General features: G+C 30.5%; 13 protein-coding genes and 1 pseudogene across 31 annotated transcripts in view; 7 read left to right on the top strand and 7 right to left on the bottom strand.

Moving 5' to 3' along the window:
- The first annotated feature begins 16,206 nt into the window (after nucleotides 1-16,206).
- Nucleotides 16,207-18,337, top strand: LOC8283246. Its single transcript, XM_015720940.2, has 2 exons — nucleotides 16,207-17,511; nucleotides 17,797-18,337. Exons 1-2 carry the CDS (start codon nucleotides 16,294-16,296, stop codon nucleotides 18,091-18,093), a joined length of 1,515 nt encoding a protein of 504 aa, XP_015576426.2. The 5' UTR covers nucleotides 16,207-16,293; the 3' UTR covers nucleotides 18,094-18,337.
- Nucleotides 18,338-18,585: 248 nt separating this feature from the next.
- On the bottom strand, nucleotides 18,586-26,825 carry LOC8283249 (pentatricopeptide repeat-containing protein At3g13880). 4 transcript variants are annotated; one of them, XR_007214694.1, is made up of 4 exons: nucleotides 24,187-26,825; nucleotides 22,502-23,713; nucleotides 20,163-21,096; nucleotides 18,586-19,351 (listed from the first exon to the last, which is right to left on the bottom strand). XR_007214694.1 is itself a non-coding variant. In XM_015720946.3 (3 exons), the coding sequence occupies exons 1-3, from the start codon at nucleotides 25,809-25,811 to the stop codon at nucleotides 22,957-22,959; spliced, it is 2,289 nt and encodes a 762-aa protein (XP_015576432.2). In that variant the 5' UTR covers nucleotides 25,812-26,825; the 3' UTR covers nucleotides 22,332-22,956. The 4 variants fall into 4 exon arrangements, 2 of the variants coding, with proteins under 2 accessions (XP_048226622.1, XP_015576432.2); XR_007214695.1 differs by lacking the exon at nucleotides 18,586-19,351 and adding an exon at nucleotides 19,491-19,607 and having other exon boundaries at nucleotides 20,163-20,325; XM_015720946.3 differs by lacking the exons at nucleotides 18,586-19,351; nucleotides 20,163-21,096 and having other exon boundaries at nucleotides 22,332-23,713; nucleotides 24,187-24,327; nucleotides 24,421-26,825.
- A 10,426-nt stretch (nucleotides 26,826-37,251) lies between these two features.
- Nucleotides 37,252-38,995, top strand: LOC8283251 (UDP-glycosyltransferase 88F3). Of its 3 annotated transcripts, none has more exons than XM_048371488.1 (2): nucleotides 37,287-37,686; nucleotides 38,050-38,995. In XM_048371488.1, exons 1-2 carry the CDS (start codon nucleotides 37,365-37,367, stop codon nucleotides 38,790-38,792), a joined length of 1,065 nt encoding a protein of 354 aa, XP_048227445.1. In that variant the 5' UTR covers nucleotides 37,287-37,364; the 3' UTR covers nucleotides 38,793-38,995. The 3 variants fall into 3 exon arrangements, with proteins under 3 accessions (XP_015576377.1, XP_048227445.1, XP_002521824.1); XM_002521778.4 differs by having other exon boundaries at nucleotides 38,002-38,995; XM_015720891.3 differs by having other exon boundaries at nucleotides 37,252-38,995.
- Nucleotides 38,996-40,232: 1,237 nt separating this feature from the next.
- LOC8283252 (4-O-methyl-glucuronoyl methylesterase 1) lies at nucleotides 40,233-40,838 on the bottom strand. Its single transcript, XM_015720919.1, has one exon. The coding sequence runs from the start codon at nucleotides 40,836-40,838 to the stop codon at nucleotides 40,233-40,235; it is 606 nt and encodes a 201-aa protein (XP_015576405.1).
- A 6,675-nt stretch (nucleotides 40,839-47,513) lies between these two features.
- On the top strand, nucleotides 47,514-49,011 carry LOC8283253. The gene is made up of 2 exons (XM_002521780.4): nucleotides 47,514-48,529; nucleotides 48,669-49,011. Exons 1-2 carry the CDS (start codon nucleotides 47,774-47,776, stop codon nucleotides 48,822-48,824), a joined length of 912 nt encoding a protein of 303 aa, XP_002521826.1. The 5' UTR covers nucleotides 47,514-47,773; the 3' UTR covers nucleotides 48,825-49,011.
- A 3,481-nt stretch (nucleotides 49,012-52,492) lies between these two features.
- On the top strand, nucleotides 52,493-53,385 carry LOC112535292 (annotated as a pseudogene).
- A 2,182-nt stretch (nucleotides 53,386-55,567) lies between these two features.
- Nucleotides 55,568-56,155, top strand: LOC125369242 (secreted RxLR effector protein 161-like). Its single transcript, XM_048371249.1, has one exon. The coding sequence runs from the start codon at nucleotides 55,568-55,570 to the stop codon at nucleotides 56,153-56,155; it is 588 nt and encodes a 195-aa protein (XP_048227206.1).
- Nucleotides 56,156-60,025: 3,870 nt separating this feature from the next.
- LOC8283254 (transcription factor bHLH80) lies at nucleotides 60,026-67,379 on the bottom strand. Of its 14 annotated transcripts, XR_007214817.1 has the most exons (8): nucleotides 66,752-67,378; nucleotides 66,381-66,533; nucleotides 66,229-66,294; nucleotides 65,576-65,616; nucleotides 62,509-62,675; nucleotides 60,737-60,805; nucleotides 60,430-60,487; nucleotides 60,026-60,308 (listed from the first exon to the last, which is right to left on the bottom strand). XR_007214817.1 is itself a non-coding variant. In XM_048371046.1 (6 exons), exons 1-5 carry the CDS (start codon nucleotides 67,220-67,222, stop codon nucleotides 60,440-60,442), a joined length of 834 nt encoding a protein of 277 aa, XP_048227003.1. In that variant the 5' UTR covers nucleotides 67,223-67,379; the 3' UTR covers nucleotides 60,026-60,308; nucleotides 60,430-60,439. The 14 variants fall into 14 exon arrangements, 4 of the variants coding, with proteins under 4 accessions (XP_048227003.1, XP_048227002.1, XP_015576438.1 ...); XR_007214826.1 differs by lacking the exon at nucleotides 62,509-62,675 and having other exon boundaries at nucleotides 60,430-60,517; XR_007214824.1 differs by lacking the exon at nucleotides 62,509-62,675 and having other exon boundaries at nucleotides 66,752-67,377.
- A 1,987-nt stretch (nucleotides 67,380-69,366) lies between these two features.
- LOC8283255 (proteinase inhibitor type-2) lies at nucleotides 69,367-70,252 on the bottom strand. Its single transcript, XM_002521782.4, has 2 exons — nucleotides 70,014-70,252; nucleotides 69,367-69,810 (listed from the first exon to the last, which is right to left on the bottom strand). Exons 1-2 carry the CDS (start codon nucleotides 70,054-70,056, stop codon nucleotides 69,626-69,628), a joined length of 228 nt encoding a protein of 75 aa, XP_002521828.1. The 5' UTR covers nucleotides 70,057-70,252; the 3' UTR covers nucleotides 69,367-69,625.
- A 1,400-nt stretch (nucleotides 70,253-71,652) lies between these two features.
- Nucleotides 71,653-74,836, top strand: LOC8283256. Its single transcript, XM_048370582.1, has 6 exons — nucleotides 71,653-71,993; nucleotides 72,341-72,405; nucleotides 72,507-72,536; nucleotides 72,650-73,550; nucleotides 73,739-73,996; nucleotides 74,479-74,836. Exons 1-6 carry the CDS (start codon nucleotides 71,940-71,942, stop codon nucleotides 74,545-74,547), a joined length of 1,377 nt encoding a protein of 458 aa, XP_048226539.1. The 5' UTR covers nucleotides 71,653-71,939; the 3' UTR covers nucleotides 74,548-74,836.
- Nucleotides 74,837-77,413: 2,577 nt separating this feature from the next.
- LOC8283257 (V-type proton ATPase subunit G) lies at nucleotides 77,414-78,625 on the top strand. The gene is made up of 4 exons (XM_002521784.4): nucleotides 77,414-77,646; nucleotides 77,828-77,925; nucleotides 78,035-78,135; nucleotides 78,225-78,625. Exons 2-4 carry the CDS (start codon nucleotides 77,838-77,840, stop codon nucleotides 78,360-78,362), a joined length of 327 nt encoding a protein of 108 aa, XP_002521830.1. The 5' UTR covers nucleotides 77,414-77,646; nucleotides 77,828-77,837; the 3' UTR covers nucleotides 78,363-78,625.
- A 645-nt stretch (nucleotides 78,626-79,270) lies between these two features.
- LOC8283258 (ran-binding protein M homolog) lies at nucleotides 79,271-90,386 on the bottom strand. Its single transcript, XM_002521785.4, has 10 exons — nucleotides 89,788-90,386; nucleotides 87,705-87,851; nucleotides 87,478-87,564; nucleotides 86,013-86,058; nucleotides 85,357-85,433; nucleotides 84,162-84,324; nucleotides 81,666-81,734; nucleotides 81,218-81,277; nucleotides 80,738-80,824; nucleotides 79,271-80,031 (listed from the first exon to the last, which is right to left on the bottom strand). The coding sequence occupies exons 1-10, from the start codon at nucleotides 90,231-90,233 to the stop codon at nucleotides 79,750-79,752; spliced, it is 1,464 nt and encodes a 487-aa protein (XP_002521831.2). The 5' UTR covers nucleotides 90,234-90,386; the 3' UTR covers nucleotides 79,271-79,749.
- A 6,593-nt stretch (nucleotides 90,387-96,979) lies between these two features.
- Nucleotides 96,980-102,391, bottom strand: LOC8270061 (protein SMAX1-LIKE 6). Its single transcript, XM_048370782.1, has 3 exons — nucleotides 100,558-102,391; nucleotides 99,236-99,482; nucleotides 96,980-99,062 (listed from the first exon to the last, which is right to left on the bottom strand). The coding sequence occupies exons 1-3, from the start codon at nucleotides 101,748-101,750 to the stop codon at nucleotides 97,185-97,187; spliced, it is 3,318 nt and encodes a 1,105-aa protein (XP_048226739.1). The 5' UTR covers nucleotides 101,751-102,391; the 3' UTR covers nucleotides 96,980-97,184.
- Nucleotides 102,392-131,110: 28,719 nt separating this feature from the next.
- Nucleotides 131,111-135,669, bottom strand: part of LOC8276084 (O-fucosyltransferase 9) — a 12,492-nt gene continuing 7,933 nt past the window's right edge. The window contains exons 6-10 of the mRNA XM_002533539.4: nucleotides 134,035-134,239; nucleotides 133,786-133,953; nucleotides 133,312-133,479; nucleotides 132,971-133,161; nucleotides 131,111-131,506 (exon numbers count right to left, since the gene is read on the bottom strand). Coding sequence (XP_002533585.1) covers nucleotides 131,329-131,506; nucleotides 132,971-133,161; nucleotides 133,312-133,479; nucleotides 133,786-133,953; nucleotides 134,035-134,239 — 910 coding nt within the window. The 3' untranslated portion in view covers nucleotides 131,111-131,328. The remainder of the gene's footprint in view (nucleotides 131,507-132,970; nucleotides 133,162-133,311; nucleotides 133,480-133,785; nucleotides 133,954-134,034; nucleotides 134,240-135,669) is intronic.

Here is a 135,669-nt window from a genome sequence, read left to right as displayed (position 1 = left end):
AGAAAAGAAAGAAGATATTTTTTATGAATATATTTGGAATTAATATATTAATATATTAAAGTAGAAAGAAAGATGATTTCTTTTTATAAAATGTTAAATAAATCACCATATTTTTTAAAAACAAAAGCATCGAACCAGCTATCTCAATTTTCAATATTAAATCACAGATTTGATAATAAATGTTAAAAAATAAATTTTTTTCTAAAAAAAAAAGAAAGAAGATATTTTTTATGAATATATTTGGAATTAATATTTATTTTATCAATAAGTATAATTAACATATTAGTATATTAAGTTGGAGAAAAATTAATTTTTTTTATAAAATAAAAAATAAATCATCAAATTTTTAAAAGAAAAGAATCTCGAACCAGCAATTTTAATTTTTAATATTAAATGACAGCTTTGATATTAAATGTTAAAAAATATATTTAATATTTTTAATTAATTTTTAATTTTTAATTTTTTTTTTTAGTTTTTATAAATTATTATTCTCAAATGTATTTTAGAAAATATAATTTTTTTTTGTAAAAATAACTTATAAAATAAAGAAAATAAAATCGAAATTGAAGAATTACATTTTCAATTCCAATGTCAAACACTTGTGCCTATTTTTAACTAGAATGTCCTGTACACATAAAAATTTGCAACAGCTGCAATCTTCTTTTTATAAGGTTAGTTAGTGGCAATAAATTACATGGTACATGATGAAGTTGATTGAGTGTTGCTTCTCCTTTTGCCATCTCCTGTGACTTGTCTAGCATCTCTCTTGTTCTTGACAGTGAAAGAAAACTTGAATTCAGGGCTATGAAATAAATGAATAAAAAGGTCAATAACTTCCAAGTTAGGTCAAAAATAAATTTGGATTTTCTTAAAATTTTTGTTCTTTCTTATTTCTTCTTTTTTTTAGGAATTTTAGAATTTGGGTCTCAGTTGTTTTTATCTATTTCATCAATTCAATGCTGAATTGGAATGCACTGACTAAAAAAATAAACAATTGACCCATCAATTTGGACTTGGGAATGTGCATTGACATATCTATGATAAAAAATCATTTTTGATTTATAAAATGGAACTAATCCAGTCTTGAAGATGAAAATATATAAAATCCCCAAAAAGAAAATGGGAGAAGAATGATTAGGTAAAAAGAAGACCTTTTATTATTTATGTAGAATGAGCAATTGATGACTAGATTATTGAGATAATGGTAACCACCAGGTAAAAGTAAACCATAATAATAACATACTATTTTCAAAAACCACAATCCTTGTTCTTGCTGTCCTTTGTAGGCTTATATTGTTATTCTTTTTTTTTTTTTTTTCTTAAACTTTTATAGCATCTAGACAAAGAAAGTAAAGTATGTAATGACATTGTTGTTTATAGATGGAATGACTATTTGATATTAGATTATGCTATGGGTTTACTTAAAACATTTAGGTAGCATTTGAAGTAAGAAGTTTTAGGCTGGGGATTTTATAAAATTTATAAATTTTAGTTAATTTATAATTATTAATATAAAAGATAAAAATATATATTAAATATTAAGAAATAAATGTAAATAAATTTACTTTTAATATTCATCAATTGTATTGATAGAGCTATAAATTGTAATTTTGTAGAAAAAAATTCTATTTAGTAGCACAGAGTCATATATTAATTTTATAGATGTCTTTTGATCAGTTAAAATATTTAATTTCAGACTAGATCTCTTTCTTTTTTTTTTGCTATTTCCATAAAAAAAGAACTCAAAGTCTCTATAATAAATAACCTTAAAATTCATATAAAATGAGAACTCAACACCTCTATATTAGAAGATCATAAATCTTCTAAAAAAAATATATCTTTATATATTAACACTAATTAATTAAAATAAAAAAAATAAATCACTATGGATCTAAAAATTATCGACGATGGATTCAAAAGTAAGATTTAAATTAAAAAAAAAAAAAAGCAGCTAGAATTTCACCACTATTATGCATTCAATAAAATTCTCAGTTATATTTATTATTTAGCAAAGTAAAAAATTTAGAGTTTATAGTATCTATCTATAAATTATATAATCAATTCAAACAACAAAATCTTCAAAATCCAATGATCTCACTATCTATAAATTGTAAATTCTTAAAACAAAAAAATATTTTAGATCTATGAGTTCTAAAATATTTGGATCCAAACAATGCCTTAATCTCTTCCTAGTACTACAAAATTTTAATATGTCATTCAAACTAGATGCCTTAATCATTAAAAAAGAAATGACCTAAGCAAACTTGGTAAATATATATAATCATAATTTAGCTGTCTTAGATGCTATATTTAGTGTCCAACCAATAATAGATATCATATATATGTGTTGCTAGCTATTCCAATGGACCTTCATGAGAGGGAAATCACTCACTCACTCACTCACTCACCCTCTCTTTTTCTATTCTTTTTCCCTTCTTCTTTTTTCTCTTTGTCCGTTTTGTTGTTTGATTGTATTATTTTGTGAGCATCTTTTGAAGATGTGTCCAAAGGTGCCCCAACTTTTTCAAAGCTCTTTTGCTCATCTTGTAATGGAACAATCTATGGATGGGATTTTATGTGTAGCTTGCATTTTTATATAATACTTTACCGACAAGTGCAAAATTTTGGTATAGCCATTCATCATTATCATCATCCATACTTTAGTAAGGTCAATTTGCAAGACTCTTTTGATTTATATTAACTACAAGTAATCAATTGTTATTTACACTCATTCTCATTAAGTAAGGTAATGAAAGATACTTTTAGGAATTATCTAATTTTATAATTAAAAATGGGTCGAGGAGGGAGGGCAAGCTCGATTCGCCTCAGCACCAGACTCAGAATCAGAAGCTTGAGCAAGCATATGAGTAACTGGGTTCGCTGATCTTTAACAAACGTGAAACACAATTGATAATTTTTATTTTTTCTTGGATGCTCCCACCTTTAGAGAGACTATCTAACAGTTGCAACATCTAGCATAATTCAAATAAAATAAAGGGTCTGCTTTATAATTAATATTTTTGTTTGTTTTTTCATGGGATTAGGAGTAGGGCTGCAGAAGGACATTGGTACAAAATTGTGAGGGAAAAGGATCCAAAAGAAAATATGTAGGACAGAGTAGAGTGCAGTGGTGCGAAGGAGAGTCAGCCATGGAGGGCAGTGAGTGGAGGAGATGGCTATTTGCAAGATTCTAATGGATTGATTGTTGACCTATGGTTGTGCTTCTAAATTCCCTAGGAAAGGATGGTGATTTCAGCCACCCATGAGTTTGTTACTGTGGCCAGTACCCTTGTGCCTAACACAGATTTTATTTTACCATTTTCTTTTTTTTTTTTAAATTCTTGAGAAAATGATAAGTGAAAACTGAATGCCTTTTTCTTTTGTTTTTTGAACTGGTATAAATTGAATAGCTGATCTCTTGGATTAAAAAAAATATAGATACATGCTTCATAAATAGGCTATCTATTTTAATAATGATAACAGTTAAAATTGAGTTAATCATATAATAGCCATTGAATTTCACGCGTAATTTTATTTTTATCATAAAATTTTAATTTATTTTAATTTTAGTTATAATTTAGCTATTTTTCTGATAAATAATTGATATGTTATACTTGATGATTATTTTTTCATTGGCGGTTTTTGTTACATTTCAATTTTTTAATAACAAAATAATTAAATTGAAATACAGTTAAATTAAAAATAAATAATTGTCCTGTTAAAATTATACAATTCAGCTCATCAATGTCCTCTTCATTAAAACTTTATTAATCTAACAAGATTAAGTTATCATTTAGGGAGAACATATTTATTTATTCATTAGAACAAGATAATCAGTGTGTGACCAACTGAGAAAGAATAGAAGCTTTCAGCAAAGCGTTCCATAGTAATAGTTTCCCTTTCAATTTCAATGGCTCTTTGATCCGACTTTAAAATTAGTGGTTTCAGACTGAATTCAACAAAATAATAATATAATAAATAGTAACTTAATAAATACATAAAGAATAAGAAAATTTATAATTGATACTACGAAAAAATAATATTTCTTTTCTCGTAACAGATGGGTCAATTTAACAATTCTGTTATAACCGTCTAATAGTTTTAGAAACGCATACTTGTCTAAATTCTATAACGTCATTGCAGGATTTTAGTTATGTTTATATAATTTTAGGGTTTATCCGATTCCTAATAAGTTCTTGATCGCGGGATGAAACTTTAATTTTTTGTACCTTTTTCGAGGTTTACAACTTTTTTCAGAATTTCTATTTCTTATTTCGATTTATATTTAAGAGTTTTGACATGTTTTTATGATCCTATCCTATTAAATATTTTAGTCCAATAATAAAACGAGATTACTTTAGAATTAAATATTAGGTTCAAATCTCAACAAACTCAAATAAATGCATAGAAGATTGATAAAATAAAATTTTCATCTTTATTTTATTATTTATTACTATAGTTTAATTTCACACTTCTTTTTTATCTATGATTAGACGAGTGATATATATATAATTATTATAGAATTTAAAATATATATTATTTTCTTATTTTTTAAATATTTAAAATAGTGAAGTCCCTTTTACTATTTCCATCTAATGTTTCTCTCCATTCCCAAGTAATGAAGCAAATCAATTTGTGAAAGAAAACACAAACACATTGTTGTTTTAAATCATTAAGTATTTAATTTGCATGTACTCAACCTTCTGCAAATAGAACAGTAAGTGGATCATGATGCTGTTTTAGTCTTCTAAAACTAACTTACATTTCCATTAATGAAGATTACATATTAGGCATTATTTGGTGTACAATACCAACCTTTTGGAAATTTATTTTTTAAAACTTAAACTCTTACAAAAGATTTTTTTTTTTTTTCAGAAAATTAGAAATTAAACATATTTGATATATTATTTAACTTTCTAGAAAATACCAACTTTGTTGGCTTATTCATGTCTTTATCTCATAACAAATATGATTTATATATCATTAATTAGTTTATAAATAGTTTTAAATATATAATAGTAACACATTTGGGCTCTTATTAATACAGGACGCGATATTAGATAAAAATATTAATAATTTATATTATTTTAGAAAACACAATTAATTATTTATTTATTCATTTTATTTTTAAGTTTCACCAAATTACTAGGATAAATAAATCAATAGATAATAATATATAATTAATGTTTGTTTAACAATAATAATTAGATACTTATGTACCGCCACATGGAATAACAAAATGATGAAGTATTTATTATAATTCTAAATCATCTGTTCTTCATAATGATAATAATAATGATTGAGTTGGGTGGAACTGGCAACTCAAACTCGGCCCGACCATGTGTGAATTGGGCAAATAAAATATATAAAAATAATAATAATAATATTAATTTAATAGCAACAGAAGAAAAATAAAACAAAAATAAAAAATTTGTATTGGTATTGTAAATTTGTAATATAAACAGAATAGGAATATACAGAATGCAGAAAGTGTAAGATGCATGTGTTTGCTTTATTATTATTATTATTATTATTATTTGTGATGGGTATATTTGTTTGTAGCATATTGTACCCACATGGAAGTGCACATGCCAGCTTTATGTTCCTCCATTTTACTAATCACAGTCCTTTTCATAAGAAAAAACAATAGTAACTTCACCAAAAGCTTTTTCTTTTTCAAGAAGAGAAGGAAGAGGAAGAAGATAACAGTAGCAACATTATGCAACTTTGTTTTTTATTACATTTTTCAATGTGGTTGGTCCCCATCTACCACATACATATAATTGCCACTCCATCACTTAGAATTAGTAGATTTCATATCCAATTTAAAATTCATTATTTTTCATTTGATAATGTAAATTAATGATTTACAGGATAATAATACAAATGGTCGTTTTATAAAATTTTAATAATTCAATTTCAGTTTTGATTGCAATTTAGTTATTTTATGAATAAAAAATTAACATATCATATTTTTCTTATTTAATTATAAATTTTTGTCACGTGTCAATCTTTTATTTGTAAGATGACTAAATTTAAATAAAATTAAAGTTTGATGACTGAAACGAAACAAATTAAAATTTTATGACTAAATATAAAATTTAATGACCATTTATATTATTATCCTATAAATTTGCATAAAAATTATTATTTGCTATAATAAGGGATTCCATATTCATATGTTTTAATCATATACATATTTTAATTTTTATATATGAAAGTAAGAAAATATTATGAAGTGATTTTATTTTAATATATTTTACTAGCAAATGTTTTAAACATAATATAAGGTATGTTACACATATTGACACACAAAGAGATGGGGATGAACTAGCTTTTGGATTAGTCCTTTAATATTGTTGTTCCAATACAGATTATATATCCACAGACAAAAGACATTGAATTTATAATTTAATCAAAAAGGATCTTTTTATAGCAGACTATCAAAATTATATAATAATAAAAATAAAAAAAGCTTTTGCTTTAGAGACATGCAGTCTCATGGAAAAAGGCTTCTATCTAATATGTGATGAGCTGTCATGAAATGATATTTTAATATAATTATGTGTTAAAATACTAGTTTATAGCTTCTTTTTTTAATATTTCATCAATGTGATATGCAAATAGATACCCATTTCTACAAGTAGTATGTCACTGTGTCTGTCCGTACTGTACGGACGGCTTGATGGTCTCTCAGCTTATTTTAGATTTATAGAGAGATTTATGTGGTGCCTTTTAGATACTCAGACCACCAAATTTAATAGATGATTGATATATATTTATTAATTTAAAATAATTAAATATATATTAATTATTAAATAGTAAAATATAAAATATTTATATAAATATGTTACTGTTTTGTTAGTTATCGCATGTAGATCAAGTTTAGAAGAGACCAAATGATACAAAAGAGATCCTATAAAATTCTGACTTTGATTCAATTTTCAAACTAACAGAATTTGCAATATGTTAATCTCATCCTCACCTATGGACTCAAAAAGGAAAGAACAAAAAACCATTGATTTTTTATTAGTTTTAAAAGGAAAATTCAATTCAATAGAAGTCGAGAATATATTTATTTTCATTTTCTTATTAAGAGTATAATGCGTTATAAACTATATAATATGAATAAATAGTCAACTCGATACTTTATAATTTTATAAGTCAGAATGATAGCATTAAATATAATACAATTGGACATAATATTTAAACCTGATCTAAGCTTTTTCAATTTTTGATGCAAACTAAGGCTGTGGAAAGGATGTGACACATTTCTTTCTCAGTTCTTTTGGCATCCAAAAGGCCTAAAAGCCTAATAGTCGGTGGCAGGATATACTGTTTCCAAGTTTGATATTGTACAATTCTCCCAAAACTAAAAGGAAAAAGGGACAAGAAGAAATAAAACATACAGACAACAAAAAAATCTTGCCAGTTAAGTGATTAAAAAATAGACCAAACCCTAATTCAAATGGCCTGTTTTTGTTTACCTGTTGACAAATCTGTGTTAATGCACATGGGTATGCCTCCTGCCTTACACAACCATAAATTTTCCTTTGCCTTATTAGTTGGTGTTATTGGGCATTTGGGCATTTTATTTGTTAAGTGTTCTTTTCCACTTAAGCTTACTAATGAACTAAAACTTTTGGAGTTAGTGTTGTAGTGGAATTGTGTTAGTATACTGGTCTCAGTCTTTGCGAATATGATACTAATACCTAATCAAATACTTAAAATTAATCAATACGTATCATTTATTTATCTGTTTAATTATTTTATTGTATAAATAGATACATATACTTACACTAAATAAAAGAAATTTATGTTAGTTTTTCTTCTTTTTAACTTTGGCTTCCTTTCACTCTTCCTTACTCCACCAACAAGAAGTCAGTTGTAATTTCCTTTTGCTACCCCCCTCTCATTAACTCTCCCTTTAACCTCCTTTGTCTCTTCTCCCTTTCATCCTTTACCTCATTCCTTATTTTACCCATAACCAACTTTCTTTTCCTCTCTCCCTCATAGTAATTATACATTTTCTTAGTTGGGAAATTGTCTTTGTCATTACCATAGGAGGCAAGCAGGTTAAGAGAGTGATTATTAGGGATAATCATTTTAGTATAGATACTTTATATTTTAAATAAGAAAAAGAATTTTTAGATTGACTTAATCTACTAGTCATTTATAGATAAATTAGAAGTAATTCTTACTTATACTAAATATATACCACAACGAATAAGAAATAAATAGTATATATGAGTATTTGATACTTTGATATTGAATAATTGATATATTCAATTATTTAAAATAAAAAAATATGTGTCACTTTAGTGTAGAGATAAAAATATATATCTTAACTAAGTAAAAGATTTTCTAAAATCAATTCAATATTAACATACGACTTTTTATATTAAATGTATTATTTTTATCTGTTTATTTTTATCATTAATGCTAACAAATAACTCAAAATCAATTCAAATACTTCATTTAATAAATAAATGATTGCACAAATCATTTTTCTCTCAACCATTTATAATCCTGGCTGATTTTTATTTCCTCCCCCAAAGCTGGAATAGTTACTTCATGTGGATGAACAATCTTCTTTCTACAGTTAATAATCAACCAGTCATTATTGTTGAAAAATAAAAGAGAAAGCAAGCAAATGATAGAGGCCATGTTTAAGCATGAGGATTGCATGGAGACAGATAATAGTAGCTAACCAGTGGCTGTCAAATTGAAATAAAGAAGCAATTTTCAGGGCCCTTGATTAAGCATGAGATTTGATTGGAAAAAGATGGTATATGGCTGATTGGTTTTTCAAGCACAAGGTGAAAAACTTTATCATTTTTGAAACTAATTCACAGGCTGAAAGTTTAAGTGCAAGTAACCATCATTCTACTTGCAAACTTTCAACATGCTCATGATGAGTGTATCCATTATTGTTTATTTTATGAATTCACTTAATGACAAAAAAAATCCAAACATTTCTTTTACTGGTGTGAACTTTTGGCTTTTTATTGGGTAAAAATGGTGCCATTTAGTCAATTGAGTGCAAGTTTTAGACAATTTATTAACTTAAGTCATAATTAAGTTGATCTAGTGGCTATTCTTTTGATAAATTTATTAATTTGGATTTGATCTATAGTAGTTAAGTTAATAAAATATATAGATAAAATTTTAAATAATAATTTTAAAGTTTATATAAAAGCCACATACACCCAACATAATTTTGTGTCAAACTGGTCAAAATTAGGCTATATTTCAAAAAAATAAAAAGACCCAAAATTACTCCAATTCAAAAATATTTAGATTTTCAGTCTCATTTGGCCTTGTGAAATTGTACATTGATTAATCTGTTATTTTGAGTTCAACAATACAAGTTTCAAAATTTTAGTCTTCATCTTGGTAGGATAAAAAAAATAAAAAATAGTGAGTTAAATTAAAAAAATGAAAGACTACGAGCGTTCAGAAAAACTATCTACCAATAAGTAATTCAAGTATATAAAAAGTAATTAATATCTCGATTTCGAATTATATTTAATATTTTAACAGATTTTAGAACGCTGTAATTCGTTTCATTTCAACTGTTAATGTAACATATTTGGCCTCAAATTTGCTATAATATGCAGGCGTAACACCATGTCCGTATCCCACATCGTCAAAACGCAGCTCAAATTTTATCTTTTTTATACAAATGAAAACACAAAAGAATCGCCGGGCTTAGTAACGTGGGCTTGTAACTCGAGTGAGGGCTTTGAGGTGATGGGATGTTGGGTCTAACCAATGAGTCGGGGCCAATGGCGAACTGCTGGCTTGCCCGCTCCAAGTGGAGAGTTGAGCTTTGTGGTTCTGGCGAAGGTTGGGACTACTCTGCTCTTAGAGTGGAGGGTACTGCGTGAGGCTGGTTTCACAGAGCAGCGTTCACCTCCCGCTCTTGACAGTGGATGGATCACAGGCTCGTGCCACTTGATCCCAGCTTGGCTCCATTGGTTGACCTCAATTAGACCATCACTTTTTTTTTTTCCCTTTTTAATATTATTTTAAATAACTATAATTATGTATCTTGAGATAGAGTATATTAATTGCTTAATATAATATTAATATATATTATCTACTTAAAAATTTATATACTTGAGCAAACCAATAGATCAAAATACTTATCATTTCTGTTCATAGTAGTGAACTGTCGCTTTTGCTTGTTAGGTCTTGAAAACACTGAACCTGAAGCCAATAGTTCGGTAACAACTATCAGGTGAAAAATGGAAGGTAGCGAAATCTAATTTAAATAAGTAAATAAGAAAATAAGCTAAAATCATATCTAATAAAAAAAAAGTTTAATTTATTTTAATATGGATATATCTAAAGTTAATCTAGAACGTGTTAGAGAATATCTTCATAAGTAATAAAATATTACTTTAAAAATCTTAATACAGCTGCATACCCAGAACTCGAATTTGAAATTTTAATATCATTTTATTTATATACTATTAGGTTGAATTTATTTGAAGTATGGAAACGAGTCTATTAATGATCACACTACTTATTGGCTCATCCTAAAATAATCATAATATTTATAAAAATTTAATCACTTAATTTTAATTTTATTTTACCGACTTAAAATTTAAAAAGAATTATTAGCTTGGCGACTTTAAATAATACTTGTGAGATAAAATAAATAATAATTATTTAATTTTACAACAAATTAAAATAACGCGAACATTTTGTAAAATATAGGGAAATCATTTATGAAATTAACATAAGAAAAACTACTTAAATATATAGTTGAGAAAATCTTATTAAGACTTTAATCATTAATCTTTAAAAATAACAAAAAGTATAAAAAGATAAAATTATTCTAATATTTAAAAGGTTATTTTTAAGAAATAAAATTAAAATCCTTTTGTTATTTTCATATAAAGCAAATTCTAAATATGTTAAATTAATTTTGTGTTTTTATTATTGCATATGATTGGTAACTTATAATATAAGTCAAATAATTCACCATTTTCTTTAACATTTTAGAGCTTTAAGATAAATATATTATTACATTATATTACTGCTAAACATATGCACATGTGCTAAATACTTGTAAATTTATCATCTGAAAATGTTTGATAAGATATAAATAATAGAGAAAGGCAACAAGGCATTAATAATTTATAAAATTATAGACATTTATTTTTATATTTGTGTAAGTATCAAAGATTCAAACACTTAAATTCAAGTGGCAAAGATCTTAAACAAAATTTCTTTCAATAAAAGATCTTAAAACAATTTCTTTCAATTCAGGTACTTAAAATTTTAATTCTATTTTACAAAATTTTGATGGAAGGGGAATTCTGACTCCACTCGTCCACCATGGTCAAGTTAAAATAATTGAATTACAGCAGCAAATCAGGAGTATCCCAGGTAAAAGCTTCACTGATTAGAATTCTGCAGTATAGATGTTGAAAGCCTTGGAAACCTAGCTAGCTAGTGCCATGAAAGAACTCATCTATCTAGTGCCAAGCTAGTTAGCTGGTGAGCCCAGGGGTGTAATATAAATATAGACAAAGCACGTTGTTGACAGGACCTCATTTTCATCTTCTGTTATTGCATGATTTACAGGAATATCCAGTTGTCTGCCATTTTCTCCCCAGGTTCTACTTTCTGTTGCAAGTTATGCCTGGATTTGGATTAGTACTGGGTCATATGATTGCAAAGTCATTACAACCGGGTCCACCAGAAAAGGCTGAGAGATGAGGGAAGGAAGAAAGCATGCACCTGTGAATTTGTCATGTTGTCTGAAATGATATCAGGACCATACACACTTGAGATAAGTGGTTACTGGGGTCGACGAAGAATACATTATTGATATAACAACGTACCATGTATAGGGCGGAAGAGTTGGCGGGCATTGGCATGATGCCTAAGTTGGCTTTTTGCTGCAGTGAAGTAGCACTTTTGCGTTTGGGTCATTCTGGGGTGAAAATCAGGAAGGCTTCGGACTGACCACAACTTAAGTTACTGCATTAGGACTTCAAATCTGCCTGGTACGATGAGGTACTATACACTGTCAGGTTCTGGCTGTTTTCATAAGAAAGTAAACACAGAATCACCAAACATTCTGTCTCTCAATCCTGGAAACCCCTATATATGATGGCAGGCATTCAGGAATCACTGCGTGCATCCTCCCTCCCATATGGTTGGATTGTCATTTATTTAAATCAAAATCTTTACTCAAGTTTCTTGATAAAAATGCTGGTGGCTGATGACGGCTGCCATCATTTTCACTATTACAATTAAGATCAATATGTAGAACTTTTCTGCACGTACGTGATCAACAAATGTTCACGGAAGAGTACTCTTTTCGCAAGGGAAAACCTGATACTGTTGGAAGCTATTCCCTGCAACAGTCACCTCCTTCAGCAGCAATCAATTCGATTATAACCTGTGAACATTCTGATAATGCCTTAATCCTACTTATGCTTTCAGGAATCGAAGTTGGCCTAAAAGCACAAGTTGCAGCAGATCCCCTTCAACCACCAGCCTTTCATCAAACTTCATATGGGATTTGCGTAAGCATATAGGCAGTCCAGATTTATAGCCACCACAGGTATTGGCTATCTCTTTTTCTTAGCATTTTTTTCCCTTCCAACACACGAAATTGGCACTTATTCAGGAATTAAGCTTTTAAAAACTAGCTAAATTATTTAATTTTTTTATCACAAATATAGAGAGAAGAAGATTCAAAGTTGCGAAATGCATCAATTGGCAGGTTAAATCTATCTTATGAAAACAAGCTGAATTTTCAATTACGCTCAACTACAAAAGTTTCTTAAGTATCATATTTATTATTATTATTGTTAATGGCTAATTTGAGTCTTATTCAGCGCATAATACGAAATGAGCAATATTTGAGTTTTGAATATTAATGACTAAACAAATAGAAAAATTTAAAAAAAAAAAAACAAATGTCTCAAATTAATCAATTACATGGCAACCACATAGACACCAAAATTCCATTTTGGCTTTTGATATGTTGGATTGGAGAGAGCAAGCTTGAATGCCAACTGACGTATAACAACAAAGCATGATATTTCGCATAATAATGATACTGTAAATACAATCTTGAAATACTTAAAAAGAGAAAAAAAAAAATATTAAAAAGAAAATTTAATTTACCAATTGATTTGGAATATAGAATCACAAATTATCATAAAAATGATAGATAAAAAAGTATTAAAAAAAAATTATTAACAACTCTAATAACAATTCGTTTGAAAAACACATTCCAAGCGAATTATGAGTTCGCCTTCATCGGTAACTCGCCTAAGGAGTAAAACTTGCCGGACACTTTTTAAAAATAGAAAGTCTCCTAATGATTCAGACACGTCTATTATTATTTTCTATCTCAATTAATTTTGTTTTTATCTAATAATTTAAAACGTGGCAGACATAATTTTTATAAATGATAAGATATTATTTTAAGAGTTTAGTTAAATTAATTTTAAGACATTTATAAAACTATGGAGAAGTTATTCTTATATAAAAATAATACTATTATAACCTTTAAAAATTATTTTCAGAACTTAAAACCTCGGAATAGTCTTCTAGCACTACATTCGAATTATTTCTTACTTTATTAATGGAGGACTGGCCTTAGTTACATATTTCCGTTTTGAAACATGAAACTACAAAGAAAAAGATTTTCTGTTTTGCTCTTCTTTCTTTTTGAGATTGATGGCGGGAAAGATAAATATTTTAAAACTTCTTAAGTTGAGTATTGATACATAATTAGCTAAATAGGAATTCTTTAAGCTAGTAATAACTAGCTCGCCTATAACCTCTCCGGATCGTCTACTAATTCTAATCTATATTATAGACGGATCGTCTTTTTAGTTAATAGACATACATCCATGATGTTCGAGAAAGTAGCATCGTGCCCTATTATGTCTATTTCAGAAACCACTCCTCATGGCTTCACCTTCAAAACAATATAATAAATATTTCATTACATCTCATTAGACAGGTAACGCAATTATAATACTTTATATACTTTATTTAAACTTTCATTCACATACTAATTTAAATATCGGATCAGGTATCACATCTAGGATTCCTAATTTATTTTATTGCAGATATTTTGAAAATCTCTAAATCAAGAGTATACAGTTACAGACCAATTTCTGAATGTATCAAGAAGGGTTGCTGTGTTGTTGTTTGTGCATTACTCTTGGTATATGTCTGTCCTTAAAGCTTGGAAATCGTCAAGCAAATCAGTAACATTTCAAAACGGAATTCAACCAAATGTCGAACACAGAAGCACTGATCCTGTTCATTCACAAACAAAAGCCCACTTCAAAGTATTCCTCGACACAAAAGAAAATAAAGTCATTAAAAACCTGTCCATACTTTCTTTTATCTAGTATTTTAGTTTTAGCAATTTAGGGTGTATTAGGACATAAATGTTTCATGTAAGAGTTTAATACAGTTAGTTCTTATAAAATTAGTATTGATGATACGTGCATATATCAATTTGAACAAGATTTCAAGTTTAAGTCTTCAATTCCTAATTTGTAACTCAAAAGAATATAATTGCATATTAAAATTGAAACACAGGACTTTCATTCGGCTAAAAAAGAACAAAGTATAAATAAATTAAATCATTGTAATATTATTATAGCGGCTCCTAGTTCTCTAATTAAACATTATTAGTACAGATTCTTGAAAATCACACTATTATATCTTAATAGTATCCCAACTCAAATAGAAAGAAAGTCTTATATACCTAATACCACTACAGCAGTAGCTTGGGGGAGATGGCTTTCATCAAACCGCTTCAGATTTTGGGTTTAAATTCTAATATTTCCTCAGGAATGTTTGAAGACTCGATTTGGTTGAGTTTTTCTTGGCTCCAACATTGGTGTGTGCATTGAGGAGCTTGGATACGATGAAAAGAGTCCGTATAATCACACCCAACCACAGTAGTTATGGCTAACATTTTTTCTCTTTTTCTTTTTATCAAAAAGATATTATATATTTAAGACATGAAGCAATTTTAAATTAAAAAGAAAAGTCTGAATAAGTTATAAAATGTAAATTATTTATTGCAACGTGAAAAAATATAAAAAGAATCTCTCTCTCTCTCTCTCTCTATATATATATATATATATATTCTTAATTTTAAAATTTAAATTTTTAATACATAAAATTTTTATAAGCTTGATCCCGCCTTTAGACTCGTTATGTTATTCTACTGAACTTGTTGCCTCCACGCTCTATTCGGGCGGAATCCATTTCGAGAACCTTCTTCTATAAATTCCTTCCATCAAGTCATCGCCAGCAATCAGTTCTTGTCTTTAGACATATATATTTAATTTTTTATACGTAAATTTTTTATTTTAACACGTATATCTAGTTTTGACATATAAAATTTAAATTTATATATAATTTTATAATTTTTATTAACTTATTAATTAATAAGATATATTTCTAATTAAATCACTGACTATAATTTTAAAAAATAACATACTAACCACATATTATTATTATTATTATTATTATTATTATTATTATTATTATTATTATTATTATTATGTGAACTGATGAATAATTTTTTAACCATAATAATATTAATTATATACTAAAAAATGACATATAAATTATTTTATATTAAATAATAGATTAAATTTTTAATTAAATAAAATATTAATCTTTAGTAATTTTAGATAAATCTTTCTAATAATATATAAATAATAAATTAATATTTATTTATATAATAAATTTCTGATTTTAAAAATAATAATATTAATTATATTCATAATATTTATTTATATAATATTAAAAATAATTAATAAATATTTTTAAAATAATTTTTATATTATTATATCAATATAGTTTTAAAATCTTAAAAATAATTAAAATAATTATTATTTTTAGTTTTCTAATTATATAAATAAATATTAAATATTAAATATTTTATTAAATTATATCTGTCCACCTAATTTTATAATTTATACAAAAATGAGTAGTTTATTTTAAATCCATACTTATCTAGAATAGACCGCAATTTTTTTTTAGTGCTAGATGGACTAGAACTTCGCCTCAGGATCCTAGAAACCAGACACGTAAGAAGCCACGTGGTCGTCCCACATCACCTCTATGTTCTGCAAAACCGCCACCATGCTACGGGCTTTCTTCCTTTAAATACATAATAACTGCAGCCACCGTCTGTTCTTTTTCTTTTTCTCTTCCTACATAAAACCATAACTGTAAACTGGCCTCCAAAGATTAGAAATTCCAAAGACACAGGGCTTGAACATGATAAATCTTTTGGCTTTATGTCTCGTTTTCACTTCTCTTTTAACTGCAGAAGTATACTCTCCGTCCCCAACAACCCCGAAACAACAAGACAACCAGAAAAAAGAAGATGTCATTGTTAAAGAAGGCCATAGAGTTGTAGTTGTCGAGACTTATGACGAAGGTGGCCAACATAACACCAAAGTTTCAATCTCACCCCCGCAGGATCCTATCTCCGCCGCGCAAGATGGGAAATTTCCATCTGGGTTCGTTGATAACACTAAAGGAAAGATCAAACACGCAGCGGATGTGCTTCCAAATATAGGCCAAGGCATTTCTTCAGGTTATCGTCATCATGATCAAGATAAATTGGAATCAGGCCACGGAGTGCATGGCCCTGGAGAGCTTATTTGTGATGCTTTTGGGAAATGTACGCATAAGTTTGCTAAAGTTATTGGTAAAGCTAAAGATCAGGTTTCTGAAAAGGCACATGAAGCAGTTTCTCTTATGAAAGAGGAAGCTCATGAGGTTAAAGGAGTAGCACAAGAAATGATTCATAAAAAGAAAAGGATGGAACACCAAGCTGAAGAGAAAGTGCATGATGCATATGAGAAAGCCAAGGACATGGCATCGCAGAAAGCTCATGAAGCGAAAGAAGTGGTAGAAGATGCATATGAGAAAACTAAAGAATCTGCTGCTCGGAAAGCACAAGATGTTAAAGAATGTGCAAAAGAATCATCAAGTAAAGCTGAAGAAACAGCGAAATCCGCAAAAGATTTAGGGAAGACGATTGGAAGCCATATAGCAGCAAATGTATCAGAGCAATTTGAGAACGTGAAAGCAGGCACACAGGAAACAAGAGAGAGAGTTCGCAGGTCTTTTAGCCATGGAGTTGGGTATATGGGTTCAACAGAAGGAGTTAAATCTTTGATGGGCGTGATCAATTTGTTGGGTTTTGCTACGGCCTACGGGATGAGTGTTTGGGTTACATTCATTTCAAGCTATGTTTTGGCTAATGCTTTGACAAGGCACCAGTTTGGGGTGGTGCAGAGCAAGATATATCCTGTCTATTTCAGGGCTATGGCTTACTCTATTGGGGTGGCTCTGTTGGGGCATCTGGTTGGGCACAGAAATTTGGCCTTTAGTAGAAAGGCTGAAATGTTTCAGGTTTTTAATCTTATTGCATCGATTTCAGCAGTGTTGACCAATGCCATCTATTTGGAGCCTTTAGCTACTAAGGTATGCGCCTTTGCTAGTTCATCCTGGCTTTTCTTGCTATATATTGATTTAAGTTTAGACCTGTTTATGAACTGGAGGACTGAGCCAATAACTAGTTAAAATATGATTTGATAAAAATTATATACTGCTTTCCAAATAAGTTTATGCAAGTTCAAGGCTGATACTGAAAATGAACATCTCTAAGTTTGAAACTTGACGTTTTGTTATCATCGGTTGTTTGTCAAATTCAATTTCTTATACAAAGAATTTCTGAATGTTATATATATATATATTCATGTTATGCAGGTGATGTTTGAGAAACTAAAGATTGAAAAGGAAGAAGGCAGAGGAAGAGAAAACCTAGCTGCTGAATCAAATAAGGGAGAGCAGGAGCAGCTTCTTAGAGATGTCCCAGCAGCCACAGCCGCAGGTGCAGCTGAAGCCACCACAGCAACGAGAGAGAATACAGAGCAACAGGAAACGAAATCAAGAATGGTTAGACTGAACGAGAGGCTCAATTCCTGTTCATCCTTCTTGAACGTAGTAACCCTGATGAGTCTCACTTGGCACTTGGTCTACCTAAGCCAGTGCCTGAAGTGTTAAAAGAGCAGACAGATGAGAACTGGCGACAGGCTTTTGGTGTTTATTTGGTGGGGTTGCTCTCATCTGTCACTTTGATGTATGCTTTGTGCTTTTTTAGTGGGGTGGCTCTCATCGATCACTTTTATGTATGTTTTGTGCTTTTTTATATTAGGATTTGGTTTAGAACTAGAAATCTACAGGCAACGTAGCAAGGAGAAGAAAGTAGGATTCAGGTGTACAAATAAAATGAAGGGTATTTATGTCACTGTGGATTTTATGCTTTAAATTTCTGCTTCTGTATTAATGGATTTTATGCATTAACTTCTGCTTAACGATGAAAATGGAAATGCTGCAGAAACTTGCTAAGATCAAGTTTATTCGAGAGAAAAGGGGCATGGGTTTTTTTTAAATATATTAAGGTGAAAACATTATTGAACAACAATCACAGATGCAAAGAGTGTATAAAAACTATAAAAAAAACAATTGCCTTCGCAAACTACTGCTCATTAATCTTAATTCTTCGCATGCTCAATCATGCTGGCTATGAACTTGATCTGTTCTGTCATTATATGACTTGATTCATTCAGAGTCCTCCAAGAATCCGGATACTGTAAATTCTTACCTGTGATGCACTCTGCAAAAATGAGTTCGAATTCCACTCCTGTTTCTCTTCCTTTGTTTATCCAATTTCTCATTCAACCTGGATATATTCATGGAAAGAAAAGCTTTCTGGTCCATCATGTACTTGCCTTGTTTTTTCGGAGGCAGATTCTTGAGTTTTTCAAGGACTCAAAACTAAAGGGAAGGGACTGAAAGGGATACTGGTGGGAATGCCCCAACTGCAAACTCCGCGGAAACTTATCGGATAAGTTGCGTTGGCATCGAGAAAGTTCCGTGGCGTGGAGTTTATAATTGCATAAAAGGAGTCAAAGTAGTGGCTGCAGCGCGTCTAGGCACTTCAGAGTGGGCCGGCAGGCGGGCGAGCCCCACACCCCAAAAGCTCTTGAATCCGGTGATCAGAAATCGTCAAGCTTCTGCAGGAGAAGGCCAGACATCAGGAGAGGAGTCATAAGCACTGAAAATGATCGCACAGGCAACAATCCCACAAAGGGTAGCGAGTTCCTTCAGCTTCTTCAACAACCCAGCCCTCCTTTGCCGGAAGGTCATTCTTCTAACGGACACATTGGTAATGAACTCATGCTTCATTTTTCTCCTACCCAATGATCATGCAAACACGAAATGAACGAACCCTTTTCAGAACACTTGCAAGGTAAATGACCTAGAGATTTATAAGGGAAAACAATGAGAACATTTATGGTGAGATTATCATAGAGTAAAATATATAGCAAACAATTCGTGACTACTTCATAGACAAGTTTCCATGTAGAGATGAGAAAGAAAGGTAACTGGAGACTCACAGTTTGCTAGTTTTTGGTAAATGCATAATGATTACACGTCAGGTACACAAAATGAGACTTTTTCCAAATTTAGCAGTAGCATAGTTGATAGTTTGGCTGATGACGAAAACCTGACATCTAAAGAAAGATTGTACAGCATGTAATATGCAAAATGGACTAATCATATTTAGCAGAACTGAGTTGTACTTCAAATAAGGTGAGATTTTGTTCGTCCATCTTATAGATAAACCTAGATTTTTTATTTTATTCGTAGTGACAACTTCAAAATGATTTGCTTGCAAATATTACCTTCTTTCACCATTTAAAGAGCTTTCTAAGTTTTGGACATCCTAAAAATCTGAACACATTTTTCTCGTAATTCCCTCCAGAAATTCAATCTTTTCTAAACTACATATACCTTGTAACCTTTTATTAAAATGAACATAATTTTCTGCAACTCATATCAAAATCTGCTCTTCTGGAAAAAACAAGTTGACATGGTGGAAGATGAGTCATCTTACCTTTAATGACTTTTAACTTAAGTTAGACTTCCTTATTGCAATAAATTTAATGTCAATATCTAAATGGAAAGGAAAAGATAGCTCTTGTGATCTCCAAATGGGGGAAATACCAAAGCCAAGAAGCCATAAATATTAGAAGTTTGCAAAAATATTAGAAGTTTGCAAAAATTACCCGAGTACATTTGCAACTTGTTTTAAACAGCTAGGTCTTCCAGCAGCAAAAGGATTTCTCCAAAAACTACCCCAGAAAGCAAGAAGAATGATTATAGGGCTTTCATTTCCAGAAATAGACCCAAAGTAAACCAAAAGTTTCTTCTCAACTGCTGTGATATCAACTGCATCCAGTAAAGTTTGCAATTAAGAAGAGAAGGCATGCTCGATCTTTTGAACATCATTGACAAGGTACATCAAAAGATGTAAGGAGTAAACAGTTCCAATGGATAACCATGGAATGAATCTGAACAGATAATGGTAATGCAAAATATGCCCATAAGGCTTAAAAGAAACTGATGAAGAGAATATACGTATGCCATTAATATAAAAGGTGCATGGCTCTTTTCCTTGGTGGTTTAAGAGGAGAATAGGGCCCGGACTGTAGAAAGGCAATAAAAGATAGAAGAAGCCTTTGTGTATCTTAAAGAGAAAATGATGATAAGAAATTGCATAAGGTTACACTTTTCTTACTGATTACAGTACAATGTCACTTTCTAGCATTGTCACTGCCAACAGAAAAATCCAAGAACAGATGTAACAAATGTGACTTCTTCAAAATGAAGTCAGGAAATTAGCTTTACTATCTGCGGAGAACAGTATGGAAAAATTAATTTTAGTGGCATGTAAAAGTAACAATTATTAAATATCATATGCACAAGGAAAAAAAAGAAATAGAATAAATTGCCTGTATTACCTTGTCTCTTGGTCTCAAGTAATTGCCTGTAACCTTTTCTTTTGATCTGAAGTAACATTGTTAAGTTATCGTTCGATAATAAGATCCAATGAAGCTACAATGGTAACAGCATTTCTACTACTTATTAGAACTGAAACCAGGTATTATGCTGATTCCTCAACTGGCATCTTCCTTCTTTGCATTATCTCCTCTTCACATTCTAGATTTTAATGCACCAGTAAAGGGACAAATGGAAAAGAATGTGTTCAATACAATGAAAAAGTTCTGAATCGTGTATCTTTCAGTCTCAGAAAAGAATCAACAGATTATCCTTGGGATGACATTTAAATACTCAAATTGATAAGGTAAAAAAAAAATCACTTCTTTTTCTATAATAAGTAAACAAAGTCATCTTATTTAAAAGTCAAGACAACACAAACTTAGTCCTATAGTCACCATCTTCAGACAGATCTAGGTCCTGTAAATCCCTTTCCACTACTTCCCTTCTTTACTATATTTAACAATAAGAAGATGTTCAAAAGTATCTCAAACTTATGCGTATCAAGTTCATAAGTCGCTGAATAAGAATATATGAAAGAGAGATGGAACTTAAATATGGAATGAAGCAACTATCACCAACCAATTTGGTTTGTTGCCAGAAAGATTGGCACCTGAGGCAGTCATTCTAGTAAGAGGATTGACTGAAAAGTTTCAAGAGAAGAGAAAAGACCTGCATAATTCATTTTAAAGTCAATTTACTGAAGGTTAGGGAAAAAACCCAAAAACCATTGCATCTGATCATCTTATTTATGTTGTCTTCCCCTCATTCTTAAATTGTTGAAAAACGCATCTCCAAGAATAATATATGCGAATCCTAGTAAACAACTTAAGGCATGTAAAAAATGTCGAGTATTTACCACGAGTAAAAGAATCTTTCTGAATCAATGGAGAGGAATAAAATATGCATAGCTCTCCGAAATAGGTATATATGCTTATCTAATCCAGTTTAAGTCACGTTTCCCCTATTGGGTTCTAATTTTCTAGGCTGGTGGTATCCTCAAAATAAGCAGCCTTTCAGCAGATCTCAAGAGGATATAACACGGGAAAGACTTCATAGAACTGGTTTCCAACCAGTGGTCTTTCTAATTTCCCTTATAATTTTGAGGTATCTCTATTGACAGAATGCAACCACATGCTTTCTTCACTTGGGAACGGAGTAGATCAGCTTGGGGTGAGTTTACACTCTCATGTCCTAATATTGCTAGTAAAAATTCATTAATGTAATATATAGCACCAGAAACAGAGTTTCAGAAGAAAAAGCATGTCAACAACATTCAATAGCCTAAAGCTAAAAGGGACAAATTGTTAGCAGTGGCTCAATGCATATGAAACCTAGTCACAAGTATCATTTCCTACTGATGCTTGTGACTAGGAACCACAGAAGTTCTTAGGAAATAGTCAGAAGTGCAACTTAATACTGCATTAAGGTAATAAGATACCTGCATCAATGCAATGTCCAAAAGGAAGGGGTCTAAATTTGCTCAAATGTGACAGTCAGAAATCAAATTCACACATTTCTTGCTGATATTCAGGACAAAGAAAAATCATTGAGGTTTATCACATACCTGTATAAGTTCAATGTCTGAAAGGCAAGGGTCTGAAATGTTCAAATGGGACAGTGAAGAATCATACATCTCTTGCTGAAAGTAATTCAAATGAAACCTGGCTTTTGCAAATGGCATTATACAAGTTAACATGTTGCAGAATCCACTTGACACGGGACCAGCTGGGTTTGTGTTTGTGTCTGGTGTGGTTCCTTGGTGATTCTACATCCCACTTGTGGTCTCTACTATCCATTCAGAGTTTCGACATGGTTTTCATACATCAAGTACTTGTTTTTCTATCACTTCCAGATTCTGCTTAAGCTTGGCCCACTTCCCTAGATAATGGTACAACCCGTGAATTCAAATTTTTATAAGTGTGGGATTCTTCCACACTATTCATCATTTTGTAGCAACAAAATTATTGTTTTTGGAATCATTTAAGAGGGTGATTGGCGATGTATAATAGCTTACTTCAATCACCAATAATCATTACAAGAACAAGAACCTTCTTTGAAATGATGAAAACGAAGTGAATCTCTAAGGATTATTTCTCTCTTTTCCACTACCGAGATGAGCTTCATTGTTGCATGACAATCATGGCACACCCTCAAATTTTTCATCACCTTCACAGGAGCTGATGGTGGTAAACTAACAATTCCAAAACTCACAGCTAGTTTTTCACTGTGGTGGTTCACCCCCAATGTACCCTTGACTTCTTTTGTGGAAATAGTAACATTCTGAATCTTCTGATCAATATAACCTATTTTCCTTATCTTCTCCAACATTCCTTCTAATTTCTTGTAAATGATTTGACTCATTGGGTGAGAAATATCACCCACCACAAAAGAATGAACCTCATTTCCTACCTCAATCCAACTCTGACCAGGTTCCTTCCTAATTCCTCTATCTTTCATTAGTTCTCTTATTTTTGTGGCAGGTAAATCAATTCCAGCATCTGTATAAATGTTGTAAAGAAGAACATATGATGAAGATTCCTGAGGATCAAGCTCAATTAGTTTCTCTGCAACATGCTTCCCTGTAACAATATCCTTATAAATCCTGCAACCACTCAACAGTGTTCGCCACATCACTGGATGATCTCCAAAACCCGAGTTTAAAATAAAATTTTTGGCATCCAGCAGTCTTCCAGCACGACTGAGGAGGTCAACAATACAGGTGCAGTGCTTTACATTAATTTTCATGTCATAGTCTTTCTTCATGCTTTCATAGTACCTGTCATCACCAGAAAGAGAGAACCCCACTTGTACAATGAGTTGGAAAGACACATGAATAATGATTCTACTTGAAGAAAGTCTTCAAATAAGAAACATGACAAAACTTCTATTCAGGCAAAAGATATGTTAATAGAATTCAATGTTTTGCTAAATGCCAAGTGAATCTGTAAAATGCTTGAAAATTTTCATTTTTCTACATTTCATATTCTCAAATTGTAGATAGTTGGAGAGGTATATAATTGTATTTTGTTTCTAGAGCTATGCTCTGTGTATTCTTTGGAGGTCTGAGCAATAAAATTGTTCTCTCCGACTAGCAAAAAAAAAAAAAGGAAAAAAAGAAAAAGTTCATCTGTTGCTTTAACTGGTTTATTTCACCAAAATGTTATTTTTAATCATAATGTCCAACCAAAGCAGACATGCTTGCCGTCTCCAAAAAAAAATCAAAAAAGAAAAAGGGCTCTCGTGTCATACCTCAGTCCTTCCTCAACAAGCCCTCCATGACTACAAGCAGTTAGAACTCCAAGGAACGTGATCTGGTTTGGATGAATTCCGTAACTCTTCATCAACTCAAAGAGGTTAATGGCATCCTTTGCATGTCCATGCTGTGCATTGCTGCAGATCATCACAGACCAGGACACCACATCAGGATTCTTTATCTCCTCAAATGTTATTTTGGCAGAATCTAAGTTGCCAGACTTTGCATACATGGATATTTGTGAATTTTGAACAATGGCCAAGGTCCCAATGCCAGTCTTCACTGCATATCCGTGGACCTGCTCCCCAGATCTTTCTGCAGCTACATCTGCACATGCACTCAACATAGTTGTTATTATGAACTCATCTGGTTTCTTTCCAGATGCTAACAGTTCATAAAATAGAGCTAATGCACTTTCGAATTGCCCATTTTGAGCATAACCAGCAATCATGGTCGTCCATGAGACAATATCTAACTTGGGAGTTGAATTGAAGCATTTTAGCTGATCCTCAGTTGAACCCAATAAGGAGTACAACTCAATAAGTGTGCTCCCAATGAATTCATCAGATTGAATGTTGTGCTTACAGATGTGGGCATGAATTTGTCTTCCATACTCAAATGCTTCAATATGGTTACAAATCTTGATAATGCTTGAGAATGTAAAATCTGAGGGCTTTATCCCTTGCCTTTGCATCTGAGAGAAAAGTTTAAGTGCTTCATATGCACATTCTTTATCTATATCCTCAGTCTGGATGAATCCAGCAATCATGGCATTATACATCACAACATTTTGATTAGGACTTGTTCTGAAAAGTTGAATTGCATCACCCAAATACCCAGTTTTTGCATACATATCAAGCAAAGCAGTCCCAACAACAATATCCAAATCCAGCCCTTGTTTGACAGTATATCCATGAAGTGTTTTACCATAACTAACCATATTATTAAGATTCAAATAACATGACTTTAAGGCACTTCCAAGTGTGAAAGCATTCAATCTTAATCCAGTATGATGCATTTTCACCAAAAGTTTCAACATTTCCTCGTATGCACCAACTCTGGCATACCCAGTAATCAAAGAATTCCAAGAAACATTATCCAACTCATCAGACGACTCAAACAAAAGCCTTGCGTGATCAATTCTCTCACATTTGCAGTACATATCAATAAGCAAATTGGTCAGGAAAACTTGCTGACCCAATCCACAAACAATAGCCAACCCATGAATGACTTTACCTAATGCAAAATCCTTTATCTGACCGCAAGCACTTAGCACACCAGCGTAACTGAACTTATCAAGCTTTAAACAAGCCATTCTAGCCTCACTAAACAAACCAATAGCCTTGTGATAAAAACCCATCCCGCCGTACCCAGAAATCAAAATATTATAAGAAATAACACTTCGTTCAGACATTCTATCGAACAGTTTTTGAGCATTACCCATTTCCCCCCATTTGCTATACAGGTTAAGAAAATTATTTAACAGGAAGAGGCAGGGATTGAAAGCAGTTTTGATCATGTGGGCATGAGCAAGCTTTCCATGGATTGAAGACCCAGATTTTGAAGAGAATTGTACTAGTTTTGTGTAGGCAACTGAGTCCAACGGGAAAACTGAAGGCATGGTCGATAATGTTGTGGTGATACTGTTACAGTTGGCGGGAAAGCAGTGAAAGATGTGGTTAATTGTGTGAAGTAAAAGAGATGATAGGGCAAAATTATGGCGTTTGAGAGGCAATTGAGCTTTTTCTGCTTAATTTTCGTGAAGTAGCATAGCATGCATTGAAATATGCTGAATCGTGAATGCATAGATGGGAATTCAGCTTTGTTTATTCTGAGAAAAGGGTTGTGCTTTTATGTTTAGATTGAATTTGAGGCATTTGGGTTCTATTGACTTTGATTCAGTAGCTTGTTCCTTGACTCTTTGATGTGCCTGTGTCCTGCTGTATAACCAAAAATAAATATTACTTTTCTTTTTAAGATAACAGATGAATCTGGTGAATTGGAGTATTGTGACTGCTCCGAAGAGGCAAGGGGGTTTAGAAATTCGGAATTTGCAGGGTGCTAGTTTGGCTTCTCTGCCTATGTTAGGCAGGCATTTTCTTACTAAGCAGTCTGTGATATGGAGGGTCTGATAAAAGCTGCTCCAATTATTGAATTGGGTCTTCAATCCTGTGTCTCGAATGGGTTGGACACCTTATTCTGGCTAGACTCTTAGCTACTAAAGTTTCTTTCAATAGTTCTGGCTTTGAGAGATTTTGACCAGGCAGTTCAATACAGGAGAGTGACATATTATTGGGATGTTAATGGAGGTTGCAAATGGAACCTTATTTCTGGGGCACTTGTTATCTGGTTTATTACCTGCAGAATTTGAGCCAATTTTTTCTGCTTCAACAAATGTACTGGAGTTGATGAGTTTATCCTTCAGGGCTGTTCTTTTAGTTGCCAAGTGTGGAACAAATTTTTGTCTCTTCATTTATAGAGGGCAGCAGCAGGATCTCAGTGAGAATGAGTGGTTTGTGGTGCAATTTCTCTTCTTTTCCAAATATTCCCCTGATGTATGCGAATTTTCAAAACTGAGAAGATGACTGGGGAGATGAAGGTGTCTTTTGGTTGCATTATTGTTGGGAGGATGTAGTTTAATCTTTTCACATAAAAGCTGATTCAATTTTCTATTTTGGCATTTTAATATTTAAAAATTAAAAATTGTAATAATTTATATTTAAATTTATTAATACTGTTAATTTGATAATTATTTATTATTAATTTAATTTTTATTTAAAATTAATTATGTCAAATTTTTATAGAATTCAAAATAAATAGTCTCATAATTTTTTTTTTCAATTTTCATTCATTTTTTATGAGTTTTAGACGAATTTTTTAAATGATTTAACAAAATTAGAAAACCGTACGGCTTCTTATCTATTCAATGATACTGATTCTACACCAAAATAGATTTTATTAAAATTTAATTACCATAACTATTGGTTTAACACTAATTATTAATAATATAATTACGAGGTACTAAATAATTGAAAAAAAAGGACCTAATGGGTTCAATCAACAGAGTCTCTAGGAATTCGATGTGCTCAATTAGTTGGAAGACACCTCTGCTAATTGGATTAAACTTAACAGGGATGTGTTAGTAAAGGAGATCTTGGGTTAATCTGAGTGAAGCTGTTTTTCAGTGTAGTATAGTATAAAAATATTTCATATACACTTGGAGAAAGTATAAAATTTCATCCTTTAATTTATTTTTATTTTTTTTTATATAAGAAATCTTTTGAATTTTTTTAATAATATATTAGTATCCTGAAAATTAAAATATTAACAATTTATATCCAATTCATTGATATTATAAAATAATTGTGGTTGATTCATTTTCTATTAGTTAGTTGTGATTTTACCATCATTCCTTACCAATTTAGTTTTCATCAAAGACTAATTGTGTCAAGTTTTATAAAATTTAGAGAGAAAAATTAAATAGAGAAAAATAGTCTTATAAATATATTTTTTTAAGATTTTAATCAATGCTGACGAGTTTTAAATAATCCGATAAAACTTTTCATCAAAGACTAATTGTGTCAAGTTTTATAAAATTTAGAGAGAAAAATTAAATAGAGAAAAATAGTCTTATAAATATATATTTTTAAGATTTTAATCAATGCTGACGAGTTTTAAATAATCCGATAAAACTAGAGAGTTTTATATTTCCTCATATACGATAGACCGATTTTACAATAATCAAACTTCGTTTGAGATTTAATTTCTAAAATTATTAACAATATTAATAAATTTAAATAAATTACTAATAGTATAATTTTTAAAATATTAAAATATTATAAAATAAAACTGCATATGATCTCTTGTATCAAATGATTAAATTATATGATCAATTTTTGCACTTTTTTCTATAAATTAATTTCAACTTTAAAAGATATATATATATATTTTACCATATCTATCCCAGAGAATTTGCCCTTTTCTATTTGTGGGGACTTTTAAGCCTTAAGGAAATACTCCAGGAGTTCTTCGGAGTGAGGCCATTCATTTAAAAGCTACATACTATATCGCACGAATACCGAAATATGAAACCTGATGCGATATGACATTAATACATATACATAGAAAAAAGATTTAAAAATTATTCTCCAAATAAAATAGTAAAATGTTTTAATTATTTTTTAAGTTTTCAAAAATAAATAAAACGTTCAGAACTTTCCGAAGACTGTCGTGTGCCTCCTCAAATTAATAGTGACATCCGCTGGCAAGCTCCTCAGGCATGGTAGAGTAAAAGTACACTGTGATGCTTCTTTTGATGCCAAGAGAGGAATCCGTAAACTTGCCTATATTCGTTGCGATGATGGCCGGCGAGTGGTTCATTTACGGGGAAAAGTATGTCAAGTACAGTTCTGCTCTTGTGGCAGAAATTTTGGCACTCAGGGAGGCCATCCGATTCCTTCCTCCCATCAAAGATGGACGCGACTGAAATGAACCTGCGTGCGCTAGCGGCAGCAGAAAGCTACAAGGGCCACAATAACGAAACTCCCCGATAGATTCAAGCAATCGTACGAAGGAGATGCGTCTTATTTCTTCACATTTTAATCGTTTTTTTCTTTTTTCTTTTTAAGGTACATTCCTAGAGACTAGAGAGGTAAATAGGCATGTTAAAGTTATATCAGTAATCCATAAATTTTACACTTTATAATAAAAAAATATTAAAATTTTAAATTATAACTAAATAATTAATAACACCGATACATTTAAAAAATAAAATACATATATAGCTACTAAGCTTTACATTTTATACCAAAAACATATCAAATCATTAATTTTTTTATAAAAATATATCATTTATGTATCCTTTAAAATTAAAATTTTAATACCGTTTTATTATAAAATATAAAATTCAGTGACAGTTTATATAATTTTTTCTAACACTTGTCAAAAAATATTTATCAATATTTTTAAAAATAAAATTTAATAGACATTTAATTATAAATTAATAATTTGGTATTTTCTATTCAATTTCTTTACAAGGTTTAACAGCACAATAATTTTATAAGTGGGACGTCTTAATTGGAAAAAATTATTGTCTAATCCAACTATATATTAATCGAGATGTGTCGATCATTTCATATTAAAAACACATATAAATGCATTTTGCTCTTCTATATATATAATATGCGACACTTTCTTCACATTACTATTATTAATATAATTTTGTTTTTGTTTAATTCCAATATTTCTCTAAAGATTTATAAATTTTTTTATCAACTTTTCAACATCATCTATAGCTAATAAATTAATGGAGAGAGAGATACAGCCAATATGCACAAGCACACGTATCTTAGAGCCAATTGAGTGGGTGACTTACTCCCTTAATCTTTATCTAAATTATTCCTTCATGTAATGTATAAATGATACGGACTATAATCCTTTTTCGTGGAAGCAAGTTATTAGTATACAAATGATAATTAACAATATCATATCCTAAAAATTATACTCTAACCTTGAACCAAATGACACGAATTCACTTTTCAAATGAATTAATATTGAAAATTGTTGTCTTAACTTAGATAGATGGTTAAAATCTGCATGAAAGGTAATACAAATACTTGCCCCATTGCCTCTGAACTTTAACTAAATTCTACTTTAACCTCTAACTTTTTATAGGAAAAACTTCAGTACATTATCTTATAGTTCAAAATATTTTCTCTTAAAAGCCTATAATTTATTATTTGTTACTTTGGTACCTTGTATACATGACTGTTAGTAAATAATGACTAAATCACTAATACCGTTCGCAAATGCTGACGTGGCAGTTGGAAGAACAAAAAGCTATTGCATGTCATGCTATAATTCTTTAATAATATTATATAATTTTAACCATTACTTGCCAACAGTTATATTCACATGGTACTAAAGTAAAAAAAAATAATAAATTATATATTCTTACATGAAAATATGTTAAATCATAAGATAATTTAATAAAAAAAATTCTTATTTTTATAATTTATTTTTATAATATTTATTTATTTATTTTTATTGGAATAATAAAATAATGGACATTTCAATGGCATTGAAAAAAGTTTTTCTGCAAAAAAATCGATGTCTTAACTTAATCGGTAAGATGAAATTACTCTAAACAGCAATGAATCCCCATTACTATTGAATTTTTACTAAATTCTACTTTAGCCTCAAAATCTTTTCTACGTTGAAAATGTGATTTGTTTTATTATTTATCGTATATTTATATTTATTTTATAAAAAGATAATTTATCTCCGTTTATATAGTGTTTGATTAAAATTCAAAAAATTAATAAAATTTATATAGAGCGAAAGTTAATTTAATATTTTATATAATTAAATTTGTATGGAATTGGTTATAACTAAACTAAATTCTAATAAAATAAGTAAAATGTCTAAATAAATTCGACATTACTAAATCAATACATTTCAATATCTCTTTCAATTTCAATATATATATATACCAAATGGAGCCGAGAGTTGTTCATTCTATAATCCTCATGCTGTAAACTCAAGGCAGGAGAAATCCTCAAGCTAAGACCGTATAGAGGCACCTTGCCATGAGAGGTCTTTCTGCTCTTTTGGATTCCTATAGTCGAGTTAGCCCTTTTGGATCATAGAAGAACAGATCGTGGAAACAATTAGCTCATAGCCAATGGATCGAGAAGAAGAGATGAAGAATTTAGAAAGCCATGAGAGAGAAGAATATTATGCTCATAGATGAAAGGAAGGAAAACTTGCTTGCCTCATTACTTCTCGACTCCTCTTTTTATAGAGAAGCCTAAATACAATAAGACAGAAAAGATAAGGTGGGAATCTTATCTTTGATACATGTCTTCCTTAGAAGAAAAGATGAGATTTCCCACTTACAAAAGGATAAGTCCTATCTAATAATACACTGACATCTCACATGCATATTAAGACGATAAGTCTTAATAATACACTTACATATCACATGTAGAAAAGCAGAAAATAATTCACCTAATAAGACAAAAAAGATGAAATTGGAATCTTATTTTTTTATTACATGTTGATTTATTGAAGAGAAAGCTAGTCTTTAAGTCCAGCTCACGAACTACTATCATTGCCAGCTCAGAAAATACTGTCATAGTCATCATCATCCATAGGTTGAGAATCTTGCATAATGGCATCCTTCTGTTCAGTGGTCAGATTCGGATCATCTAGTGGGGTTGGTAGTATAGGAAAAGTGGAATGTTCAATAATGGAGTGTTCAGTCCATAGATGTCCATTGTAAGTGCAGACTAGTGGTGTAGAAACATCAGTCGTTCCTAGGTCATTTCTTAGTTGTAGGGTGTGCTTTAAATCCTTTGTTATTGTTGGAGGAGCAAGATGTAAAGGCATTTCAATCGTTCTCCAATAATGACAGATGTTTTGGGTTGCATAAGTTTCTTCTGAGAGCTGTAGGTAAGGCCTGTGAAGAATGTAAATGGCATGATATCCTGAAACCTTGAAGTTATTGTCTGTGAACAATTTATTTTCATGAATAACTCTGAGGATATCCCTTTTCCATTGGCATGGGGTTTTGAACCAAGTGAGGTATTTCCATAGATATGTTCCTGTATTTGTCTCACTATTGAAGAAGTATAGGAGATCCATGACTGGTATTTCAATAGCATGATAACAAACTGTGGAAAGACACCATAGAAACCATAATTCACTTTCAATTTGTGGATGGGTAGGAGAAATGTGATAAATTAGGCACCAAGGGTAATCTGGATAAAAGAAATTGGGTTGGATGGGTAGCGAGAAAGTTTGTTGGATAGTTACCAAATAATGAAACATCATATTTCTGGCAAAATCATTGATCTGTCTCGTTGTGAGATTTGTGGGAAAGTCTGGTGGTGAGGGAGGTTGCAGAGGGTTTTTTGAGGACGAAGAGGCCATGAAGATTATAGGGAGATTAACTGTTGAGGTGAGGAGGACAATAGGTTGGTGTTTTGGTTGTGGCTTTGACAGTCTGGATAAGAAATTTGGGATAAGATTTCTCGTCCCTTTTATTTACTGATTTTCAAAATCATATATGTTGAACCATGATTTTAACCTCAATAATTGAGGTTCTGGTAAGGTCTTTTGGTTGGATTCAAGGATTTTTGGAAATGAAGAATTATCCATCCGAACCAGGAAGTGTTGTCCAATCAGGAAAAACTCAAACTTTTTTATCCCGTATTTGACTGCCAAGATCTCTTTGTAAGTTGAGTGGTAATGCTTTTCTGAAGGAGAAAATTGTCCTGATGCATAACCACATAGTTGTTCCTTATTTTTGAGATTTTCAAGGAGAATGGCCCCCCACGCATGATCAGATGCATCCGTTTGAAGGATAAGATTTCCTGTAGATGGAATGGTGAGAGGTGGAGGATTGTGAGCCAATTCTTTTAGTCTCCGGACAGCTGTAGTTTGTTTTGTTCCCCAAGGAGGAGGGTCTTTTTTTAGCATTTTAGAAAGATGACATGTGTAACTGGACAGGTGTGGTATGGCTTCCCTGACATAGTTGAGTATTCCAAAAAACTGTTGTATTTGCTTTACAGAGAGATTCTCATCTGGAAAGTAATCAAGCTCTTTTGTCAAGTGTGGACCATACGTGTATTGGCCGTCTTTGAAATGCATGCCAAGAAACTCTATCTCTTGTTGGCCAATAATACTCTTTTTCTCTGACAGCATGATGCCATACTTTTGGATGATAGCAAGGAATTGTTTCAGGAGGTGATGATGTTCCTCAGCTGTCTCCGAGAATAGGAGAATGTCATCAATGTAGATCAGGGAGGAGTAAAGGATAGGCCCAAAGATTTCTATCATTGTTTTTTGAAATTGTGAAGGAGCTGTTTTGAGCCCAAAAGACATGACTGTCCATTGATATTGGGCGTTTGGGATACAAAAGGCTGTTTTGTATCTTTCTGAGGGATGGATACCTAATTGCCAAAATCTAGCCTTAAGGTCAAATTTTGAATAGAACTGGGCCTTTTGAATATGGACTTTTAGGTTCGAAATTCGAGGGAGAGGAAATTTGTTATCTTGCAGAAAATGGTTTAAAGGCTTGTAATCAATAACAAGTCTCTTTTTCCCTCTTAACTTCTCAGACCTCTTTTCCACATAAAAGGCTTGACAGGCCCATTGTGAGGTTGTGGGCTCAATGAGGCCCTGTTGTAACAGAGTCAAGCATTCTGATCTGGCAATGGCTAGATCTGTAGGAGACATTCCTAGATGAGTGGCCTTTATTGGGTTGATATCTTCATTGAGCTTGAAAGGGAGGCTGATATAGAACTAGAGTTTTTTCCATAAGGAAAGAGGATGTTGAAAATGTGAATGGGATTCTGGACAAAAAGGAAGAAAATTTTCTTTGTATTGTAAAACTGGTGGTTTTGTATCTGCTATAGTGAACAGATTAGAGGTATCTGTGTAAGGACGAAATTGCCTCTTGAACTTTATTCCATTGGAAAGAATTTGAAGCCTTTGAGCTTGATGATAAACATCAAACCTTATTAAGAGGTCTTTGTTTGGGAGATCTGAGCCAGTGATGTGCGTCCATACCACGCAATCAGGGAAAAACTGTATCCCGATTTTTTGCTTTGTGATCAGAGTAGTCTTGAAAGTTTGACCATTTACTGCTCTGAAAAACTGAACATGAGACTTCCAGTATTCAGATGGAAGGACTTTGGGATTCATCATGCTTCTTTGAGCTCCAGTGTCAAAGAAAGCTATAACTGGAACAGGTTTTGCATAATTTGAAGGCAGGACTTGTATAGGAACATAAGGAACTGGAGAAATTTTGGTAGCAAGCTAAGATAACTCAGGAAGTAGATATGGAGAGAAAGAGTACTGCATCACATTTGTTAGGATATCTTCTTCTTCTTTTGAAGGGAGACTGATCATCAGAATTGGAATCTCACTATCATTAGAGTCTGAAGAGGACTCTTCTGAGGATTCTGTGGAGTCTGAATACTCTGCCTCTATTCCAAAAAGACTTTCTGGAGTAAGATTGTCTTGTTCTGATAAGAGTGACTCTATATCCTCTTCAAATGAATCTGGGAGAGACATAGACATGCTGACTTGTTGTATCATCCTTGCTGATTTTTTCGGATTCTGGGGACAGTTCTTAGCATAGTGTCCCTTCTTTCGGCAGATATAGCATCTGTCTAATTTTTGGCTTTGATTCCTCTTTTTCTGGAAATATCTGAATCCTTTTGAGCGCGGCTTTCTTCCTCTGAATTCTTTATTTCTGCGCGGGTATTTTTGGAAATAACGTCTGATCTTCTTTTTATGACTGGAGCAGACGCAATCTGAGGCCTTTTGAACAATCAAATCTCGCTGAGATAACCTTTTGAACAATTCTTGCTGGTCACATAATCTCTTGATGGAAGAGAGAGTGAATTGCCAGATTTCTCCAAAGGTAATGGAGGTGACTGGTTTCTTTGTTGCAGCGATCATGTTGTTGACTTCTGGTTGTATCTCATCTGGTAATGAAAGTATATTTCAATGTATCATCACCGTCATGCCCTCCAATGACATAATATAATTTGGACATAGCAGAATAATGTCTTTCCAGATCCTTGATTTTCAACGAACAACATTTTCGGTCAAAGTATTCTTGTTTTTGTTGCCTTATAATAAGATCATAACTTCCAAGGAACTGATTATGGAGAACTGTGACCGCAGCTGATGGAGTTGGTAGCATCACAAACTGGAGCCTGGTATACTCAGGCTGTGACTGAAACCAATCTCTTAAACTTTATGTGAATCTCGTAACAAATTCAGCAAGAACCTTTTTAAGTGTGGCACCATCAAAAGTCATTTGGAGATCAATCAATGTCAAAAATTTAGAAAGCTTATCCTTCCATTTTGATGGAGGCAAATCATCAAAGGAGAACCAAGGTCCCGTGCCAGTTGCCGATTTTGGCCTTGGGTATGAAGCTCCAGTAGGAGCAAAGTATGACTGTGCATCCTCCGAGCCATCTTCAGGCTCCACTACTTCTGGACTGGGTTCAGTAGTAGAGGTATTCATGAGAATTTCTGTGATATCAGCCATCTCAGAGGTATTTGAGGAAGAATCAGAATCATACGGACTGATGAGTGATTGGTCTAGCAATTTATTTTCTTTAGAAACTAGAGGAGGAGATATTTTCTTTTGTTGGGTTATGGAGCCTTTTGGGTATAGATGTGAGAAGGTACCAAAGGATTGGTAAAGAGTTCTTTCTTATTTTGGTTGTGGGAGAAAAGGAAATGAAGAATAATATGAGGGAGCAATGGCAGAAGATGTAGAGGCTGCTGATGTAAAGGAAGGGATTATAGAAGACTGATCATTTCTGAGGTCATGTTCAATTTGATCAATCTGCCTTTTGAGCCTTGTAATTTCTTTTTCCTTCTAGATGAAAGCTGGTGTAATCGGTTGAGGAACTCGAAGCTCTTTATCCAAGGCTTGATATTTGGCGGTTAGAGAAGAATATAGTTAGAGTACTTCTTGAGAGAAGGTGTCCAACTTCTGGTCCAGCTTATGAGCCAAATGAAGAGCCTAATCCAATTTTCCATCTATTTTCTTCAGATAGGAATTCTGAACTATGGAATTTGAGGTCTGCCAATTTAGGACCTCTTCTGGTGGAGTGAGAGGCTCTATGGATCCTGATGGAGTAATCCTTAAGGGGAGGATCTCCGATCTTTTATTTTTGGACTTCCCAAGGGGGGGGGGGGAATCTTCAGGCTGGAACATGAAACAGCTTTGGATTGCATGAGATGGTTGAACTGCTGGTAAATCAGAATGAGTCTCTTCTCTGCAAGTAGTAGGAGGCTTTTTCCCAAACACAACTCCCATTTGGGCCAAAAGCACCTTCATTTCATCAAAGGTGATGTCAAGGACAGTTTTTCCTTCTTTTGCAAGAAGTTCTAAGGATTCCTTATACATAGGAAGAGGAGCTTTATTCTGATTTTCTTTTTATTTCCTGTGGATGCCAATCCAAGGACCATTTGGATCTCGGTCATCTGGCCTTGGTTCCATGACTGAACATGGAGTTTTTAGAGTCATGTCTTTTGAATTTTGCTTAGAATATTGAAAACATGGTTCAGCAAAATCGAGATCATCTCTGCAGGTGCATCCTGATCTGCACATTCCTGGATCAACATCCCAGATAAAGTGTCCCTTTATTCTGGTAGCATAGATATGATATCTAGAGGACTAAAAAGAGTGAATAGGGATCTTTTCCCTAGGTCTAGACACAGGTTGTATCATTGATGCCTGAAAGATAGAAGGTGCAGAAGAAGACTCTTCTGTTTTTGTGAAAATCGTCTTTACAGTACCATCTTTTTGGTTAACAAAAAGAGGGTCAGTGGCCTGAACAGGCTTGGCCTGAGATGCCTGGAGCTTCTCATAATTGGTCACCCATTCAGTTGGGATTAACTTCTGCAGATCTTCTCTTTCCAGCTGCCTTGGGGCCTGGACTATTGTAGGAATTTGGCCAGAGTCAGCCATAATAAATAAAGCATCTGAGGAGGCTTGGAAGCCTGGAATCTGGAGATTAAAGGCATGGTCCTGTAATCTGTAGACAATCTGGTGGTGCAGGGTCGCAGAGAGAGCATCGGTCACTTGATTTGCTCTAGTGATCTGGACTTGGACCTTGAGTGCAGTTGACAGATAGGGATCATTGAGAGATAGGTTAAAATTGGGGAAGAAAGTCATAACAACACTCCCAGTGTTAAGTGTTGTGACTATAGTTCCAATTACTTCATGCTCGTATCTAAGATATCTGGTATCCAAAAGCGACATACAGGCCGTAACTGGTAGATCCATCTTGCCATGATATGAGAGGACTAGCCTGACAGCTCCGAGATGGAGATGTGTGTATCCCTGTTTCCTCCATTGTTCTATGAAGGAAGTAGGAATCTCAAGAGTAACATACTGCTCCTGAGTGGTAGAGGTAAGAGAACATTGTGAAAGAGAGGAAGATTGAACATATTTTTTAACGGATAAGGGTTGTTTATGAATGATTTGGTTGAAGGTTTTTCTAAGAAAGTTGTATTCATTGCCACATGTACACCGATGCTGAGTAAAAATTAACAAAAGATGAACAGTCCCTGTGTCCAAATATAACCTCTCATCTCCGCACTCAAGAAACATACCAAAAACCATCAATTCATATCCAAGATGCAAGACACGATAGTCCTTTACCCATCTTCAGGCATTGGGCATGTAATCTCCATGGTAGAACTAGGCAAGCTTATTCTCCGCCATTATAACCACCACTTCTCCATAACTATCCTCCTCTTCACCGCTGATCTCTGTCACACATCAGCCATCACCTCTTACATCAACGCCATCTCTCAAGCCTACCCTTCTATCTCCTTCCGTCGTTTCCCTCGTGTTTTCGTCGACACAACTCCTACTCGCAGCAACCCCGCCATGGCCTTTGAGGCTATTCTCCTTAACAAGCCCTATGTTCTTGATTCTCTCCAAGAGATCTCTAAAGGTAACAACGTTCGTGCCTTTATTATTGATATATTTTGTGGTTCTGCTCTTTCTATAGGGAAAGATCTCAAGATCCCTACTTACTATTTCTTTACTTCTGGTGCTGCTTGTCTCGGGGCTTTCTTGTATTTTCCGAGAATCCATGAACAGCATACAGAAAGTTTTAAAGATCTCGTAAACACTGTTCTTGATTTCCCCGGAATGCCACCTTTAAAAGCTGTTCATTTTCCTGAACCTATGCTTGATAGAAATGATCCTGCTTATCATGACATGGTATATTTCTGTTCTAATCTTGCAAAAGCTGATGGTATTATAGTTAACACTTTTGAGGATCTTGAGACAAAAGCTATCAAGACAATTGCAGATGGCGTTTGTGTTCCTGATGCACCAACTCCACCTACTTACTATATCGGACCTTTGATCGCCGGTGACAGTAGACATGAAGCTCAACACGACTGCCTATCATGGCTTGACAGGCAACCAAGAAACAGCGTGGTCTTTTTATGTTTTGGAAGCCGGGGTTCTTTCTCCAGACAACAGCTTAAGGAAATAGCTAACGGATTAGAGAGAAGTGGACAAAGATTCTTGTGGGTAGTGAAGAATCTGCCTGAAGATGAGAGATCCAAGACGACTGAGGATATGGGTGACTTTGACTTGGAAAGTATACTGCCTGAAGGATTCTTGAACAGAGTCAAAGAGAAAGCAATGGTGGTGAAATCATGGGCACCACAAGTTGCAGTACTGAATCACAAGTCAGTCGGTGGGTTTGTTACTCATTGTGGGTGGAACTCAGTGCTGGAAGCGGTGGTTGCTGGTGTGCCAATGGTGGCGTGGCCACTGTACGCGGAGCAACACCTGAACAGGAACATACTGGTGGAGGATATGAAGATGGCAATCCAAGTAGAGCAAAGAGACGATGATGATGGATTCGTAACTGGAGATGAGCTGGAGGTGAGAGTCAGAGAGCTGATGGAGTCAGAGAAAGGGAAAGAAATGAGACAGAAGAGTTGGATGATGAGACAGAGGAGTTTGGACTCTTGGTTGGAGTCTGGTTCTTCCATTAGAGCTCTGGGTAAGTTGGTTGAGCCGTGGAAGAAAATTTGTTAGAGAATAATTGAGAATACAAATTTGGATTGGGTCACGTCAGGGTGTATTGTAAGTTTGTGTTTTCAATTAAATAATTTGGAGCCACCTTCAAATGTTATGGTAATAATTACACATTAAATAATTAGTACGAATTTATGTACTATTTTTATGTATAAATATATTAAGACTAAGTTAATAATATCATAAAAATATATTATATTTCATCTTTTCTTAAGAAATATTTTTTTTATACTTTCAGTGTATGATTTTATTTATATGTCAAATTGATATATAAATTAATATATATTTATTAATTTTAAATAATAAACTATATGGATCATCTAATACTAAAAAATATATACAACGTATATATTAAATTGATAAATAATTAGTATATATTTATTAATTTTAAATAATAAAATATATATTTTATTTAATATTAAAAAATATAAAATATTTATAAATATATGTCATTTTCACATGTACATTACTATAGGAGCATTATTAGTGCATCCTCAATCATTTCTCTTTACTTATTGGGTCCATTCTAAAGATATCAAAACAAAAAAGTTATTTGGTGAGGTGAAATAGTCATCTATTTGTTTTAATCCTCTCAAGGATAAACATAAGAAAATTAAATAAAGCTATTCAGAAAGAAGGATTGGTGATAATGGCTTAGCTAGCATAGAGATAGATAATCCACAAAACTTTATTTATGCTTTATATATACATATTATTAACAGAATATAATTTAATAATTAATTGTTGTTTTATTTCTGTTTTGGTCTTTTTCATGAAAAGAAAGATATCATTTTAATCATGTTATTATCCATTTTAAATAACTTTTTGAATCATCAAAATACAATTATATATAATTGAAACTGAAACTGTAAAGGGATTCTTCTAACAAAAATTCAACAAGAAATGGAAAATAGAACTGAAGCAACTAAAATTGAACCACCATTTCTTTTCTTTTCTTTTCTTTTCTTTTCTTTTTTTTTTTTTAATTTTGGTTCCTATTTTTTGTTAATGTAAGATGATTTTATTTACCATTTTGTAAATTGTCAAGGAATTTTCTTTTACTTTTGGTTGAACTTAATTAATATCACAGTGTCAGTTTCATGTTAAGAATACAAATTCCTCTTTTCCATGAAGAAAAGAAAAAAGTGTCACACCTATAATGGTTTGACATTCATGAATTAACAAACATAGTCTTGATCATCAGTTTCATTTGGCTGAATCCAAACGTATTCAATGAATAAGTTAATGGAACACGGGTAGAAATAATAAAAAAGAATTAAGATTAAACAAGGAATGGGAAATAGAAGCAATGAGATTATTGCTTATTGATTTTCATTTTATTCATGAAGAAAGAAAACCTAAGACATCAAACATCAAACGAAACCTAGTTAAAACAAGATACTAGAATAACAAAAACTAAAACTAGAATAACGAAAATAATCAATGATGTTCGCAGTATTGCATGACTTCAGAAGGGAGCATGTCACTGTCTCCATCCGCACAGGACCTAACAAAATGATTAAAAACACCGCAGCAATCTGCATCCAGACCATGACTTGAAAAACCAAACAAGTTTCCAATCTCTGACAGACACCTACCTAGAGATTCCATAATATTCACACAACCGAAAACGTCGAACCCACCGAAGTCATCACTGGGTGGTGGCTGAGGTTTCCTTGGGTACTGGAAAGAAGGAGGCTGCGGTGAGTTTGGTGGTGGGTTAACAGGCGGCTGGGGTGATGATTTTGGTGGAGTCGGGATCGGTGTTGGTCTTGGGAAAGCCTTTGGCGGTGGGTTTGTTGGGACAGTGCTTGGTGGTGGAATACTGGGAACGGAAGGTGGGGTGTCTGGTGGATTGTAATAAGGGTTACAATTGCATTGGCAAAGACAATATCTTGAATTCGGTCCGCCAAGTTGAATCTTCTCAGGTTTGCAGCCAGGAGCACATGGTCCACAAGCACATGATGCCCATGAAAATGCTTCAGCATATGAACATAAGAAAGCCAGCAGGAGGATTGAAGCTAAAGCAGCATTCATCTTGGCCATGGAAATGAACTTTGATTTCTTGCTTATTTGAAAGCCTGCTTTCTTGTAACCCTACTTTCAGTATATGGGTGTATACTTGAAGTGATCGAGTTCAGGCCTTTATATATAGTAGTACAGAAGTATACAGATTATTATTGGTTGTTATCTTTATTTTGGAAAAAATTATATCTGGTATTTATCTAAATAATCTTTCGAAATTAAAATTTGAACTTTTGATAATTATAGCTAACAATATTCTGTTTCCTTACTTTTTTTCTTTGAAAAAATTATCGTTTTCTTTCCTCCCTTAAATCTTTTACCATTTTACTTTAAATTCTGTAAATTTCTTAATTAATATTTTATTGAAATATCGATTAATAAAATCCAATAGTCCAAAGACATTAAAATATTAATTATTATTTTATGAATTAAATTAATATTATAAACAAATACTATTAAAACATATATAATTTAATAGATATATGAAAAGATATAAATAATATATTGTTTAATGCTCTTCATTTGTCTGAACAATCTAATACTTTTTTTTCATGTTTATCTAAATATTAGGTGGTATTATGTTTTAATTTCTTTTCTCTTATTCTTTGTATTCATTCTTCATTCCCTCTTGGAATATTTTTGAGTCTGAATTTGGTTATGGCAGTGGGACATTTTTAACCTGAATTCATTAATAAATTGATCTTTATTAAATTAGTAATTGAAACTAATTTTTTAATATACACAAATGGACATGATAACTGTTTATATGCTAAAGAGACACCTACTGATATATGCTAATAATTGATACCATTGAGCTAATAGTGACTATTTGAATTGAAAAATGTTAGTTGGTATATTTTGATATGAAAAGATATTTCTTTAAATTAGTAACTTCAATCGTCTTCGATGATTATACGGTTATTCAAAATACGAATAAGATGGATGCTTGTTGTCTCAACCATTCTTTTTAGTTCCGATCTCAATAAAAAAAGAAAATTATAACAAAAGTTTCGTATATATAGGTAAAATTGATGTCTTGTTTTCTAAATTATTAATCTAAAAATTTTATTGTTAAGTGAACAAATTATTTATTAAATATTTAGTTAAAATTATTATTAGAATGCGATGTTATAACTGAAATGACCAAAATAGACATATATTTTATAAAGATAAAATGTTTAATATTTTTGTAAATAATTAATTTTTTATGATTAATATCAATTGCATAAAATGAATTAATATAATTTTAGAAAGATGCTAGAATGATAAAATACTAAAAACTATTAATCTATGTGTGTGTAGAGGATATATGTGAGACAATTAATTTATATAATCAGAAATAATGTATAATCTTTGAATCATTAAGATTATTTGTTTTTCTATATTTATTTAATAAAACGACTGAGTTTTGGAAAAAGTTTTAAATTTTTAGGTGCTTTTTCTCAAATCATAATCTGAGATCATCAAAATAATTAAACACTTTCAAGAACGTTTCTTCATCCAAATCCAAAATCAATTTTTGTTGCTCTTCACCAGCAATGCCAAATTGCCTTATCATTTGGAATAAAAAAAAAATATTAAATTATAAATTATAATGAAGTAGTGTTTGTCTGCAGCATGTTTCAGAATAAGCTAAGCTCTTCAGGATTCCTATGTTATAAAAGAAAATCACGTTGAATATCAGCGCCAGCTCAATGTCTTTTGTGACCTTAGACAATGTTGCTTTATTGGTATAAATATATTTTAAAAATATTATCTCTTTTTTGCCTTTTAAAATATAAAATTACTAATTAAATTTTTATATTCGAATTTATAAAGTATATCATTTTAATTGATGATACAACTAAATTATCTTATCTTTTTTATAATATAGTTGAATACAAATAAGATTTATTAATTTTAAATTTAATTTTTTTTATTAAAGCTATCATATAATAAAAATGATTAATAGTATTATACAACCTACCTACACATTTAAAAAGTAATATATCTTTTCTAAAAAAAAATATTTCTATTTATAACTGAATTTTGAAACTAAATATAAATTATCAAAATGCATGTCGTATTTTAAAAGGATTATAATTTTTTTCAGATTATTTTCCTTAAACAATTTTAACTTAAATATATAATATAAACTTATATTTATTCTTTTCGGTTTAAAATACTTTTAACAAGTTATCAGGTAGATTATTAATATTAATTATTACTATATACATTAAATTTATTTAGAATTTTAATAAAATGAGAAGTCTATAAAAATTAATAATTATATAATATAGGTATATTAAAAATTAAAACTCCTAATTTTTTAGGGTTTCCCTATTGTAATGAGGCCCTAAGCATAGGTCTTAGTGTCCTATGCCTTGAGCCGATAGTGTAATATGACATTATATTTTTAACATAAACCAGCAATGAGAGTGTAAATTTGGGTTTTATAAGAATTCCAAAGCACTCATGGATGAAGATAATTCACTAAGTGATTGTTTCAATACCTTTAATACAAATATTTAATCATAATTATGGAATATAAGAGTCATACTACGCCAAAATTAGCATTATGTTCCATTTCAAACCGTCCCAAAAATTCATCAATTGATTAAGATGATAATAAAAAATAATAATAATTAAAAATGACAATACTAACATTAAATTAATTTTAATATTTTCTTGAAACAACCACATTTTGTGAATTAATATTTATATGGGCTTTATTCAGAACAAAATTTAAAATTAGATATTACTAGTCGTTTATCCGTGCGTTTTACGGTTATTATTATTATTATTTTAATTATAAAACTAAATTGATAGATACAATTTAATATATTTTTTAATATTAATATTAGTTTATAACATTTTAAAAAATAATAGTAAATTAACTATTTTCAAATATCCTTAATTTTTTTAAGATTTTAAAATTTTATTAATACAATAATATAAAAATTATTTATTAATTAATTTTAATACTATATAAATTAATATATCAATATAATTAATATTACTATTTTATGATTAAAAATTTAATTTATTATTAAATATAATATTAAAATATTATTTAAGATATTATTTTCTAGATTAGAATTATTATCTAATTATAGAAATAATATACTAGTTAATATAATATTAAAATATAATTAATATGATATTTCTTAAGATAGAATTAGTATCATTATCTGATTAAAAAAAATATAATATTAGAATATAATTAATATACTATTTTTTAGAATTAGATTCAGTGTTTAATTATATATAATTTATGAATCAATAAATTAATAAAAAAAATTATAAAATTACACATAAATTTGAATTTCATATGTTAAAAGTAAATATATGTCAAAAATTAAGTATACATGTCAAAAAAATTTAGATTTTAAAAATTAGTATATATAATATATGTGTATAGACTATCAGCATTTCATTAAAAGTATTTTGGAATTGTTGTTGAATATTAAAAAAATAGGTTTTAATTTTTTATTTAATAATAAATTTTTTTATTTTCTATAAAAAAAGATTTTTGTGAATTTTTTGTAAAATTAATTATTAAATTTCTGAATTTTACTGATTTATTCTATTGAGTTTTTTAAGATTTCATTTTATTTTATTAAGTTAATTTATTTTTATTTTCTTTTCATTGAAGACTTTTTATACATATTTCATGAAATTTTTTTTTCTTTTATTGAGCTTTTATATTTTATTTTTTTATCTTATTAGAATATTTTTATATATTTTTTATTAGACTTTCATTTATTTTATTAAGTTTTTATTCTTTTTATCTTTTGTTCTGATTAAAGATTATTAGATCCTCAATTGAATTAAAAATAAAAAAAATAAAAACTCACTAAAACTAAATTAAAATTAAAATACTCAATAAAATGAGACAGTAAAATTTAAAAGCTTAAAATAGATTTTATCTAAAAATATAAATACGTTCATGCAATTAATCTAAACTTTTGATTATGTTACGGTAGGAGGCTTTTATTGAATAAGATTAAGAAAAGAATTCACTATTTATCTATTTTTTAAAAATAATTATAATACTTCCTCCATTATTTTATTTTTTTAGAATTATCCTTGCTTTTTTTAGAATTTTCAATTCTTCACTTTCTTCATCTTTTTTATTTTTTTTAATTGTTTCAAATATTTTACAAAAACCTAACTATATCATATTTTAGTAAATATATATCACTTGTTGTTGAATATTTGAGTTGAATTTAATTTTTATTTAAAAAAAATTAGATACTCAAAATATACTATTATTTGACAAATGTATATCTTTTACTATTCAATTGTTTTGAGTCTGCATTTTATTTTATTTGAAAAAGGTTAAAATACATAACATATATTTAATATATACTATTTTTAGTTAAATATATACCTTTTGTTATTATTATTCCAGACATATATTTTTTTTCTTTAATATATATGTTCAACATATATATATATTTTTACACTATAGCAATTTTTTTATTTTTTTAAATATAATATTCTCAATGCATCTCCAAATTCTTAAATTAAAAAAGATACATTTTAGATTTATTTATTCACCGTTAATATCATAAAATCAAATAAAATGCAATAACATTTTATAAAATTAATTAGACTCAATATTTATTAAAAATATGTTGAATATATATACTTTTTTTTTTAAATACATCCAACATATATTTTTCCATATGAAAAAGTCAAACCAAATATTTTTATAAATAAAATTTGATATTTTCGTAAATAAAATTTTATTTTTAGATATATTTGTTATTATAGATATTTTTATAACTATTTTATATTTTTTTGCATTTACGAAAAGAACCCTAATACTAAAGGGGGGCTTTTGAACAAGGCCCAACAGCAAACCTGTGACCACAGTACCGTCATCAAGAATAAACAAACTGAATGAGAAGCCATGCAGCAATATGATTAAACATATGAACCAAAAAAAAAAAAAAAAGTATACATGATTAAACATTAATCTAAAGTTAACATTAAATTGTGTCCTTGTAAGTGTGATATTGTTTTTTACCACATAATAAGTCATGGCTTTATGTTTCATTTATGGGATATTTTTACCAGCCTTTCAAGTCAGATGACAAGAATTGCAATTGCTGAAAGGTGCTTCCTTCCTAATATTGAATAAAGCAAACATCACAGCCAAAAATTTTGATTTAATCTCTCTGACTCGGTGGAGACCACTTTCACCAAATGGCTTCAACTCCTCAATTCAAACCATAGGAGAACGGTTTATTTTGGACATTTTCTTCAAGAGCATCCAGAAAGGTTTATCCTTTCATCAAACATAGAAAAAGAGGAGGAAAAATCTTTCAATTTATACCTTCTAATTCTTTGAAATTTTTTAGAATCTGGTCACGGAATCTGAATATTAAGTATGAATCATAGTTCTAGTACTTCATAATATATTTCATATATTCTGTGCTCCAGATACTAAAAAAAAAACTTGACGAGGTAAAAAATCATCTCTATCTTTCCTAAGGATTCTTTCAGATAGAAATAGAGAACGAAGTAACTAGAAAGATTAAAAAAACCCCCACTCGTCTAGAGGGATCATCTAGAAAGCGCCTTGCTTTGAATGCATTAAGATAGAAAAGCTAACATAGATGTTATATATCAAATTTTTTTTTAAGAGCATCCAGGACTGTACTTTAGTTTGATCTCTTTTTCTGTTTTTAAGATTAGTGCTGCAATGACGAATTTGAACCCGATCTAAGCTAGTTATGACTCTACCAACATTTCGCAGTGGAAAAAACTTTGTATAGTTCACATCCGGCGAGAATTGCTACCACTCATCGCCAACTCCTCTATTCTTTATAGTTTTGAGACTCCATACACATGTCATTTCATGCCAACTTTAGTTCTCTTTGCAGGCAAATTAATTGGACAAATCTTATGGTGATGTTATTCTTAAGAGAGTATCATCTATCACATACTTTCCTTCTCCGGCCGGCTAATCAAAAGAGAAGAGAAAGAAGGAAATTTTTTGTTTATTTTAGGAGTTGCACAAATAATTAAGAAGCCTGCATGTGACCTATGGAATCCCTTTTTTTTCTTTATCATATAAAAAAATTGCGAAGCTTACTATGTTCCATTGTGTATATTTATTCGTACAATGCTTCAATGTTCTTTCTATAACTATATTTATGGTTTTATGATTATCCCAAAAACTCATGAAAACACCTCACCGGCCCACACTTTTTAATGGTGATAATGTAATTTTGGCGGTTATTTTTATATAATAATTTCAATATCTATGAAGATTAAAGCACATTTTTAATTGCCGTAAACTGTATAAATAAAATAATTAAGAGGACAATATAATTAAAAAAATTTAACTTTAAATTTTTAATATGTTATTATCCTAAAATTTTAATGAACTGTTAAATTTCATAATAATTAAAGCACGTTTTTAATATTTTTATGTATTTATTATATTAATTATAAAATTTTGGATTAATTTATATAAATTTTTTAAATAATTTATAAAAATATTATAGTATTTAATTATATATATATAAATTTAATTTAAATTTTATAAATAAATAATAAAATTATTGAAATATCACGATAAGGAGTTCAAAAGTGGGACCATTTCCCATAGTTTTCAGCAAATTTTTTGTAAATTATCTTTTACACTCAAGAAACGAAGCATTAAATTAAAGAAAAGACTGAGAAAGAAAATTATTCCAAGTAATCCCTAAACAGATGAAGTCAATGGTCAACAATATCCAATCTCCTCAGCTTCCGGCGCATGTTAGTAAAAGACAACAACAGATCTAACCACACAACACAAGTACCCATCCAATGAATCCCACACACACACACTCCCCTCCATAACTCCCATCGCAGACAACATTATAAGCTTTTCTTCACCCATTTCATTCTCTTATCCCCAGCCAACTGCAACTCTCCCATAAATTTATTTATTTTTTTAGAAAAGAAAAAGAAACAACATGGCACACAGGACCACCAACAGGCGCATATTAGCAGCATCCCAAGACTCACCTCCTAATCCATCTGCCATGGATCCCACTCTCAAAAAGAGCACCAAGAAACCTACCTCTGCCTACCCACCTACCAAAAACCCAGATCACCTAGTTCCTTCTAAACCCTTTTACATGTCCAACCCTTTATCTAAACTGAACCCAGTCCGTAGAATCGCTCAAAAACCCACCAGGAATTATTTAGTTGACCATGTTGATACCCACTTGCAGGCTAAAGCCATGACTGTTTCAGCTGATTTTGATAGCTCTTCTAGGCTTTCAATCATCAAACAGAAGCATCAGCAACAGCTGGAAAGATTTGAATCAAGGATTGAAAAGGAGAGCATAAAGGAAGCTACAGCATCTAAAGACAAGGTCAAAAGATTGTTATCTAATAAAGAATTGGGGGTTGTAAACAAGAAGAAAGTTCAAGAAAATGAAAAGAAAAAGAAGGATAATAGAAGTAAGGAAGTGAAGGATCTAATTGAAGGGCTTGATATTAAGAGGATGACAGTTTCTTTAGATGGTGGTGTTGGTGGTGGCAGAAGGAGATCCTTATGTGGTTCACAAGTGGAGTTAGCTGATTTTTTGGCTAATAATGGTGCTAAAATTGTATCTGTTGATATGCCACCCTTTATGCAGATCCATGCTGTTGATTGTGCAAGAAAGACTCATGATAGTCTTGAGAAGTTCACCTCTAAGACTCTTGCACTCACTCTGAAGAAGGTACTAATTACACTCTAATCACATTGTTACTATTGTTAATATCTTTTTTATCGTTCTATTCTGCTGGATTATGATGTGGGTTTGTAAGCTTGGTCTTTGATAATTTATGGGTTTCTGGTCTTTTGTTATCTTTCTTCAGGAGTTTGATGGGATTTATGGCCCAGCATGGCACTGCATTGTAGGGACAAGTTTTGGGTCATTTGTAACACATTCAGTTGGAGGGTTCCTCTATTTCTCAATGGATCAAAAGTTGTACGTTCTCTTGTTTAAAACTACAGTACAAAGAGCAGACTGAATCATTGAGTTGAACTTTCGTTGAGTTGGAAAGAAACTGAAGCAATTTGTAGTATAGGTAGTTTAGTAAAGCTAAAAAGTTTAAAAAAGCAATTGTTGTTTTGTTTCCTTTTTGCAGCTTGTATATTGATTTTGCTTAGGAAAAGCAGTATATGATATGGAAATATTTCACTTTTTCTCCTGCTCAAGTACTTTTCTTTTTCTGTGGCCTAACTTTTCAAGACATTATTCAACTGGGATGTGCACTGGAAATGAAAAGATACTCCGGCATTGGCTAGCCCACATTGCTAGTGTCATTACATTTCCCTTTCTTCATTACTTGTTTGTTGGTCTAATTTCTCTTCTTTTGAGGTTAATATGATGCTAATTGCCTTATCTTCTCCATTATAAGTATAGATTTTATCCTCTTTAATTGTAATCTTGGGGTATCATGACTAAGAAGCTAATCCAGAACTATGCATTGAAGGAGTGAATAAGATCTCTTCAGAATTGTTTCATGATGTTCGTGACAAATTAATGAATTGCTAAATTATGGAATGTGGCATGCTGTAGTTGGGACCGGAGTTGCAGGACTCTTCACTTGAGTACAGAGGGCTATTCCCACAGTCACCATGCCATTAATCTTTTTAAGTTTCACTTCTGACTTTCACTGCAAAGTCAGTTATTATTAAGGAATGATGATTGTTTCTTTAGGGGGTCCATGTCATTAACTGAAAAGGGCAATGCCCCTTTTTTACTTGCTCCTGGTTTGTTACTTTAGAATATGTATTTGCAACCCATTCTTTGTTACTCTTCACCATTGTGCTGTGCAAGCTGCACACAGCATCACCCTCCCCCCAGCCCCATTCCTTCAATATTGTCATTTCATTACATTCATAAGAAATTCTCCACTTATAGCATAAGTTCTAGTCTCATTGATTAGGGCTTTATATATGGAAGCAAAGTAGTTCTTTGCCACCCTCTCTTTCCCTTTCTTTCTCTCCTTTGTGTTGGCTTATTATATAAAAAACTAACAGCATCATTGCAACTTTCACACATGTGAGGCATTGCAGTTTGCAGGTAGGCAAATGCTTTACATGATATGAATTGGTGTCTGGTCAAAAAGTAGCATCCAAACAACCCAGATAATGATGCAGGAGAAAAGTTCTGTTTCCAGAAATTTGTCATCTAGATCTTTTTATTATTCATGACTTGACAGGAACATCATCAAACACTTTTTACCAAGTTGTAGGGGCCAACCCTATGAGTTATAGTTATTTCTTTTTAGGCTCAAAGAAATGGGGCCTTTGGTGTTGAATTCTATCTAGCTAGTGGTGGGTACATTTCCCTATACTCCAATTGCATGAGATGGGTGCTCAAGTTTACAGGACAAGGCCATGTTCTGATGGTGAGAAATTTCTTCCTCTTAACATTCACATTTCTTTTGTGCATATGCACACTTCTATGGATTAATAATGGTGTTTTTGGCCATATTGAATAGATCTAACCTATATGTAAACTTTTTTTTGTCTTTCAGTTTGGTAATTTTTTCTTTTCAATTTGGTACTAACTTGGTGAGTACTATATTAATTGATTAATTCATTATCAGGAAACATACATATAAGAATTTTGGCTTAGAATAATGCAAGGGAAAATGGGCTTCAAAAAAGATTTAGAAACTGTTCCAAGCCCATGTCCATAAACCTAAGAGGTCCATTTTTCTTTATCAAGGGGAAACTAGGATCCAATTCGATTATATGTCGCTAAAACCTGTACCTAAGATTTCGTCCAAAAAGAAAAGAAAAAATAACAAAAATGTAATATTCTTTATTTTTTATTTTTTATTAAATTTACGATATTATTTTCTTATTTTTACTGTATTAAAATATTAAAAAATATGTTTTTTTGAACTTTTTTAAATTACGATTTTGGTTTTTTTGTTTTTAGTAAAATCAAAAAACAATTAAAAATAACTGCACTATATTTATAAAAAAATGTTTAAAAAATTTTTGAAAAGAAAAAATTTATACAATAAAAATGTATTATTTTTTTGTTAATTTCAAAATACTTCTGAAAAGTTCTCAAAGAAACAACATTTTTCCTAATTTTCCTTTTAAGCCTGTAGAAGTAGAACCTCTTATATTATTGAATCAGCCGTGTTGATGAAGGAACCCAAGGAACAAAAAGTTACCATAAGGGTTAGAGAATGAGGCATTTCTAAGTGGTTAAGAAAAGGTTATCCGGTTATATTGGTACGTCCAATGAAGTTGTATAGTTTATCTATAAGAAAAAATAAAAGAAGAAGAGGCTTTTCTAGTGCTGCTGTACTTGCCATTTTTTAGACTATTGATAGTTAGAGGGTGATTTTGAAATTTGAAAATTCCTATCAAATTGTTCCCCCTAAATTGTTATAATCAACAAGTTCAATTCTGAAAATTAACATGATTGTCATTATTTATAAATCCAATCCTTAAAAATTACTATAATTTACAAAAAAAATAATAGGTAGGTCAAAATTTTGATAAATGATAGGTCCGAAATATATATAGATATTTAGGGTATTTTAGAGTTTTAATGATATATTTCTATATATTAAATATTCAAAAAAAAACTTAGTTAGACATGTTCACATTGATTGTTATTTGTTGTGCTAGCCGAAAATTACAAGGCCCAAGGGGGGCATTTTAGTCATTTTATATAATTATAGAGTTATTTATGAAATAATATTTTGTAGAGATGAGGACACTTATAGACTTATCTATTAGATAAACTTATATTGGGTATACATCTCTAGGAAGACTAATTTTAGAGGAGGACTATTCTCTATATATATCTAGTTTGAATAGCTAACGGAAAAGACACATCACCATCTCATTCATTAGATCTAGGCTTAAGGCAAACAAGGGGAATACTAAGTAATTGGCTAGACTAAATACTATCTTTAGCATGTAATTTTAGATCATAAACATAAGCATTTGCATTGAATATTTATTTATTGTTTGATTACTTTATTTTATAAATATTATTATCTCAAATATTGGTTTAGAGTGTTTAGATTTATTTTTATTGTTTTGTGTTGATAATTAGCCTTTATAATAAGTTGCTTTTGAAGAGAGATTTTAAGCATTCAGTTAAGATTTCTATTTGGAATAATCTTATTGTTAGCACTTTTCACGTTGAATTGTTAATAACGTGAGCATGTTTTTCTCATTCTGTTGTCATTGTAAAACGCTATTTAAGCCTAAGTTTATTCAATGAGAAGTCATGCAATTATCCAGAATTGTTGAGTTCTCTTTTACTTTATACTTCAGTTCTTAACATTTTAGTATCAGAGCCCCCACTGGGCTTGGCGAAAACAAAGCAGCAGACTTTGAAGTCCTTACAGCAACAAGACAAATGACAAGCGAAGGGAATTTTGTGCAGCCATCTATCCCTCGCTTTAATGGTCACTATGACCATTGGAGCATGTTGATGGAAAATTTTCTATGATCAAAGGAGTTATGGGGATTGGTAGAAACTGGTTATGAGGAACCAGCAGATGGTACAATGCACATAGAAGCACAACGAAAGAAGCTAGAGGAATCACAGCTGAAAGACATGAAAGTAAAAAACTTTCTTTTTCAAGCCATAGATCAAACAATACTAGAAACCATTCTGGAGAAAAATACTTCCAAACAGATTTAGGAGTTCATGAAGAGAAAGTTTGAAAGAAGTGCTAGAGTTAAGAGATCACATCTTCAAGCTCTCCGTAAAGAGTTTGAAACTCTAGAGATGAAAATCGGAGAAGGTGTCTCTGAGTATTTTTCAAGAGTCTTGACAGTGGCCAACAAGATGAGGACATATGGTGAGCAGATGCAAGATGTCATAATTGTTGAAAAAAATCTCAGATCTCTAGACGAGATTTAATTATGTTGTTTGTGCAATTGAGGAGTCCAAAGACATCAATCAACTTTCCATAGATGAGTTACAGAGTTCTTTAATTCTTCACGAGCAAAAATTCCAGCGATATGCAGGAACAGAACAAGCACTCCAAGTTAGTCATGATGACAACAAGTGCAAGGGGAAGGGGTCGAGGTTCAAACAGAGGTAGAGGAAGAGGGAGGCGCCAGTCCTACAATAAAGCAACGATAGAATGCTTTAAATGTTATAAACTTGGGCATTTTCAATATGAATGTCCAAGCTGGGATAAAGAAGCTAATTATGCTGAACAAGAAGAAGAAGGAGAAGAGAGGTTGCTCATGTCATATATGAAGATGAAAGATGATCAAAGGAAAAACATTTGGTTTCTAGATTCTGGATGCAACAATCACATGTGTGGTGACAAGAATGAGTTTGAACACTTTGATGAGACATTTAGGCAGAAGGTGACTCTGAAAAACAACACAAAGTTGGATGTATTAGGTAAAGGCAATGTGAGATTGAAAGTAAGTGGTTTTTCATATACTGTCTATGAAGTATTTTTTGTGCCTGAGCTGAAGAACAATCTGTTAAGCATTGGTCAACTACAAGAAAAAGGGTTGGCAATTCTTATTCAAGGTGGAACACTCAAACTCTATCATCCAGACAAAGGGCTTATAATTTAGACTGTGATAGCAAAGAATCAGATGTTTGTGCTGTGGGCAGAACCATTGCCCTAAAACTCAACTGGTCTCTACACTTCAACGTGTGATTTAACAACTTTATGGCACTGTCGTTATGGACATTTGAGCTACAAGGGGTTAAGGACTTTCCAATATAAAAACATGGTGCATGGACTACCTCCATTCGAAACTCCAACAGCGGTGTGTGCAAATTGTATGATTGGAAAACAACATAGAAATCCAATCCCAAAGTCGAGCAATTGGAGAGCCACAGAAAAACTTCAACTTGTTCATGGCGATATTTGCGGACCAATCTCTCCTAATAGTAAGAAGAGGTATTTTTTATGTTTTATTGATGATCTTACTAGAAAGGCGTGGGTTTATTTTCTAGTAGAGAAATCTGAAGCATTAACCATGTTTAAACAATTTAAAAGTTATATAGAAAAGGAAATAGGAGGATATATCAAATGTCTGAGAACAGATAGGGGGGAGAATTCACATCACATGAGTTTAATGAGTTTTGCATAGAGCATGGAATCAAAAGGCAATTGACAGCATCTTACACTCCGCAACAAAACGAAGTAGCAAAACGAAAGAATCATACCATGATGAACATGGTTTGATGTATGCTCTTGGAGAAAGAAATGCCGAAGACTTTCTGGCCGAGGCAATGAACTGGACAATCCATGTTCTAAATCGAAGTCCTACTCTCGCTGTGAAGAATCAAACACCTGAGGAAGCATGGAGTGGGAGTAGACCCTCAATCGATTATTTCAAAATTTTCGGCTGTTTGGCACATGTGCATGTTCATGACGTGAAAAGAAAAAAATTAGATTCAAAGAGTCTTGCTTGTGTGCTATTGGGCATAAGTGAGGAGTCTAAAGCATACAGACTATATGATCCAGTTGCAAAGAAGATCATAATCAGCAGAGATGTGGTCTTTGAGGAAGTTAAATCTTGGAGCTAGGATAAAAGTTATGAAGAACACATATTAGTTGATCTAGAATGGGACAATAATGATGCTGTGAATAGAGACGCACTAAATGGAGAGGAAGAAGCAAGCACTGAGTCTATTAGCAGTCCTCAAAATACTGAAGAACCATTTAGTCCTACTGAAAGAAGAACTAGAAAGCCTCCAACATGGATGCGTGATTATATTACTGAGGAAGGAATTTCAGAAGATTCAGAAGACGAAGATGCAATTGTCAATTCAGTTCTCTTTGCTTCAGCAAATCCAACTCATTTTAAAGAAGCAGTTAAACATGATAAATAGAGACAAGCAATGGACATGGAGATACAAGCTATTGAGAAGAACAACACATGGGAACTCATTGATCTTCCTGAAGGTGCAAAGACAATTGGATTGAAATGGGTTTATAAGACTAAACTCAAGAAGAATGGAGAAGTTGACAAATTGAAAGCCCGATTAGTAGTAAAAGGATATGTGCAGCAACAAGGGATAGATTACACAGAAGTATTTGCACCAGTTGCAAGAATGGACACGATGAGAATGATTGTAGCACTTGCAGTACAAAAAAGATGGACACTCTATCAGCTTGACGTCAAATCTGCATTCTTACATGGAGAACTTAAGGAAGAAGTGTATGTGGAACAACCAAAAGGTTATGAACTGAAAGATAATCCTTAAAAAGTTTATAAATTGAAGAAAGCACTATATGGACTGAAACAAGCTCCACGAGTTTGGTTCAATTGCATTGAAGCTCATTTCACAAACGAAGGGTTTGAGAAGTGTCATAATGAATATACTTTGTTCATTAAAAGAAGCAACGGAGGTAAAACTCTCATTGTTAGTTTGTATGTTGATGACTTAATATTTACTGGCAATGGTGAATTGATGTTTAGTGATTTTAAAAGTTCCATGTTGAGGGAATTCGATATGACTGATTTAGGAAGAATGAGGTTTTTCTTGGGTATAGAAGTCTTACAAAGGTCTGATGGTATTTATATTTGTCAAAGAAAATATGCCTTAGAAGTCTTGAAGAGATTTCAAATGGAAAATAGCAAATCAGTTCATAATCCTATTGTTCCAAGCTGTAAGCTTTTTAAAGATGAAAGTGGGGTTCATGTGGATGCAACTTTGTTTAAGCAAATGGTAGGATGACTTATGTACTTAACCACTATGAGACCAGATTTGATATTTGTAGTAAGTCTAATTAGCAGGTACATGGCCAATCCAACTGAATTGCATTTGATGGTAGCAAAGAGAATACTAAGGTACTTGAAAGGCACAATAGGATTTGGAGTTTTCTATAAGCATAGAGGATACAAAAGTCCGGTTGGATATACTGATAGTGACTATGCAGGCGATGTTGAAGATAGAAAAAGTACATCAGGATATGTTTTTATGTTGGGTGCAGGAGCTGTTGCATGGTCTTCACGGAAACAACCTATAGTCACACTCTCAACAACGGAAGTAGAATTTGTGGCTGCAGCAGCATGTGCAAGTCAAGCTATCTGGATGAAAAGAATATTTGAAAAACTGAGTCAAGAGGAAAGTAAGTGCACAACAATTTATTGTGATAACAGTTCCAAAATAAAACTGTCAAAAAATCCTGTGTTACATGGCCGGAGTAAGCACATTGATGTACGCTTTCATTTCCTTCCAGATCTTACAAAAGATGGCATAGTTGAATTAGTTCACTGTGGGACTCAAAATCAGCTGGTTGATTTGATGACAAAACCCCTCACGGTGGTTGTTTTTCAGAAGTTTCGAAGTCAGCTAGGAGTTTGTTGTGTTCCTGAGTTAAACTAGTTGTCCTTGGTAACTAGTTTAAGGGGGGATATGAAGAGAAATTTTAGGCATTCAGTTAACATTTCTATTTGGAATAATCTTATTGTTAGCACTTTTTACGTTGAATTGTTAATAATGTGAGCATGTTTTTCTCATTGTTTTTCTCATTTTGTTGTTACAAAAAGGCTATTTAAGCCTAAGTTTATTCAATAAGAAGTCATACAATTATCCAGAATTGTTGAGTTCTCTTTTACTTTATACTTCAGTTCTTAACAGTTTTATAGTTCATTGAAAAGTCGACCTCAAGGTGAATTTACCGCTTCACTATAAGAACAGTTCATGCACTTTCGAGACTAACTTAGACACATCAATAGAGGATAATTGAGTTAATACTAATTTTACTCCATCGAATATAATTATTTTATACAATTAACCTCTCAAATTATTAAAAATTTATTAAGTTTAAATTAAAATTCAAAAATAATTTATGCAATCTTAAAATAGTGTTAGTTTATAACCATAACATATATAAAAGTACAAAAGAGAGGGACATACAAATTTACCCCATAAGATCGTTTATATTATTTTAATGAGAGGGACCAATTTAGTCTTTTATTTAATTAATTATTAATTATATTAAATAAGTGTTTTATCTAAATCAAACTAGGTTAAGTTGGATTAAAAATTTAAAAATAAAAATTGTTATTTAGTGTAATATTGCGAGACTTAGTTTTAGTATAGTATTATAGATTGGCTAGGAAACATATTAGAGTTTGGGTTAATGCAAATAGTTAAATCAATTATTTAGTATCTATGGTACATAACCCAACTAAATAATGAGTTAGGACTCTGTTTGAACTTCCTAATCTTGAAACCCTCTTCAAAGGAATGAGATTCTGAATTCCAATCTTTTTAAATCCTACTTTAAAAAAGAAACAATAAAACAAAAAGAGTAATTTTAGAAAAAGTAGTGAAAATTAAATCGAAATCTAAAGGAAAAGAAAGAAAGGCAGTCCCTATAATATTAAATCAATTCAATATTTTTATTTTCAGTAAATCAAATTTAGTAATTTTAAATTTAAAAATAAAAATTTAATAAGTTAAATATATCTAATCATATTCATACCCAAATTCTAACACCATAATTGATATATTTATCTTCATATATAATATAAAATCTAAAAAGTTGTTATTAATTTTTCATTTTAGTTTTTTCATATTAGTCTATTATTGTAATTAATTAATATAATTAGTAACATTTGATAAAAAAAAATAAAATCTAAATAAATTTTAAATCTTACTTTTTTTATTAGAAATTATTCACATGTAAAGATACTTTGATATTAAAATTCTAAAAAATTTAAATATCATTAGATAATTAATTGAATTAATAAAATAAGATATAAACTTTGTAATATAAATATCAACTGCTAATGAAATTATAACTCAAATACATATATTTATAAGTGAATATTTTTTAATATCAACATCTTATAGAAGTACATAATTAGTCTATGCTAATATTTTTAATTGATTAATTTAATAATGAATTAATTATAACGATTCAGAATTGAAAAAAATCAAAATTGAGAAGGATTGAATTATTACAAATTATTACGATTTCTTAATCTAAAAAGATTTAATTGTTCTTCGACACATATTTATTACTTCAAAGCACAAATTATATAAAAGTGTAAATTAAACAATGTTTAATAAAAAATAATATAAAATTAATAACAAAAATTGTCTTATGATAACTATCCATAATTTTAAGAAATTAATATGTAAAAACTAAAGAGTTTAATAATTATTATTCACGTAGTTTCACGTGATTAAGAAATTAATATAATCTAAATATATAACAGAATAATCAAATCAAATAATATAATATTTGAACTCGGGTCAACTCATTTAACTCCAACTCAAATGTCGCTCAAAGGCGAGTATATCATGGACTGATTTTTACATTCTCACCGTATCTATTAATCACTTCTGCAATAACCAATCTAACTGCTAATAATTTTTCCTAATCAAATACACTTGCTGCCAGTATTCCATAAACCCACAAAGCTAAACCCACATTTTCTCCCTTTCTATTTCAATCTCAGATAAATTTTGATCCCAAATCTCCATATGTACCTTCTTGAATGACCCAGAATTTGCATTAAGAAATATGGATCCTCCATTGGTAATTGAGACATCTTCCTCTGCAGCAAGCTTATCTTCCTACAGTTTAACAGAGATCTGGCCAGTTCCAGTCATTAATGGGGAGATGGGCAACAGTGGGTAGGGACTCGGAATGGGGAATTTGCACAGAGATGGGTCAGTTGAAGCATCAACTATGACAGGACAGACTGTTAAAAATGAGCGCAAGAGGAGAGTTTTGAGCTCTGAGGAAGATGGTCTGTGCATGGTTTTAGAACTCCCATTCTTCTCCTTTTCCTTTTCTTTTTTCTTTCTCCCCTTTCAAAAAGTTGGTGATTCTTCACATTCTAGAAGACAGTTTGCAGTGCCATTATTGTAGGATAATGAACAATCATTTGATGCTTAGCCCTCAAGCAGCAAGAGACTTGAGCATCACAACCTGAAACAGTTGCATACGCAGGCTGGTGGGAATTCTGAAAGGACATGATCAAGCAGCAAGTTTTCGTCTATTATTTGCTGGAGATTTGTTTTTCCCTTCTCCATCCGATTCACAGATATGCGTCCTCAGTACATACCTCATCAAGATGTATTCTCAATCATTTGTAGAAGATGCGACTATTTGTTATTTTTTAGGATTTCATTACCTTTTCTCTATTCTGCAATCACTTCTTTGGAATTTGAAATCCCTTGATCTTTCAAATGATTATGAAAGTATATATGGATAACCCTCTGAAGGTTTTGGTTAAAACAATACTTTCTTTTCGTTTTTTTCTTTTTTTTTTTGCTCAGAATCTGAATAATTGTAAATCATAGGGCAAGAAGCGTAGCTGCGCATAGAGTAATTATTTATTCGTATTTCTTGGTTTCTTGGTTTGGACAAAAGAATAGGGCAAGAAAGAACAAAGAGAGCAACTTTGTGACAACGTAAATGTAAAACTTCTGTGCATAGTTGTCAATACAGCAGGTAAGTTCAATGATTTTCCTTCTGAATGGCATCCTGATCTTTGAACAGAACTTGTGCCACTCATCAGGCATATGGTTTTAGAAACCTGACCCTAACCCTAGCCTGACAAAACTCTATGCAAGTTCCTATTAGGGAGGAAGTACTCGTTTTTAAACAATGCATGTTGAGTTAAATGTAAATCTGGCTCTTTATTGAGGATCTGGTCGATACATCAGAATGAAAGCTTCCAAAAAAACTTAATGCAAGTTCCAATCAGGATAGGAATTTCCCTTTCCTGAGAAAAAAAATGATGCATGTGAGTTGTACGAAAAGCTGGCTCTTGGTTGATCCCAAAAGAATGTCAAACTAAAAGGTAATACTAATTTCTTGTAATCGTATAATTGCAAAGAAACTTGGGATTGCCGAATTCTAAGCAAAATAATTTTATCTCAAAAGAATGTCATACAACAAAGTCTAAAGAATTTATTGAAGTATCAAAAGAGGAGAACAAACAAGTTCCAGCAACTTCAATACAAAGAGAACACATATCTTATAGTTAATATTACATACAGCACTGATTTTCCAATGAGAATTGATCAAGCAGTCTCATCCAAAATACTTGAAAACTAATAAGAACACAACATATCAATTAGCACCTTAGCTATTTTATTAAATAATAAATCATTGATATATGATAACTCAAAGTATAGATTTTTCTCACCTGAAATCTTCGTTCTCTTGTGTGAAAATAGCACAGATGCTACCATAAGTTGCAATTTTAAGCCAGAAAATAACTAAACATGTATCTGAATCATCGACCAAAGATTTTTATTGATAAAAATAGCTTCCTGATTTGTAAGAGAGTTCAACAGAATACAGATTCCTAAATATATGATATAATTTTGGAAACAATGATAATGAATATATATAAACTTGAAGAGCACTACCTTGAAGAATATTATTGTATACAATATTCTACAACTACAGCCATACCAAGTTGACTTCAGAGAGCGAGTCTTTTCAAGATGAAGCAGTAAGCCTTGATCATGGACTCTAAAGATATGCAATTCTCATTACAGGTTTCATCTAAAGGTTGCAGAAGAAGATAAGAAAACTTGTATCAAAATGATGATTTTTTTTAAAAGAATAATAACAGCAGCAAACTTCATATATCTAATAATTATAGGAAACAGTAGCTTTGTCTTACCTCCTTCCTGTTATTCTTTGGCCATGCATGTGCATTTCCTTTGATGTTCCGTGAGTTCCTGAGATATTCCAACAAGTGAAAACTTTGCCTATAGTTAATTCACTAAATCAGTTTCAAATATAGCATTCCCTTACTTTCATCACATTTAATTTTCTGCTTTGACAGAAAAAAAAAAAACAAGTACAAAGTATTATCTTCTAATTGCTAAGAGACAAATTCAAAAAGGTTTTAAGATTGAACATTAAATCGCCTCATCAACCTTAGAAAAAAAATGAAGATTCTGAAACAAGCTCAGCATAGGAAATACCTGAATTTGCCTTTGGAGAAACTTAACATACCCCACTGCCTCATCTAACATATCTGCAGTGTTTGTCTGCTGCAAGTAACAAACAAGATATTCCCAAATCATACTACTAATAAATAGCTTCATGAAATGATTCAGGTTCAGATAAAACAAGAATAGATGAAAGATCGGGAATTTAATCAAACCCCTAAGATTTAAGATGGACATTAACACTGCTGTATCAGTTATTCAAGAACCAAAACCAGTATGTCTTGAGCCAAATATGTGTGCAATAAGTGGTCGTGATTTTGTAATAAGATCAAGAATGCTTATTTTCAGGTTATTATTATTGCCACTTTTGAGGTTGCTCCTTTGTTAACAGAAGAAGAAATTGTCTCCCTACAGAGAGAGAGAGAGAGAAGGAAGGTTCATACAATAGACAACCTTCCTTGACCTGTGCCAAAAAAAAGCCTCATGCACTAGGCTGCCCCTTTTAAATGTGATACAAAACCATGCAATGTAGTTCTCATTTTGTGTTTCATGATTGTAATGCTGTTGGTAATACAGACTACTCATAAAACTAAAACATTTAGACATTTGACTGTTAATATTCGGGTGATGAACCTAATTAAGTCGAGTTTAGAGCACTTCTTCGCACTAATGCTAGTCTTTCCTCAAAGCACAACCTCCCAACGAACACGTGCCACATTAAAATTTTCACAAGGCAAAGGAATGGAGAAGCTAGTAAAGAATACAAAACAGGAATGACAAATTTAAAGTACCAGGCAACTAAAACAAGTAGGAAGACACCAATGAGAACGTCCTGAGCAATAATCTTAAACTATTGATTCATGATTTGGTGTCATTAAGAGTTATAGTACTACAGATAGGGGGATTAGCATAAGATGTTACAGAGTTGAGGATATTGATGAATGACCAATATTTCATGAAAGGTTTTGAGAAGGTAAGCAGTTCTCCTATTTTTGCTCCTAGTTTTAGTCTAGGGCATGAAGAGTTTTATGTTACAATATCCTTAGCTTTTAAAAGAAGTTGGCAATGATATCCTTCTGTGTTAAACGGACATGTTGAAGGTGTTCTGTCAATAGACATAATGCCATTCACAACACAAGTGGCGTCTCCTTTTTCTTAAACATTTTGTCCTAATATGAACTATCATTAATCAATTTATTTTGGTTGACCTGAGTAGCATTTGTTCAGGAAAATTTCTTCCAAGTAGCATAAATGGAGCTTAAACTAGAGCAGCAAGCATTATTTAGGTAGAACTTTTAGAATCCTCAAAGCCAACTAGGTTACACTTACACCTACCTTCCATAGGAACATCGCGTCTACATGTGGGTAAATCTTGGTATTTGATGGTTAAAGTCAAAGGGCGTAGATATGCCACTGACCTAGATCATGATAACACTGAATTTAATGCTCATTGGTGAGTTGCTACTCCACCACATAACTTTTTATCGTCGCGTAGAATTTCTAGACAAATAAGCAACGATAGTGACATAGTGCAATATTAAAATTACAACTAAGACTCCCAATATCAATGCGAGTACAATACAATAAAAATCCAATAAGTTTACATATTATCATTAATGTACTTCAAACCTTGTAGAAAATGTAAGATATTTTTCTCTTATCTCTTTCTTTCTCGCTCTCTCATCCACACATACCACTCAAATTAGAGCTCAAATTATTGAGAGATGTGCAACAGTTTATATGTTCTTTGTTAATGGAATCTAATCTAAGAAATAGATAAAACTAGTTACAAGTTCATACCTTACCTTCATAAGAATCCTCATCAACTTGTTCACATGACTTAGTTCAAAACTGTGCAAACAGTTATTCCCAACATAATGATTACGTGGAAAATTACTTGCATGAAATTTATTTTGTTGCTCACTCCTATCAGAAGAAGTCATTGTCACGTTGGGATTGAGAGAGTTTGTACCTTGCATAAAACAAATTGATTTGAAATGATTGCTAAAATCCAAATGTCTTATAGAACTAAAATTATGTATAGAAAGAAGAACAACTTGATCAATTTGGGAAGGGTCAATATATCCTTTACTGCAATCGTACAGACGAATGAAAAAGGAGATGGAAAAGCTATACTTATCGTAAGATCATTTGAATAGGTGGAAAGGATAGATCTTAGATCTCTACTGTTGAATGAAATTTGTGCTAAGCGATAGTCAGCATTTGTACAAAACCGTATGTTTGTCAGTTACTTAAATTACCAAATATTTTATTAAGAAATTATTGATTTTTCCAGAATTCAAAATCTCTATTTTCCTATAATAATTCGTTGCTACTTTTATACATTTCTTTTTGAAGTTTACTCTACACTCCTATGATAAAATGGTTGAAAATCAAAACTAATACACATAATAGAATTGATGAACATCCATGATTCTTTATAACTGTAGTTAAGAGAGGAGATTGACATATTATTCTCAGGAACTGCTGGAATTCAACAAAAAGCAGAAAAACTAACACGCGCGATGTCTTTTTTTATCCCCCGACCCCATTAAAGTTATGATTCCTAGTTCCTACTACTAGGTAGGGACTTGCTCAAGGAATACAAATATACAATAATTAATGTGAAATTTAGGTATCAGAAAAGAACGTGCATATCCTGTGCACATCATTTACTGCTCAATTGATAACATTACTATTCTACCATTATGTTTTAACATTTCCAACAGATTTATTTTATTTTTTACTATATACAAGCTCATTTTCAATCTACTAAAGAAAATGATAAAAAGAAACCGAAAAAAAAAAGAAGCTATCTCTCTATTCTAATGTCATTGCATCAATACAATACCTTCATTCTCAGGTGATTCCTAAACTTACTTTCTTAAAATTTCTCTAGAGATGTTCATCCTTTATCCTAGGGCCTAGACAAGAAAGGAACATAAAGCACTTTTGCTTCAAATATAATTTCCCTTGTTATTACACATTTAACCATCGGTTCAAAATGCAACCTTCAAGTCTCCCTCGTACGCATCCCTCACCATCATGGAAATGTTTTCCTTTAAGAAAGTTTTCTAGGAAAACAACTCATTTTCTATTTTTTGGTTGCACATCAAATTTCGTAAGGAAATTGTTTTTTTGGTGTTTGGCATGTTCTGACAATTACTACTTTCTTTAAAAAGGAGATTACTAAAATATTTAAACTCATTTATATTTTCAATTTATAATTATATAAAAGAAAATTACACTAAAATAGCAAGTCCAAAATCTCTTTTAGCAATTGTTCAATGACTGGCACAATTTGATGATTGTTAGTACTTAGTATTTTATAAATTATTCAACATACATTTAGTTAGCTTTTATATAAGTTCTTTAACTTCATAACTCATCCGAAAATGACTTCCCTTTTCATAACTCAGAAGGGGAATTTTCTTTGGAAATGGCTTACTTGTCCCATCACCCAGGAAAATGTTTTCTGTTGACCAGGTTTTTTGAATGCAGCAAAGATAGGATCAAAAGAAAATGGAGCTTTAGAATGTAATAAAGCGAAATATAACCATTACTCAAGCTTAACTATAATAAAGAATTGATGATTGAATAAAAGAAGCACCACGTCATAACCAAATAACAAAACACGTAGAGCATATATGGTTTCAAAATACATTATTTTACCACTCAAAAGTTCTTGTGCAATATTCAAGAATACCTTATCATTTTGGGAGAATTAAAAATGTTATCATATTTGGTTTAATTCAATTATGAATGCAAGCACACTCAAACACATCTTGTTTTGAACAACAAAACTTTGGGAAGTTTGTCAACCTCTTCCTGGGAGAATCTATAGGGAAGTGAGCAAAATCTCTCCTTTTTTTGCTAAATTTATCCCTAGGTAGCTTTTATAAAAGATTATCAATTGTAAAAAAACTTTAATCTTCATTTCTTGCTCCTTTAATGAAGCATACGTTCTTGGAAAATTTTAAAGGAGAAAGAATGGTCAATCCTAACAAAAGCATCAAATTTGCTTCATGATTGTTTGCATACCATGTTCTTCAAGGAAAATAAAATATGACAAGTTTAATAGTCATGAAAATTAAGGTTTAATTTTAATTATTTTATCTAGTTAATCTTAAGATTGTCATTTTTACATTATAAAAAAGAAAAAGAAAAACAGTCATGAGCTTGCTATATGTACTTCAATAAGAATTAATCATTAGGACTTGGCAGAGTTTTAGTCAAGTGCAAGTATGTAGGATATGGACTTGGTTGACATGAAGAATATCTAATTAAAATTTCCACAACCATTCAACTAAAGTGAACTGATTAAAACACAAACTAAGTTCTAGTAACATTTCAATTTTCTGCAAATTGAAGTGAGTTAGTGCAGTGAAATTCAGCATTAAGTTTAATGACTCTGAATTAAGGAGCAGTTGAGAGGACAGATTGGCAAAATCTCCTAATAGCATGTTGGAACATTCTTTTGACTTCAATGTTTAGCACTGTGACATTAATATATATTTGTTTATTAGTATTTTTCCTTCTCCTTTTATTGGCATATAAAACAAGTTCCTTGAAAATAATATCAATTTAGAAGAGAGAACTGTGTCTATTAGTATCGCCGTCTCCTAAGTATCTGAGAATCATGTTAATTAAGGTCACATATTTTGAGAATGTATTAGAGTTTTTTCAGTTTATTTTGGTCTGACAGCTTAACCACAGTACACACATACTTCTACAACATTGATTTTCACCCTAAACACTAGGCATGGATAACTTGCACTAGCAGTTGATAAATTAACTTGCGCTGGTATTAACTTTACTGAGACAAAGTTAACTAGTTATTCTTTCTTCATCAAACTTTAAATTTGCAATTACCTTAATTCAGGTGATAACTCTACCAAAAATTTGACATGTACCTGAGAAAGGAGTGACATGTTGAACAATGGATACCACAAAGGGTAGAACAAATTGTGTCTATACTTTTATTTAAAAAAAAAAAAAGAATCTTTCAGGTAAAGCCACATCAATTTTGGGAGAGTTATCACTGCAATTAAGCTATTTGCAACAGAATTAAATTCGATGAGCAATTACGAGTAGAATTATTGTGAAGTTCAACAACCATTGGTGAAATTTACATTAGTAGGCATGAATTACTAGAAAGTGGATTCCAGATAGCAGTACAACAGTCTAGTATGAAAACTTTATACCATGGTTCTGAATTCTCACATAAAATGATATATAAAACAAATCACAAGAATTTAAACATGAATAGTGAAATTGCTGTACTCACATGAGTTCTAGAAGTAAAATCTGCAATATGCAACCTTTTGATAACACATATCTCTACTAGTTATCTGACTCACCCTACAAGGATGCTAATTGAATTCCTAAAAGATCCTCAAAGACCTAATAATAAAGGCAGTAATGCTTTTGTTTTCTTATTGAAAATTTCTCAATAAAGAAGAACTCTTATCACAAGTAATCTTTAACTTAATAATTAATAGAATTTACAATGATGGTTATGTTACCTTATCCATGTTTGGAACAAGTTCCTGAAGCTTCCTTATTCGGTCACTGATTCGAGTTCTTCGAACCTAAGATAAAAGAAAAGTTTATTGGGACAGTTTAGCTATAATATTCATAAAGTTGGAAACATAGCAAACAAAACAATCCAGCTTACCCTCTCTGCAATACTCCGAGGATGTGTAGCACAGCCTCGCTTCGCACGAACTCTACATGGTACTGAATCCTCTAAAAGCTTCTCCATTTCCATTTCTATCAAACTAGACATCCCATCACCACCACCAGGAACCTGACTACTTTGCTCTCCTTTCTATGAAACCAGAAATTCAAATGACCACAAATTGCAAACCAATGAAAAAAAATCAGTTAAAACCCTAAAACTTTACAAATCCTCTATCTAATTAAATTGAACCGTGATGTATGTAAGCAAGAGTAATACAATTTTTCCAAAAATCCTATATAAGATAGTACACTGCAAGAAGCAGGCTAACAAAACACACTTAACAAGAAATTGTAAATTGCACATACCAAGAGAGGAGGGTACTTATTAGCAGAAGAGTGCTGCAACTGAACATCTCTAGTCCTTTTACCAGAAGGAGAAACATCCATATTGGGTGAAATATATTCATAATTTGGAGGAATTCCAAAGTTAGCAAAATACCCATCATTTCCAATCCCTGAATTCACTAAAAAATCAGCTGGAGAACTATGTTGCCTTTGAAAACCACCACCACCACCCGGTTCAAACAAATTACTGCCACCACCCGGTTCAACAACAGAAGAACTAGAAGGCCCAAAGGGTAAAGAATTTCTAGTAGTGTTTGATGCTAATAATTGAGTCAGAGTTTGGGTTGGCTTTAATGGGTCCTCTTCTTCTTCTTCTTCCTCAAGAAGTGCTTCTAACCAAGTTGGTGGTGCAGACCTGAAACGAGCCAACCCAACTCGATTCTCTCCACCACCTCCACCACCACCACCACCAGAGGAAGGTGTTGGTTGCATCTGCTTCACTTAATGGAATTAGTTTCAGGAGATTTTGTTGTTGCTTTTAATGGAGAAACAGAAACCAAAAACAAAACCTTTTCTTTTTCTTTTTCGCTTCTTTCTTTATTACTTTACTTCTCTTTGGTAAGAGTAACAAAAGAACTAGACACTTCCCTTTTGTTCCTTTTCTTTTTTGTTCATGTTACTGTAATAATAACTGCTATTCCTGTGTGCATACATCTATTTTGATAATTCAATATCAGCCGTCAGATGTTAATGAAAACGATCCTAACTGAATGATTGATATTAGTTAACGGTGATGAAATGGGGATAAGGTACACATCATGAGAGAAGATAACGGTGCTTTAAAGTTTGTAATGGCCCGGGTACAGATTAAAGGGACGAAACGTCATCGTTTTCTGGATTTGATTACTGTATACTTGACGGTTAAAAACTTAAAGAGTCGGTTGCCCGTGTGCGGGGGCGTGCAGTACACGAACCAATAAAGAAAGGGATGGGTGGGTGGTAACGGAGAGTAACGAAGCCCGTGGGAAAGAGAGAGTGGAAAAGGAGTGTCTATTTTGGGGGGCTGTTGTACCCTCTAAAATTGGGTTGCTTTTTCTGGCAAATTTAAGGTGAGGTGACCCCCGATGCATCTCCACAAATGCATATCGGGGGAAGTGGACTTTTCTTCAAATATAAAAATTAATCTTAATTTTAATTTAACCCACTTTTAATCATTTTTAATAAAAAAAAGAAATTTATTTTACGAATGGGGTTCCATGTCAGCATCAAACATGTGTACAATTCAATACAGCAAACACATATTGAGACAATTAAATTCATTCATTTAATATTTAATATTTTAATTCTATATTTAAATATATATTCACAATTATCTCAAAGTATAATATTTATTAAGTTGAATTAATACAATTTTATTAATTATCTATAATTAGAAAACAGTTAATATAAATTTTATATCGCATAAAATTATATCACGTATGTTATTATAATAATTAATTTTATTTATAAAAAATAATATAGATTAAATAAATTTAACAATTTTCTCTTAGAATATGGATTTTTTTGGTTGTAGAACTTTAACCTTGGGATGTTCCATATAAGTGCAAATCATCATTCTCCTTGCTACGTTTGGGTTTTTCCATCATTACCATATGAATCATTTAAATAAAAGTAAATAAAACAGATAAAGGTGACATGGATTAATTTCTTTAAAACCGAAGGATGATGTTATTTATACTTATAATATATAGAATTGATAAATCACATTAAGTGTTACCATTTATATATCCTATTAAATAAAAGGGCAGATGTTAATAAAAATTAAAAGTGATGGGTGATGGTTTATTTATTTTTATCTCTATATTTTTATCCATATGATGTGACACCGTTGAATAGATTGTTTTTATTTAATTTAATATATATATATTCTTTTTACCCATAAAGTTTTAGATAATTTTTTGAAAAAATATTACCGGTATTTTTAAAGTTTTTATATCTTTATCTCAACCCCTATATTGTTAATTAATTTTTATTTATATCCTCTTAATTATTATATTTAAGGTCTCATCAAATTTTTTATTTATATCCCTAAATTCTAAATTCTATATCGATTGTTAATCTAGAGTGTATCGAATAAAATCTAATAAGTGCCAAATTACTTTCCCAAAAATTTTAACACAGCAGTCCTGGATTTACAACTTTATTTTTAAAGTAAATCAGTGGCCACACTATCTCATCAAGCTAAGGTACTTGTAGGGATGGTAAAATTGCTCAAGCAGTGGAAGTGTTTGATGAGATAATAATGGTCAGCCTGAAATCTGCAATCAGCAATCTTGAGCTCACTTAAACCTCTAATTTTTCTGAAATCAGGTAAAGAAAATATTGTTTTCTACCTCTTATAATTAAAAGTCAAAAGTCTTTTATCTATACGAATACGAAGATGAGACGGTGATGGTCTTTTTGAGTTTAACTAAGTTTTCGAATTTAAATCTTAAATATATAGATATATTAAAACTATTGAAATTTTAGATAATGTTTTACGAACCAAACCGCCAACGTATTCAACAAGTATATCATAAGTGCTATCACACCTCGGATGCCAATTGAGATAAGTAGCAATATTTCCACCAACAAAATTGAGATAGTAATTCTGCAGATATCTGAAAGTATACCCTTCTGTATTATGTTGTAAGACAAGTTTTGACCTTCATCTTTGCTATGTTTATAATGTTTATATCAATTACAGACCCAACAGATAGAATGTAAGTTTAAGTTTTCTGATAACTGACTAAAGATAATTTTGTTAAAGCCAACTTTTATAACTTTTATTTTCTTCAAAAGCAGGATACGATATCCTGATCAAGAAGGAAAGCAAGACACATGTGGTCCCTGATCTCAATTTGGCTTACAGAACAGTGAAGTGCCATCAGAAAGGTGAAGGGTACAATTCTTGGGAGCTAAGCAGCAGTTGCAACTGGGATTAAGCTTCTCATCTCCTGAAGATTGGCAAGTCATGTACTCTACGTCCAAGCAATAAAGAGGGCAAGCTTTCCCTGAAGTGGCCTGTAGTGAAATAGCACCTGAAATAGGTAGATGCAAATTGAGGACAACTAATGTTTATAAATAACAAGAGAACATGGAAAAAGAAACAGAAACAGGAAATTAGCTGCGAGTCAATCAGATTTCAAGCGGAAAGAACAAAATTTGGATAAAGAATCAAGCATGTTTTAAAAACATAATTTCATGAAAGAGCTGAAAAGAGAGAAGGATCATAAAAACATACCATATAGGAGGAGAAGAGCAAGAGCAACTTTGTAAGTAGCCATGGTTTGCCACTAATAAAATGGGGGGTTAACTTGCAGATCTCTGAGAGCACTCATATATAAGATGTTGAAGAGAAGTTTGACATTCCAATTTGCTCCATTTTTAATCTTTTATGTCAATTACAAGACCAAGTGCTGCAACGACAATTGACTAAAAATAATGCTGTCAAATTCAACTTCAAAGTGTCCAACTTTGGGTGGAGCTAAATTTCTTTGAATTTTGTAAAACTCACCCATCACATATATATACAGGGAACCAATATAATATCATATGATTCTTGAATAGCATCCATGAATAAAGTCAACTGCAGTAAGCAGCAAATTCTTACCTTCAAATCCTGACAAGGATGGATAATTAATTCTTCTCCTGTATTCCATTTATTTTGATAAGAAGATTGCATATTTTGCATCATGGGGAATAATCATTATTAATAATTAAATGGGTAGAATCTTTGTCCCTTTGTTTGGAAAGGGGGAAAGGTAGGGAAAGAAAAGGAAAGTGGAAGAAATAAAGATGGAGGATTCATGTTTTTCTTCTTTGGGAAAGTGAGGATAAAGAGAAGAATAAAAAAATATGAATAGAAGAAAATTTCTTCTGGTCCATCATTTTTATTCCCCATCTTTCTTTCCTCATCATTTCTTTTTCCATTGAACAGAAAATCTCTCAACTGAAAGCACCATCTAGGCCTCCAAATCCTTCTTTTACTTAATTTCTTTTCTATATCTTTACTGGTTTTCTTTATTTACTTTAATGGTTATTCCAAGCAAATTGAGATATTTTGTGGGTGATTTGAAAGTTGAGTTCGGAGTTCTCTGTAAGCCCTTAGAGCCACTTACTTATAATTCAATTAGACTCTTAAGTGTGTGTGTATATGTATATATATATATGTTATTAGATGTGTTTGCCACAACTATTTGTGCCTTGGCAAAACAACCCATTTCATAGCACATTTGACTGCGGAAATGGGTTGTTTGCCACCGTCGATATGTTTGTCTAAGGTCTTTGTATCACATAATTGGATGGAATTCTTTTTCTCTAATTCTTTTCTACTTTTGGCTACTAATTTTAAATTTTATTTTGATGAATTTTTATCTATATATATATATATATATATATATATATATATATATATATATATATATATATATGTATATATTAACAAATAAAACAATAATATATAAATATATATATATAAATGTTTTATATATAATATTGAATGATTGAGATATATTTAATTATTTAAAATATTAACTAAAACTAAAAATTTGATAACAGTGATGCAGATGAAATTTCTACTATTAGAGCAAATAAATAAAGTTATTACACTCCGTAAAAAATGAAAGCCTTGATAAACCATAAAAAAAATTAAATTAAAAAAAATTGGTGAGCCAATTTTCAGAATAGGATTGATCTTGATAAAGAATTGCATCGATTGGGCCATGGAAATAACAAGAAATGGACAAAATGATTAAAAGGGCAAAAAAGGAAAAGAAGAAGGGGTTTCTTCTCGTTTGTGCTGCAGCAACGCGCTCTCTTTATGTTTTCTCAAAATTTCTAAGGGTATTCTCGTCATTCCAGCACAATTCAAATCACACCAATAACTAACGGTCTAATTTTTAGGAGCCAGCAGCACCAGCAGCCCAACACGACCTCACATGACAATGTACGTCGGCGTTTTGCTCATGTTTATATTTGGGTTATTTTCTGTTGCGATCTTTGCTAAACAACCAGAGGGCCAAAAGACAGTGCATTGAAAATGGAGGATTTGGGTCTCCAAGACACAATCAAGAGCCATATGCATTAGTGTTCTTTCTTCTACCTATTATATTCTTCTAATTTTTGTTGGCGTTGGGATTGAAGAATCTTTATTGCTTGCGATAGTCCAATGGATTCAGAAGAAATATCTCTCAAGATTTCCAGAGATCATTGGGCATTTCTGGTAAATGAATTTCTAGGGTTTTGATATGGTCATTTTATATGTTTTCTATGAGTAATTGATTGTGGTGTTATCAGTATCGATTTGGAAATTTAGGGTTTGATTCTTGAAAGATTCTGCTTAACTTGAGCTGCATTTGATTGCTAGATAACGTTAGGAAGGGAAAGAAATCGATTGATGTCTATTCTTGTCATTGTTATTATTATTATTATTATTATTATTATTATTTTTCATCTGATGCTATTATTGTCTAGTTACTGTCCATGCATTCCTAAATCATGGCTCTTTCATCCTTTATCTTTGATTTTCTTGCATTCTGTTATCTGGCTATTGATTATTGATAATTATAGGATGAAATTGAAGCACCAATGTGGGTGGATCTTACACTTGAAGCAAACTCCAATTACACAGACGTGTAAGTGTCTTACGTAATGGGTTGTGATTTGTGAAGGATTATACTTTTTTAAAGTTTAATAATCGTTTACTCAATGCATATCTTTATTGGCTATGTTGCAGAGATGATGGGTGGTTTCACACTAGCCATTTGTATGCATTCTTTCTCCAATAACTTTTCCTATTTATTTTGGAGTTCTGCTATTAATCTAAGGCTTAATAGGGACAGTGCTTGTTAGGTAATGCTCAATTGATGTGATATTCAGGTTTCACCAGTGTTCTTCTCTCCAGTTAAAAGCTGCATTTGCTTATTCTGGTGAAGGCAGTGCGTCCTCAGACATTATTGATCTGAAGAGGACATCTTCCCCGGAGCTTCCTTCCTCAGTCTCAAGATCAAGGGGAAAGCACTATGCAAGCAAAAAGTGGGGTGGGAAGTGTCCTGATTTCTCATTGAATAAGAAGCATCCAGTCAAAGCTTTAAGTGGGAAGTCTACTACAGAGAGTACAGGATTTTGTGGGGAAATGAAACCTAAACTAAGCTTTATAAATTCCAAAGCAAACTCAAGGTTGAAAACTAGTCTGGTTGTTGAGAGAGATTTAACGAGAAATACTAAAGAAAATCATCATTGTGCTACATATACTGATGGAAATTCTGAAGGTAGTTTGGGCTCTATGGTGGACAAGGCAAGTGAAAGCAATGCGAGTACCATAACTTGTGAGAATGATCAGAAATTACAGAAAAGAAACCTGGAGATATCAAGTCGGGCATTTGGTCATTCCAGTGGCCTTGTGTCAGCCATGAGAAGTAGTCTTAGGAAAAGTTGTGCCACAAGGCAAGCATCAAGGGTGGATGTTAGGAATAATAATAGTAACAATAGAAGGCAATTGAGAAACAGCAATTCTGCATCAGGAAAATCTAGTGTAGGTTCATCTTCAAACTCTGGTTATGACGTTCAGTGGCCTACATTTGCATTGACACAGCAGAGTGAACAGACTCCAAATAGCAGAAATGAAGCAAGGATGATTAGAGTAATGAAAGACAAGGTGAAAGCTTCTTATGCCTCCAAGGCTTCTTTTGTTCAAGGTAAAGGCGGAACCAGTAATTCTAGAAGGGAAGGGACAAGTAATGCCTCAAAGCCAACACAAAAGGAAGCTGCAAATTCCAAGGTGAGAAGCTGTAAATTTAGGAAAAATGCATTAGTACTTGTCCTTACTTCATTATTTGAACCCATTTCTTTGGATAATTTGCATGTAAAATGTCCTACTAACTGTTAGAACAGTAACCAACTATTAAAATGAATGACAATTAAATTTATGAAACATCATATATCACATGCTGAAATTGTTAAAAACAGGTTCAAAGTAAGACCCTGCGTGCCAAAGCTTTGCTGCCAGTTAGAATTAATGAACGTCGTTCATTAACTGGTCCTGCAAAGGCTAAAGTGAAGGTTGCAATGGGCAGGCCTAGCAGGATGGTTGGTGCTGGAAGTGAGAATTCAACAGGAAACCAGAAATGCAGTAATGGAGACATTGCTTCTGGAGTCATGGTTAGGGGTCAGAAAGCAGCAAAACAATATCTGTCACAAAAGGATGATAGAACAGGACGTCTAAAGGTATGAGTTTCAGTTGTAAATTTTGAGACTTCAAAATCTGCTTTTGTCTACTCTTTGCTAAAACTACATAATCTTGGACTAAAATATTGTTGGTCAAAATATGTCTTGTTATTCCTAATTTTGGTGCTGTATACCAGGTAAGAATATCTAAAATGCACAACTTTTTTTTTTTATTATGAAAAATTTAGTCGGGATTTCCTGTTACAAGAAAAGTTATGATTTATGCCTTCATTTTTTACCATAACATTGCCTTGTACTTTGTAAAACAGTACCGTGCATGATGACATCAGTTTCATATTAGAAAATTAGTCGGGATTTCCTGTTATTAAAATTTTTTTGATTCTACTCTTTACCTTATATCTTGTGAAAATAAAGAACTACAAATAGAATGAAACATCTCTTCTTAAATTTTCCATTATTGTGCTATTTTTGTGACAGCTGCACTGAAATTTTCTTTTTTCTCATGAACTTCTTTTGAGCAGGGAAAGATCAGCAGCCCAAGTAGGGGTAAACATTCAACAAATACAACTCAGAGGGTCTACCTTAGATGAGTAAAGCATTGCAGCACAATATTTCTGTACATAGATTCTTAACCTACTCTAACTACAGAGGAAACAAGGAATTTAGTCCAAATGCCTTCTGCTACTGAAACTGACTTCTCATATTACAGGGGTAAATTTTGGCATTACTGCCCCTTTCACTGGCCGGGTTAGCTTCCATTTGTGAAAGCTCTCTACTTGCTTTTGTATCTTTCTATTTGACCCTATATGCACTCCTGGATACTCTTCCTTATATTTTAAAAAATCTTTAACTAATAAGATGCTACTGTATTCAGTGGAATGAAATTAGAGCTCTTATATAAGAATTGGAACTCCAACAGTTCCAGTCTTGCTTAACTCGGTAGTTGACCTCATTGCATGTTTATGCATCATAATATTGCATCAATAAATTTCAACTGTACTCTAGTATTAGAATGAGTACCAACTACCAAGTGAAGCTCTATAACATAAACAATTTGAAAATGAAGATTATGTATTATTTGTGTATAATGATAACATGGCAGGTTACTGGCGCAAAGGCCTTCAGAATCATCAACTTTAATTGCTTTTGAGGGGGAGTTTTGGTTAAGACAGGACAGGATAGGATTTTTTCTTGTCAGAAATATTGTTAGTATATGTTAGTGAACACCACATTTAACTATTTACATTCTGTGTATATAGGACCGATCCTTAAGGGACGGTAATAGGACCAACTCTGAATCCTACTCCTACATAACATTTTAAGAAAATTCCTTAAAAGTGGTAGAATTTGAACTGAGGAGAAATGCAGTTTAACATTGATAGACAAGTTTTTCTTGTCCTTCCAAAATGTGATGGACAAGTTTTATCCCACTTCTAGGACAAATCTTATTGTGTATTTTTATCAGAATACCCTTAACTGCTTATATTTCAAGTTTTTCACTTAAAATCAATAATAAAAAAAAAAAAAGGCTTTATTTTTTTTATAAAAAATACATTAATGTTATTTTATGAATAACTATAAATGTATAAAAATCTTAAAAATATTAAAATTTTAAAAATAAAATTAGTTTGAAACTAATATTTTATCTATCATTTTAGGTATACAAATTTTTATTTTTATTTAATTTTTTGTGCCATTTTTTTTTCTATTTTATACCAAACACTAGACGGCACAGTTATTTCTCTTGTCCTGTTTTGTCCATCTCTGCGTGCCAAACACAGCTAAACATACCATAAACTGGACTATGCACCCACAAGGGATATGGCCTAAGCCATATCTTTTTGTTGTCTTTTCTTTCTTCTTCTTCTTCTTTTGTGGATTACGAATTCTGGAATTGTTTCCATGGTTAAGTTATCATTTACGAAATTCTGAACCACAACCTCGTACTTGGTAGCAGCTCAAATAACTAGGTTGGGAAATGGATTTTTAAAGATATTTCTTCAATAGCGTCAAGGTTCATATTTAACTTACTCTCATATTTAATTAGTTTTTCTGTTTAACTTTGAGGTTTGTGTTGCGGTAACAGATTTAGATTTTGTCCAAATTAGCTATGATCTTACGTACATTTCGCAACAGAAGAGAGTCCGTACGTTTACGCCTGGCGGATATTACTACCACCGATTGTTCATTCCCTATTAGTTGACTGATAGGATAAACAGTTATATTTGGAGTAGAGGAATGGCATCAAACAACAAAGAGCCAAGAGGGTTCCGACTAAACCTCTTTAATAGCTATGTAAGAAGATGATCGAAGAGGAGAAAAGGAACAAACACAGTTGAATGTAAAGCTTGAACTGCAAATAGAGTGATTAAAGTAAATGCTGTTTTTAAAATGTTAAAGGACACATAAATGAAGGATTAATGATATTTAAATATAAAAAAGTATATTTATATGAATAGTATTTTTAAAGACAATAACATAATTACTTTAAGAAAAAAGAAAAACAAAAAGAGTAAACTTTTAGGTAAATTTTTATTCAATATTGATATTAATTAGCATATGGATTGTACTAACCAATAACTTATTCTATATTCCTCCTTTATATTTCGTTTGTGTTAAAGGAAAATCAAGATCACAAAAACATAGTGTAAGTGTAACGAACAAAAAATAGATATACTTAACTAGGCCCCGCCACGGTTTAAACCAACGGTTCTAGAATTGTCAATTTATGGTTCGGTAATTTTTAGTTACAGTCGGGTTTAGTTCACTATTTTTATTTTAATCGGTTTCAATCAATTTAAAATAAATTAAAATAAATTTTTAAAAGAATTGTGTTGAAACTAGAATCACACTTCCCTAAATTAGGATAGACGATTATGGTTCTAGATGTGGAAAAACTGACTAGCAGTCTTCTCTAGTTTCAGACCGGTTCGAATTCAACTCGAAATATGATAAATAAACTTTCAGATTTGTACCAACCTATGCTTCTGTTACTTATAAAGGTTTAATATTGTGAACTACAGATATAATTTAATAGAGATTTATGTATTAATTTTTTTATTTAATATTTAATTTCATTGATGAGATAATAACAACCATATATAACATATATCATATTTTTATAAATAAAATAAAAAATTAAAATAATAATATAATATAATATATATCTTTTAAATATATATATATATATATATATATATATATATTATTACATAAAAAAATATTTTCTTAAGACAATATTTAAAATACTTATAACTTATCAAAATATAGAGCTTATTCCTATTATTCTTTTTAATTGAGAGATTTTACTTTATTAAAATGGAAAATAGAATTATATGTAAAACCCGATTATGCATTAAATTATCTTCCTGTATCACACATTTTAATGGGAACAACGGATATATATGCAATACTTATTTTTTTGCTTAGCATTTTAGCCATTAATTATACGTGTTAATGTAACCATTTTCATAGGAGATTAAAACTAATCCCTCCTTTATCTATGGATAAATGGTTAACATCTCTCTCTATCTGGCCAACCCCTTTTTCTTTTAGGTTCTGTAACAAATTCCATTGCCACCCTTCCTTTGTTGATTTCCTTTTGGGGAAGAATTTCCCAGAAAACAGTATTCTGCGAAGAGGTTCCTGGAAAACAATATTCTTCCTTTTCTTTCCATTAATTATTTCAGGTATTTATTTATCTATATCTTGTATGAATTTGAATCTGATGAACACTTGTTGCATTTTGATCAGGCTTCAAATCAGATTGGGCATGTCAGTTTCATTTTATTTGAATAACTTAAGTTTAGCTAATAATGGGATCTATTAGATACATTGCCGTGGGAAATTAAAATATATGTTCTTTTGTAGCTGAGGTAGCATGGATTCCATGAGAGGTCAAGGAGGCATTCAGATGCTGCTAACTGCAGAACAGGAAGCACAGCACATTGTTTCTGCTGCTAGGAACTGTATGAGCACAATAATAAATATTTGCATTTTATATTATTCAAATTTCATGTTGAACCTTCCCCCCCCCCCCTTATTATGAATCTTTCAAATAAAATCTAATTTATTCAGTGAAGATGACAAGGTTAAAGCAAGCTAAACATGAAGCTGAGAAAGAAGTGGCAAATTATCGCTCTCATATGGAGTCAGAGTATCAAAAGCAACTAACTGAGGTATTAAATTAGAATATTTTTCTTCAAAACTAGAAAACTTCAAATGATTTTATGTGGGTTCTGATCTTTATATATATATATATATATAGACAAGTGGGACTTCTGGGTCTACTGTGAAAAGGCTTGATGAAGAAACTGAAGTAAAGATTAACAAGTTAAAGGAATCAGCCACAAAGGTGCAGCCAGACGTTGTTGCCATGCTGTTGAAGTATGTTACAACTGTTTAGCATTTGATGCTTCCAAGGTTTATTTAGAATTTGGAGAGCATAGATATCACTGACTCGCAGTGACAGAAGCCATAGCTAACTCACCAATTCTTTATATTAAATTTGCATTCAGCTTTCTCTCTGCTTAGAAATTCTTTAGTAACCAACAGTAGAGCTGCAAAGCTTGGTTGAGAATTTTTATTGAGAACATATGTTTTGCCTTATTGCAGATTTTTATATTTTTATCATTTGAAGTACAAATTCCATGAGAGTATTTTTCTTTATTTCTTTTTTTTTTTCTTTTTTTGGTGATTTGTATCTGTACGAAGTATAAAATTATACGAGGTATATCTCTTTTTTTTTCTTTAACCAGATATTAATTTAGTTGGACTTGAATATTATCAAATCCCTCATTTTCAAGCTGATTGAGGATTCCCAACTATAACAGTGTCGCCGGATATGGCTGATTCACAACCAAATAGTAACTTGGCAGATGTGATGTTAGACAATTGCTAATCCCTTTCTGCAACTGCACAATTTTTCAATCTCTTAATATTAAGTTTGATGAAATGAATAAATCCCAAGTCCAGTAATGAAAAATAAATAAGAAAAATCATTTGATCTTAATGCAAAAGTTGCATTTCTGTTTCGGTTTTCATAGATTTGCTTTAGTTGTGCTGATAATTTTTGAGATACTGGAGTCACCATTATGACGTAATTTTTTCTGGAATAGCCCAATAAAAACAGAGGTAGCTGCAGAGAGAAAGAGAGATTAAAGAGAGTGTGGATTTTAGAAACACAACTTCCAGTTTAAAGTCAGTACTATTATTCATAAACACTAGAAAACAGCTCTTCATTTTAGAAATTTTACTAATGAAAAAAATAATTTTAAAAGAAAAAGATTTCAATTTTGTAAACTGACAAAATCATAAAAGAACATTAACTCATCTAGAATAGGAGGAAAGCATTGTAGATAGATAGCTTTTACAAATTCTAGTAAGATAACAAACCAGGAAATTTAAACAACAAATGCGAGAAGCACTTCTTTTCGCCATTCAAATGAAGCATAACTGCGTTTTTTAAGAAAGAAAGGAAAAAAATCTTTGGTAATGAACTCCTGTAAAAACAATATGTACAGAAAAAGCCTGAGATTTGCATCTCCAGGCGTGTCTAATTGGAGATCACAGTTCCATGATCAAATTTCAAAGAGTAACAAGCTTTGGGGAAATTGAGTATATACCCCCCGACCCTCAGTTCACTTCACTTAGCCATGCATGAAAGGGTCTCCCACCAAAGCACACCAGACACTGTCATATCTGATGACTTGAATTGCAGTTCAGGGAAAGGTCAACCGGAAATATGAACAGCGAAAGAAAGATGGAAGGTGCAGCTACCCAGATCATTTTAGCTAGCACTTGGCTTTCTTGCTGCTATTAAGTACTCTATGCAAATGGAAAGCTTCACCTTGATCCCCATTCAAGGACCTTCTCTCCAAACAACAAACAGTGAGCTGCCTCAGTAACCTCTCGAGATATGAGCGCAAGCAGCCTTGCAAATCCTTCAGGTTCGGATTTGTAGATAATATCATAGCATTTACAGTGTCAGCCACAATCTCACGTTGCGCCTCTTCAAGAAGATAGCCAACTGAGGACTCCTGTGGTTGTTCATATGCTAGCAAAGCTACACAGTCCTATACAGGGAGAATGAAAATGATGACTTAGCATTAATCTACAAATAAATGAATCTACATGAAACCCATCCTCAGAAATACAAACATCAGTAACAGAATCAGCAAGTCCAAACCACTCCAATTAGCATAAGCCTGTGGAATTGATTCAACACCAGAAAAATCAAGGATAACTTTCTACAAGGGCACGTCCTTTTAGCTATTTAAAGGTTCTCTTTACCAATGTTATATATAATTTCTGATTCTTAGGGTATATATTAATGACTGACAGGGACCAGTGTTGTAATAAAGAAAACTCACTCTTTCTGCTTATGACAATAGAGTTAAATGTATAGGACTTTCTTTTTCTTTCGTATCTTTTAGCCTGTTCCAAAGTGGAAAGAGACAATTTTTATTCTCCATGGATCATTACCAGTTTTCACAAATCTAAATGGATGAAGCAATGGCATTCATGAACTTGATCCAACTTCAAGAAGTATAGATCTAGATGGGAACCCCATGTCCCCATCATCAACTTGCATCTGAACATTTTAAGAGAACTGTCATTTAACATGCACAAAGTATGGCAGAGGTGCCCATATAAAGCCTACTAGAAAACCCTCCTCTAATGAGATCACAAGTTCTCAGATCCACCCTCCCAAATTATCAGAATACATAATCCGCGGGCACAAAGATGCTATATTATTTGGAAAATGGAATTTTTCAATACCTGAACCATATCATCAAACCCAGACAATTCAAAGAATTTTGCCAATTCACTCCTTCCGTATTTCACAGCCTCCTCTAGTGCTCCAACCTATATAAATTACATTAAGTTACATGTAAATAACCTTGTCAAGATATGCATCATGAACAGAAAAATGGCATCATCTTTTACGTAAAAAGGGAAAACACTTTGAACAAAAAAGAAAAAGAAAAAATTACATTCCCAGGCACACAAGCGCAACTAAATTACATCATAAAATACTTGCAGACACATGATACAATATCATTACTGCATGAAAAACTTCCCTGTATAAATTACACATGTTAATGCTGCAAGACCAAATCTAGAGATTTGCTATAGTAAGCTTTAGCAAAATAACATACACGTTAGTGCATAATCATCATTCCAATCAAAGATTAGAGATTTCCCTTCCAAAATGAACAAAATTATCCACAAGCAAATTAAATAAGAATTAAAACATACCCGAACCAATTCAATAAATTTCTGACAGTGAAGCAGAAAGCACATGGCTGATCTTTCATCCTGCGTAAAAGCATTACTAGGAGTCATGACTCGATAAAATAAGCACTAATAGAAATAGTGGAAAGCTTGGATTACATTCGGGGGTGGGTATTAAGAACATCCATGAGGGAAATTATACACAAGATCTTAGTAATTCTTAAACTCAAGTAAAGATATCATTTCCAATTAATAACAGCAATTTTTCTTTTTAGATAAACAAGCATATATATTATCCCTATTTACCTTTCAATTTGCGTTAAAGAAAAGATAGAAAAAAAAAAATTACTTTCATGAACCTATGAAAGTATAAATTCATTATAATGTTTATCATATGAACATCAAAGAGTTAATGCAATTCTAGAACCTCTTCCCTCCTCCATAGTACAAAATCTCATTAAATTGCACTCACCTGCACAATCTGGGGATACCAATCACGAAGTTTACTGATTGCAGCATCGATATCTCCATTCCTGATTAGCTTCATTAACAGAAAAAATGTCAGCAAACTGAATTTTACATTTGAAAGGAAAACAAGCAATACTAATTTACATATAATAAATAGAAAAACCACATGGAGCTAAGCTACTGGGGCATATCTTCACTGATGTTATGACAGCATGAAAGAAAAATCAGAAAAGGGGAAACCAATTTAACAGGAGATTGTGGTCAAGCATACTTGTTTTCCCAGAAAAGCTTTGTACACATTATGTTCCAAAAACTACTATAAGAATTTTGTATCAAGAGAGAATAGAAAGCAAATTATTATTCAAAATGCAGCATAACATCGATTAATATTGACTAATCCTTCCATAAAACTAAACATCAAAAGACCAATATAAGGCATACTATGTTGCTACTACCTTCCCACACATCTTTCTAAACATTTCAGTGTGCCTAAAGCCGGCCAAAAAAAAATCTCATCTTAACAATCAGTAGAATAAAATTAACATTTGGACATGCTCCAACCAACACTTTCCTTAATCTTATTGTTTGGTTCACTTGTTAAAAGTATTTTTTTTTGCTATTTTGAAGCCAAAAGGCAAAAATCATTATTTAGTCTGATAACAAGAAGCAGGTTTTGAAAGGGAAAAGAATCAAAAGAGTGTCTTTTTGAGAGAGAACAAATAATATTTTTTCTTTTTTGTTTTGTCATGTGAATCCCCATTCGGATATTTAGCACCAACCTAACAGTCAGCAGCCCACTGCCACACCATGGGTAACAAAAATAGACTTAATTGCCAAAAAATCATATACTTTAGTTTTCAAATTTTCAATTTCAGCACCATATTTCAACATTGCTTTCAATCTTAGTGTATGTAAAATTATCAGCCAAATTTGTTGATATGGCCTAAACTCCAGCAACAACTAAAAAAAGGGGGACAGGCTCAGCAATGGAGTTGGTATTGCATTTCTTCGTGTTGTTGAGTATGGTGTGAAGCAATTCTAATGCTGACTCAGACTTTTTTTTTTTTGCCGAAGTTCATGCCACGTCAGCAAATTTGGTTGAAATTTTACCGGAGGCTATAATTGAAATCAATATTAAAACATGGTGCTGGAATTGGAAATCTAAAATTACATGCTAAATTAGATAAACAAATGCTAAGTACCTGACTTAATGGGCAATTAAGCCAATAAAATTATAGAAATATATGTCGTCATTTTAAGTTTAGAGTGATACTAGCAGCAATGGGCAAAGCAAAATAACAAACATCTTCAATAAATATTAGTTTTTCTTTATAGCAAAATTAAATTTGAAAAACAAAGGAATAGCTAAGAAGTACTTTCCAAAAGCAAGAAATTTTAGCTTATCTCCACATATAGCATTCCCGGATATTGTGCACTCCAAACATTCAGGGTATACAGAATAGAAGCGCCTAAGAAAAAATTCTCCTTTTTTTTTTGACACCTTGAAGAGTCCAAAATTTAGAAAAACAAGAGTCATAGAACTCAAGAAAATCTGTAACTCTGTACAGTATCTAGAGCATCTAAAACCCACAGCACAAAACACCTGTGCAAAAGTAAGGTATCATCCTTGATTTAATATCAAAAGTTGAGAGTGCTGCATTATTCCTTTTAAACCTTACAGTCCAATATTTCATTGCTATAGAGGGCTGCATCCCATTCCAGCTGGCTCTGCGCTATCATGCGCGCTTTTCTAACACCTCCTTAACAGATTTTGGCATGATTAAAGAAACACAATCTACAGTGCTGAGCAATGCACAAAAAATGGCCAACCCTTTGCCCCTCATTTTTATAGGTAACCAGCTAAACACAATTTTTTCACTTCCCAGAAAAAATTTATTGTTAGCATAGAGATAAGAGATAATGTACAAGCAAAAACTGAAACATACATGAGCTTTCTAAATGCTCTCCATCATAAAGCTCTATTCTTAACCACTAAGAAATCTAAACTTTCTGCAGTTAGCAAGCAAGTTTCTGTGCTATATTATTCATGCCAACCCAATTCCCTAAGCCAGTGTGATGCTTCGGAAAATACATCCACTGAAGTGACTTTCCAATCCTTGGCTGTTCCATTCATCAAGAAACATCCTATAACATTCCCTTATCATGCACTATAGTGAATACATAGATAATCCATTCGGAAAAAAATAGAAAGAAGTGCTCGACATAGTGACAATTCTGATTCAGGGAATTAAATATTAGCACTTCCAATCAAAGGAAAATATCATTTTGAACAACAAGAACAAGCACTGAATTAAATTCTCATGCAAAAGAGACAAAGAAAAGAAAACAAAAACATAAAGATACACAGAAAGGCACTTCTGCTGAAGAGACACAAGCAGCACACTCATTAAATATCAATCCATAGTCTGAACAAGTTGCATGTCAACTGATGCAAACTACTACTTCAAGGAGAAAAACCAATGATCAACTCTATTCATACCTGTCGAAGAGTTCTTCTCTGGTTCAATGCATACATAATGTCCTGTTCATCAAACCCATTCTCTAGAGCTACTTGTATAGGAGGAACAGTACTTTTACTAGCCAAGTCAAATGAATTGAGAGTCTCCTCATAGCCATAATGCAGTAAGTAGGAGTGCACAAGTCTGATCGTGAAATACAAATCAGTCATCAACAGATAATAGTCAGAGAAACATGTAACAATAAAAACAACAATTTCAGTTCATCAATTACAGCTGTTTACCAAAATGAAATTAATCATGTGCCCATACATATATATGACTGATATGGTGCATATTGGTTACTATTTTAAATCACTTTATAGAGCAGAATATTTAGTGCTTTCCGTCCAATTAACATTATAAAACATTTGGCGGATGTAGAATAAAATTATAGAACTTAAATACCAGGTGATCATCCACTCTAGAACTTCAACGAAATAATTCTTATCAACAACTTGTAAGACCCCATGGTGCTCACATGAGAGGATAATAATTTTCTGATGCTGCTAAATGACAAGCCACAACTTAAATTTAATATCTAAGATCTTATTCCATATTGTGAGTGCAAGCAAGTGTGCAAAAGATAATAAGAAAAGCAGCTACAAAAGTAGTCTCTCTTGCTCAAGAATAAACTGATCTCCATAAAATTATTTAAAGGTGTATTTGTTATATTTTTCCTCCTTATTTTCCAGACTCCTAGTAGTCAAGCACCAAGCTCCTAAGAAGTGTTACTTCCCCACTCTAAGATTTAGCCCAACTTTCCACCCTCCACCTTCCTCCCACCTCCTTTATCTCTTTTTCCTTTCATTAACTAAGAATGTCAATGGAGAGTTTCCAGCTCAAATTCTTCTTCAAAAGTACTTACTGTTCTTTCAGGAAACTCATTCCACAAATTTGTTCCCAATACTACACCAGCCCTGTCCATCCCATTCTACTATCACTCGAACCAAAACCCACAGGACCTTCATATACAAATTAGAAGTATAATATCATATTTGAGAAAGATCAACATAGAGAGAAAAGCTCATAGTGAAGAAAATAAAATAAAGAAAACTCGATTGCCATGACCCAACAATTAATTTCTAAATATTTCTTTCAACATGCACATTGTATTATTTACAACCAAGAGGACAATATGTTTCATATAAAAGAGAGTCAAATTTGTAGTGAACTTACCCATAACTCACATTTGGAGACAAAGATATTTTCTCAATTGTTGTCTGTTGCTTCATCCTTTCATGTGCTTCATATTCCTAATCAAATGAAATGAAACAAAAGACAACATTAATATGACAAGGACTTGATTTAAAAATTACAATAATGTCAACATAAGTAAATGAGCTAAGTTGAATATTTTACTTTAGCCCACAAATCTCTACGAGCATAAACAATAGCCAAAAAGCTAGTCAGGAATTTATGCAAGCCAACAAAATAATTCAAATCAAGTTATAACCAAATGAGACATGGACTTGAAGTCTTAAAACCAAAAAGAGCATGTAACAGCATATGCAATTTCAGCCGAAAGAAATGAAGAACTACTAGATTTAGACAGATTAAACATAAGGTTCAATACATCAATTGACACAAAGTATAATTTCATCTGGTTGGGACATTATAAACAGCCATTAATTATCACATAGAGGGACCTTCAAGAAGCCTGCAATGGTGATCGATAAATAGAAATTTGCACAGTAACTCTGCACCACCTAATTCATTAGATTCAGCAATAATTTCAACTTGATTGACAACATTTAACAAAAAAGAAATACAAATTCACTTATCAACAACATAACAATACATGTGAGAAAAAAGAAATTGACAGGATAACTTGCCTTGAGGTCAAAAGCAAATTGCTTCTGCCCAAAGTTGACTTCAATCCTGCCAGATTGAAATTTAAAAAAAAAAAATTAAAATCTATGCATATTAAAAAATTAAAATTGTTTTACCAATAATAAAATAATATCAGCAGAATTACAGAGCAAGAGAAAGTTTTATATTATTACTAATTCTGCCACATCAGAGAGGAACTATGCCTCAAGAGACAATGAGCCGTTGTTAGGGATTCAATACAATCATAATTTTCCATGCAAGAAAACATTCAGTGGAGAAAATACAATTCTTTCACAGCCTTTCTCAACAAGTTGATACATAAAATCCCAAATATAGAAACTACATATTTTTATAATTAAGCTGAATAACTTTTAACAGAAAATAATGAGGCAGATATGCTCCTTTTATCAAAACCAGAAGGAAATTTGATATTACACTGCAGTATTACAGTATTAATCACCTTCAATACAGTAATTTTCAAAAACGAGTTTTTTAAACAGCAATTCATGGGATAGAAGATATTTTAGAGTATATTACACCTATTAATTAATACATCAATTGTCTTGTCTCAGTGCTCTAAAACTGAGCATCACTGCACATAGCATAGATTCAATATGTACTCCACTACCAGCATGCCTCGCACTTGAGCATGCATGTTAAAACACACACAGACCCAAAACCAAAGCAGCTTAATTAGATACAAGCAGTGCCCGCATTGAAAATACTGTAGGATGGAAAGTTAAACATGAAAATATATTTTTGTTAACATATTAATCCAGGTGAGTTTCAATTTTGTTTCAAAAATCATGGAGTGCCTCTGCTAGCTAAGCTACAACATAGCACTCAACTCAATTGATAAGCAATCGTGAGGATTAGTATGGCCAATCATATTGCAGATACCCACTACTCAACTTAAATGAAAGTTAAAATTCTGGTTCTGGTTCGAACGTACCTATCTTTCTGACAGGCTGAAATACAAAAAGGGGTGTTATATCGTCAACTTCAAATCTGTGTAATTATAGTTTATAACATATTTTCCACTAAATCTACTTTACCTTTGCTTTGTTAATTAAATAATCAATCAAAGCTCATACTCTATTAGAAATCAGACCAATATTATCCTGTTTTGCTAAAAATTCAGTCAGCATAAGAATGAAAGCTTGGTGTAACCAGAATCTTAGTCACCATAGGGACCTTGGTTTGCAAAGAAGAATTTTCTGGGGCTACATATGCATCATAAGATGAAGCAAAATTCAAGTCTAAGAATATAGTATTCAAGTGTGGCAATACTCAATAATACAAACAATTTAATCAGACCAAATACAATCAAATAATCTAATCAAGCATATTGCATAGCTGGCAGCACCATATTTGCAATATCTAAATCTCGTGCAAGAACCAACAAGCAAAAGTGTCCCAAAATAATAGCTAAACAGCATAAAATTAACAAGTATAAGTACTGCATACTCTTCATTCAGGCTGTGAACAGCAACCGTAGGGAATAAGGGACCTTTTATATCCTTGTAAACTGCCCCAACCACCGATCCATTTTTACTACACCAATATAGGAGCACATGTAAAAATAAGGATTTTCACAATTAACAGATGGATAATTTATAATTCTAGAATCTACATGTCTATACAAATGCATGCAAAGTAAAAGACCATACTGACCAAATTGGGCATAGTCTTACGTGAAAAAGAATTCCTGTGAAGAGTAGTTAATACCAGCACCAACTGTATCTTTGGATGTAAAGGTTGGGCCAAAAGGCTCTCCCTTGCCTTGTCCACGATACAGATGCCCATCATCTCCATGATATCCACAACTGTTTGCTTCCCACCTAACACAGGGAACAAAAAAGGGAAGAAATGTTCATAAGAAACCGCAGTATACCTATTATTAACAAGGCTCTGCAACACAAAAACTTGCTTACATAGTGGGGGAGAAAATATAGAGCTGCAGTCCTAACCAAGTATCTTTTCTCCTCATGTTTTCAGAGGCATAATTACAATGCCATTGAATAATCCATCAATTGATATAGCATATCTAAATCTCCCCAAACCACTGAAGCATTAGAAGAGGATAGTTGACTTTTGCTTTGCCAAAGCTTTTAGTATTTAGCCTTAAGAAAAAGGCCCACGATGGATGCATATTTCAAGCCTGAGGTGAGGCGCTTTGCTTAGGCACGCCTACAAAGCGCACAGGCCTATCCTTGGAGCTTTAGACATGAATGTATGAGTGAACCTAAACTGTGAGATACTACATTTGTGATCTGATTAAACATTTTTCACTTATTTTCATCCAACGATTCAGTCATGATTTTTCCCTAAATTATTATAGTAGCTGAAAGCCTAGGTATACATGGAAAGATTTAAAAAATTAAATAGATGGTCCGGGTCCAGATATAATTAGACCTACACCCTTTCCACAATAGAATAAAGCTCTCACATTAGAAAGAATAAATTAAATAAAATACTAGGAAAATATTATATGTTCATTATGTTTCATATCTGCATCATATGAACAAAATCTATATTTTATTTCATAAACTCGAGCTCACATGAAAGCTTATGTTCTTTGCTTTACTCAAAGCTCCAAGAAGCACTCAGCTTTCAGCACCAATGATAGTTGTCAGGCATACCCAGGCTCAAGTAGGCCCTAAATCATTCCTCAAGTGGCCTCAAGTGAAGCACCACTCCTAAGGCATGCACCAGGCACATGCCACCATGCACCTTCAGGGCTATCATTTCTTTATGCAATATGGTTTTACTGGGTGGTATTATCAATGTCCATAAATAAGAGAAATTACATGGAATTAGCTCTTAAAAAGTGAATGTAACAACACAATTGGCTCCCTTATTCCAAAAACAAATGAAATTGCATCTCTTTCTACAAGTTAATCAACTGTTAGGACTGCCAACAGTTAATCAATTGCAAACTATAAACAGGGCAGACACCAATTTAGAGGAGACATAGGCATTGGGGACCCTGCTCTAACGAAGAGAAGGGAAGGATGAAGATCTTTTGCTTGATGATGATTAGGATTACTACTAAATTTTCTTGAAGCAGCGAGTAAAGTTAAGGTGTTATTGATCCCTTTTGTTCATATTTGAATGTAGTTAGTGGTGGTTGCCTTTTGTCTCTGTTCTCACGTGCAGAGTACATACATTGAACTAGTTGTAGAAGTTGAACATTATATCCATTATAGCATTGCTATTTTACTATGAATTTTAGATGTTCTGGCTAATCAAAAACATTATTTAAAATTTCATAACAAGTTAACTAAGTCAGACAAGCAGGTGCGTATAACTTGGACAGCTAAGGACTGATTTCCAGCCACTTTTAACAAGGCTCACAAAAACATCTGATCACAAATAAGCACCTAAGAGATTCAAATAATATACAATAATGACAGTGAAAAATCATGAAGTCATCAGTTATATTCTTCCAAACAGCTAATCTAATCATATTTACAGATGAAACCAATAAAACCATGTAAAGGAACAACATCTAGTACAGTAAACAAGTCCATAAACTGTTCTAAGAGGTACTCTTAACTACTAAACAATAAGTTTAACCCAAAATTGGTGGAATATTATATCCATATTGGTCAAACAATTAGGACATTCGTTACATTCTTCTTAGTTCCTTTTTCTTTTGCATTTTGTCTATAGTCAAACAACCCTAAGAAAACACACCAAAAAGCACCTACATTATCTTGAATTCCATTTCATTCCAAATCAAAACTCTTTAATGCAACAATTAAAGAAAATTACCCTGGCTGCCTTCGCATCTTAAAGGTGTCATTAGTGAAACCAATAGCAATCTGTCCTTTAGCACCAGAATTTTTAATAAAAATCTCGAAATAATAAACCAGGCGTTTAACAGGAGCAGGCTTATTAGCTTGCACAGCACCGACATCATGACCATGAAGATTAACACTCGTGTACTTCACACTTAGCTTATCAGTTGATATCACTATAAACCCTCCCGAACTGTTTATCGTGTTTAGTTCCGTTGGCTCTTCCTCTCTCACGTCCTCCTCGTCTTCCATCATTCTCACCGATGATGATGATGATGATGAAGTGGCACCTGCCGAAGATTGCCGCGCCAGCTTTAGAAAGTAGGTGGCTGGATCTTGTTGTTGTTGACTGTTGGAACTGGTACCATTGGAGGTGACGTTGTTGCTGTTGCTGCTGCTGTTGTTGTTTCTAGTGCTCATTTTTGGAACCCTAATCGATCATTTAAAGTGGCGAATTTGGGGATTTTTAGAGAAAGAGAGAGAGAGATTTTTTTAATTTCTCTTTTTTAAGTTTGTTTGAAGAAACGAAAGAGACGCAAGTATCTTCCTGTGTTGCTAAGTTAGAGAGGGGTTTTGATTCTCTGCTTTGAGCCTTTTGTGGAATCAGGCTGCTTTACTTAGATTTTCGTTAACTATTTGGGTTGGCTGCCTCAGTGTTCCGATTGATGGGTTTTCAAGGTTTTAACTTAAGACAATCTTTATTCGTCCTTCAAAATTTTTTAATAGAGATAATAGATTTTACAATTTAATTAATTAAAATATATGGATTGTATTACTTAATTTATATTGATTTTTGAAAATCTATATTATTTTATAAGTTTCTTAATTTTTAGTAAATATTTATTTTTATATTTAATTTAGATTAAGTAATTTTTAAAATTTATTATTTCAAATTCATTGATTATAATTCATTCATTAAATTTAATTAAATTTATAAATTCTAAAATTTATTCAATCTGAATGAGTTCTTAGAAAAGTAAAAGATTATATTTTTATTAGTTATTTATTTATATGCTACATTGTCATTATTTTAATTATAGATAATAAATATGGATAGATAAATAAAATAATTTCTAGTATTTTATAATTTTTATTACTATAGTAATTAAAATATTTATTAATTATATTTGATATGCTACATTTAAATATTAAAATTATATTATAATTAAAAAATTAACATATTAAATAATATAATATTAAAAATATAATTAATATATTTTTTACAATTACAATTATTATCTAACTATAAAATTTATAAATTAGCTTTTAATTAATTATTTTAATTTGTTAAATAATGCTTGAGGCGAAATAAGTTCATAAATTTTATAATTTAACTATTTTTAATAAATAAAAGACTTTTTTATGATAAATAAATTTATTTTATAAGTTCATTATTACAAATTTATAAATACATTAATTTATAAGATTTAAAAAAAAAATATATATATATATATATATATATATATCTTTTGATACATTATATTTTAATTGTAACATGCGTATATAAGATTGAAACTTATGTGTAACTAGTCGTTTATCCACCCGTTGCTTGAACACTATTATTATTTTGATTATAAAATAAAATTGATAGATATAATTTAATAAAATTTATAATATTTTAAAAAAGTAATAGTAAACTAATTATTTTTATATATATTTTATAATTTTTAAAATTTTAAATTTTATTAGCATAATAATATATAAATTATTTTTAAAATATTTATTAATTAATTTTAATATTATATGAATAAATACTATCAATATAATTGATATTACTATTTTTAGAATTAAAATTTTATTATATAATTAAAAATTAATTTATTATTATTATAATATCAAAAATATTATTTAAAATATTATTTTCTAAAATTTTATTTACTATATAATTAGAAATCTAATTTATTAGTTAATATAATATTAAAATATAATTAATATGTTATTTCTTATGATAACATTATATAATCACGAAACTAATTTTTAGTTAATATAATGTTACAATATAGTTGATATGCTATTTTTAGAATTAGAGTTACTATTTAATTAGAAATATAATTTATTAATTAATAAATTAATCAAAAATTATAAAACTATTTATAAATTTGATTTCATATATAAAAGATGAGCATATATGTTAAAATAAAAATTTTATATGTTAAGTAGCACATATATTAAAATAAATTTAAAATTTAGAAATTAATATATATATATGTATATAAAAATGTATTTTCATTAATTTATTGATTAATAAATTACATTCATAATTAAATGTTGATTATAATCTAAAAAATAGCATATTAATAATAAATTAAATTTATAATTAAATAATAATTATTTAAAAAAATAATATATCAATTATATTTTAATATTATATTAGTTAGTAAATTAATTTTTAATTAATTGATAATTTAAATGAAAAACAAATCGTTTTTTTAAACAAAGAAATCTTGTCTTTAAAGATTAAAGAAGAGTTAGACCTTGATGTGACAAAAGCCAAAATAAAAGATATTGAGAATTTCTTTACTAAAGACTTATGTGCACCTGTCCCAAATGCCTTTTAGAATAGGAAAAAACATGTGATTTCTTTACCTTATGTTAAAGATTTTTCTGAAAATGACATACCAACAAAATCACATGCTATACATATGAATACAGAACTTGAAAATCATTGTAAAAAAGAAATTGATGAGTTATTACAAAAAGGATTAATTCGTAATTCTAGTTCTCCTTGGAGCTGCTCTGCTTTCTATGTTTATAATGCAGCTGAGAGAGAACGTGGTGTACCTAGACTTGTCATAAATTATAAACCTTTAAATAAAGTTTTAGAATGGATTAGATACCCTTTACCTAACAAAAGAGATTTGTTGAAAAAACTTTATGATTCAAAAATTTATTCTAAGTTTGACATGAAATCTGGTTTTTGGCAAATCCAAATTGATGAAAAAGATCGTTACAAAACTGGTTTTAATGTTCCTTTTGGTCATTATGAATGGAATGTCATGCCATTTGGATTGAAAAATGCACCATCGGAATTTCAAAGAATTATGAATGACATTTTTCGTAATCATCAAATATTCACCATCGTTTACATAGATGATGTCTTAGTCTTTTCAAATTCATTAGCACAACATTTCTCTCATTTGCATAAATTTTACAATATAGTTGATATGCTATTTTTAGAATTAGAGTTACTATTTAATTAGAAATATAATTTATTAATTAATAAATTAATAAAAAAATTATAAAACTATTTATAAATTTGATTTCATATATAAAAGATGAGCATATATGTTAAAATAAAAATTTTATATGTTAAGTAGCACATATATTAAAATAAATTTAAAATTTAGAAATTAATATATATATATATATATAAATTTATTTTCATTAATTTATTGATTAATAAATTACATTCATAATTAAACGTTGATTATAATCTAAAAATAGCATATTAATAATAAATTAATTTTATAATTAAATAATAATTATTTTAAAAAATAGTATATCAATTATATTTTAATATTATATTAGTTAGTAAATTAACTTTTAATTAATTGATAATTTAAATTATAAAAAATTAAAATATTGTATTTAATAATAAATTAATTTTTTGATTATATATGATAATTTCTAATTCTAAAAATAATATCAATTATTTTGATAAATATTAATTTATATAATATTAAGATTAATTATTATATATTTATATAATTAATTTATATTAATATACTGCTAAGATTTTAAGACAATAAAATATTATTAAAAATATTTAATTTATTATAATTACTGAAATAAAATAAATAAGTATTAAATATAAAAATTTAATTAAATTTTATTTATAAAATTTAATTTTATAATTATATAATAATAATAACCATATAATATATATAAATAAATAACTAAATTTTAATTATAAAATAACTAAAATATATGTTAAATCTTTATATTTTGTCATTGTAAAAGCTAAAAGAATCCCCACCATGCATGCCTGGTTAAGAATGTCACGGACATCATCAACTGGCGCTTCAAGCACGCGATAACCACATCAGTTGAGGCTTTATCAAGTTTACAGTAGATCACTTGTATAGTATTATAGCTAAGAAAAGTTGTTGCATAGAACTAGTATATGTGTCTATAGGGTGATAAAAAGACCAACCAAATTAAAAAGTGATTCCAAAACTGAAAAGTCAAACGATAAAATAGATTCGATAGTTTTAATTTCAGTTTTTTATAAAATTTAACTTTTAATTTTATTTTTTTATGTCAAAAAACCGACGATTCAATTCATCATTCAAATATATAAATATATATATAACTTTTTAACACATGTAATATATATTTATAATTATTGTATTTACTATAATTATTCTTTGTGTTATATTTATATTCATTATATATTTAGTATTAACTTATATAAATATAATTAATATATTAATTAATAAATTATTTTAGTATTAATTTATATAAATATATTTAATATATTAATTAATAAAAATTTCTTACTAAAAACAAGTCTAATTTTAAAAAATATATTAATATTATTATTATTATTATTATTATTATTATTATTATTATTAATTTATTGACTAATTGAGAAAAAAATATTTTTAAAAAATTATAGAATTTAATATGCTTAAAAGAAAAAAAAATGGTTAGCCGTACCATAAAAACTGTTTAACAACAGTATTAACGGTTTAGTTTTAGGGTTAATGGATTTGAAAAATAATATATATGATTAGGTTTCTAAAAAAAGCCAATAATTAATCGAACCATGATCACCCCTATGTGTCTATTTTTATTTTTAGAATTTGAAGTGTTAGTTTTGATTTTTTTCTTATAAAATTTATTTTTTATAAAGTACAGCTATATAAAAAATATATAAAGGTGGCAGTCGGACGGATATTTTTAAATATCTAATCTAGTTAAATTATAATGAAACGAATCCGAGTAATAAAATGAGTTTGGGATAAATTTAGAATTTGATTTTACAATCCATATTGGGTTCAGGTCGGATTCGGATTTAAACCTGCATATACTCATTGCACGAATTCAATTATATTAAATTTTATTACATCTTACTTATTTTTATTATTTTAAATTATATTCAATTTATGCTTGTATTGTATTAATATACTGAATATTTAAATTTGATTAGTTCATATTTTATATTTTTATTAATATATTTTAGAATTTAATTATTGGGTTCGATAAACGAGTATCTATTTAATTACCCGAATGTTCATATAAACTGATAAACTATCCGTTATCCATAAATATATTTAATAGTTATTTAATTTAAACAGATTTTAATCGAGTTTGGATAATATATGAGTATTTTTATTTGAAATTGTGATAGATTCAAATAACAAAAAATAATTTTTAAATAGATTTATGAGAGGCTCGGATACATATCCTTTAATAGAATTGAGGTTCAGGTGTCCTTAAATTGGCACCCGTTTTCCAAAGATAGGAAATCTATAATAGCTTATTTAAAAGTTTCTTTTTAGCCATTTATACTAGTATTTATTATATTCTAACAATATCTCTAGTAAAAAAATAAAAAAATAAAAACTTTCAAATAGTTTCTATATCCCTTACTTCATGTTAAACAATAAATTTTGAAAAAAAATTGTTCATTTTGGCCCATGAATTTTAAACTTAAGTTCAATATAGGTTGTAACTTGACCTTTTGGACAAATTAGTATCTACTTTCATTTTAGGCCAATTAATCTTATTTTTTTATGAAAAACAAAGCGTGTAATCTATTCCTAAAATTAACAATAACAAAGTAAAAATATAAAAAGTAATATTTTACAATGGTTAAAAGTAATAAGTAAAAGAATAGCAGCTAAAAGTAAAAGTAAATTTAATTTTAAATGGAACAATTAAATTTAATTCTAATAATATTCTCTATTTTACTCTTTAATATATTTTTATTAATAAATTAAAAAAATAAATAAGAAAATAAAATATGATTATTAAAAAATAGAAATAATTAAAAAAAAATACTTAAAAGCTATTTTCTCTCTCCTTAAATTTAAAAAGAGAATATATTTTGAAATTATTTTAAAAAATAATATGAAATAAAAAATCTTTTAAAAATTTAATTTTTGAATATATTTTCTATAATAAAAAGGGCATAATTTAAGATATTAGAGTTTAAATCTGACGGGTGGTAAATTGAAAAGTAGCATAATAATTAGTTTCAAAGGCTCATTTTCCACCTATTTAGACTTGGTTTCAAAGTACAAGGGCCAAAATGAGCATTTGTGTAACATAAAAATAGTTTTGAGCTTATTTAGGTGTAGAGAATTTTTTTCATATTTATTTCTAATTTAAGAAAATATTTTTTTTTATTTCTATATAAAATCTATAAAATGTGTTTACTTACTATTATACACAAAAACTTTTTATTTCTATTTAATAATATTTTAAGTTCAAATGATAAACTTAGAATAAATAAAATGAAAACAAATATTTTTTATATAATAAAAAATATATTAGTGGTTAAAACTTTTGAAGTATTGTTTTACCACTCGTAAGAATTTTGCTCAGCACACTTTAAATTACTCTAAATAAAAAAGACATGGAAAACATATTAAACTTATTTTTTAAAAATTTAATTATAATTTTAAAAACATGAAAAATTATTTTTTATTTTTATTTAAAAATAAATAAATATAAAATTATATTTTTATTTTATTTAAGAACAAATAAATACAAAATTTTATTTTTTTATTTTCATATGAAATTGTTAAAAAAATTTAACATAATTTTCTATAAATGAACATACTCCTAATTAATTATTCACCAAAACGTAGGAAGATGAGTTAAAATTTGAAGTTATTCAAAAGCTTACTAACATTTAGTAAATATAAATCTAATGACTTGTAATTATGTATAAAACCGTAAGTTTATTGTAATTGTATTTTGAGAAATTCATAGTTCAAAGACAATGTGGAGGAACTGGGCTCCATGGACTGGACTCTATAGCACTATTACAAACATAAGCAAACCTTCACGTCATGTTCTGCCTTTTTCCAATTTCTTACCAGCAGTACATGCAGACATCTCCTGCCAATAATATATTAGCAGTTTCTGAGGCATTCGTGTCCATTTTCATGGCAATGCAAAGGACATAAGAACTTATGGGATGAGAGGGCAAAAGATAAAAAAAATAGAGATTCCTCCCTTTTCTTTTGTTGGACCTATTCAAATGCTTACTATTGATACAGCAGAAAAACAAATTACCCCACCCCCCTCAAATGGCATTGATTAACCAGAAGGCATTTCAGATGCTAAAGCTATATTATACTAAAAGCTAAAAATTGTGGGTATAATTACAAGAAACATTTGGTGAGCAAGAAAATCAGTTTACAGATTAATTCTTGCAGGCAGGCATATCCCAGGAGCTCTCTCTTCCACCAAAAGGCCTGTACATGCAACCAGTTTTACAATATATTGAACATTGATACCGTACTTCTGTCGAGCTTCCATAAATCCTCTGCCGACGACTTCTTCAACCCAGTCCTCCACTGCTCTACTCCTGTCTGATAACCAAGAAGCTGCAAGTATTTGTACCATGACTTCATCATCAATCTCCAATGGAACCTCAGTCCCAAATGCCTTGTGAAAGTGTGTGCTGATTTCCCTTACTATTTTCTCAGCAAGACCATCAAAATTAAATGGCTTGAAGACTACCTTCTCATCTACTTGATCAAGGAAATCATCCAACCAAGCTTGTGAGTTTTCAGAGATGGAGTCACTACCACAACTACCAGAGTCATTGTTCTCTTCTGTCTCCTCTACAGGGAGATTCAAATCCAGAGATGGTCCAAACAGTTTATGAGCCTGTTTCTTAGCTTCATTACTAAAATCTTGCTCAGCAGTGTCGGAAGCTCCATCTAGCTTTCTTTTATTCACAGGTGATGCAGTGGAGGTTACTAGTCTTGAAAACTTCATGGTCATTTCACTGCCTCTGTTGGAACCCTCAGCAGCATGTTTAATTAACATTTTCATTTGCCAGCTTTTAGCCCCAAGAATTCTTTCTTCAGAAAACTTTATAGTTACCTTCTGAGGCAGATGAGACTTATTTCCCACTGCGCTTGTTGATGTCATCACAAAGATCATATTATTGATGCCGATTTCTCTCCCATGTGAATCTGCAAATTTACCTGTCCTCACGGCCTGGGACAAACTATTCTGGACCAAAAGATCAGCCTTGTCTACATTTTCAAGGAGCACGACTGAATGGGGTCTCTTGCCCAACTCCATTGAAATATAATCAACAACTGTCTTCCCCCTAAATTTCACATCATAATCATTTGATTCTTGACATTCAAAGACAGAGTTTAATTGGCTACTCCCATCATGGAATCTCAAATCAACAGAAATTAAGTGTTCATGGCTACCAAACATTATCTCAGCAAGCATTGAAGCAATTCGTTTCTTTCCAACTTTGTCAGGTCCAAGAAAAGTAAGCCAAATATTGCCTCGTGCAGTTGAGCCACAACTTCTTCCATATCCAGCTTTGCAACGAGATATGGCTCGAGTAATAGCACATATGGCTTCCTCTTGCCAGCCAACTTTTTCAGTAAGAGCTTTCGTGATTGATTTGCAATCTCTATAATCAAAATGCCCTCCTGAAGAAGGATTAGAAAACCTAGAAGATGGTATAATCTGATATGAAGTACTCTCACTAACTTCAAACTCGGATGATTTGAAGCCTGAAAACCGCTGAAGATACTCTCTATGATCACATAATTTCGGAGTAATTGGCTCCCGAGAACTTGATGCATAAATTGTTCCCAACCCCAAATCTGTAGTCACAGAAGTGACAGATGAAGATGATGTGCGGTCAGCAGGCAGATTTGTGATGGGCAGAATGATAGGGGGAAACCAAGGACCACCTTTCTCTTTTTGCTGACCGAGTAGCTTAGACTGGAAACTAACATTCCCAGCTTCAGAAGATACTGGTATCGGTATGCTATGTTTTGATGGAATATTAACACCCAGACCAAAATTTGCGCATTGACTCTCATTAAATGTTGAATCTCTGCTGCAGCTGCTGCTGCTGTTTTCTTTCCTATCTGCAACATATTGAATGCCCTCATCAACTGATACCAGTGGGCTAGCAGGCGAAATGTCAAACCTAGAGAAAGGCTGAGCATGATGTAGCCGCTGGCAGATATCATTCCACTTCCTTTGCAGCACCGTAATTTTAGCATTCAATGTTGTTCCATCATCTTTGGTCTGCACTGAAGATGATGCACATTCTTACATAAATATTGCCATATACCAACCAATGAAAAATACAGAAATTATTGTTTTAAAATGAAGCAATGTAAAATGTTTGAAAATTTTGCAATTATGTATGAGCACAATAAGCTAAATTAAATAATTCCAACTATGTAGGAGTAACACACCTTAGCTGCATCCAATCCCTTAGCTCTGTCAAGTTGAGCCATTTGCAACCAAGAAGGTAGATTCTCTGAGTATTGATCTGCAACTGAAATTGTTGACCCTATCTTCAGCATTGCAGATACTTCTTGCTCATACTTTGCAGTGCAAAGGTGACACCGAGTAACGGGTTGATTTATATTGGTCAATGGACTTCTGAAATCAGATGGAGTAGCAAAGAACCCACCGAATGGGACAAAAGACCCCATCAAGCTGTAAGTATGTCATGAGGAGGGAACTGTGAGATTCAATAGTTAGAAACAGTTAGAAGCTAAACTGTATGCATGGATATAGAGGGACATAACAGAATTTGGTACAAATACTAAGTACTTTTTATCCACATTATATAACAGAAAATTTCTCTTCATGGATTATGCAAGTGCCAGATGCAGTCAAATTTCAAGTTAATTAACCTAAAAGTTCCCAACTCATACGAAATTTCAAGATGTTGCCACTTCTTTGGGAATAACACAAACTAATATATATTTTAATACATGTGTTGCAATCATGGCGACAATTGCAATTTACATTTATGGGCCAATTTTGTTTATTTCCATAGGAGAGGCCAGCAGAAGATCGGTGTACAGTTTGGAGGTTTCTGATTCATCAAGACAAACTTTGGAACTCTATATTTAAAATCACATGCTAAAGTAGAAAACAACAGGAAGGTGGAATTGTATACCCAAAGCAAGCTAAACGCCTAAAAGAAGTAGCATCTGAACCATGTCATACTGACATACGAGCATAGTACAAAAAGTTAAGAATTAAAAAAATTGAAAAGGAAAAAAAAAAAGGCAGAGATTTAAATACCTAGAAAAGTATCACAAAAAGATAACAGAGAAATAAAAGAAAAAGAAGGAAAGAAGAGTCAGCAGATGACAAGCTCAGAGAGCGCATCCATTTAACTGCACAACTGCCCAAAACATATTTAAACAAATAGGATGAATAAAGAAACAACAATATTCTCACTCATAGAAGATAACATAAATTAATTGAAACAATTCTAAGACAGTCCAGTCTTTTTGGACCAATCCAAATACCCATTTCTAAACTATTTTTGAAATTTTCCTTTTTATCATCTTCTTGCTACACACTTGAATATTTTATGTATACGAAACTCAAACGTACCTACACACCAAAGGAGAAAAGTATCATATTAAAAAAATGGAAAAAAATCTCTGTAATATTAACAATATGAGAAATTTTGAGATTTTGCAATAACTAATTGAAAGATAAGGGAAGAGAAAAAAAAACATAAGACGACAAAAGAAACAAAAGTACTACTCACCTGGATTTAGAGCCAAAAGTATCAATAGGACTTTTAGAAGAAGTAATGGGCAGAAGATGAAGATCCCAATCCTTTTCTATAGATGGAAATTTGCCTAAAAACTTAGAATACGTTTCATATGTGGCTGCAGCTCCCATCAACCACAACTTGTTTCTAAAGTCCTCCAGCAGACCAGTTAACTTTTCAACCAAATAACTGGCGGCATCACTACTAAACACATTTTCATCAACCAAAACCTTCAACTCTCCAAAATTCAACACAACACCCACACCCAAACACTGCTCCAATTTATTCCTCAATTCTTCAAACTTAAAACCCATCTTTTCTTTTGCTTTTTCTTTATCATTCCCTCCTTCACTAACAAACTCAATGATCTCCTTTTCGATAGAAACTACACTCAACCCAACAATCTCCCTGGGCAACAAAAACCCACCTTTATTATCACTATTTACACATTCAATAAACCTACTCAAAGCATCACTAGCACAAACACCAAGAAGCAACAAGCTCTTGACTTTGCCAAGTTTTTCGCCAATTCTCCTACAATTCTCATCGCCCCTATCATCATACCCACTGAAAGGGTACCCATGCCCGCCTCGACCCACATCCGAACCATTCAAATTACATAAAAATATCGGCGGAGGACACCTGGACCGTGAGAATTTCGGAGGCTGTGTGATCGGGGGGTGAATAATAGCTAACTTAATATCACAACTTCTAAACCCAGCTTCACCTAAAACTCGACTCACAATCGGGTCATCCAAAATGGATAAAATAAAATGCTTCAACTCAACTTTCAAAACGGAAGGTGGCTGTTGATTGCAATGAATTTGCTGCAAGTGAAAATTATCAGGGTGTCGCCTTTGATTAGCCTGCGATCTTTTAATCGCCGCCATAAGTGAATTAGATATAGGTGGCTCATCTAGGGCTTTTGACGACGGTAATCGATCAAGCGAAACGCCTACGCATAATTCCAACGCGCGAAACTGAAGGCGCGAAGAACACGGACTCTTTCTAGCACGTGCACATGCATCACGGAGAGTAGAAGAGGGTAACGCAAGTAAAGCGGAGACAGCATGGAGCGATGTCGTTTGTGCATGACTACGGCGACGCGCTACTGATACTGCATCCTGTAGTGCACGCGCCGCTTCGTCTGTTAAACATTGCCTTGCTACGCTTACCGGCGTGGGCATCGCCGGTGAGCATAAAGAGAAGCCCTTGATGAAAGATATATGTGTGTGTGTATATATAATTTTTGTTTGTTGTGTGTGCGATAAAAGATAATAAAAAAAAAAAAGGGAAAGAGTGTATCCTTCAACGACTTTTAGAATTATTTATTGAAAGATAGACAGAGAAGAGGAGAAAAAAGAGAAAGAAAGAGATAACTAGAGAGTGTTTGTTTGTTTGTTTTGTTTCGTTGTGTTTTTTGTGTGTTTTCTCTGTGGGGTCAGTTTCTCTTTGGCAATGGAACAAATACATGGTGAGCAAGCATAGATTCTTTCTTTTCTGTCTTTTTTTCCCCTTAAAATAAAAGAAAATAGGTCTCGATTTTGAAGAAGAAGAAGAAGAAGGAGAAAAAATGATTTGTTTGAAGAGAAAGAAAGAGAGTAAGGAGGAGATGCCGTGTCCACTGAAAGCAAATGGGCCAACCATGGCAGTGGGTTCACTATCCACCAATTTGTGAGGGAGACAGGGGGAGAGACTTTTACCTTGACGCTCTGCAAGGTGGAGCTTAACTCGAAAAGAAGGAAGTAATTGGAAGGAAAACAAATCCATCATAAAAGGAAGGAAAATAATTAACAGTTTAATTTGGAACAAATTAGCCGCTTAATATAGATTTTTGTTAAATTTATGTGTTTTTTAATCCAAATTCTTATTTATTTTACTTGTTTCAACTCTTTTTAAATATAAATAAACGAGTGAGTTATGCAATTTTTTGAAAAAATAAATAAATATAAAAAATGCTAATTATTGGAATTAAATTACAAATCAAAAGAATATTGTAAAACAATATTAAAAAATTAAGTATTTATTGGTGTTTTAACTGTCTTCTAATAATAATAATAATAATAATAGCAAGAGAGCTGGAATAATAACAGCAAGAGAAGTGACTACAATAATGATTGAGCATAACTATTTATTATTTTAATTATATTAATCGATAATAGAATATGAAAGAATTTTGGGAATTATTATAATTTTTTAAATTATTTTATTTATCAACTCTCTTTTATTTTCATAAAAATAAAAATAATTTAAATTAAATTTGTAAAAGGTATAGACAAAAATAGCTATAAATTCGGAAAAGTTCCTTCACTAAATTCGACTTTATTTTCTTTTATTTGACTATTAAAAGTTTCCATGAAAATAGAATAAAAGAATGATGATAGTGCTACAATTTAAGATGTAAAATTTTAAAGTAATAAGAAGGGACTAATTATATTGAGATCTTATCCTAACGAGTTAAATGATAATTTTAAAAGAATTTAATAGTTTAAACAATTTAAATTTTTATGAAATTTTACTGTTTTGATTAATTTTTTAAAAATTATTAATTTAGTCACAATTTAGAAAATTAAGTATAATTTTAGTCTAATTAAATTACTTTTTAAAATTAAGTAACGCGAACTGTGGCATAGACACTAATTAAGAAATGAAAAACTCAAATTGATGGATCATAATACCGCATTATATATACACATTATTTAATTTTAAATTCTTATTTTCTAAATTATTTCTACATTACCATTCATATTGTTTAATTTTGACCAAGAACTAAATTTGACTAAATTTACTTTCAATTAATCAAATTACGGCTAAATTAATAATTTTTAAAAAATTGACTAAAATAGCAAAGTATCTCAAAAATTTGAATTCTTTTTAGACTAGTTGGCCTTTTAAAAATAATATATTCTATAATTTTTTTTTTTATTTTACTGCATTTTTATATGAAGATTCATAAGCTCGCATTAGAAAATTACATTAGTAATTAGGGATGAAACCACAAGGTTACCCGAATCAACCGCATCTACGGGCAGAAGTTCACATTCACTACTCCAAGTGAAGGAACCCAAGAGGAAGAATCCGATCTTTGAAAGCTTGAGGGAATAAGCAATGCATCGATTTAGCTGTTGTTCTTTTACGGTGGGATTGTTTCTTCATAGAACTTCTCTCTATGTCAATCGGTTGACTTCAATATAGAATAAATATACGTATTTAAATTCAAATTTAATACCAGCATAAACTCAATTTTAGAGGAACTCAATAAAATAACTCATTTAATTCTATTCAAATCTTAAGTTCATGAACTCCGACCACGATACAGATCGAAACCCATATTAATTTTTCAGTCCATAAGTCAAGAGTTAGTTAATAATCATTACGATAAATAAGGATATAATGATGTGAAAAAATAATTATAGAAATTTTTGAATGTCAAAACATGTTTTTGTAAAGTCGGAAATAAATTACAAAGTGAGGGTAGTGTATGATAGTTGAAAAATCTTCTGCAATTAAAAGCAAGTTGTCATGAAATGGAGAACATATTAAGTAAGTTAAAGAAGTGAAATGTGAAAATTACAAAGTCATATATGTCTATAAATAAAGGAAAATCTCTTAGAGAGCAAATCCTAGCTAACCAATCAAACAAATCAAACTTCGAGTTTTATTTATTTATTCTTAACATATCAATTTTTAGCGTTTATTTTTTACAAGAACTATTAAGCTTTCAATTTTAATTTTCAAACGATCATTTAAATTACTTTTCAACAATTTTATAATTCACTGCTTTTAAATCATTAGCTTTCTATTTACTGCAATATATATTTTAAGTTTATGTTCCTAGCTCAATGCAATTATTTACCTCATTTTAATTACTTTTAGCTCAAATCAAGCTTTTAAATCACGTTTATTGTATGTTTGGTTATTTAATGTATTATATTCTCACTAACAGCTAACACCAGTAAATTAGTTTAAATTTTTACAAACTTTTTATTTTCATTTTATTAATTAGATTCCTTAACTTATTTATTACAATGACTTTAACATTTAAGTTAATACTTAGTCTTATTTTAATTTATAAAGTTAGTATATCTTTTTAGATTTAATAAAACTGCATCAATTTAGCTAATAATCCAAAATAGTCTAAGTCTCTTTGTTACTGCGTGCAAATTTTCTGTTTTAATTAGAGAATCGCATATTTTATATTTATTTAACGCACTCAGTGATCATGATCATTTACAATAATTATAATAATTAGTACCAAAAAATAAAAAAAAATAATAAATAATCACAATAACAATACCCTATTAGCACCACATCAGAAAAAAAAAAATTCACATCATCGAAACATGTGCCACATCAGTAAAATAATGATCCATGCCAGTGGAATATTTATTTTCGGACAATGCCAGTGGAACATATTTCATGTTGTTAGTAATATATTTAATGTTGTCAACTGATTAAACTATACAAACTGTTTTTTTTTTTTTAAATTACATATTTAAAATTGAGAAATATCAACCTACATATATGGTCCTTTATACTTCTTCTTAAAAAAAGCAAGCAAGCATGAAAAATCCTTTTTTATGTTCTTAAGAATATATGCTTTCATCTCTTTTCACTTATTCAAACTAATTTAATATCTCTACTTAATTTCTAGTAATTATTTATTATATAACTATATATAAGTGTCATGGGGTCTAATTCAGAACCCTAATTCCTTCAGGGCTAGAGTGATCGAAGCTATTTATTTTCCTTATTGCTCCTTTTCGAAGGTCCAAGTTGGTAGCAACCTTTTCTAGGGCTGGAGAAGTGTCATAGTTGCTAGACAAGTTCTAATCTCTAGAGCTTTCGAACTCGTGGAAAATGGCCAATCTTCTTTTATGTAGGAAGACCCCGGTTCCCCAGTCCTTCGGGTTTTAAATTATGTTCTGCTAAGCTTGTTGATATCCTCTTCATAGAGTTTGTGACATTATTTCTAATGGGAGATGGATTACTAATATCTCTTTGGCCTCTTAAGTAGTGCTGAGATTAAGGCTATATAGATATGTCAGATAGGTCCTTCTGATCAGCAAGATAGATGGTTCTCGAAATTCACCAGAAGAGGAAAATATTTTGTTAAGTCTGAATATTATTATGCTTTGCAATCTCATTTAGATACTCTTGGTCATGGAAACATCGCATTCTCGGACAGGGATAATCCTAAATCTTTGAAATTCTATTTGGAGGTTACACCTTCTTCCGAGAATTAGAACTTTCGTTTGGAGAGCTGCGAAGTAGGTTATTCCTGTGGGATCTGTTTTGTATAGGAGGACAATTATTCAAGACGACACCTGCTAATTCTGTTTTCAGAATAGGGAATCTGTTGAACATGCCCTCCTTTACTGCCCTATGATCAAGCAGGCTTGTTCTTCCTCCTCACTATCACGTGTTCCTTCTGGCGATCCTAGTACCAACTTCGCTGATGGAAAAGAAGTTGTGATAAGGACTTGGAAAGAAAATCAAGCTATAAACAACCTTTCTAGACTAGGGTTCCTTTTATGGTTTTCAAGAAGTCTTCTGTCTCTATCAGAATTGCCCAAACTAGGGATTCCTTAACTAATGAACTTTTAAATGTTTTTGTTGTCCATTCTCAGTTGTTTCAACAAGCAACACATAACATTGTGGAGCATTCTAATGTTCTTTTTTTTTAAGTTCAACATTTGGATGATGTGGCTATTTTATGTAGGAAGGATAGAGGAACTCTAGCGGATAGAATATCGGTTCTCCTTGCCAAGCATTTCTAAAGTGGCTGCTGAAGCTTATGCGATGTCTCTGTCCCAACGGGTTTCAAGTATTGGCCTACAAAATGTTGATACTTTCATGAGAACAAGTGAATGCTTTCTCTAAGGGTTCTCAGGTTCCTTTGGAGTGTTGTAGCGCTGTAAATCAAGTAAGAGAAAGACTTCTTTGTTTTTTGGCTCTATCAGTTTCTTTTCTATTCATAAAAATAAGAACTCTCCGCCTAGATGGTTAGCTAGTCAGCTGTGTAATGGGAATCTCCATTTTGCTTGGTTATCATTTCCTCCCCTTAACTTCTCTAATCTTATTGTATGATTCTTTGTTCTTCTAATATAATTTCATTTTCTGCCAAAAAAACCTCTCTCTTATTCCCCCTTTAGACACTTTTCTCTGCTCCCTTTTCTATTGTCATGTTATGTAGAGGTTAGATAAAAAAGTAGAAACAAAAGAAATAACATAAAAAGAATAATGATATATTTTATTCAAAATATAAAGTAAAAATATAAATAACATAAACTTTGGAAATAATTTCACTTTAAATTAGAGAGGAAATAGAAAAAGAAACAAATATAAAAGTCAATATTAAATATTAATTAGAAGTGTTAAATTTATTAAAATTTTAAAAATAGAAATTATAAAATAATTATAAGCTCAATGTATTTAAATTAATATTTATTAGTATTAAATAATTAAATTTATATCAATTATTTAATACCAATATATAAGATGCTTATGATATTGTTTAGATCGAAATATTCTAAATTTTATAGATTTAGTCACAATTATGAATTTATAATTTATAAATTCTTAAAAATCTATTGTCTGGAATAAATATAAAAATAATAAATTTTTTGAATTAAATTTTTTTGAAATAATATGAACTTATTTGAGATGATATTAGACAATCCACTATTCTTTAAAAATAGTTGATTTTAGAATTTCCCACCTCTTAAGTGGAATATTAAAATTCTGAAAAATTATGGATTTTGCAAGATAATTTTTTTTTATAAAAGAATATGAATTTAGACCTCTTTTATTTACCAAAAAATGAATTTAAATTAAATCAATAGTTTTACAAAATTCCTCAATTCAAACAATTACATATATATGCATGATTTTCTAATTTATTGCAGAGAATATTTTTAATAAGTTTAATTGTCAAAAAAATCATAAATTTATACTTATTATCAAATCTATCATTTAGTTTTTAAATTTTCAATTTCAGCATCATATTGTAATATTGATTTCAATTTTAGCATTTAATAAAATTATTTGTTGAATCTGCTAGGTTGGTATGAACTCCGACAATAACAAAAAAGAACCAAGTCAACGTTAGAATTGTTGATTCATTCCGTTACTAAAATATTATCATTTAAGCTTTTCCATTTTACGTAAGTAATTTTTCCAAATTATAAATTGGTCCATATATCATGAAATACAATTATATAGCAAATGACATTAAAAGTAACATGAAATGATTGGGATGCTAATAAACAAAAATAATGTTGAGCTTTTTCTTTTTCAATGACTGAATTTATGTTAGTTTCAAAATAATTTTCTACAAATCTGAAAGCTCTGTTTGGATCAGCTTTTCTGAATAGAAATAATAATTTTTATTTTTTAATATTTTAAAAGTAATTTATTAAGTACTGTATTTATATTAAACTAGTAATTTATATGTGCATTATACGACCATTGTCATTATTTTAATTATAGAATAAAAATTATAGATAGAATTTAATAAAAAATTTAGTATTAAATCCTTTTATAATATTTTAAAAAATTAACTGCAAATTAAATATTTTAAATATTTTTTATTTCTTTAATATTTTAATATTTTATTAGTCTAATAATATAAAAATTATTCTAAAAAGACTCATTAATTGGTCTAGTACTATACAAAGTAATACTATTAATATAATTGATTTAACTATTTTTTAGGATTATTAATATAATTAAAAAAATAATTTATTAATAAATACATTATTAAAAGTATAATTTAGAATATTATCGATTGGAATTAAAATTATTAGAAGTCCAATGTGAGTAATACTTGAAATAATAGAGTTGATATGACTGTTATGGATGGCCCGGAAGTACCTTAAAAAAGAAACTTTCCTCTCTCCAGCCATTTCGGATTAAGAAGATGCGAAAACGCATTTCTCTCTTTTGTCCCTATTTTAATTCTTGTATTGAGAATCACGACAGGCATACTAGTAATTATATAGTTAGAAAGAGAAATATCTATAGGAATACAACAACGTATTGGATATGAATTTACTGGTTCTTTAGGAATTGTTCAAGCTCTAGCAAATGAGAGCTTTTTGAATCAAGTAATATAATGATTCAAAAAGTTCTCAACGGTTTATCTGAAGCTTTTTATGCATTTAAAGTATTTTTTACTAAGATTAATGTGGTTATATGTAATTCTAGAGCAATAGCATGATGAATCAAGAAGTCTTCAGGCTCTTTAATTAAAAAATTTATTAATTTATTTTAAAATTAAACTAATTTATTAATTAATATAATATTAAAATATAATTATTATGATATTTTTAGATAGATTTATAACCGTTTTCTAATTAGAAAACTAATAGATTAGTTAATATAATATTAAATTATAACTAATATGACTCATTAATCAATAAATTAATTAAAAAAACTATACATTATACATAATTTTGAATCTCATGTATTAAAAAATAAATACAAATGTTAAAAAAAATCGTACTTATTAGAAATTAATATATATTACATATAGATGATTTATTTGTTATTATTAACCACCCCTATTAAAAATAGTTAATACAATTGAATTAATTAATGAATAACATTACATATTGTTATATTAATTAATTTTATTTATAGATAACATGAAAATTAAATTTATTTAAGATTTTTTTTTTAAAAAAAAAAAGCAAAACTCGATCTAGGACAAATATTCTATAAATACTAAAATTAAATTTTAAATAATTTACTGATTCAACTTAAAAAACAGCAATATTAAGTCCAAGAAAGTAAATCTAAAAGGAGATAGTGGATCTAGGATAGATATGGTATCAACATTGAAATTAAAATTCAAATGAATTACTAATTTAAATAAAAAATCACCAATAAAAATCCAAAAAAGTAAATCTAAATGATATGAGTGGTCTCCCTTAAAGGGTATGATTCTTGCCTCCCATCAATGGAAAAAAAGGAAAGGGACTTCAAATGGACCACCATTTAATTCATAAGGCATTCTTCCATCACAATCATACAAAAAGTTGCATTAATTATGTGGAGTCAATCTATAGTTTTCTCTTTACCTTGTAATTAAACCTAAAATTCAAAAATTAAATTATATTAATGAGCAGGATATTTGTTAGTTCTCAACAAGAGAATGGCAAAGATGGCAACTTTTTAATAAATCTAAAAGATATATCTCATATTTATATTTAATATGTAAATTAATATCAATAAAAAGCATTTATTATATATTTTCTGTTAATTATTTTAGTTTATTTTTGAAATTCTAATTAGCTATAAAATATAAATATAAAATTAATTCATATATAAAAAAATATAACTTATCAATAAAATATGTAATAACATTCTTTTGGCTACTATCCTTAACTTAATCCAACAAATTTATAAATCATTCTTCCCTTTGTTACACATATAATTTTATGGCTTAGAGTTTGACCTAAGTGAAGTAACATCACCCACCCTGCCTAATGGCTATACCTAATCTTTTTTAGTACAATCATAATGACGTGGCAAATATAGACAAACTGGTGTCTAAATCAAAAAGATTATTAGAAAAAAAATAATAAATCATGAAATAAAAGAAAAATAAAATCCCATTCGTTCACATAAAGAAAAAGAAAAATCCAAAAATGTCAAGCTCGCTTAAAAAGTGAGCATTATTCTTTTTCTTTTCTTTTTTAATCATTAATAATTCATTTTCTCATAATTTTAAAAATTAATTTATCGCGCACTTACACTATAAATTTTTAAATTAAATATTTTAATATTTATGATTTATATTAAACTATATTAATAGATTTTTATACTTTTAATAATTATTTTAGAATTTATATTTTTCTTTGACTTCATTGTATTATTATGTTATTATATTAAAAGTAAATATTAAATGTAAATAAATGTATAATATATTTCTAAAAGATTAAATATTTATAAATTTTATTAAATTATATTAATAACTTTCCTGTTTCATAGCTAATCTTAACAATCATTTCATTGTATTACTTTAAATTATATAATAATAAATATCAATAAAATATTAATTTATTAATTTATTTTTATTAATATTATTATATTTGTATTACCTATAATAGTAAATTCTAATCTTATATATATATTATTTTTTTATAATTTATTTAATATATTAAAAGATACAATTAAATTATACATTTTTGCTTATTTTAATATTAATTTACTGGTTATAAAAAGTATTATTTCATAAAAAATTATATAATTTAAATAAATTATTTTTTAGTTAAATTATCTTAGTGTATTTTAAGTTTTAAATATTAAAATATCTAAATTTTAAATATAAATTTAAGCTAATCATCTAAATACTTTTAAAAAAATATTAAAATTAATTAATAAAAATAAATGACCTAATTTGATAAAATTTATAGATGTTAAAATATTTCTATTTTTAAGAATAGCGGTTGGTATTTTATATAAATAACGATTGATTAGAAAAATAGTTAATTTTGTTAAATAAAAAATATTAAAATTAATTGGTGAAATTATAAATATTTACTATAATAATATGCCAAAATTCAAAGACATGAAAATCTTTAATCTTAAATGTAATAGCCTTGAGGATAAATCCAAACCAAAATGTGCCATTTCTATTTATTAATTGTAAGCACGTCTGGTCCTGTCCTAACCAACAAGAGGACAGCAGAGGGGGAAGAGAGGAAAAAGGTTTGTGATTTGACGTGTCTTTCAGATTCTAGTTAACTACTTATTAACTAGATATATACCCGCTTTTTGAGCCCCTCGTTTTAACAAAATAAAAATTATAAATTTATAAATTGAATAATTTTATATTATATATCCGCTTTTTGACTTTATTTAAATTTTTTTACTAATTATTAATTTTATTAGTTTAAATATATAATTAATAAATATTTATTAACTAAAATAATTTTAATTAATTAATATTATTTAAATACTTCAAATGATAAATAGTTTAATATTTATATATATATATATATCGAGTAAGTATTAGCATAGATAATTGTATAAAGTAATTTAATTTAAATAATAATAATAATAATAATTACACTATTTATTTTGACTTGAAAAAAAAAGAAAATAAACATATCATTTCAATTTGGATAGAAGTATAAATTTAGAATGAAAGTGAATATGTGTCTATATATATATTTAGCATTGATAAAAATATAAAAAAAAATTCATTTATCTTATGAAAGAAAGAAAACTTCAATAAGAAATTATATATAGTTACCAATGTAAGTATTTTTTTTTTGTTATTATTGGAGTATTTAGTGATAAATAAATGTAAATAGACAAGAAAATGATAATTGCTAATTGATGATTAATGCAAAATTATCTAATTTATTTATTTAAATACTTATAGTAGCATACTAAGTTCATTAAAATACAAGAAAATTTATAAAAAAATTAAGTTGAAAATATAGTTAGAAAAGAAGAGACTTTTATGAGTATTAACAAATATATATATAAATTTTTTCATCCTTCTAGAAGAAAAAATATTCCTGAAAAATTATATAATCAATAATGTAAAAAAATTTCATCATTATTAGAATTTTTAATAATAAAATAAATTAAAATAGACAATTAAAATGATAATAATAAATGAAGAGTTATGCAATATTTTATTTAAATATTCTTTGTAATAGATTAATTCGCCAAAATACAAACAAATTCATAAAAATTATCAAGAAAAGAGAAAAAAGCAAGTTGAAAATCTTGCTTTTATATATATATATATATAGATTTTCAGTTACCAATAAATCCTCATATTTTAGAGTTCCAGTAAAAGAGCTTAAAATAGGCACATTTGAACATTTTGCTTCAATAGGTTTTTGTATCATTTGAAATCAAGAGCCCAAACCAATTTTCTTTTATCTAATAAGTATTAGCCTTTTATAAAGTCCTAATAAAGGATTGTCCATGTCCATGTGCAAAATTCTAACTTTATCAAGAAGATAAACATTAATTACATAAGAGAAAGCAATCATAACTAAAGGGTTAATTGCACCGCTGGTATCAAACTTTCACACTTTTTTCTAAATGGTACCAAACCTTCAATTTGTTTCTTTTTGATACCACTCCTATTATTTCTGTATCTTCCGCCAGTATCAAAGAGGAATCCGACACTTATTTGCTGATGTGGCTGCCGGATTTTGAATTGATAACACACCACTTGCTACATCTGTTGCTGACTCAACAAATAGTTATCCAACTCAGCAATTAAAAACATCTAGTTTTTACTCCCAATTTATAACCCTAAACCCCAAATAAAAAACCCTAAATCAGGAAAACTCCCAAATTATGAAACCTAATTTTTATTATATCGATCGATTTACTTTCTGTAATAATTGATTCTGTAGCTTCCTTGTTCTTTATCGTGTCGTATTGGATTACAGTGTGTTTAGTGTTGGAGTTGAGCCACTGATCTATATGTACATGGTGACTTCGTCTGTCGAACTGAAAGTGAAGCTTTGCCAAAAACAACTGAAAGTGAAGCTTCGTCTTTCGAACAGAAAGGAAATCCAGGTGCAAGTTTGGTTATGCTCTGTTATAGTAAGTTTGGGGATGCTGTCTTAGCTTACATTGATATGTTTTAAGTTGTAATGAAGAATCTTCTTCTTGTACATATTCTTCATTTTTCATTTTATTAACTTAAAAATGGATAGTGGTGAATCTGACCTTACAACTGAGCTGCTGAATAAGTACAAGAATGGATTAATTTGCTAAATTCAAAACTGCAGAAAATGAAAGAAGAAAGAAGGAGCATGAAGTGCAGAATGGACCTGTCTAAGCTTGGCTGTTATGGTGTGGCTAGGATTGTTATTTTTAAGATATAGCTTTACTTAAAGATGTAGTTTGGATACAGTAGTATTTACAACTACTGTTAGTTATGTAATTTACTGATGAATGAATGAAATGATAAATGAGTATTTGGTTTTTACAGTAGTTGATTAATATTGCTTCATTTGAATGTTACTATTATGATAAATATGCACAAACATGTCCTATATAGAGCAATCCTCGCAACAGACAAATTGAGTGAAAATAATTGTACTCTGTTGATTACTTTAAATAATGAAATGTTTAAAGAAAAAGTGAATGGATGTGGAAATTCTGTCCATATGAACCCTACACCCAAGGGTGTCAAAAGCCATTACAAAAAATGAAATTCTGTCAAAGGACCACATATTAGGTCCATACATATATTAACATATTAACAACACAACAACCAAAATAAACATTATTTTTTTTGGGTTTCCAATTACAATTCCTTTGTTCTTTGCATTTCCTAGAGCACCCAAACTCTCTTCTTTGTTGAAACACTTCCATCAATCTTCTGTTTTCCTTTGTCTTGTTTTGTTCTTGTGGTAACTCCTTCAGCCCCAAGATCTTTGCTCAACAACCCTGGGGGTTTGAAAGTCTTTTTTCCCTTAGCTTCAGTTCCTCCTTTTTGTGTTTCTGAAAGTCTTCCAATGACCAGATATGGTGGCAGCTCACTCAACAAATCATTAATGCTTTTACTCTTCTTGCTGGTAGGTTTTGAAGGTGATGTAATAGAGTGAACTGCAGGTTTTTCTGATTTTTTTGCTAATGGTGTTACATTGAATAACTGTATAATAAAGTCTCAAGTTAGCAAACAGTTGACATTACTGAATAAATATTATAAATGACATATTACTTACCTGTGACAATGGTATTAGCGATGACAAATTATCAAATGTTGAAGTTGTCCTTAAAGGAGCTGTGTCTGTAAGAGCTACATTATCAGGTTGGTCATCTACATTCTGTGCAGCAGTAGTTGCAGCATTTGATTCCTTTTCCTTTTGCTGTTTTTTTATCTTCCTCTTCACCTAAAATAAGAAAGAAAGAAATTGAAGGAGTATTATATACCAATTGGATATAAGTAACCAATGTTTGGTATCAATTGAATATAAGTTACCAATTTTTGGTATCAATTGGATATAAGTTACCAATGTTTGGTACCAATTTGATATAGTTTGGTACCAATTGAATATAAAAGAAGACAGTTTGGTACCAATTGGGTATACTTACAGGCAGTTTTTCCCTCCTTGTAGAAGCACCAGTACCATTAGCACCATAAACTGTGCATGTCATCACAGAGCCCTTCTTGGTGACCTTACCATTTCTGATCAGACCCTCCATCTCTTCTTCCTCTAACCTTCTCTTTCTAGCAAGTCTGCCTTTTCTAGGTTTTATTGGTTTGGGGGTAAGGCGGTAGGCGGTTCTGGGCCAAAATTCTTTACTGGTGGTTGGGTTAATCAAATGGCTATAGCATTTTAGGTATGTTTCAACCTTGTAGAAGTCATGTATATAAAATTCAGGGTTCTCATTGTTATACCAAATTGCACATACAACATGACAACAAGGTCTTCCAGTTAGATCCCACCTCCTATATGTGCATGTCATTTCTTGTTTGTCAACTACAAACTGTCCCCCTAGGCCAACCATTTGAAATCTCTCACCTGCAGACCATTCTGTTGTAAACATCCAGCAAAATTCTTTGCTTTTTTCTAGTTTTTTCAATATCTTAGGGCAGTAAGCAGATGCCACGCTTTTCATAGCATCCCTGTTCTTATGTATCCTCTTCATTAATTTTGTTCTTATAACCTCATTCATAGCTATCATACCCTTGCTTCTAGCATCGAAGATAAAATTGTTAAAACACTCACATAAGTTATTTAACAACATGTCACACTTAGCATCAGTCCTAAAATGAGATCTAGACCAGTGATGAGGATGGATGCTATTCATGTAGTTATGTCCATGATGTGATGCTGCTGCAAACTTCTCCATTATCCTTTGAAAAATCTGGACATAACTTGCCTTAGCAGCACCCCACACAAGTTCTTTTAATCCTAGACTATTAAATTTCTTCCTAAAATTATTATGCACATGTCTAACAGAAAATCTATGTTCAGAATTAGGGAATAGTTCTTCAATGGCAGAAATAAGACCCTATTCCAAAAGAACAACACACAATTAATACCATTATGCCAAAATATATGAAGGAATAGAAAAATAAATTGTGAAGAGTATTTACCTTCTGCCTTTCAATCATAAACACCCATTGATAATTGTTTGTTATCCCCACATCTTGAGCCAGCAGCTCTGAAAACCATTTATAGTTCTCCTTGTTTTCTTTTTGCACAACACACCATGCAATTGGGTAGATGCAGTCATTTGCATCTAAACCAACAGCTGTGAGAAGCTGTCCTCCAAATACTCCTTTCAGCCAACAGCCATCCAAAGATATGAAAGGCCTACAAAACTTAAATCCTTCCCTCAATGCAGCAAAGCACACATACATGCTGTTAAAAACACCTTCATTCAAACAAAAAACTATTGTACTTCCTGGATTACTTCTCAAGAGTTCTAGCTTGTAATCATGAAGGCTAGAAAGCTGTTTTGTCTCATCACTATTGATAAATGTCAAAGCAGCATTTCTTGCTCTCCATGCTTTCAATCTGGATACTTCAACACCAGAATCTTCTTTTACAGCTTGTATGATCCCTTGAATTGCCCAACTGGGATCAGCTCTGAACCTTTCAACATATTGTTCAGCTATCCAATTGGCATTAATATGCCTATTGTATGCCTCTCTTGAACAGTTGTGGATGAAATTGGTTGACTTTATCTACACTATTTATTTGTCTGAGTTCAGCAGGTAGGCCCAAATAAAAAACTGGCATCCTTTCTTACATTTTGCCTTGCATTTCTGCCTTATATTTGGCCCAAATATAACCTGGTTTCTGCTTTTGATTGATGAGCTCTTCACAGCATCCTTGAATTGTTTGAAGGAACTGAAGAGCATTCCAATCTTGAACCAGGGACTTGCCATGTCAGTCTCCTCATTAAACACAGGCCATCTCTGCTTCCTTGAATCTGCATCGCTGTGTTCAGATGAGGAGCATGACACCAGCTCATCTAATGGACCATAAACTGTTGCATCTGTTTCTTCAGACAACTCCTTAGCAGGTTGCCTAGCACTTCTAGAACCAGATGGTCTGTTTCTCTCAAGCTCCTTATCAACAAACTCATCAAACATGGCATCATCATCAACATCTTCATCCCTCAGGTCATAATAGGAGTCCACATACTCACTGTCCTCTGAATCTGCATCACTATCCTTACAGCTGCCATCATCTTTATTTTTCATAGCCTCCTCCCTAGCTTTTGCCCCAGCTTTTTCTTTTGTTTCCCACTTATCCCTACTAAATATATGCATTAATTTAGAACCCTCCACAGCCATTGCCATTTCTAAAGCATCCTTATCAGTTTCAAGGCTTCTCAACCCATCACTTATACTCTTTGTAGGATCCTTCCACATAATCAGCTTTGTTTCAGGATTCAGTCCTAGCTCTCCAGCCATTGAATCAATTTCTATCCTGGATATCTTATCTAAACTACAAAAATTCACAGCTCCTATATCCCATAGCTTAGGTTCACCTATGACATCAACTCCATAATCATGCCAATACAAAGTGAAGTATTCGGAATTAGGCACTGCAAAATAAATTAATTAAACAAATGTGAAACAACCACACACAAGCAGTGTTTATAAACAAACATCATCAACATTCTTTGCATTTTTAAAAAGGAATTAGGGAAAACTCTAGCCCCTGCATTGTTAACTTCCAAATAAATGCAGCATGCATTACTCAATGAAAGATGCAAAATAGCTTTCAATAACTACAGAATAACTATCGGTCCGCTTGTACTTACAGTATAGTGGTGAATCTTCGGCTTTCTCCCTTACTCGCCAGTCGAGTGTCATTGTTCTACAATGTCGCAATGTCCAGGTATGAAGAAGAAGGTCAGATTCAGAGATTATTGACAATGGAGGTGGAAGTCGAGCAGTTTGCGTTGATTTTTGAAGTTTGGTACCAACGGTTACTTTTGGGTTAGCTTAAAGGAAGAAATCAATTTTATTATAATTTCTCTCAATTTTTAGCTCAAATTTAAAGTAATTAGTTAATTGCTGACTAGGAATTAAGTTATTGAGTCACAACAGATGTGGCAAGTGGTGTATTATCAATTCAAAATCCGGCAGCCACATCAGCAAATAAGTGTCAGATTCCTCTTTGGTACTGGCGGAAGATACAGAAATAATAGGAGTGGTACCAAAAAGAAATAAATTGAAGGTTTGGTACCATTTGAAAAAAAAGTGCAAAAATTTGGTACTAGTGGTACAATTAACCCCATAACTAAAAGTGAATTTGTATTTAACAACCATAGCAATACAAACAACCAATTTCGCCATAACTGATCAAAAGCTTTATGCAATATCTGCAGCCCTTCCAAGTCAATAAAGTGTCCATCAACAATGAACTTAAAAAGAAAGAAGTCAAAGCCATTAAGATGACAATTTCTTACGAAGAGTTAATCAAAAGTATTATACATAACAATTCAAGAACAAAATCAATATTTTTTGAAAATTAAATAAACTATAGACAATGGCCTTCTAAGTAGAGGTGCTTGATTATTTCTAAGAATGAGAGTAATAGAAGCCAAATATAACAACATTTGATGGTGATAATAATATAAGAAAATTGTGGTAGGATAGGTCTGTGAACATTGTTAAAGGGTAACTCAAGCAACAATTAGAAATTAGAAAAGCCACAAAGAAAGTGAAGGAGCTCAGTTGACATTAGAATGCAAATTGATTGATTGGTAACTGATTATTTGCTATTAATGAGCTCTTAAAGTTAGTAAGCTTAATAAGTAACGGGTAGTTTGATATTTATTTAGTATTAAGACATTAGAATTGTGTATGCAATAAGATATGAAAGGCTCACCAAAATTTAGATAATTATCTACAAAATTGGAGAAAAAAAGAAAAGATGAGCAAGAAAGCAAGTTTAAACATTGTTTTCATATATATATATATATATATATAGATTTGCTATGCTTAATTAAATAAATACTAAACATTCTATTTTAATTTTATTAATTAAATATTTTTATAAAATTATTTTATAGTCATTTGTCTAATTTTGATAAGATTTTCTATCCATTTCAAAATATAATTACTTATTATTTTAGTTATTAGTTTAATGATTAAATATTTAAAATGCTCTTTATTTATTAACATGAATATCAATTTTCATAATTAATTTCTACTTATTTAATTTTAAAATTTTAAATTATTATATAAATTTCTTTTATTTAAATCTCAAAAATTTATATCTAGATTAATAAATCTATTAATATTTGAGTTATCATACAAACGATAAAAGATTTATTAAGAATATTTTAGTAAGAGATAATTAAAGATAATAATACTAATTAAAAAACTGAACTGTTTAATTATTGTGCAAATTAAAATTGACTTGTCATAATTGGACGAAAAGAGTAATCAAAAGAATAATTTTAAAATATTTAAAATATATTATATGCCAGTAAAAAAGATAAAAATAAATTAGTACAAAGCGATAAGTCTTATAACATTATTTCCTTTAATTTATTTCTTTTATTTATTTTAATCAAACATGGAAATTAATGAGCTTGCATAGTCAAAATCCATCCTATTTCCTAAATTTTGTGAATTATATTCATTTTACTCTCTTCATTTCGAGTCGTTATAATTAAGTATTTGCCATTAGAATTCAGGATATTACAATTTTTTAAAGGAAATTGTAAATCTTCATTCATATAAAGAAATTTGCACATCCTAGCTAAAATTACATCAATAATTAATATATATTACCAAGGCAATTAACTTGCTTTAGAAGATGAATTTTTTGGCTAAATATATTTAATCTCATCTATAAAATTTTAAAATTTATGTTTTTTAAACACACCACATTGAATAATTATCTTAGTATTTTTAAATGAGTTTAATTAAAAAATAATATACAATATCAAATATTAACTAAATATAAATAAAGCTTCATAAAAACCAAAAAAAGGAAGTCAATAAAACCTCCAAATGACCTAAACTAACAACAAAATATTGAAAGAAAAAAAAAATCTAAACTTAGTGACACAAAAACAACTTATAAAATGGTGATTGCATTGTTTGAGAAACTTATTCTTGTTCCTTAACCCCCACAAGAACAACAACAACAACCCGATACAAGCTCAAATTGATTGGTGGTCCCAAAATTCACCACAAGTCATTTCTTTTCTTTCTTTCTTTCTTTTTATTGTAAGGGGACATGTGGCTACCTAAAATAAAAGGATAAATTATCATTATCTCAAAACCTCAACTCTTTTGAAAGACATTCTACCTCTCCCTTTCACTCTCTCTCCTATAATGTTTAGTTTTGGTTGGATGATAATATGGACCTAAATTTTGCAAATCTTATATCACTTTCATTTTCTTACCCAAAAGCCAAAAGGGACCAATGCAACCTCACAAGTAACCAATCTCTCTTTGGAATTGCATGAGACCAACTTGCTTTCTCTAATCATACCACATGCATTATTGATTCCTTCTTCCACTTTATTTTTTCAAAAGAAAAAAAAATATTTATTTTTAATTAATAATATTTTTAAAAATTATGTCTTTAGTACTTGATGTGTTTCAAATAATTATTTTCTTTTGAATTAAGAAAATCATTGAAACATTAAAACTCATCATTACTTTATATTTTTAATTTACATTAAATTTCTCCCATTTTTTTTATCTGAATCACCAATTATTGATAATAGTTGAAGATCATTAAAAGCAAATGTCAATAAATATCTAAATAATTACTTTAATTTCATAAGTTTGTAAACATGCATAAAATGACTCACCATCTTTAAAATTGTCTTTCTCAAAATGATTTACTAGTTTCTTTGACTAGTAAAGAGTCCTATATTGACTAATTCTTTTCACTAATTAATAAAAATTATGAAAAATGCAAACAGAGCTCTCAATTGATTTTGACTTCTAATTACACAATTGTTATCATTAAAAGTTCTTAATCTTTTCTTAATCATCTTTCTTTTTTATTTATGAAAAAAAATTACAAATTGTAATTATTAAAGTAAAGGAAATATCATTAAAAGGGCATGGATATTTTCATTCGTACAATAGTGTTAATTATTTGATTGAAGTTCTTACCAAAAACATGTTTCTATGCAATGAGTGGAATATCCTGTAGATCATGTGATTTTGTCCTTTGGATTTAAATCAATAACCAAGTAGACTATAACTTGACACACCAAATTTCAATTTTTAGTACTTATTATAGATATTTTAATTAAAAAAATTCGATTTTTAATAATAATTTTTTGAAAACTTATAAAATATATTTTATATTTAAATAAATAATAGAATTTTCCCAGTTATAATCTTTTTATAAATGAAAAGAGATCAAATTTAAAATCTAAAAATCAAATTGAAATATGCAACTGCTGTTAGAGTAAATGTTTATGTTTATAAAAATCTAAAGGGATAAATAAAAGGACATAGTTGGTTTCACAAAAAAGAAATGTGGAGATGATTCAATTTGATTTATCTAAAATAAGTAATTCAAGGAAATTATTTTCAATTCCAAAATCTAATGATTTAAATCAAATGCATCCAAACTAAAATCATTGCATTTTAAGCTAAATTGTCTGGTCCATTTACATTATTAATAAAAGCAAAGAAATAAATGTTATACTCATGAACTTATTTAACAATTCAAGTTGTCGATATATAGACATAATTTAAAATATTAAATTTTAATTGGATTTATTTACTAATTGTGTCAAGAATCTTAATCTGCTTAAATATACTTGTAAATATAAATTTTTACATATAGGACACATATTTAAGAATATAAATAATATATGAAATAAAAAATTTAAAATACTGTATAATTAATATAATCCAAAACATATTTAATATGGTAATAAAAAGATTATCTAAAGCGGTTTATATATTATCTTAAATATAATAATTTTATAAAATAAAATTATTTTATACTAAAAGAAATTAATTATTATTAGTAGATTTATATGGGTTATACAAATATTAATATATACAAAATTCAATTAATTAAACGAGTTATTGTAAAAGGAATAGAATCGACACCCAACACTTAGGGTTATATCGTACTATTTAGGATTGTGCAACTCATTTAACTTTAAATTTTAGCATATCATAAACGGACTGATCAGCGTATATAATTAAAATTATAATTTATTAATATGATAAATTCCATTATTAAGCTTTTAATTTTTTTAATTGTATTCTAATTAATTTTATCCTAGTGAGCTCTTGCATTTTACTTGAATTAAAAATTTCTTATACATATTTTGTGAAAAATTTATTTATTCTATTAAACTATAAATTGTCGAGAGTATACATTTTACTTTGGACAAATGCATCTTTATGCCTCTGAATAAAGGTAATGTTTACCTGAATTTATTTTTTTAAGATATTTTAATATAATTTTTAACATGTATCTTTATTAAATACATTATGTGTTGTCCAAAAGTGTTCAAATATTATTAAAATAATAAAATTTAGATGCATCTGTAGATTAAATTGAAATTTTATAGGTATTTAGATATTAAAAAATAAATAAAATTAAAGTATTACAAATTTAAGAGCATAAATATAAATTTATCCTTTTGCCTATCCATGTAGATCTCATCTAAGCATATATCATGTGTCGTTGCCTGCTGCCCTGTAGGCGTTGGTGGAGGTAAAAGTGGTGAGATAATAATAATAATAATAATAATAATAATAGTAATATCAGAGGAAAAAAGAAAAACGAAAAGAAAAAAATTCCAAACAGAGGAAAAGTGATGTAATGAATGGATGAATCTTAAAATAACTTTGTGTGAAAAGTAGGTTTAGCTTAAATAGGAATTGAATGGAATTGTTTGTGTTGCGGTCTTCGCTTTTTATGCCCAGACCAAATTACCCAACCTCTTCCATTTTGTTATTCCCATTTCTATGGTAATCATAGGTCTGATTCTTTACTACTATTTTCTTTTTTCTTTTCAAACTCTTTTAATTTTACGTAAAATAATTAAAAAACGAAAAAAATCAACACAAATAATTGTTTTTTTTTTCTTGAGTATAAAAATTCAACTATTCGTTGGATAGCACGAAGTTAGTATATGAAAGAAATTATTACCTATTTATATATTTATATATATAAATTATTACATTTCATTCTTTAAAACTCTTTCGTGCATTACTCGATAATAATCGATGATCGGTCCAAATTATGTATAAATATTTAATGGTATTTTAGAGCTTTAATATTATATTTTTTTATATATAAAATGGTGAGAATATATGTTTTTACCTTACTTAAACTTAATTGTCTATTTTCAGAAATATTAGCAAAAAGAGAAAAATATGGAGCTAAAAAAAGCTTAATGAAATATGTTCGTGTCAAGATCTAAGATTAAGATGCATGGACTGCTAATTACAAGGTCCAATGAATATTTTAATCATTTTATATAATTATTAGGATTTATATTAAGAGTTATTTATGGGATAGTATTTGGTGGAGATTAAAATACTTTAAGTCTTATCTATTAGATAGACTTATATTAATATACTTATCTCTAGATAGATTTATTTAGAGAAAGACTCTCCTCTATATATATCTATAAAAACCTAATTCAGAGAGGAAGAAAGGAATGAAGGGATTTTCTCCTACCTGCCACCATTATTCTCTCCATAATTCTCTACAGTTCTTCATAAACATTTAGTTTTAGTTAGTTTTCATTATTCTTTTTAGGATCTAATGAGCTTTTCAAGAAGTGGAGACTGAGACTAATCTTCTTCTTACTTGAAGAAATTCTTGATCTAGAGGGAGTTTTTACTTTTTTATGTCTTTCTATTTAATACCATGATCATTGGGTTAAATATGTTATGCTAGTTCTCATAAGTGTTTAGTTTAGTCTTTTTACTTTTGTATGAACCTTGTTATTTATTTATTAAATAAATGATTTCTTTACCTTCATATCTTTATTAGTTTCAGTTATTATTGTTAGTTAACCATCGTATTAATTTAGCAATAATAATTGTTATGAAAATCTTTAGGTTTAAAAGTATTAGACATCTTTTACTTTAATTTATGTTGGTATAAGAAACCTATATTGCATCATTAGCTTGAGTGACTTAGGGAAAAATGTACATCACCATCTCATTTATTAGATCTAAGCTTAAAGTAAAACAAAGACATTACTAAGTAAATGACTAGATTAAATACTATCTTTAGCATATAGTTTTAGATCATAAACATTTGTATTTGCATTGTATATTTATTTATTGTTTAGTTACTTTAGTTTATGAACATTATTCTCTTAAACATACTGATTTAAAATGTTTAGATTTACTTTTATTGTTTTGTATTAATAATTAGTCTTTATAATAAGTGGTCTCATAGTTCCTTGAGAGATCGACCTCGTGGTGAATTTACCATTACTATAAGAACGGTTCGTGCACTTGTAAGTACTAAAGAAAAGACACATCAATCAATATATTTCATTCAATAATTATTTTAAATTATAAATCAATTCTTAGTATCATGAATCTCTTTATTATTTACTTACTTTAATATATAAAAATTAAACGAAATAAAATATAAATTAAAAGACTCAAAATTAAAAAGTTTAAAGGCTTAAAACTACATTTTGGCTCGGGATTGATAGATGAAGTTGACTGCCTTATCATGGCCATTTTCCTTTCTCCATAATGGCAGTCTTGAATTCCATAATCAAGTTTAAGCTAAAGAACCAACTATTGTCCTAATTTAAACTATGTGCTTGATAAATTTTTATATAAATAAATCTTGAATTAGGTTACTTTTAATACTTAGCTTGTTATTTTGTATTGAAGCTACCTTGGAGTAGAAGTCATAAGAAAATGCTAAAACCAGCTTTAAGAAAAAGAGAAACAATAGTGTGAAATTAGGCAAGAGACATGTTTTAATTTTCCAAACCCTTAATTAAATTATTAACCTTTATGAATTTAATGATTGAATTTAATACTTATTTCACCAATTTATTAAAATATTTTTTTCTTTTAATTATATATGAAAAAAAGAAGATATTCGAACTTAAAACTTTATATAAATTAAAATATACAACTATCATCAGATTAAGTATGCTCTTTTATGATTTGTATTTTATCTTTGCATTTTATTTCATATCTTTAAACCCAAACTTGTTAGAGTATTTAGGTTTTAATTTTGCATTCTAATTTAATTATTACTCATAAGCATATAATACTATATTAATAAGAACGAAATACACACCTAAATGATTGTTTTTAATGAATAAAATAGAGTATTTGTACATAAAAGTGTTACTTAATTAGCGTAAGCCGCTAAATTGGATTAAATTAAAATAAATTAGACATTTTTGTTTGACCTCACTCTTTAAGAAGAATATCATATAATTTGGTTTGAGAATTAAAAAATAAATCATTTATAATTTGGTTCAATTTCAGTTTCCTTCATATATATATATATATATATATATCATTTTATTTTGAATCCAAAATTTTAATTTATAGATTTTTTTTTTAGAAAAAAGACATAAAACCAAAAACTATTGGTTTAATTAATCCATATTTTCTGCTTGATTACTTCAAATATTTATAAGAGTTAAGTAAAATGTTATATTAATTGCAAACCGTTTAATTATCAGATTAAACTGTTTTTTCAGTTTAATTTTAGTTTTTCTTTTTAACTAAAAAATCTAGGTTGAATTATAAATATATATACTACTATTTTAAAATTTGATTTGTACATATTTTTGAAATCACTCCAAAGTGCAGATCTTAAGTATAATCACGCTTTGATTACATTTTAGTATCATATTATTTAAGGTAATTACTGTAAAACCCCCCTCAAATTTGCCATCATTTTTCAAAAATATACTAACTCATCCTTCTATTTTGATTCCCTCATATTATTACCTTTTTTTTTTGTTAACTTTTTGTACCTTTTCTTTTGTGTTAGTCAATAGTAAAAAGATAAGACAAAAGTAATATAATATATAAAATGCTAAATCACTTTATCATTTTATCATTTTCTCTCGCCTTTCTTTATTTTCCAATTTACCGGACACTTTATTTGAAAAATAGACAAAAAAATACAAAATATTGACCGTCTCATCTCAAATTAAAAAAAAATAAAGATAGCCGATCTTGTAGTTAACTTATAGTTGATCAGTTAACTAAACATTATATACCGATCTAGCATATTTGAAGAAGGCGAAGTTGATTTAAGTCCATATTTGAATAGAATTCAAAGTTTTAGAAACCAAGTTATAACCAGACTCTAGTTGAAGGGTTTGACTTAACCTAGGACTATTATACGACCAATAAGACCGATCCTAGTAGGATTATAGCACCTTATATTTATGAATTCTTACTCCTATAATATTAGGCGATCATCATTTCCGATATAAGAAATCATGAAACAACATATCAGCTACATGCTAATTTACATACTCAATATATATTAAACTATTTTCATATAATTATTGATTTAGCCATCGAAGTGAGTGGTCCAACAACTTATACGATGTTTCCTAACCTTTGTTTCAGGTACTCTAAAATTCCGATCAGACCATAAGATATTATTGATAGTTTACAATTTTTTATTAAGTTATCCATCTGCAAAAACTAATGATGTCAGAATTTCTTTTATTCCATTTAATTTCTTTTCTTTTAAAGTCTTAGGGTCGGTATTGTCTTTAATCTGCATGGGTTTATTTGAATAACTAATTCTTTTTTAATTTATGTTTTTTCTTTTTCTCTTTAGATGCGAATGTTATTTTCCAAGTTTTCTTTTATTAATGATTACTACTTTTAATAGCGTCCAGTACATGATTCTTTTAGAGAAAAATTTCAGATGTGTTTAATGCATTCTATACGAGGATTGGTCTTACTGTCCTAAATTGGTGGTAAGATGTCTTCCACTAAGATAAAAGGCCTGGGCTCAATTCCTGACAGGTTCAGTGCTTTAATGTATTTATATTTCTTATAAAATCACTTAGATTATTATTATTATTATTTAGCTTTTAAGGTTAGTGTTCCGACGGCAGATTTGAGTTCTATGTTAATGTAGCTATGGCTCTATAAATATTTTACAGTAAAAGAGAGTCCGTAGTCTGAATAGTCGGTCGTCTCCTCTCTCTTTTAATTGCTAAAAAGAAGAAAGAAAAAAGAAAAAGAAAAATGGTGTTTGATTCCTAATGAGTTTTTAAGGTTTGTTACTGTTATGGATAATTTGATTTTATTGGGAAGAAGTTCAATTGCTAGATTTGAGTTATTATAATGGTAAAGATGAATATGATGGTCTTACAGTAGAAACAATGGTGGTGTGGTGGTGGTTTGTGAGTAGATGTGCAGGTGGATATAAGAAGGAAATTAACAATTAAATGAAAGGTATTTAGTAGATTAAAACAAACACAGTATTTGGATAGATCTCTAAGCTAGCTCAGCAATCCTCATTTTATGGAGAATACAAGGTTATGTCTATCTTTCATAAGCATGAATATAATTATTATACTGAAAACATTAAAGACATCATTATCTATATAATTGTATCATATTGGAAACCTTATATCAAGAGAAAAGAAAAATGATGTTTATATCTCTCTTTAGCCTTTCTTTTTTTCTTCTTTCAGAAAAATATTTTGTAATATTTCCTGTCAAAATAATATCAGACCACAGAATGAAGATTGTAGTTCAAGGGAAGTAACCTTTTGTGGGGCTTTAATTTATCAAATTGCTTTGGTAGAGATACAAGATGAGTGGAGAATAATTTGTAATGTCACAAAAGGAAAAAAAAGAAAAAGAAAAAGAAAAAAGAAAAACAAAGAAGAAATGGTAATAAATAAAATGTATAAATGTATGTATATATTCCAAGATATCTAATACTATCTTGATGTGTCAATCAAAGTATATTGCATTGATATCTTTTGATGTGATGTGGGTAGGATTGTGATCATCATCTTTTCTTACAGAAACTGACCTAATAAATAATTCACACACTAACTTCACTTGAACCCACATGAACATACAATTCCTTTCGGGTTTTCTTTTTCTTTTAGGTTTTCTTTTTTTAATTAAAAGTTTGCCTTAGAGAGAAGAAAGGAGTTTTAACTTTGGTGATAAGTTAGCAATTTAGACCATGATGTGACACCATTTTCTTTAGGAAAGGGTTTTTCAATGAAAAGATAAAAGTGGGAAAGAAACTATGAGAGGGGAGAAAAAAATGAAAGGGTCTCAATTGTTGTTTTGGAATGGGGGACCCTATCATTATAAATGAAGGACACACTGGCTTGTTGGATGGAACCCTAAAATTTTTGTAAGGATTCTCCATGAACATATTCAACCTTCCACTAAGTTTGGTATAAAAACTACTTCTTTCAAAGTTGTGTTTTCTACTATTTCTGATAGATGTTAGTGGTTGCCTTTAGGATCCCATTTTTGAAGGTTGGTTCTATGTAAAGTGATAAAAGCACATACATTAAGGTCAAATATGGCTATGTTCCTTACACCCTATAAAGAGGATGTGATCTGAATTACAATTTCTTTTTTTCAAAGTTAAAAGCAATGAGGTTAATAATAAAAAATCACTTTTTTTCTTTCTTTAAACTTCTTCTTATCAGAAATAAAAAGAAAGTGGTTTTCTTTTATTTTGCATTAAATTTATTTGAGCTTAATAGATCGAAGTATGTGCAATGGAGGTAGTGTAGGGGTGGCCACAGCTGGTTCCGTATCCAAAATGAATTGGAACTGATCAAATTCAATCAACCTAGAACTCCAAGTGGTCAGTTCATGGCTAGTTCTCCTTTAAATGGAACTAGGACTACCAATTCTGGTTTATGAATCAATAATCCTAGTTTCAAGTCGACAAAATTAAAACATAGTTAAACTAATTATTAATATAATAATTATATAAATATTTAATAGTAATTTAATTAATTTTTTTTAAAAATATATCTAAATCAATATCAATTCTAAACCTCTTAAGAGACAATTTCGGTCTGATTCCAGTTGCTATAGAATCATGAACCGCCATTTGCGAACCAAAATTAGTGGTTCCTAAACTTTAATCCCTTCTGAAATAGTCTAGGATAACAATTTAATATTCCATTTATAGTATCCGTTCAAACCTTATTGATGAAATCGAATAATATTCAAGTCGATTAGGTATTTGTATTCTAAAAAATAGGATGAGATTTGGGCATGATAGATAGTTGTTTAATACTCTATCCAACATGTATTTGGACTACTCTATATATACAATACCTATTTCCATTAGGGCAACACCTCTTTGGGAATCACTCAAATAAAAAGAAAAAAAAAGAAATTCTCATTCATATTGATAGATAAAAACACTCTAAGTTCAAAAAGTTTTTACTCTTCAGATTAAAACACAAGTATATGAAACCAACCAAATTGATAAAATTTATCCCTTTTATTAATTACAGGTTAAAAATATTTAAAATTTGAGTGTTGCACTTCAAACTTGCAATTATTTGTTTAACATTTTGTGCTAAAGAGTATTATGAGAAGTACCTATTTTATTTTATTGGATTAACTCTAAAATACAAGATATTACAAATATTAAATGTTAAAAAATATAAAATTAAATTGAACTTATTGACCATTTATGAAACAACATATTGGTTATATTTCTTAGATGAAGTTCTAAAAGAGAAGGGGAAAAAAAACAAGAAGAAGAAGAAGAAAGAGCAATGGACAAGAATAGTTCTCCAACAAAAGTTGGGTGATGGTATGGATTCAGTCTTGGCTGTTTTTCAGAAATTGCATAATCATTTCTTTTAATTTAGAGCAAAAAAAAGGTCATATCCCTACCTAAATATTCCCATATCATATGACATTTAGATAATATATATATGGTCTGCATATCTATCAACCCAAAACTCATTATTAACTCTTTGAATTTTTTTTTAATTTTATTCTACTGAATTTTTGAAGTTTTATTTTATTTTATTAAATTTTATATCTTTTACTTTTACTATAATTAAGAATTTCTTACCCATTAAATTTTTTTTTATTTTATTTTATTAAGCTCTTGTACCTTTATTTTTTATTTGATTAAAGATTTTCAAATTCTTAATCAAAATAAAAAATATTCAATGTAATAAAATAAAAATTAATAAAATAAACAAAATAAATTAAAATAAGAAATCACTCCTCCTTCCTCATCTATTGAAAACTTTTTATAGCAAAGTATATAGAATTTGTGGCTTTTATAGTCTCTCTCTCTCATGATTAATGAAAATGAAATATAACATGATACTCATTTAATGTGGTATTCTGTTCAATTTTTTATCGACTTTATCAGCTTCTCTGTTAATTTTTTTTTAGTTATACTCTTATAATAAATACATATCGGTCTGAAAGTTATATTTTTTGATAATATTATTTAATTATTTTAAAATTTTAAAATAAATATTTATTTTTTTAGTTTATTTTTAAAAATATTTTCTGATAATAATTTTTAAATTTTAAGATAAAAAGATGATGTGAAAAGTTGGTTAACAATTATAAATAAATAAAAATAATTTATCTTAAATTTAATAATATTACCATTTATAATCTCACATATATACATTCTTTCATATATTTTATATTTAAATATAACAATTTTTTTACTAACTCATTATGTTAGTATGCAAAATTGACTTACAACGTCATTCTTTTCGTTATAAAATTTTAAAAATTATTATTGAAAAGTATTTTTAAAAATAAAATAAAAGCATATGTATTTATTTTTAAATTTTAAAATAATTAAATAAAATTATAAATATAACAATTTTTTATTAACTTATTAATTTTATGTTAATAAATAAAATTGATTTCAACGTAATTTTTTTCATTCTAAAATTTTAACAATTATTATTAAAAATAAATTAAAGAAGCATAAATATTTATTTTAAAATTTTAAAATAAAAAAAAAATGTAAAATTCAGAATTTAGACGAAACATATCTTAATCCGAGTAATGTGGTAGGGCTCCATCTATTTATAATAAAAAGAAAATAAAAATTTAAAATAATACGGCCAATTCTAGCTTAAGCTTTGCTGAATTGGTCGGTGGATAATCGACTCCCCTCGATTGGGGCCAGCTTGATATTTCAGTTTGAAACTCGGCCGATGAAAAAAGAGAAAAAGAATGCTAAAGTAGTTAGTAATCAATTCCTCAACCATCAATCAAACAAGTAGTACCCTGAGAATTGCATTGGTAGAGAAAGAAGCTACTAATCGTTCAAAACATAAAAACAAAGAAACTACTAAATCTTGAAAAATTATATATTACATTACAGAAAGACACTCCAACACTATTTTGAAAAACAGATGTTTGCCAACAGACACTCAGGCTACTATTCAACCCATCACTTGACTACTAAACTATCCATGCAAAGCTACTAGAATTTGCAACTATGCTGGATGAAAATGAAGGGCACACAGTAACTTCCTTTGTAGAAAAAGAAAATATGTTAATGCTGAGATCTGCTAGAATGCAGATTGAGGCATACCCAAAATTTCCAACATTTACCAACTATAACGCAGAAGTTTTTTCTTGTACATTTATGATAGAGCATCATTTACAGCTGAGTCAATAAACCTCAAAGAATGAACATGTAAAGCTCTCCCCTCCAATCCCTAATGAAAGAATCAAATCTAATGATGTGCTTTTTCTGCTAGTTAAGTTTAATGATTGATACACAAAAGAATTACCCGTATAGCGGTTATGTGATGCCAGAAGAAACTATCATCCGGTTAAAGCTTTAAATTATGTTTTGCTGTGTTATTCGCTTCGTGTCTTGTTTCAGGTGGTTTACACATGCAGTCCGGCATTGGAAACGTGTACAGTGATCCGCTGGGCTTTCTCAATTCAGACCCTTTGAGATCACTGTGACGAAGCATATCTTGCATCTGCCGCTTGAAGACCTCCCATCTGCAAAACGTGCAAGACAGGACAAACAATGACTAAAATCTGTTCTATGTGATGATCAATGATGAAAAGTTAATAATATCAACAGAATTCAGAAGTGCATGTTGGCAAGTAGATCAACATATGTCTATTTCACAACCATCCCATGCCATTTGTTTCACACCTTAAAACACCAAGATCCTTGTAATTTGTAAATGACCTAAAAAGCAGACAACTGAACCGCACAAAACATTTTTGCTTCACATGTAAAGAAAACTTAAAATCATTTAATCTTATATCAGACAAACACCTAAGAGATGCATATGATAGATACTAATTTTACAAACAAGAGTAGAACTCGCTGTCCATGACCCTAAGCATTTAAAATGATTAAAAGAATTCACATTGTCTAATAAGATCATATATGCATCCATATAAATATACAAATATGATGAGTATATTGATGAATGTATGCTAGGATGCACACAGCACTGCATATGAATAACTTTATTGTTGTGTCCCTGCCATGGCTTGTCTTGTTGTCTACTTTCTCGTAAGCCATCAGGCGAAAAGCAAGGGTTAACAACTGTCATTGCAGGATGAATTATTGTTCTACCAACTATCGATGATTAGGAGCACACTGAGAAAGGAGAAGGCATCTTAAATTCTTTTTGCCTCAAAAGGTATGGTATTCTATTATCTGTCCAAAATATAAGTTGCCACTTGCTAACGTTCATGCATGAGATACCAGGAACAACCTCAAGAATACACTAAAACAAGCAAATACCAGTCTTTCTCATGTTCTCTGATTAAGATTCTGAGCAGAGAAAACAACTGGAACTGTAGTTGAACCTTCCATTTGTACTAGTTAGTCTATAAAGAGCAACATAAAGTTGCAACTATAACAAAACACTTGACCACATAGTGCTGCTCTCTTGTCCACCTGTCGTTCTACCATTGTTCTAAATCACGAGTCCTATTTTGTTTTGTTCTGTTCCTAACAAATGGTCATATGTTCAGCACACCAGTAAAGAGTCTTAACATAAAAGTCAAATACTACAGCTTTTGTCAAACTTCTGGTGCTCATGCACTCAAAGATGTTTTTACACGATTAGGGTTATCCAGAAAATGGAATGTTATTAGAACATCCACAAAGAGATGAAACATTGAACATCAGATCTAACACGCAGAATTTCAAACAGGTCTTGTTTTCAATAGGAATGCGATTTTTTTTTTTAATGGGGCACAAGAATATGCAAGCTTATAATCTGATGATAATGAAAAAAAGGCAACGCTGTCTGCAAGGTAGATGGGAAAGTGGGGGATTTAAATTGTAAAAGATCAATGGTAAGTATGATGCTTAAAAAGATAACCATAAGCAGAAGTATGCAACTCCTTCTCTAGTTTATTTTCACGAATTAAGAGGTGCAGCAAAATATGAAAAGGAAAATTAAAACTTAGACAGGGACAAATCGAATCAATTTGTACCTGATACTGGGCTTATCAAATAAAACAGCCAACTTTCTCTTGTCAGGCTTGAGTGTTTTTGCATGTCCTCCATACAAATAACGCCTGTGACCCATCAAGAAGTGAGGAAAATTTCCACCTTGAGTTGTGACAAATACTTCACTGTTCAGACAAACTGTGTAATCAAGTGCAGCCAATCTGGACGAGTGTCCCTGCATCACATATTTAGGTGTTACACAGATTGACTTGTTTCTAACCTAACCTGCTTATAAATTAATGTTTTGTGGATATTATCTAAATTTAATTGAGATAATAGTTCGGAAAATTTCTAATCGGAAGTGCATATTTGGCCAGTTTGATACCTTAAATGGAGCAAGTTCTTCGGCAGTAGCTAGTGTATCTTTTGTTTCTAAACGTGGAAAAATCTGTTTAAGTGGTGCCATAAACTTTTCTGCCTTATAAATATTACCCGCTGCAACATATACTGAGGTGGTATTATCAAAACCCATGCCCCTAAGCATCATTCCCACCTGCAAAATCAGCCGTATAAATCCATCTAGCATATGATACAAAATTTCATTTGCTCCCTCCACTCTCCCGCCCTTCCGCCCCACCTTTTAACTAAATGCTTTCTACCTTCTAGAGCATTATGTAAATGATTGTAATAAATAACTAAAAGCATTGCATAACCAAATTATTTCAGAAAATAAAGTTTTGATTTTCTAAAGAATGTTATTTTGCTAACCCTTCAACAGTCCCTGAACTGTACATCACAGGGATGAAAAACTAAATTCATCAAACCCACCAAGAGAGGAAAAAGAGAATAGTTGGATTACCTCAAGTGGAGTTAAAGGGCATTTTCCATCCACACGATTTGCACCAGGCCTTATAACTCTACCTCTTCTCCTAAATTTTCCTCTCCAACCTTTTTCTCGAGCAATATCCATTTCATGTTTCTCTTCCTCCCCACCATCATACTCACAGCATGAGAATGCAACCATATCCTGTCATAAAACAAAATTGACACTTAGAAGCAGAGTAACAAAATTTAGTAACAGTGCAAAGCAAAGAAATAAATACAACACCATTTCAAATCGAAGATGCACTGAAACATATTTCTCCCCACTTTGTGAGCTGTTTTTAACCATCCGATCAACCATTTTCTCTGCAAGTGTTCGTATAGGTTCTGCAAACCTCAATGCTTCGAAATTGGCTAAGCATCTAAGCCTCTGGATATCTGGAGGAACTGCATGAGCCAGTCTGTTGGAAAAAGGGGCAATGCGCACTGCCCTGCACAATGTAGAACTATTTACAACAATGTCCTCACTAGACAAACAATTACATGACAGCTGCACATGTATATAAAAAAACTACAAAATATTTGAAGCTCCAAGAATAAGTTCATCACAAACTAAAACATGTGAAAACGGTGTGCACACAAATGCATATAGCTGCTCCTCCCCAAGGCTGCAACCCCACCCCAACACACTCAGTAGTCAATAATTTTGCCTTCACTATGATCCTGTGCTTGTGGGAATATAAACATAGAAACAAATTAGCAAGGTATATAGCAACACCACATGTATGGTCTAACTGCTTGCATCACATAATAGGAACCAAAATCCTTCATGCAAAAGGGGCTTTCTTATTGTGAATAATCTTTGATCTTATTTATTTCTTTTCATACGATTGAGAGTAAAATATCAGTCAATGGAAGCACCAATTACAAGTGAAATAGATGAGATTCAATTAAAACTAAAAGTAGAATCTATCAGAATAACTTGATGAATGCAGCCAAAATAATACATGTTAAGCAGAGAACTATTTATACAGCATTAGCATAGCAATTAAAGGTGTGCCTCAAAGACTACAACCCAATCAGTGAGCACAGCCCCTAGTGCCTTAGCCACAAGGGTTGCTGCTTCTAGGCAATCCTCCTGGATGCAGCCCTACCTCCTTTATCAGTAGTAGTCATTTACATGCATCTTTCTCCTCCTTTTAGGGGTATTTTCCTGCTCTGTTTACCAATTCTGCTGTTAGTAGTTTAACTTATTTAGGAAAGCTATAAATTTGTATTCCTAGAATAAAAGACAAATTTATATTCCTGAATCAGAAGACAATAGTATCTGAAATTCTTATGATTAAGGGATTCCATTAGAAGTCAACTTCTCCTTAAAATATATTTAGAGCAACTTGTATAAGTAAAGAGTGAGGTACAAGGCTTTGTTATTCAATGACAAAAACTCTTATATCAAATTAGGCTCCTTCGAAATCTTTTTCTTTTCAGCCTTAATTGTTGATTGTTTTTCCTGTGTTTCTGAGATCTAAAACAGAGCTTTTTCTTCTGATGATTCAGGCTCTAGCCTCTTGATGTGTGAGATCATGAAAAACATCTTGTACTACTACTGTCCACACCGAACAAATAATGACCAACCAACTTGGTGAAGAATTGCAGCAAATTTAAAATTCACGTCATCTGAGTGGGAAGAATTATTTGAAGTGGTCCCAACTGGTCAAGACTTTCCTAAAAGGAAAAGGAAACTTCATCCATCTTTTGGGAACAGGGTCAAAGCAAGGAGATACCAATTTTGATACACGGGATGAGGAGGAATCCATGGCTTGGTTATGGAATTCAATGTTGCCAGAGATCATTGACACTTGTATGTTCTTGCCTACTGCAAAGGATATTTGGGAGTTAATCAAAAGTTTGAGATGTCGCT

The sequence above is a fragment of the Ricinus communis genome, chromosome 2 (assembly GCF_019578655.1).
Source record: "Ricinus communis isolate WT05 ecotype wild-type chromosome 2, ASM1957865v1, whole genome shotgun sequence".
Lineage (NCBI taxonomy): Eukaryota > Viridiplantae > Streptophyta > Magnoliopsida > Malpighiales > Euphorbiaceae > Ricinus > Ricinus communis.
This window is presented reverse-complemented; position numbering and strand designations above follow the sequence as displayed.

Bases quoted from the DNA above. Each gene is read 5' to 3' on its own strand.
- LOC8283246 (XM_015720940.2), top strand. From the start codon at position 16,294: ATGATAAATCTTTTGGCTTTATGTCTCGTTTTCACTTCTCTTTTAACT. The intron at 17,512-17,796 runs GTATGCGCCTTT...CATGTTATGCAG, and splicing joins TGGAGCCTTTAGCTACTAAG to GTGATGTTTGAGAAACTAAA.
- LOC8283249 (XM_048370665.1), bottom strand. From the start codon at position 25,811: ATGCCTTCAGTTTTCCCGTTGGACTCAGTTGCCTACACAAAACTAGTA. The intron at 23,714-24,186 runs GTATGACACGAG...TGGTGATGACAG, and splicing joins CTTGTTGAGGAAGGACTGAG to GTACTATGAAAGCATGAAGA.
- LOC8283251 (XM_015720891.3), top strand. From the start codon at position 37,365: ATGCAAGACACGATAGTCCTTTACCCATCTTCAGGCATTGGGCATGTA.
- LOC8283252 (XM_015720919.1), bottom strand. From the start codon at position 40,838: ATGGCCAAGATGAATGCTGCTTTAGCTTCAATCCTCCTGCTGGCTTTC.
- LOC8283253 (XM_002521780.4), top strand. From the start codon at position 47,774: ATGGCACACAGGACCACCAACAGGCGCATATTAGCAGCATCCCAAGAC. The intron at 48,530-48,668 runs GTACTAATTACA...ATCTTTCTTCAG, and splicing joins TTGCACTCACTCTGAAGAAG to GAGTTTGATGGGATTTATGG.
- LOC125369242 (XM_048371249.1), top strand. From the start codon at position 55,568: ATGGCCAATCCAACTGAATTGCATTTGATGGTAGCAAAGAGAATACTA.
- LOC8283254 (XM_048371045.1), bottom strand. From the start codon at position 67,222: ATGCAACCAACACCTTCCTCTGGTGGTGGTGGTGGTGGAGGTGGTGGA. The intron at 66,295-66,380 runs GTAAGCTGGATT...CTTTTATCTTAG, and splicing joins CTCGGAGTATTGCAGAGAGG to GTTCGAAGAACTCGAATCAG. The intron at 60,518-60,736 runs GTATTTCCTATG...AATTAACTATAG, and splicing joins TTCTCCAAAGGCAAATTCAG to GCAAAGTTTTCACTTGTTGG.
- LOC8283255 (XM_002521782.4), bottom strand. From the start codon at position 70,056: ATGGCTACTTACAAAGTTGCTCTTGCTCTTCTCCTCCTATATG. The intron at 69,811-70,013 runs GTATGTTTTTAT...TACCTATTTCAG, and splicing joins TGCTCTTCTCCTCCTATATG to GTGCTATTTCACTACAGGCC.
- LOC8283256 (XM_048370582.1), top strand. From the start codon at position 71,940: ATGGATTCAGAAGAAATATCTCTCAAGATTTCCAGAGATCATTGGGCA. The intron at 71,994-72,340 runs GTAAATGAATTT...TGATAATTATAG, and splicing joins GAGATCATTGGGCATTTCTG to GATGAAATTGAAGCACCAAT. The intron at 73,551-73,738 runs GTGAGAAGCTGT...TGTTAAAAACAG, and splicing joins AGGAAGCTGCAAATTCCAAG to GTTCAAAGTAAGACCCTGCG.
- LOC8283257 (XM_002521784.4), top strand. From the start codon at position 77,838: ATGGATTCCATGAGAGGTCAAGGAGGCATTCAGATGCTGCTAACTGCA. The intron at 77,926-78,034 runs GTATGAGCACAA...TAATTTATTCAG, and splicing joins TGTTTCTGCTGCTAGGAACT to TGAAGATGACAAGGTTAAAG. The intron at 78,136-78,224 runs GTATTAAATTAG...ATATATATATAG, and splicing joins ATCAAAAGCAACTAACTGAG to ACAAGTGGGACTTCTGGGTC.
- LOC8283258 (XM_002521785.4), bottom strand. From the start codon at position 90,233: ATGAGCACTAGAAACAACAACAGCAGCAGCAACAGCAACAACGTCACC. The intron at 87,852-89,787 runs GTAATTTTCTTT...TCCCTGTGTTAG, and splicing joins AAGATGCGAAGGCAGCCAGG to GTGGGAAGCAAACAGTTGTG. The intron at 87,565-87,704 runs GTAAGACTATGC...ATATTGGTGTAG, and splicing joins TCACAGGAATTCTTTTTCAC to TAAAAATGGATCGGTGGTTG.
- LOC8270061 (XM_048370782.1), bottom strand. From the start codon at position 101,750: ATGCCCACGCCGGTAAGCGTAGCAAGGCAATGTTTAACAGACGAAGCG. The intron at 99,483-100,557 runs GTGAGTAGTACT...ACATACTTACAG, and splicing joins ACTTTTGGCTCTAAATCCAG to CTTGATGGGGTCTTTTGTCC. The intron at 99,063-99,235 runs GTGTGTTACTCC...TCTTCAGTGCAG, and splicing joins AGGGATTGGATGCAGCTAAG to ACCAAAGATGATGGAACAAC.